The 144,179-nt window shown below is 38.1% G+C and overlaps 6 protein-coding genes across 11 annotated transcripts; 3 read left to right on the top strand and 3 right to left on the bottom strand.

The window, feature by feature from the left end:
- Window positions 1-3,111: 3,111 nt before the first annotated feature.
- CLEC12A (C-type lectin domain family 12 member A) lies at window positions 3,112-16,258 on the bottom strand. Of its 2 annotated transcripts, XM_049625055.1 has the most exons (6): window positions 16,037-16,256; window positions 10,960-11,058; window positions 10,478-10,666; window positions 9,400-9,551; window positions 7,663-7,769; window positions 3,112-5,346 (listed from the first exon to the last, which is right to left on the bottom strand). In XM_049625055.1, exons 1-6 carry the CDS (start codon window positions 16,125-16,127, stop codon window positions 5,169-5,171), a joined length of 816 nt encoding a protein of 271 aa, XP_049481012.1. In that variant the 5' UTR covers window positions 16,128-16,256; the 3' UTR covers window positions 3,112-5,168. The 2 variants fall into 2 exon arrangements, with proteins under 2 accessions (XP_049481012.1, XP_049481013.1); XM_049625056.1 differs by lacking the exon at window positions 10,960-11,058 and having other exon boundaries at window positions 16,037-16,258.
- Window positions 16,259-27,710: 11,452 nt separating this feature from the next.
- Window positions 27,711-38,060, top strand: LOC125918829 (early activation antigen CD69-like). Of its 2 annotated transcripts, XM_049625067.1 has the most exons (5): window positions 27,712-27,895; window positions 28,424-28,513; window positions 33,291-33,478; window positions 34,434-34,540; window positions 37,900-38,060. In XM_049625067.1, exons 1-5 carry the CDS (start codon window positions 27,820-27,822, stop codon window positions 38,012-38,014), a joined length of 576 nt encoding a protein of 191 aa, XP_049481024.1. In that variant the 5' UTR covers window positions 27,712-27,819; the 3' UTR covers window positions 38,015-38,060. The 2 variants fall into 2 exon arrangements, with proteins under 2 accessions (XP_049481025.1, XP_049481024.1); XM_049625068.1 differs by lacking the exon at window positions 28,424-28,513 and having other exon boundaries at window positions 27,711-27,895.
- Window positions 38,061-40,725: 2,665 nt separating this feature from the next.
- On the top strand, window positions 40,726-59,515 carry CLEC2A (C-type lectin domain family 2 member A). Its single transcript, XM_049625074.1, has 5 exons — window positions 40,726-41,040; window positions 50,796-50,870; window positions 54,814-54,983; window positions 56,897-57,000; window positions 58,748-59,515. Exons 1-5 carry the CDS (start codon window positions 40,986-40,988, stop codon window positions 58,854-58,856), a joined length of 513 nt encoding a protein of 170 aa, XP_049481031.1. The 5' UTR covers window positions 40,726-40,985; the 3' UTR covers window positions 58,857-59,515.
- Window positions 59,516-65,866: 6,351 nt separating this feature from the next.
- Window positions 65,867-81,042, bottom strand: LOC125918831 (killer cell lectin-like receptor subfamily F member 2). 2 transcript variants are annotated; one of them, XM_049625072.1, is made up of 6 exons: window positions 80,906-81,042; window positions 77,556-77,654; window positions 73,451-73,498; window positions 69,018-69,166; window positions 68,631-68,750; window positions 65,867-66,068 (listed from the first exon to the last, which is right to left on the bottom strand). In XM_049625072.1, the coding sequence occupies exons 1-5, from the start codon at window positions 80,967-80,969 to the stop codon at window positions 68,667-68,669; spliced, it is 444 nt and encodes a 147-aa protein (XP_049481029.1). In that variant the 5' UTR covers window positions 80,970-81,042; the 3' UTR covers window positions 65,867-66,068; window positions 68,631-68,666. The 2 variants fall into 2 exon arrangements, with proteins under 2 accessions (XP_049481029.1, XP_049481030.1); XM_049625073.1 differs by lacking the exon at window positions 68,631-68,750.
- A 20,937-nt stretch (window positions 81,043-101,979) lies between these two features.
- Window positions 101,980-124,501, top strand: CLEC2B (C-type lectin domain family 2 member B). 3 transcript variants are annotated; one of them, XM_049625070.1, is made up of 6 exons: window positions 101,982-102,653; window positions 109,644-109,742; window positions 112,677-112,840; window positions 117,728-117,831; window positions 119,567-119,707; window positions 121,604-124,501. In XM_049625070.1, the coding sequence occupies exons 1-5, from the start codon at window positions 102,584-102,586 to the stop codon at window positions 119,673-119,675; spliced, it is 546 nt and encodes a 181-aa protein (XP_049481027.1). In that variant the 5' UTR covers window positions 101,982-102,583; the 3' UTR covers window positions 119,676-119,707; window positions 121,604-124,501. The 3 variants fall into 3 exon arrangements, with proteins under 3 accessions (XP_049481028.1, XP_049481027.1, XP_049481026.1); XM_049625069.1 differs by having other exon boundaries at window positions 119,567-124,501; XM_049625071.1 differs by lacking the exon at window positions 109,644-109,742 and having other exon boundaries at window positions 101,980-102,653; window positions 119,567-124,501.
- A 3,268-nt stretch (window positions 124,502-127,769) lies between these two features.
- Window positions 127,770-143,928, bottom strand: LOC125918824 (killer cell lectin-like receptor subfamily F member 1). The gene is made up of 6 exons (XM_049625059.1): window positions 139,533-143,928; window positions 133,048-133,146; window positions 131,981-132,136; window positions 129,580-129,719; window positions 128,851-128,963; window positions 127,770-128,341 (listed from the first exon to the last, which is right to left on the bottom strand). The coding sequence occupies exons 1-6, from the start codon at window positions 139,615-139,617 to the stop codon at window positions 128,233-128,235; spliced, it is 702 nt and encodes a 233-aa protein (XP_049481016.1). The 5' UTR covers window positions 139,618-143,928; the 3' UTR covers window positions 127,770-128,232.
- Window positions 143,929-144,179: the final 251 nt, after the last annotated feature.

The raw sequence follows: 144,179 nt of genomic DNA, 5'->3' as shown, positions 1-144,179 counted from the left end.
ATATTTGATTTTTTCTTGTTTATTGAGGTAGACCTGTATATACTTCTTTCTTAGAACTGCTTTCACTGTGTTCCAGAAATTGTGCACCATTGTGTAATCATCTTCACTTGTCTCCATATATTTTTTCATTTCTTCTTTGATTGCTCTATCGACCCATTGGCTGTTTAATAGCATGATGTTTAGTCGCTGTGTGTTTGTGCTTTTTTCCAGTTTTGTTCTTGTGATTTGTTTCCAGTTGCATACTGTTGTGGTCAGAAAAGATGCATGGTATGATTTCAATCTTCTTAAATTTACTGAGGTGTGTTTTATGGCCCAATATGTGATCTATTCTGGAGAATGTTCCGTGTGCACTTGAGAAGAATGTGTATTCTATTATTTTGGGATGGAATATCCTGTGTCTGTTTATTATGTCCATATTTGTCAATGTGTCATTCGAAGACATTGTCCCTTCTACATGGAAAAGGTGGAAGGAATAAAGTGAAGCAAAATATGCAAGAACATATAAAATTTCTGAAGGAAGTAGCATATTACTACATCTGTTCGCAATTGTTTGAGCAAATCGTCACATGGCCAAAAGTGACAATTAGCTGAGAAAGTGTACTCCTACTAAATAAACACAGCAAAGGTGGGGATATATAATATTCATAAGAGGAAAGAGCAGAGAGTTGGGAACCATATAATCTCAAATGATGGAAGCTCAAATGATGTGATTAGATTTAGGGCCTACCTCGATAATCCAGGATAATCTCCACATGCCAAGATTTTTAACTGAATCACATCTCCATTGATCCTTTTTTTTTTTTTTTTCCCTTACAAATTAACATTTGCAGGTTCCAGGGATTAAGTCCTATTATCCTGAGTTTGTCATTTTTTAGTCTACCACAATCTGGACGGGGTAAAATTCCAAGTGGTCAAGTTCATCTGGATTCCAGATTGGGACGGTAAAACAGGAGCTTTAGGAGAAGACTATGGAACCTACTCCTTTGTGGAAGCCATCTTTGAGGGAGATGCTACCTTTGAGGAAGTAATTGTCTCTGTGGAAAATGGTTTCTCCACAAAAGTCACTGTCTGTCAGGAATCACTGTGTCTGAGGAAGCTGCTTTGTGGGACTGAAGTCACATACCTGCTAATAGACCTTAAGGTACTCTTGGTTGGCAGAGTAAGAATTGATAAAGATGGAGTAACTGGGTGTGGAGAAGGAGGAGATAGATGGTCTGGGGCCTACCAGACCCTTCAGCGTCCACCTCCCATTCTGTTTGACTCCAACATCCTTTTGAGATTAATGATCTTTGCCTCAGTTTTATCTTCCACTTATCCCTTGAGTTCCTCTCATTGCCCATCTCTGACAATGACCTAAACAGGGAAAGGGATTCTGGGACATGTATTTCCCAGACAGGAATTTTGATGCTAATTTGACCACAGAAAATCCAGCATATAACACATTTCTGTTGATATTTAGTGTTGTCAGCCTTCAGTTTCAGCCATTTTGGTAGGAGTGAAATGCCCAGAGTCTAAGAGACCCCCAAAAACTAACCACCAGAGTCAAAGCTAAGCAGCAAGGGTCATTTATTGCAGGTTCGAACCTGGACCTCTGCGCCCTTGTTGCCGGTGACGCCGAGAGGTCCTGAGAGAGGTTTTTACACCCCTTTTATAGACAGGTACAAACAAGTCATGGGGAAATCAGGAATTTTCCACAGTTACAGAGCTGCGATTGGTTGGTGTTTAAAGTTGGACACTTAACAGTATTCGATTGGTTCCTGGCTTTAGGTCAGACCACAACCGGGGGTAGGGGTATCACAATGATTGATCAGGAATACACGGATGTGCCAGGCAACAATGATTGATCAGGAGTACACGGATGTGCCAAGTAACAATGGTTGATCAGGAATATACGGATGTGCCAGGCAACAATGATTGATCAGGAATACATGGGCGCGCCAAGCAATTGTACAGAAGCGGAACAAGCTGGTTAAGCTTGGTTAGGTTTCAGTTTCCTGTAACTTAAGCTTTTAAGTTTTAATTTTCTCAGGCCTCTCAGGAGTACCAGTACCTCACTGTATTTTTATTTTCAATTTTTTATATGGCGAATAATGATGTTGAGCACATTTTTTTCCCTATGTTTTCATGGCCATTTGAATGTCTTCTTTCAGGAAGTGACTCTTGAAGTCTTTCTGCCCAATTTTAAAATGTTCATTGCGGGGTGCCTGGGTGGCTCAGTTGGTTAAGTGTTTGACTTCACCTCAGGTCATGATCTCACAGTTCATGGGTTTGAGCCCCGTGTCCAGCTCTGTGCTGACAGCTCAGAGCCTGGAGCCTGCTTCAGATTCTGTGTCTCCCTCTCTCTCTGCCCTTCCCCTGCTCGCGCTCTGTCTCTCAAAAATGAATAAACATTTAAAAAAAAATTTAAATAATAAAATAAAATAAAATAAAATAAAATAAGATAAAATAAAATAAAATAAAATAAAATAAAATAGTAAAATGTTCATTTATTTTGAGAGACAGAGCCTGAGCAGGGGAGAGGCAGAGAGACAAGGAGAGAGAGAATTCCAAGCAGGCTCCACACTGTCAGTGCAGAGCCCAAGTGGGGCTCAATCCCATGAAACATGAGATCAGGACCTGAGCTTAACCTACTGAGCTTAACTTACTAAGGTGCCCCATTTCTGTCCGTTAAATTTTTTTTAATGTTAATTTATTTTTGAGAGAGAGAGAGAGAGAGAGTGTGAGGAAGGGTCAGAGAGAGATGGACACAAATCTAAAGCAGGCTCCAGGCTCTGAGCTATCAGCACAGAGCCAGGAGTGGGGGCTCGAACTCATGAGCCATGAGATCATGACCTGAACAGAAGTCAGACGCTTGACAGACTGAGCCACCCCGACACCCATGCCCACTTTTTAATTAGAGTTTTTTTTTTTTAATTATTAACTTGTAATTCTACCCTGACTATAAGTCCTATATAAATTTGGATATGTATGTATTATATTCATTCAGCCCAGCACATACATGTCTTTCCAAGGGTAACTTGCATCTTCCCTTTCTTAACACTGTTCTTATTTTTAGTGAAGCCTAATTTTCCTTTCTTTTTATTGTTAGTGTTTATTTCATCCTGAGAAGTCTTTGTCTGTTGTAAAGCCATGAAGATATTCTCTTATGTTTTAACTAGAAGCTTTATAGTTTGAGCTTTCAGATTTAGTTCTATGATCCATTTTGAATTAATATTTATGTATCGTATAAGGTAGGTAGGATGTGTTATTTCTTTCCATGCTGACATTCAATAGATTCAACTCCATTTATTGAAAAGACAATCATTTTCTACCTCTAATGGCAGCGATAACTATTTTTATATACAAATAAGCCAATTGTATGCACATGAGCCTTTTTTTTTTCTTTTGGATTCTTCGTCTAGTCCTGTGGATGTATATCTATCCTGGTATTAAATCATTGTTTTGTTTTGTTTTTTTACCATGGCATTAAAGTAAGTATTGGTATTCGATACTGTAATTTCTGCAAACATTCTTCTTTCCAATGTTGTCTTGGCTATTCTAAATCATGCATTTCTATGCTAGTTTTACGATTGGCACATCACATTCTAAAAAAAAAAAAAATTATATGAAATGTTCAGGGACTGTATTGACTGTAGAGGTAAATTTGGGAGACTTTACATCCCAAGAATATATAGAGTGTTCCAATCCAAGTGCATGGTTACCTCTCCACTTATTAAGGTTTTCTTTTATTTTGTCAGCAACACTTGCACGCTTGGTTTCCCAGGAAGCAGATTCTGAAATCAAGGTTAGCGAGCTGGGGGGTGGTTATTAGGGGGCACCCTCAGTGCAAGAGAGGGGAAGGAACCAGGATTGGGCAGAATGTTTTCCGCATTTTATTACATTTATGACTATTTTATTTTGGGATGCTGTTATAAATGATATTGCTTTTTAAATTTTTTCCATGGTTTACTGCTAACCTACAGAAATATGATTGATGTTACACCCTGACATTGTATTTTGAGGCTTTATCCAACAACTCTGATAAATTATGTATTCTAATGGTTTATAAGTTATATCGTTTTTACGCACACACATACACAAATATATTAGCTACAAATAAAAATGTTTTATTTCGTCCTTTCTCATGTTTTACATATTTAAATTTATTTTCCTTGCCTTATTTTACTGCCAGGGCCTCCAGGTTACTGAACAAAATGCTAAAGGCCATTCTGATCTGGTTCCGGAGCTCAAAAGCAAAACATTCACTTTTTTACCACAAGCATGGTGTTAGGTTTACAGGTGGTTATTAGTCCTTTGTTTGGTTTGTTTTTCTTTTCACTCTTTTGATGTCACCTTCCTTTAGCAGATTAGGGAAATCTTCTGCTTCAAGTTTCCTGAGAGATTAGGTATTACGTTTTCTCAAATGCTTTTCCACATCTACTAAAATAAATTTTTTCTTTCTCTTTCTTATGTTTTTTTTCCTAACATGTAAGTCAACCTGTATTGTAGCAGGATTCTTGCACAGAGAGTTGTAACACTGAGGCTTTTGAATTTCCAGGAAGCAACTTTATTCGTGCCAGCACCGCTCAGTTGGGTTCATACTCGAAGAACTGAGCACCGAACATCATGTGGCATAGTTTTCTATACGTTTTCTATTTCTTTGTTTCCCATATACGGCAACACACACAAACATATAGTCGATTAAGTAGTCTCAGTTTACTAGGTCATGAGGGATATTGTCACATAGGCGCATAGCCAGGTTACTTTTTTTCTCTCTCCTTAGGGAGGGGACCCTACCACAGTATTACCAGCATAAATTCCAGTTGCTCGTGATGTATTATCCTTTCGATATAATTAATTCCTAGTTTTCATTTTCCCTGATGTTCTATAAGGTGGGTATTTGCCTTGTTATTTCTGGAAAAGCGGGAAAAGTTAGCTTCAGTTTTCTGTATATTCACCCAACCCACTGAATTCATGCTCAACATAAATTGAGCCTGTATCTACATGATAAGATATGACTTTAGGCTCCTGTTCCATAGCCAATGAGGAGAAAGAAAGTTTACAAATGTACATGGTTAGGAGAGAGGCAGAGATTTAGTCTCATAGCATCTGTACTCCCTTTGTGTGGGCCACAAGATGTATGCTCCACGCAGTTGCCTAAATGGCAGCATAATAGCAAATTACTTGCACTAATCATATTTTTCATCTGGTATTTCACTCATTAGTGTGTTCTCAATCTTCACTGGGTTAGCCAGCTTCTCACATATAATATTATTTGAGTCAGAGCAGAGTGTATAGGAAACATATATTGTGTTTATATATCCACAAAACATGGTGTCATCTACGTCCTTTGTATTTCTTACAAGCCTAAAAGAGAAAAGAAAGAATGCGCTCAGCAAGTAGAAAGTTTGGAATGGATTCACAGGAAACAAAATTACTTTTCCACCACATCATTGCTCCTGGGTCTCCCTTGTCTAAAATACATTTTAATTATTATTTGGAGCATGAAGAGTATCCCAGCTACTCATATGTATCAACAGATAGGCAATAGCTAATGCTATCTTATTTCAGCATGCCTCTTCCGGTTTTTTACACCTGGAATATTTGCTGTCTTTTGCTTCCAGATGGTACCGCCTCCTTTCTCCAATACTTAATATGATTTAGAGTAATACAATTCTATTAGATTCTCCAGTCTGGCCGCAGTAGTAAATCTTCGACAATGTCTCTTCAAATATTTTTCATAATCACTCAAATCAAGAATTAACCTAATATGTGACACCCTCAGTTCAACATCGTCTCCAAGTGACATTTCCCCCCAAGCCATTTTTCAGAGATTTTATTCCGAAGTTCTGAATAATTACCAGCTCCTAATATAAGATTACTGAGCAAGGACCATGCATCCAAGACAAACTTACAAGTTGAAAATATTATCTTTTGGAAAAAAAAAATGTAGTATCAATGCTTGGGTCAACAAATAATGATCACCAATAATCATTATTAATGATTAATAAGTAAGCTCATCGGTTAATAACAAATAAGTTCATCAGTTAAATTTTCAAAAGTGAAATTTCCTTATTGGAAGTGACACAATACAGATGTCATTGATCACAACCCCTTTCCAGAAATAAATCCCAAAAATAACATTATTAATAAAAAACAAAATGAAATATACATTCATATATACACATGTATATACATTCATATATATTCATACATATATGTATATTCATATACATTCATATATATTCATATACATACATATTCATATATATTCATATACATCCATATATACACATATATACATTCATATATAATTATATATTATATACATATATAAGTATATATCGTATATATGTTATTATATACTTTTTTATTTTCGTATTATTTCTTAATAATTAAAAATATATACTATGCTTTCTATTCCACCATAGATTATCTTCCCATTAGCAATAATAACAAATAAACTCATGGAAATTCTTCTTTTTCAAAACAAGATTTCATCTGTACTCTCTCCTGATGTACGCATTACCGTTACTGCTAGTCCTTTACCCCAAATGAGATTTTAAAAATATATATCCTTCTGTCCTCCATTTGTACACATAGTATCCCCCCTTTATTCTGTCATTGCAAACTCCCAAAGACACAGCTGCTTAGTCTTCCTGACCCATATTCTTACATCTACTATTCCTATCTGAAGGAAAAAAAAAACAAAACAAATTCATCAATACTTGCATTTGCTTCTGGCCCACTGTGAGGAGTGTGCAGGAATCTCAGGGTATTTAGTGTGGCTGGACCCCAACATAACTGCCCTGCAGTCATACCTGCTTGACGTGTCCTCAGCCGACAAATATGTATAAACGTGTGGGCTTGTGGCAGTATACTGCAGATTGATGTTCTGGCTTCTTTCTTTAGTCTAATCCTGTCTCTTTCCCAATTTTCAGGCATTATAAAATACAAATGGGACTTTTGACATTGTTTTTATATGTGCTTTGTCTGTCTCTCCTCCCCTCATTATAGGTAGAACAAATATAACATATGAATCAATTTATAACGGTATATTTATAAGCACTTTCTTAATATATTACATGACAAAATATTTTGTGTATGCCATATATATAATATACCATGCCCATGCTCATTATCTTCTTTGCTGGAAGTGTTCTAGTCTATCTCTAAATTTTTCACTCAAAACGGCCATTTTAAATGTCGTTTACAACACAAATTTCAGAGCTAAAATTTAACTTTGGTTGTTCTATGTATTCTTACTGAAGGATTTATCACATTATATCCTTTTTATATATAGAATTCTTTAGTCTGTGCATATAATCAATGGTTAAGTAATGAAGGGAAGAATCAGTCTTTCTTTCACCTTTGAATCTCAGCACTTAGTCAAATTTTAAGCACGAGGGTAGAGCCCAGTGAATTTTGTTGGCCTCTATAATTTTCTGAGTTAAAAGTCTCACGGAAATTCCCTTTTATTGTACTACTACAAATAAGTTCACTAGTGACCTGTCAAGATAATGAGAAGACGTTTGTGGCAACGTTTTTGCATCATTAAGAGCATTAAAGATGTTGAGGGTGTAATTTCAACCACAGCTCGTTTAAATTGTAATCTATAATGCTAATGGAGAGCACACCTTTACTCCAACCAACTACAAAAGTTCAATAAGAATAAAGACTTACCAGTCAGAGGAGAAAATTGTCTCATCCACTATCTTGTAATCTGCATAATATTTTCTGGGAGATAACCCCAGCCAGTATTTACGTAAGTTCCTGGATTTTACAAATTCCTACAAGAAATAGAGGTTGAAAACAAAAACAAAAACAATTGTCTCCCATTTCTGTGTATTACTTCACAACATAATTTGTTTTTTTAAAAAATTTTTTTTCAACGTTTTTTATTTATTTTTGGGACAGAGAGAGACAGAGCATGAACGGGGGAGGGGCAGAGAGAGAGGGAGACACAGAATCGGAAACAGGCTCCAGGCTCCGAGCCATCAGCCCAGAGCCTGACGCGGGGCTGGAACTCACGGACCGCGAGATCGTGACCTGGCTGAAGTCGGACGCTTAACCGACTGCGCCACCCAGGCGCCCCCCTTCACAACATAATTTGTGACAAATTACTGTTTTAAGGTAACATCTTTTGACATTATACTACTGCTTTTTGAGGTCATTAAAAAAAAATGAAACAAAGTGCCCGTTACTATAAGATTCCCTGCAACACTTATATATCATTTACTGCTTCACATGGAAAAGTATCTACCGGTCCATGCATTACTTTAACTTAGGGTTTGTGAAGTTCACCAACTTCAAGATTCAAATATAGAGCAGTAGTCTAGGGGCAAAGGAGGTGGTTAACCACTAAAACACAAGTTAAGAGAAACAGAAAAAGCAGAAGAAAAACATAGCAAAGTCAGACGAGAAGTGGTTACAGACTAGAATTTAGATCCAGTCCAGACTTTTGTAGCCAAAGTAAGATTTTCTCACTCATATCCAGACATTTTTTTTTTTTTTTTTGAGTAAATAACTATGAGTGGATCCTTTGAGAAGGACGGGGTGTAGAAGTGACCATAGTTTCCTTTCCCCTGCTGCTATAAAGGCGGACAAAGATTCTCACAGTAGGGAAGCCGAGACTTTTGGGAACATGAGTTTTTTTCCTTAAATAATATTATCCAATATTATCCAATTATTATTCATAATAATATTATGAATATTATCCAAGAGAACAGAAATGCCAAGGAATAAGTAATGATATGGAGATACCACTTAGATATTAGAGAAAAAGAAAATGAATAAATATAAATACATAAATACACACATACATCTTCTACAGAACTCACTTTTCCTGGAACCCAGGGAATCAGTATAACATATCCGCTTGGCACTTGCCTTTGACATCCCATCTTAATCCCTACTTTTTTATACATATGTTATCCAACCTATCTTCTTATTGTAGGTTGTGGCGTTGACTTTTTCTCTTAGTTAAAAAAATACAAAATGGTAGAAACAAAGAATCTTCTCTATGTAAATTTTATGGAATTGGTAACCCTTAAGAATGATTTCCAGGTCTTCTATTTTTTTAGGTAAATTCTCAGAAATTGTGTTCTGAAAGTTGATTCTAAAATTCTGGTTTGGAAAGCCTCACAGCCCAAAAGATTCTGGGTACCCCAAATCTACCCATCTGCCCAACCTCTGAGATTCCCTGGATGTTAAGGTCCTAAGCTATGGTTTTGGATCACACCTGAGATATACTACCTCGCAATAAACGTACTAAGTGTCAGTCACCTCATACCCTAATTAAAATAAGTGAGAATCATGTCTGGATTAGTACAAATTTTCTCCAACACGCCTCAATCCTCTCTATTCTATGATGGGAAAAGTGACTTCCTTCTTCACAGGCAGAGATACAGGGGATCTTACCAATACACTTTTGTTCTTAATCATCAATAGGCTGGCATTTTGAGCAGAACAGAACATGGCATTCTTTTGCCATGTTACATAGTTCTTAGTTACTAGGTAACAGTTGTCCTCATGCCATATCCACTTCTTTGGGCAAGGTTTACATTTGTGCTCTGAAAGAAGAACATAGTTTCATTTGGTTTGGGTTGATGATCTTCATTACTCTCATTATTCCCATTGTCCTCTGTGTTGAATTTACCAAATTTACTTGTCTTTCTTGCTTTTACATGAAAGGTGAAGAACCTGAATCTTGTGTTCCAGGTCCCTGTATACCACCGCAATGCATCCAAAACATAATCTGAACAATACATTCCAAATTAAATGTCCAGGGTATTCCAGTGTATTTTCTTAACTCCGGAGTCCAGAATAATGATGAATTAATTTACTTTTCTCTCTTTGCCATTTTTTAAATTACTACATGGCAATGAAAGCTAATCACAAAAACATTGTGTGGTAAGAATCAACCCCGCAGCCTGCATCAACCCATCTCCAACTAGGGCGTTTCTGGCTGTCTGACATTGAATACTTGGGGGAGTTTTCAAAAGCACAAAGAACATATTTTAGTTGTAATAACTATAGGAACTTTAGAGATATTGAAAGACCAATTACTCCCAATTCGAATGGCAAGACTTAACTATTTCTTTGCTATTGATTCTCATCAAACATTGACGTTTAGGAACAAGGTCACCTATAAAGACCTTCTCTTCTATCCTTTAAGAAGGATATAAAGAGGTGACTTATCCTCTCCTCCTTATTTTCTATTGACCTCAGTGCCGAGAATAATAGTAAATTTCAGATTAGAGAAACTGTATGTGGTCTAATATTTTATTAGTTGTTATCCTCTGATAATTTGGGGCCTACAGTTGTTATTTTCTTATTTTTCTTTGCACAGTGAGTCCTTTGTCAAGTAAGTTTAATTCCTCTCTCCAAATAATGGCATCCCAGGGAAAGGCTGCTAGCTTTTGATGAAATAATTCTCAGTGACTCTAAGGTTTTGTTCATTGTCTAATAAATAGCTCACAGAGGAATATACGATTACCTGGTTCTCTTTGGTAAAGCTCATGACATAATTTGGTGGCTATTTCTTGCAGTGTGAGAGATAGGTTCCTGATCATCTGGGAACTATTCATGCTATGCATCAATTGTAGAGAAACATTTCTCTGAAGTTCTTCTTTGATATTTTGTAGTGTATTCAATTTTCTCATTTCTTTCTTCAAAGTTATGTAAACTTGAGGTAAAAAAAAAAAAGAAAAGAAATGGCAAAATATTTTAATCCCTCAACCCACCCATCACCTTCTTTCTGCTGAACTAGTATTATGCCCTTGGGCTATGGAGGGAAGGAGTCACTTCACGGGAGTGAGGGAAACAGACTACTGTATTTAAGTACCTAGCTGTCAATACCTTTTGTGGGTATCTCACCTACAACCATCCCAAAGCCTCAAATCAAGAGTATCCTGTCTTGTGAAACTCATAGAATTCTAAGTGTCTTTCCCTTTCCGTCAAAGCATAGGTAATACGTACATACGCTTCCTAAGATTCCTAGTCCAATCAGCAGCAGAAGGCATAGGAGAATCAGAGCCAAGGCTCTCTGATGCCACACATGGGAAGTAGCAGCAGGTTCTGTGGAAAGCAAAATGAGCGAACAGGCCGGAAATGGTATGCATCTTCATTTGAATAATTCATTCATTCATTCATTCATTCATTTTGCCTTTATTTCTTTCTGACTCTGGTAAAAGAGTGAGTAAAAACTCCAGGCCATTTAAAAAGAGCTTTTCAAAGAATAAGTAAAAAACATGTTGCTAATTGTTTTGCACGCAAACTCGTTCTCACAGGAGAGGCCGTTAATTGGTAGGCTGATCCAAGACACAAGGAGGCAAAGATGGGATTTAAAAAGGAGACTTGAGAAAACCAATGTATAATATATAATGTATCTTTTCTGTACAAATTTGGGGGAAAGGGGGAGCTGGTGACTAATAGAGAGGTCAATCAGAGCAATCCTGTCTTGAGTAGATGATTGTGATTGTCAAAGAAAATCATTTGTTATTTAGGTTCTTCCTCCCCAGATCCTGAGAATTTGGCTGTGGAACATAATTGATAGACTGTCTCTTGTAATGTCTCCGTGTGTCCTCCCTTCTGCCAAACCTTAGGCCAGATCGATATCATTTCTACATCCGAATTTCTTCATATTATTAGCAACAAACTTCTGTTGGATGTTTCTCTTTTGCTAAACACAGAAACCCTCGAATAGATCATTTCCCTATTTAAAAAAAAGCAAGAATTGCAAACTTTATATTATAAATTATTCATTATTAAATCACTACCTGATTTAAATTATCATCATTGGTATATACATGGATACTAGATGTTTCCAAAAGTATAATTCAGGAATAACATGATAACCTCATTATATTTCTGATCTGTGTTATGTCCCACATCTCTTAGTTGCTGCTGTAACATTGTGAAGTTTAGAGAGAATTGAAAGTATAATGTAAAACAAATTTTTAGACTTTGAACAATAGTTAACGGTGAAAGAACTGTATAGTCAAGATCTTTTCTAAGGTGAAATATATGACTTCAAGTGCTATCTTTCATAAGAATTATGTTCTCATCTATTTATGTACTCAATTAGTCAAAAGTTCTGTTCAATAGGAAAGGTTTAATGAAGAAAGGAAAATAATTGAGTTGTGTTTTGCTTGTTTGTTTGTTTTGTTTTTTTTTTGGAAAGATCACTGTTACTGCCTCTGGACAACAAATTCATCATAGGGCTCAGTGTTGGAAGCAGGGAGAACAGCAAGAAAACTATTGTAGCATGCCATTTGAGAGAGGATAGTAGTTTGCTTTACTAGGAATAGAGAATGTGATGACCCACGAATCCATTAAGAATACATTTTGAAGTTAGAATCTATAGGACGAATTTATGAAATGTTTCCAAGACGTTTTTTCCTTGACAGAGGCGGTAGATAAGAAACATACACACTTAGAGGCAGTATAGTGAAGTAACAAAAAAAAAAAAAAAAAAATGCGCAGCACATTCCTAGGGCTAGTGTGCCTGGGTTTGGTTTTTTTTTTTTAATTTTTTTTTAACATTTATTTATTTTTGAGAGAGAGACAGAGCATGAATACGGGAGGGTCAGAGAGAGAGGGAGACACAGAATCTGAAACAGGCTCCATGCTCTGAGCTGTCAGCACAGAGCCCGACGCGGGGCTCGAACTCACGGACCGTGAGATCATGACCTGAGCCGAAGTCGAACGCTTACCACCCAGGCGCCCCAGTGTGCCTGGGTTTGAACGCTGGATAAGCTACTTTTCACATGGGACCTTGGGCAAGTCATTGAATGTCCCTGGGCTTACTTTCTGCATTGGTTAAAAAAGAAAGCCATAAAATACCAGAGATTAAGTGATCTAGTATTGGTAATACAATTAGAACAGTGCTGGCACATAGGTGATTGTATTTAATATGTATTTGTATTTATATTTATATTTACATTTATATTCATATTTATATTTAGATTATTTATATTTAATGAGATGAGGATGATTAGGGAAAGGAAACAGTTTTAGGGGATTTTTTTTTTTAATACGAAACTTTCAGGTACAGTGTGATTTTGAATGGTATATTTTCCAATATTTCTTAACCTTTTTTCTCCCTTTAGTACTCTATGTGTCTTTCATTTAACTTAACCTCCAAAAGAAATAGAAATTTGGGGGTGATATACGCTTACTTAGTAGAAAACCAAATGACATTTTTTAAAGTTTTCTCTGTCTCTCTTTTTTCTCTCTGTTTCTGTCTTTCAGACACACACACACACACACACACACACACATACACACTTTTCCTTTCCTTTCCTTTCCTTTCCTTTCCTTTCCTTTCCTCCTCCCTCTCCCCCTTTCCTCCCTCACCCTCCCTTTCTTTCTTTTCTTTCTCTCTTCTTTTCTTTGCTTTGCTTTGCTTTTTTTTTTCTTTTCTTTTCTCTAATAATTAGGCTTAACATACCAGAATTGTGGTGTGTGTATGTATATGAGTATTTTGTAGCCTCCAATAAACATTTTTTTTTTCCTTTTCTAAATGATGAGTTAGATTCTGGAAACATTAACTGCATCATATGGCTATAAAATCACATTGAAATCAAGTATCAAACTATTAAGTTCTGCTGAACAGTTCAACCAAAGCAGTCACTTCTTTTTAAATTAAAAAAAATTTTTTTTCATGTTTATTTATTTTTGAGAGAGAGAGAAAGAGACAGAGCATGAGCAGGGATTGGGCAGAGAGAGAGGGAGACACAGAATCCGAAGCAGGCTCCAGGCTCTGAGCTGTCAGCACAGAGCGCAACGTGGGGCTGGAACACACGAACGGTGAGGTAATAACCTGAGTCCAAGTCAGACGCTTAACCAACTGAGCCACTTAGGCACCCCCAAGCAGTCACTTCTTAAATGCCATATATAAAATGAGAAAATTTAATCCAAAATGTAACCCATACTAGGGGAACTAAATTAAGTAAAGATTTATGAAAAAGAGCTCTATCCCCATTCAACCATAATATTCCCTGAGCTATTATCTCATCATTCAAAGAATGAATAGACCTAACAGTAAGCTAAAGAGATGTGATATAATCTGATTTTACGAATGATATGTCTAACAGTATAGTAACACGTTCATTCACAAAATTTGAATTTGTAGATCTAAACACTATTATCTCACTTTTTATCTACTGTTATAGTTTAATGTTAAAGAAAACTTCCTCACCTTTCAGTCTGAAGTTCATGCACTCCTATGTAATTACATATTGCTACAGAGGACTGCTTAACATCCTTCTCTGAACAAAATTTGATTTCTCAGATGGCAATGGTCAAATTGGAGCAGTTAAAAGTAACAGAAGCTAAATTCCTCTTAATACGCCTTTCCGAAAAATCTTCTTGACCTTATTTATTATTGTCATTCTTTTTGAGAGCCTCTCATTTTCATTTTTGGCACCTGGAACTGAAAAGTATGGTTAACTTGGGGCACCTGGGTGGCTCAGTCGGTTAAGGGATCGACTTTGGCTCAGGTCACGATCTCACAGTTTGTGGGTTTGAGCCCCGCATCGGGTTCTGTGCCGACAGCTCAGAGCCTGGAGCCTGCTTCGGATTCTATGTCTCCCTCTCTCTCTGCCCCTCTCCTGCTTGCAGTCTGCCTCTCTCTCTCTCTCTCTGAGAAATAAGTAAACATGAAAAAACATTAAAAAAAAAAAAAAACAAGTGTGGTCAACTTTAAATATTAAAGAAATATGTACTAGGTTAAATGAATAAGCAAAAAATGATGAATGGAATCCTGGCCAAGAAGAAAACATTTTACGGGCACTTGGGCGGCTCAGTTGACTAAGCTTCTGACTCTTGGTTGGGGCTCAGGTCATGAACTCGCAGTTTGTGGGTTCAAGCCCCTTGTCAGGCTCTGTACCGGCAGTGTGGAGCCTCCTTGGGATTCTTTCTCTCTCTCTCCCTCTCTGTCCCTCCCCCCCTTCTCTCTCTCAAAAAGAAATGAACATTAAAAAAAGAAAACCTTTTATTGGTGTATTTCCCATCTTTATTTATCTATCTTTCATTGAAACCTCACAAAATAATCATTAAACATGTTAGCCTTTTTCAAAAGGGCACAATTAGCATACACCAAATTATGGCTGCAAGCTCATAATTAAGCAGGTATTGTTATCCTATTTTATAGATGAGAGCACAGAGCTTCAAAGGGTCAAATGAGTTATTCACCTCGGTTCCAAACCCTCTCCTCCATAATTCCGGCAGGTCAATAAAGTAGAGAGGCTTCCCCAATCCCCAGACATACATGTGACACTCAAGCACACCCTGTCCTCACTGAACCCTTGTTTCTCTGCTGAAAAAAGGCGATGCCCAGGATTATGTCATAAGACAAATAGGATAGTGCTTGTCACAAGGGGGGGGGGTGGAATGAGAGCCAGTTTTCTTATTGTATTTGTGACTAGCATTTTCTTAGCAAAATGAAGAATATGCATGACCATGACTCTCCTGGGCAACACGTGCTTCTTGTTCTAAGACTTCATTTCACTGAGGGAAAAAAAAAATGTTTCACCATCCGGTAAAATCAAAATATGAGTCTATCCCAATCATCTTGAGTGTGATGTTAAAACACAGAAAATTCGCAGAAGATGGAGGGTTCGATGTACTAATTAGCACCTTTAAGAAAAACCCTTTATAATCATTTTGTACATTAGTAGCTTTGGTCAAAATGAGAGGCTTAATTTAAAATTTCATGGAGGGGCACCTGGGTGGCTCAGTCAGTCAAGCGTCTGACTCTTGATCTCTGCTCAGGTCATAATCTCACAGTTCATAGGTTTGAGCCCCAACCTGGGCTCTGCACTGACAGAGGAGAGCTTGCTTGGGATTAATCTCTCCCTCTCTCTCCCTGTCCCTGCCCCGTTTATGCTCTCTCTCTCTCTCTCTCTCTCTGTCTCTCACAAAATAAATAAATAAACATTTAAAAAATAAATAAAATTCACACTGAAGGATCATGGTCAATTCACTAATACCTAAGGCCTTCTACCCTTCCACTCCTACCAACCTGCAACACTTCCCAAGCTCAGCGTCTTACCTTTGATTCCAACTGTGCCAAACTCCTGGATACTTTTCTTTCTACCGGAGTCCTGAAAATTGAGGTCTGCGTAAGTAACCTCTTCAGACATTGAGGCTATGAAAAGGAATCCCCCCCCCCAAACTATTACTCTTTTAAAAAGATGAAAGTGAACTAACGGAGTTGAATGTTACACAGGAATTGTGGCTTTGAACTGCTGTGTGTAAACCAAAACTTACGCTTAGAAGCTTATACTTCTCTTTTCGCTGTACCAATCCCGGGAGTCTACAGATGAGCTGCAGCCTATGAGAGGCCTTAGACAGATACAGACACAGTTGCAAGACTGAAAGTATTTTTTTTTTCTTATCTCTTCCTTTTTCTCATTTCTCAATATCTACCAACTACCAAAGTGGCTTTCAAAATTGTTTTGGATATGATCAGTGTCATGCAAGGGGGCGCGGATCACCAGCAACACAGGTGCAGATATACAGAATTTATCGGAGAACAACCTTCCAGCAAAGAAATAACAAAAGGACACAGTCCTCCAACACTCATTGTTCTACAATGATGGCCTGGCACAGACGTTCTCTCTCGGTCCCGGCCTAGGTCCTGATAGGATTTGCCTTTTTGGGAGACCGCACAAACCCAGAGCACCCCCAGGGAGACACAGAGGACAAGCCCCACTCTGTAACTCTGTTACATAGGAATAGGTTTGCCTAAGAGGAGCGAGGGGACATCTAGTTTCTCTAGTAGCAAGAAATAGATTAAGGGATCTGGGGCCCAGGAACCACACCACGGGGTACACATGCTAACGGCCAAGGTGGGTATATCAGAGGCCCCAGAAATTGCTTTGTAGTCTGGGAAAACCTGCGTCAGTCTTGCTGTCTCTCCACAGACTGGCTCATTCTTTTGTGAGCCAGCTCTCAGCTAAAGCCTACTAAAAAGGAGATGTAAATGAGTCTCCGGGGTCATGCAGGTCAGGATCTCATAAGGTTGATGCAGTCTTCCTAGGAGGCAGGGGTCCATTCATTTACTGATCAAGTGTAGAAAGTGAAGGTGGAAGTCGGGGCATGATTGTTTCTGAGTAAGTTCTTCCCTCATTCTTATTAATAAATCTGATGTTTTCAGTCACATAATTGAGGAGTTGAGAGACCACAGTGAGAGTGACATACTAAGGTTCAAAAAGGAGACCCACAGTCAGGATCCAAAGACAAAAAGCAAGTATATGCATTAAAAGGGGAGTTTGAAGAGAGTAAAATGAAAGGACAATTTGTAAGATGTGGGTAGGCTCAAAAGAATATAATAATAATAACAATAATATTTATGTATTATATAATATATAAATATATTTATTATTATGGAATATATAAAATTGTTATTATTATTATTATTTCCCTTGAGCCTATCTACATCTCGCAAATGGTCCCTTTACTTGTATTTACTATTTGAATCTGTCACTGTGAACAATATTAACTGTTGCTTTAGGGGCGTGGGAAACACTGTCGCCAATAGTGACCTGCCTCAATTTCCAACTTAACAGAACCGTGATTGTGCTCCTTCTACACACACCAAACACTCCAAACCCTAGTCTGGCGAACCAGCAGCAAAAATTCGTCTCGTGAGCTCTCACGTATAATACATAGAACAGCTACTTCTGCTTCCAAATCAGTTCCCAGACAACACGCTGTGAATATAGGGCATTGACCATATTCTGACAGGTGTTTTCAAGCATGTACAGTAGGTTATAAGGGGGCGCTCCAAACCCCTACACGACCATCTCCCAGGTTCTTAAGTCTTAAAAAGCATTCCAGTCACTTCCCTGTTCTACCAAGCTACCTGTTCTGAAGAAGTGGGCCATGCATTAAGTCCAGCGAGTTGTTAGTCACGGCTCCCTTCCTTGGCCTTGAAATTAATTTCTTTGTCAGGAGGCATGTTGTAAGAAATGCCATGGAGATTAAGAAATTGATCTGTAAAGCCATGACTAATGGGGCTGTCTGATGCATTGACTAGAAGAAAGACAAATCTGGGTCTGCATCAGTGTTCCAGTTTTTTTTTAAACTCAATTTTCTCTCGTTTCTCAAATATCCCACACACGCACGCACGCGCACACACACACACACCCTCCCTTTAGCTAGAGTCTCATCAATCCAGTCCAATCTGAATTCTTCTCTTTCATTTAACAAAACAGCAAAATGGATCTCATTAAGCTCATAGTTAAGATTGTACTTTCACTACATCCATCGAGTATTTCTCATATATCATCTTAACTTACAGGTAAGAAGTTTATCTGGCACAACATTTTTAGGAAAGAGTATCACAGATAAGAAGCCATCACAGTTCCTTAACTTTCCTTTCTTAGAAGTATTTGAAGCCAATGGCTGCTCCTTTCTCTTTAAACACTTTTCTTTCTTGGATTCCATCTTGCCTTCACTTAATCCTTAATCAAATTATTCTTAATTTCAGTTATTATTTATTTCTATTCTAGGGTTTTCATTCGACTCTTGAATTATTTCCATGCGTTGACATTCTTTATATTTTTTTTCTCTTCACTTAAACACACTAACCATTTTTGTTTTACATTTCCTGTCCAATATCATCACTATCTGAAAGCATTTGCAACTCATTTTTCTTTTTATTAATATAATTTATTGTCAGATTGGCTTACATACAACACCCAGTGCTCATCCCAACAAGAAGCTCATTTTTTCTCAGTTTGGCTTGTCAATTGGTGTTTTGCCAGTTAGCTTTTTCTTTTCTTTTTTTTTTTTTTTTAGGATGCCTCATATTTTTTTTTATTAAATGCCAGATATCGTATGCAAAAACAGCAGAGATTATGAATATTTTTTTTATTAAAAGGTGGGTTTTGTTTCCTGTTTTCCTGGCAGGCAGGTACAATAGAAACAGTAAGCCTTGATCCGTTCGAGTCCCTCAAGTTCTGTCTTGTTGGTTCTTTTTATAAATTTTGTTCAACCTTTATACTGATCTTTTTGTAGGAGGTTTCATGTGATACCGGCCATGGTTCTATGGCCAGAACCCTAGATCTCCTGGTTGCTCACTGTGTAAAACCTACTGAACACATGTATAAGAGCTAGTGGTCAAGCAATGCATCTACTCCGTTTTTTTTTTCCGAAACAACCCATACTAGGTACAGTATCACAGATGCAGAAGCATTAGCGGTTACTGTACTTCCCTGTCACCTGTTACACTATAGGGTCATGCACAGGAATCCGGCAGGTCTGGACGTGTCAGACTCCAGGTGGGAGATTGTGACGCTGCGCACGGTTGTTACAGGTGCAAGGCTGGGGAATCCTCAGCCCCGCTGCGGGAGCCAATGAAATTAGCTAAGAAATTTGGTCATGACGTTATGACATCGTGGTCAAGACGTCTCTGACGCTGCTGCCTCAGTATGTTCACCACAGAAACCGCCAGCTCACTCCTTATGTCTGTAACTGGAAGAGGTGTCGTGATTCCTCCCGTCACCCACATGGACTGTCTTAATCACTCGACCTTAGCCGGTTAACTCTGCAGATTCGCGGGAGCTAAAACGGAAGCAAATCCGTATTGGAGGAGGGAATGCTTTCCTCTCCTTCTTGTCCTGACTCTAAAGGGTGGCTGACGTTTATTCCACCGCAGCTGAGCAAACATTTCAACCTGGAAAGGCTGCGACGCTGGATCACTGGGACTGGCAGCCAGCCCCTGGAGGGGAAGACTCAGTTTCACTTAGTGTGTAGAAAGCTGGAAAGGGCGTCACTCCTGCTGTTACAACAGCGTCCGTCTAGATGATCTGCAAAATGCATAACTTCCCTGAAATCCCTCAGAGACCTGAGGTCAAGGGCAGACAGCTAAGCTAAACTTCTAAGAGACAGGGCTTACTTACTTGGGGCAAACACTCAACTCGTATAAGCTGATGTAAAGAATGAAGCTAAAGTTTTTAACAAGTTGCTTAAGAGTGTGGGTTTCTATGATTGCTACAAGACACCAGGGTATGTCATACCCACGTGCAGGCACTTTACAGACCCCACCAGATGCTGGAACTTTGAGGACCGCTGGGGCAACATTAGACAGTTTCCTTTATGTTGAAAGGTTGGGGGGAGGTGAACAGCAGTCACCGTACAAAAGACGTGAAGTCCCATCTGGAAATGTCTCCCCTGCGGAACAAAAGCGTCCCTCTCAGGCCACAAGTGGACTAGGTGCAGCTCAAACTGAGACAAATGTGTCTATACTCCCTGGAGGGGGCGGGAACTGGAAAGAATCCTGATCGTATTCACACCCGCTTCTAGACTTACTCTGCTAAATGATGCTCTAGGCTCTAGTTACTCACAGTGGCTGCTTGTTTGACACCCAATCTGTCTCACTTCCCGTTTCTTCAGTGTTTCTCTCACCTTCCAGAAAACACAGCCTGCACCAGCTTCTTCGGGTCTTCTGTTGCCTTTTTCCATTTTCCCTTTCTCGCGCCCTTTCCACCTTTGAAGGGGTAGCAACGCATCTTTCTTGCATAGTCATCGCCTATCCTCAGTCGCTGGGTTGTGTCCCTATATGAGGGTTCCCAGAGAGCTGTAAGAAGGGAATCAAGAAAAACCCCACACCAAGCCCTGGAGCACCGACCCATTTCAAAGATAAGAAAAATCGTTTCGCCCTGAATAGGGCTGCCCGAAAAAAGGCAAGACCTCTAGTGCAATCTGAAATTCGGCCCCGAAATGGTTTATTTATGTCGCGGGCAGTGTTTTCATTTGTTGTGTTTGTCATATTTGTTGTTGATCTGAAATTCAAATTTGACCAGGAATTCTATATTTTAATTTGCTACGTCTGGGCACCCCTCCGTAAGCGGGGTGGCTAGAAAAATGGAGACAGCCATGTAGAGGTTGCAAACATTCTTTCAGTGAGAAGGAAGGTTTATCCTGACCACTCGACCTACCGTATGTTCTCTCTAATCCCCTGCACACACTTATCAGTCGACGTATCCAATACCCGAGCCCATGTTTTTTCATGGTATTTATCAAGTACTTAGGTGTCCAATTAATATTTTCCGAGTCACTGAAAGGCATCGAGAAATTACTGTGTTTTGTTTTGTTTTGGTTTGTTTTGTTTTAATGGAATGGCTTCTTGCTACTTTAGGCTCTGGCCTTCACAAGTCACAGAAAGCTTACTGAATGAGGGAGCCCCACAGCCACTGAGGTGTCTGCCCAGTCAGTTTTCCAGGAAAAGAAACTACATAGCATGAACCTCTAAACCCAGCCTGTCACAACAAGTGGAATAAAATAGTGCAGAATCGAACCTTGTATACTTCTGTACCAGAGAGCTTTATCCAGTAGTGAACATCTCTACCTTCGCTTACGTCTCAAGACAACTGGGGACCTGGTGTGGGACAAGCACTCCACAACTGCAGTGCAGAATTTGCTGGAGAGGAGACTGGCCAAGGGAATCTTGCCAGGCAACAGGCTGAAGCCTAGACCGTATTCGGATCATTACTCAGGAGACACTGGTCAAGCTCGTTGCCTGGAAACACTCTCTTTGCCAATCTCACCCTAGCACCTGTTGCAACACCGTCTTCTTGATTCCCGCACCCCAAAGCAGGTGGATTCCATATTTCGCAAAATGTTGCCGTGAGTAATATAATTGCTTTCTCCTTTCTACTTGGTATCCGAAACGTTGAAATGCTCATTGGAAAGTAGCTCTGCTCAACACCCAGGACTGTAAACGTGCAAAATGAGGAAAAAAGGTTTAGAGGATACAGTACGTTCTGAAAAATCTGAAAACACTTCCTTAAGGGAGAGTTAATGAACTAAACAGAAGAAAAACTCAGCCATGAGATTCCAGGAAAACACTGTGTGTATTTCAAACGTAATTTTTATGGCTGGGATATTTCTTACGGTTCTGTCGGCCTTCCCTCCCACCTACCAGGAACTGATCGCCAAGTTTATCGTCAAGGAGGAACCGTAAACCCGCAACCTTCAGCTATGTTCATGAAAATGGGAAGAATGTACAGACAGAGATCAGAGGCTAGGAAAACAGATGAATCTGGTGTTTTGTAAGGACTGTAGCTCTGCGTGTGTGCACAGAAATGAACTTCAGTCTTTCATTGCATAAAACTCTCGGAGACTTTTTTCCCCCCGCACCTGAACAGTTTGGGGTCAGTCTCATAGCTTTTGTGGTTCTTTTCAGAAATCGTTAAGAGTCTCATTTCAGAAATTATTATGTCCAGCAGAATCTCCAAACTCCAAACTCTTCTATTCAAACTTAAATGTAAACCTCATGTTAAAAACACTATTCTCCTCTGCCTGGGTGGCTCCGTCTGCCAAGCATCCAACTTCAGTTCAGGTCATGATCTCACAGTTCGTGGGTTCGAGCCCCACAGCGGGCTCTGTGCTGACAGATCCTTTGGATTTTCTGTCTCCATCTCTCTCTACCCCTCTCCCGCTCACACTCTGTCTCTCAAAACTAAATAAACATTAATTTTTTTTAAGTACAGTCTTCCTCCAGCCTATACCACTTCAGACCTGGTAGCCCACAGGAGATGGGATGGGCTGTGTGTTTCCAACCTCACATAGTGGAAGAGAAAACTGAAGAAGCATAGATGTGTGCTGCTCAGAGCTACCTTACTGAGTGATTCCGTGGGTTTTTCAGAAATCACCGTATCCACCTGTTGCTTACTTCCTGTCAGAGATTTTTCTGTCTCACCTTTTGGAGTTTTATGGATTCTCATTTATGAGGGTTTCACTGCCTACAGTCCTCTTCGGTACCATTCTAAACATATTTGTGGCCAAATACACGTAATAGAAAATTTCCCATCTTAACTGTTTTGAAATATGTAGTTTAGTACTGGAAAGAGCATTCACACCATTTTGCAACCAGTCTGCAGAACCTTTTTCATGTTGCAAAACAGAAACCTTAAACGCCTTAAATAACAACTTTGCACTTCCTCCTCCCCACCCCCTCAGTCCCTGGCAACTATCATTCATTCTACTTTGGTCTCTATGAATTAAACTACTCTACATACCATATACAAGTGGAATCACACAGTGTTTGTTTTTCTGTGGCTGGCTTATTTCACTTAGCATTACGTCCCCAAGTTTCATCTACGTTGTCAGAATCTTCTGCTTTTTCGAAGCTGGGGAACATCCCACGGTAGGTATATATCACATTTCATTCATTCATCCATCGATGGATCCTCGGGATGCTTTCACATTGTGGCCATTGGGAATAGTGCTATTATGAACATGGGGTTTACAAATATCTCTCCAAAATCCTGCTTTTAATTCTTTGAGAGTATATAGCCAGAAATAGAATTGCTGATTCAGATAATAATTCAATGTTTAATGTTTTGAGGCACCTCCCTATTGTTTTCCCTAATAGCTGCACCATTTTATACCCCCACCAATACTTACCATAGTGCATACATTGTTGTAATGCATCTTTAATGTGCCCTAATCATCAGATAAGTAGACAAAAATAAGCATAGATAGGAAATACACACGCACACGCACGCACATACACACACACACACACTCCATTATGGGAACTCTACCCCCATTATCTCATCTAAACCCAATTACCTCTCAGAAGCCTCATCTCCTAATACCATCACATTGAGGGGGTAGGGTTTCACCATATGAATTTTGTAAGTACGCATTTAGTCCATAACATAGGTATAAAGTATATATGTACATAATGTGTGTGTGTATATACGTATATACACATATATATGTGTATACACATATATATATATATAATGTGGGTGTGTATGTGTATATATTTTTATTTTTATATGTACCTTTACAAGAGAATGTATGTATGTGTTAGGGGTGATTGTACATTACTTTTTACGGTCTGATAGGCACAAAATTCATCTATCATGGTTGAGTTAAATACCACCATGTTCCAGCTACATGTTTCAAATTTTAGTTTTCCAGTATAGTTATGCATATTTATAATATATGCATGGTATATTTACTCTAATTGTATAAAGTACAAACTTCACTGCTAGTCTTTCAGCCTGCGAATCACGATGTATAAAGTAGATATGCATGGTGATCAATGACCAATCATGTAATGTCCTTGTAAGTCTGTCAATGACTAATTAATGTGCATCTGTTTTTAGTTAACACTTAGACAATTAAGTGTCATGTTATGTTACCGCTTCATCTCATAATGATAAACTCATGTGATATCTTACAAAAATAAATAAGCAAAAGAGGGAACTGGTCAAAAATCATTAAAATGTAGCAAAGAAACAAAAGTGATAGTGCTGAATGAAAGCGAAAGTCAAGTCGAAAACAGAAAGTCAAGTAAAAAGAAATAGCTGATCATGAGCATATTAATACTTCCACTTTTGGAGAAACTCTAGACATGCAGCCAGAGGAATTTTGTTCCAGATGCAAAAAAAAAAAAAAAAAAAAAATGAAATGTGGAAAGCCCATACTTAGAAGTATGAAAGTTTAAGAAAGCATAGAAAAGATGCTTGGACCGTGTTATTGGTTACAAAGCAAGAAGGCAAGACTGTTCAACTTTTGTTTTAATGCAAAACTTTTTTTTTTTAATTTTGTTTTTTTAATTTAAAAAAGTGTATTGAGGTATAGTGGGCATACAATATTGTATTAGTTTCACGTATACAATAGAGGGATTTGACAATTCTATAAATTATCCAGTGCTCACCACGACACGTGTAATTATCATCTGTCACCATATCATTATAATATTATTGACCATATTCCCTATGCTGTACTTTTCATCCCTGTGACTTATTTATTTTATAACTAGAAGTTTGTACCTTACCAACAGCAACCCCCTTCCCCTCCCCTCTGGTATCCCCACTTTATTATCTATATTTATGAGTCCATTTCTGCTTTTTTTGTTTGTTTATGTGGTTTGTTTTTTGTTTTTTTTTTTTAGATTCCACATGTAAGTAAAATCATATGGTATTTGTCTTTCTCCATCTGACTTCTTTAAAAAAATATTTTTAATGTTTATTTTTGAGAGAGAGCAACAGAGTACGAGCAGGGGAGGGTCAGAGAGAGAGGGAGACACAGAATCTGAAGTAGGCTCCAGGCTCTGAGCTGTCAGCACAGAGCCCGACGCGGGGCTGGAACCCATGAACCATGAGGTCATGACCTGGGCCGAAGTTGGGCGTCTAACGGGCTGAGCCACCCAGGCACTCCTCTCCGTCTGACTTCTGTCACTCAGCATAATACTCTCTAGGTCCATCCATGTTGTCACAAATGGCAAAATTTCATTCTATTTTATGGCTGAGGAATATTCTATTGTGTATATGCTATATCTTCTTTATCCATTCATCTATCTATGGACCCTTCGGTTGATTCCATATCTTGGCTATTGTAAATAAAACTACAGTGAACATAGCACTGCACACATCTTTTCAAATTAGTATTTGCATTTTCTTTGCATAAATACCCAACAGTGGAGGGGCACCTGGGTGGCTCAGTCAGTTAAGCCCCTGACTTCGGCTCAGGTCATGATCTCACGACTTGTGGGTTCAAGCCCTGCGTCAGGCTCCGTGCCGACAGCTCAGAGCCTAGAGCCCGCTTCGGATTCTGTCTCCCTCTCTCTCTGCCCCTCCCTGGCTCATGCTCTGTCTCTAAATAAATAAATAAATAAATATTTAAAAAATTTTTAAATGCCCAACAGTGGAACTACTGGACTGTATGATATTTCTATTTTTAATATTTTGAGGATCTTCCTTCCACACTGTTTTCCACAGTAGCAACACCAATTTACATTCCTACCAGCAGTTCACAAGAGTTCCTTTTTCTCTATGTCCTTATCAATACTTGCTATTTCTTGCTTTTTTTATACTAGCCATTCTGACAGGTGTAAGCTGATATCTTATTGTGGTTTCGATTTGCATTTTCTTGGTGATTAGTGACACTGGGCATCTTTTCATGTGTCTGTTGGCCATCCGGATGTCTTCTTCAGAAAAATGTCTATTCAGACCCTCTACCCACTTTTAAAAATATGATTATTTGGGGGGTTTTGGTATTAAGTTGTATGAGTTCTTCATAGGTTTTGGATATTAGCCCCTTATCAGATATATCACTTGCAACTATCTTCTCCCATTCAGTAGGTTGTCTTAGCATTTTGTTGAAGGTTTCCTGGGCTGTGCAAAAGCTTTTTAGTTTGATGTAGTCCCAATAGTTTATATGTGTTTTTGTTTCGTTTGACTGAGTAGGCATATCCAGAAACATGTTGGTAAGTCTAATGTCCAAGAGATTACTGTTTACATTTTCTTTTAGGAGTTTTATGATTTTAGGTTTTACACTATGTCCTCAATCCATTTTGAGTTTATTTTTGTGTATAGTGTAAGAAAGTGGTCTGGTTTTATTTTCAGAGCACTCTTCATAAGTTTTTAGGCTTTTTAAAAAACAAAATAAGGGGCGCCTGGGTGGCTCAGTCGGTTAAGCATCCAACTTCAGCTCAGGTAACGATCTCACGGTCCGTGAGTTTGAGCCCCACGTCGGGCTCTGGGCTGATGGCTCAGAGCCTGGAGCCTGCTTCCGATTCTGTGTCTCCCTCTCTCTCTGCCCCTCCCCTGTTCATGCTCTGTCTCTCTCTGTCTCAAAAATAAATAAACGTTAAAAAATAAATAAATAAATAAAACAAAAGACTTGAATTCTCAATGTTTCTGATGTTTTTTAAAAAAAAATTTTTTTGATTTTATTAAAAAAAATTTTTTTAATGTTTATTTATTTTTGAGAGAGACAGAGGCAGAATGTGAGTGGGTTAGGGGCAGAGAAAGAAGGAGGCACAGAATCCGAAGCAGGCTCCAGGCTCCCAGCCGTCAGCACAGAGCCCGATGTGGGGTTCAAACTCACAGAGCTGTGAGATCGTGCGTGACCTGAGCCGATGTCGGATGCTCAACCGACTGAGCCACGCAGGCGCCCCTTAAAATTTTTTTTAATGTTTATTTATTTTTGAGAGCAGAGAGAGACAGGTTTGAGCGAGGGAGGGGCAGAGAGAGGGGGAGACACAGACTCTGAAGCAGGGCCCAGGCTCCGAGCTGTCAGCACAGAGCCTGACACCAGACTAGAACCCACGAACCACAAGATCATGACCTGAGCCAAAGTCGGATGCTTAACTGACTGAACCACCCAGGCGCCCCTCAGTATATCTGATGTTTTAAATACAGTGTTGTAAAAAAAATAGCTTTATTGGTTTTTTTTATTCCCTGTATGTTTTTGAGGGAGAGTAACAGAGTTTTCAATATTTCAAAAAAATTTTTTTTAATTGAGGAACAATCATAATTTCCCCCTTTGATTATTAGAGTAATATGGCTTGGCTTTTGCCTGTGTGTCATTTTTTATCATCCCATTCCACTGTGGAAAGGGAAGACTGCCTATACATGAAACTAATTTTCATTCAAGCACTAAAATTTATCCAATTTTTCCTAAGCAGTCCATAGAGGGAGCTAGAACTCAAAAACTGAAAAGAATGGGGGTGGGGGGGGCAGTATTTGAAAAAGGTAGGAGGGATAGCAAAACCACCTTGTGGCTAGGTTTCAGGCTGTCGGTCCACATGTTGTAAAATTGTCTCAGATTTGAGATTTTAGGGTGACTATATAAAGCCGTCCAAAATGAGGGGAATCGCCCTCCCCTGCCCAGCTGGGGGGTTAGCAGGTGGGAGGGAAGGAGCCAATCAGAGACTGAGTTCTCAGAGTTGTCTCTGTGGTCCAGCCAATCCCAGGCTGTTGAGCCCTGGCCCCTGGGGTAAAGGTAGCGGTTGACGCCTGCCCGCAGGCCGTTACTTGCCCAGCCTCAAAACAGAAGAGCCTTGTCCGTGAGTGAGCCTCCGAGATGGAGGGCAGTAGGGCTGAGCATAGCGATGATACTGATGGGATGCAGGCCATGGAGCAGAAGGTCACGAGGCCAGGTAAGGGGCGCCACGGAGCTTGACCTTGGGTACAGGAACTGAGCCCTCCCATGATTAGCCTACCATCCCTTCTGGATCCCAGCTTGCAGTCCGAGCAGTTTTTCTTTAACTGTCCATAACCTGGCCCTGAAATAAAAGCAGGCATCATTAATAAAACAAAGGATTCAAAGAAACGGTGGATCCACCCCTCTGCACCCAATTTTTTCCTTCTTAGAAGAGGCAGAAATTCATTAAAAAGTCCCAGGATGAAGTTTGGTTTTCTATTCTGGAACCGGGGCAAGAGCACTGAGTCAATAAAATAATGGTCAGAAATGGCGCCAAAAAGTGGAAGCCAAGCACTGCTGAGACTTTTGCTGCTGAAAAGGTCCAGCTCTTAGTACCCTTTCTCATTCTCCCATTTTCCAATTGCCGGGTTGTAAAGCACCTAGAGCAGGTAGAGAAAAAGACAAATCTCACGCGAGTTTTCTGTTTGTTTGCTTGTTGTTTATTTTTCTTTAGAAGATAAACAATGATATGCATCTTCCTTAGGTATAGTAACAAAGAAAATGCTAGTCATATCAAGTATATGTGGAGGCATCGCTTTACTTCTGTGGGTAATGTTAGAATTTCCTAGAAAATGTAAGTAAACGATTTCTGCTAAAACTATGTTAATTGTATTATCATTGATTCAGTCTGGTACCAGTGACTACTAGCCTGTTCTTCTTCCCTGACATTGAACAATTGGAATCAGAAAGCATTCTCCTTGCCAGAGCATCTAATTGTTTTTCAAACCCAGTCATCTGCTTTGCCTTCTAGAATGTTCATTGTCTTAATATCTATTGAACTTCAGGCACGGTGCTAGGTGATGATGTTACCAAGATGAAAAAAAAAAAGAAAGAAAGAAAGAAAGAAAGAAAGAAAAGAAAAGAAAAGAAAAGGCGGTGGGGGGGGCGGTGGATTTTGGCCTGAAAGGAATTAATACTTGATGGAAGAAACAAGTATCTATGCCGATAGTAACTGTAAAATAATTGTTAAATACAAGTATGTTCAATGTGAAGAGGAAGAAAAGGAGATTATGAATCTGCCCTTGGTAGGTAAGACTTTATGAAGGTAGGGGTATTTGCACTGAAACTTAAGGTCAAGTAGGTATTTAGGAGAGAGTGCCTTCGATGAGAGAAAGAACACGAGTGTTAGAGAATCACACCAGGAATAACTGTGATAAGCGTTCAAAAAATTGGAGTGAAGACTGACAGTCGTATCACGTTTTCGCTACTGCGTTAACTCTCTCCCATACATGATTATTTTATACTTTCTCTTCCTCTCCAGACCTTTCATGCCTTTTTCTTCATCTTCACTCTCGAGTCTATGTTTTGCTTTTCGTTTTACCTCATCAATTATAACAATTACTAGAAAACTCCCAAAGACTCCCATGACCACATCTACTTTTTTACCTCTATCCCTACCCATATACTCTGTCTAGATTCCAGGTACTGTAGATGGAGTATTTGTGCCCCACACTAGATTCTATAGCCTCTCACCAATCGGTTATATTACTCGGGTAATATTCCCCTCTCTCCTACATTATAGTTTTTTCACACTCAACTGAAACGTCTCCATCAGCAATACATGATGGTGATATCTCTCTTACCTTGAAAATAAAATTCATTAGCCCTTACTCCTTCTTTAGCTACCAATTTCTTTCTTTTTTTTCTTCTGTTACAGCAACCACCTTGAATTTTTTGCCAATTTTTTTTTCTAAATTCTGTCTTCCCATTTTCTGTTAAACGTACTCTGGTCAGGTTCCACTTCCTTTTCTGTCTACTGAATTTGTCTTTCAAGTTCATTGGCAACTTCTGTGTTGCCGCATGGTATGCTTTCTACCTAATTTATTGGCTTCTTCCAGCTTTACTTTGTTTATTCTTTCTTCTCTCCCTGACCTCTTAACTTTGGGGTGCCTTGGGGCTCAGTCCCTGAGCAGGTCCCCTCTGTATCTACCCTTGCACCCTGGGCAATCTGAACCATGCTTACAACTCTAAATGTCATATAATTCTGATCGCCTCCAAATACACATCTCCAATCTGGGTTTCTTCACTGAATTTCAAATATTTCAATCCACCAACTTGACTGTCTAATACATTACCCAAGTCGAAGTCTTAGTCTGTCTCTCTCCCATAACCTCTTCTATCTGGGTCTTCCTTACCTCAGGAAATAGCAACTTGGTCTTTCCAATTTTCAAACCAAAAATCTTTTTTTTTCCAGTAAAATTTTTTATTATTTATTTATTTTTTATTTATTTATTTTTTATTTATTTATTTATTTATTTTTATTTTATTTTATTTTTTTAATACATGAAATTTATTGTCAAATTGGTTTCCATGCAACACCCAGTGCTCATCCCAAAAGATGCCCTCCTCAATACCCGTCACCCACCCTCCCCTCCCTCCCACCCCCCATCAACCCTCAGTTTGTTCTCAGTTTTTAAGAGTCAAACCAAAAATCTTATAGCCATGTTTGACTCTTTTTTCCAATCCACTAGCCTCCAAAATAACCGGCAAAGTCTTCCTGGTCTTTCAAAATATAACTAGTATCTGAGTCCTTTTCCCCACTTCTACTGTTACTACCTCATACCTTGCCAGCATCCTCTTTTCTAAATGTTCTTCCCTCTCCCACCCTTTCCCTCTTAGAGCAAAGTTATCCACTGAAAATGTGATAGGGACCACAGACAACATTTATATTTTAGAAGCCCCAGTAAGAAAGTGAAAAACAAATGAAAATTGGTTTAATTGTATTTTGTATTTAACCCAGTGTGAAAACTGAAATAATATGGGGTCACTTATGTCAAGGTGTTTTAAAAGGCATCCAGGAGGTCATTAAGGAGGTAGGCCTTATGCACGTCCTCCTGAACAGCTGAACTGGGCCAAACCCCAAATAGTCCAAGGACTCCACCAGAACACCTGCGATGTGCTACAGTAATGGACTTTTGTTCAGTGACAAACCACCTGTGCTTAGCCAAGATTAATTTTTAGCTACCAGCACCAATTAAAATTCTTCGTAAGCAATATATGCTCTCGGGGCGCCTGGGTGGCTCAGTCGGTTGAGCGTCCGGCTTCAGCTCAGGTCACGATCTCGCAGTTTGTGGGTTCGAGCACCACATCGGGCTCTGTGCTGACGGCTCGGAGCCTGGAGCCTGCTTCGGATACTGTGTCTCCCTCTCTCTGCTCCTCCCCTGCTCATGCTCTGTCTCTCTCTCTCCTTCAAAAATAAAATAAAATAAATAAAACAAAATAAAATATTAAAAAAAAAAACAAAGCAAAAAACATTGCTCTCTCATCTTAAAGAACCCCTGACTTTTGTTCCCAAGTGGGATGCTATTTTGGATTGTACTCAAGTCTGTGTACCCTGAATTGCAACTCTTTGATTCCACAACAATGCTTTTGCTTGATTATTGCCTCCTGAAAAATTCAGGTTAACAACTGTATGGTCAGTATATTATCACCTCACCACATATCAATAGATTAATCATTCATGATATTTAAAAAATTGTTGTAGTCTGTTGTTGATATTCCGTGTGTATTTTACGCTTCTGGGACTTTTGGAATTGGACGGGCCACATTTCAAATGATTGATAGCCACGTGTAGCTAGTGGCCATCGTACTGCTCAGTACACTTCTACAGTATATTTTAAACACATTTTTTAAAAAACAAATCAGATCTCTTTAAAATGCTGCATTGGTTTTTCATTCACTTGGAGTAATGCCACATTCTTGCAGATGGCCTCCAGACTCTGTTGGGTCCAGTCACCCAGTTACCTTTGTGATCTCATTCCCTGCTACTTACTTGCCTCTTCACTCAGTCGTCTTCAGTCGTACCAGCATCCTCACTCTCTCTCTCTTTTTTAAAATTTTTTAACTTTTTAATGTTTATTTGTTTTTGAGAAAGAGAGAGTGCTAGCTGGGGAGGGCAGAGAGAGAGAGAGAAAGAGAGGGAGACACAGAATCCAAAACAGGCTCCAGGCTCTGAGACATCAACACAGAGCCCGATGTGGGGCTGGAACCCACAAACTGTGAGATCGTGACCTGAGCCAAAGCTGGACGCTCAACTGAGCCATCCCGGCACCTTCAAGCATCCTCACCGTTTTATTAACAAGCCAGGCACTTCACCTTGGTCCTTTGTACTGTTTTGTTTTGTTTTTTTTCTTTTTCTTCTTTGCTTGGGAAAATCTCCCCCTAAATGTGCATATTCCTCACTAGCTTAGTTGGTTCAAACTTTTAGTAAATATTAACCTCTGGTTGAATCCTATCCTGACTACTGTGTTAAAATTGCAAGTCTTTCCAGCAATAATCCTAATCGCCTTCACTCTGATATATTTTATGACAAACTATATAATTCAGTAGACATGCAAGTCCCATCAAGCAAGGATTTTTTTTTGTTTTGCATGTACACTGTTGTATTCCTAGAGCTACAAAAATATCTGCCACATGATAGAAACTCAACTGGTAGTTGTTGAATGAATGAATGAATTAGTGAATGAACGACAAAACTTGGTTTTCTGGTAACCCAGGTTCTGAACCAAACACTTGAGTTTTGTACAAGCTTTTTATTTCAACACCAAACTTTAACATCATTTTGAGCTTGATACTTTCAGATAATTTTGGTGACCTGATTTTTCCACTTGGTTTTTATACCGGGGCTCATGTGAATAGTCCTACACTGTTGTTTTCTTTCCCATTTGAAGATTCTCTCATTCATAGGCCTGACTATAAACCCGTCATATATTTCAGATGTGAAGAGGTGTCCTTTTGGTGAGCCTTCTGTTTCTCAGGGCTGTACCTTAACAAGTAACTTCATCTATCTAGTTGCAGTAAGTTGGAAAGTAAAAAGTGGATGGTAGAAAACTCGTAAAATCCTGATCTTTATTTCCCTGCATTCTTTTGTGTTTAAGAACAAAGGAACACCTCCAACTCCTGTGGGAATGTTGTTCTTGAAAGACAGTCAAGTTTCAATTAAGTCAGCAATAGGAAACCACCCCTCTGATGTTATGGATTTATTTACAATTGGTTTATTTACAGTGGAAAGGAAGTGGATGAATAGGAAAGAAATGGATGAATAGAGAAAATGCCAGTAGTATAAAAAATGGGAGGAAACTGGCTAAAGATTAGTTTCTGGATGTTTATTTGTCTGTTATTGCTAATCTTAAATTATACATACACCTTCATTCTTCAATGGCGATTTCTTTCATTCTATGTTCTTGATCTTTTCTTTTTTTGAGCTGAGGTTTGAAGTTAAATCATTTGAATTGAATATGGAAGTAAAATACATTTTCTCAATCCAAAATATATCTTTTACCCTAAATGTGAGACTCTTCCTTTGTCCTATACTTTCTTCATTTTTTTTTCTACCATTGTGTTAATTTTAGTTAAAAAGCCAAAGATACTTAATGACAGTACATGCTCTGAGGATGAAACTATATGTCCACAAGACTGGAACCAAATCAATAATAATTGCTTCTTTCAATCTGAACGTGAAAAAACTTGGATAGAGGGTCAAGAAAACTGCATAGCCTATCGTGGATCTCTGGCCATATTCAACTCCAAGAATGAAGTGGTTAGATTTCTCTTTCACAATATAAATCTCATTTAATTTATTGACTAGCTATTATATGACAAGTATACTTCAAGGGTGTGATAGATCAGTCAACAAAACAAAGACTTTTGCCTTTATGGAGCTTAGATTCCAAAGGAAGCGACAGGGAATAAAACATAATCGTAATAAATATGTTAAAATATATTAAATATATTAAATATATATATTAAATATATATAAATATATATATAATATAATATAAATTAAATATATTAAATTACATAGTATTTTAGAAGGTAGTAAATTTTTATATACATATACATGATTTATGGATATGACATATATGAATATGATATGATATGATATATAGATATAGATATATAGATAGATACATAAGCAATATTATGAGTGTCCTAGGTGGATAGACTGCAAGTAGGATAGTCTTATTTCGTTGAGATGATGGCACTGAGCAAAACTGTAAAGTAGTTAAGAGAGTTGGTTAGAGGAATATCTGGGGGATAAGCTTCCCAAGAAGAAGAAACATCTGGAGCATGGACCTTAAGGTAGGTGTATGCCTGGAATATTCAAGGACCAGAAAAAACAAAACAAAACAAAACAGCCAATGTGCCTAGCATGAGGGAGTGAGTGAGGAATGTGGATGATTAGGGTCTTGGAGGCTATTGTAAATACTTTGGTCTTCCTCCAAGTAAAATTAGGGAGATATTGCAGAACTATGAACAAAAGTGAGACATGATCTGACTTGATCAAGTGAGACTTGATCTGACTTGAAAGCATCATTTGCTTTGCTGTGATGAGCTAATGAGTGGCAAATACAAAAGCAGAGTGCCATGCTACAAGGCAATTGGGATAACCCTAGCAAGAGGATAATGGGCCCGGAGAAGGACCATAGCATTAGAGGTAATGAGAATGAGAAAACTAGGAGAGATCCATTATAACACCCTGTATTTCATAAAAGGAAATGTTGATGCCCCATCTGGGAACTTCTTCCTATTGGATTGGACTGAAAAAACTCAATGCAAGCACACCGTGGATGTGGGTAAATGGAGATACATTCAGCAATTGGTAAGCCTTCATGGCATTTATTATTGAATGTGTTAAGTATAGTAAGGATTCTGAGTCTATAATCAGCTACCCCTATAGTTGCCTCCACATTATGTCCCCAAAGACTGTCAATATATGGATGCCATATTCAAACAAATATACAGTCTTTAGTCGGGGTTTGGCATTAAATATCAACATCTACTTCTATAAGGTAAGGTGGACTATATATACGACATATGTACCCCAAGTATTGTTTTTATCCTAGCCTAGAGAAAAATCAAAGTAGTTTGATCCTTGACTATTTCCTCTTGGGGTTTTGCCTTTGTTTGTTGGGGGTCTGTCATTGATATGGGAGTCTGAGAAAGTATACTCAAGCTTACACTTACCACACACACTAGTGGCCTGAAATGGAAGGGAATGAGTGAGAAAGAGAAAATGTACGCTCTATTTTTTTTTTTATTTAAAAAAATCTTTTTAATGTTTATTTATTTTTGAGAGAGAGAGACAGAGAGAGACAGAGTATGAGCCAGGGAGGGGCAGAGAGAGAGGGAGACACAGAATCCGAAGCAGGCTCCAGGCTCTGAGCTGTCAGCACAAAGCCCGACGTGGGGCTCGAACCCACGAACTGTGAGATCATGACCTGAGCTGAAGTCGGACGCTTAGCCAACTGAGCCATGCAGGTGCCCCAATGTACGCTCTATTTTTAAATAATAGACCTTTGTTTAAAATTCTTGAACTTCTCGGGGCGCCTGGGTGGCTCAGTCGGTTAAGCGGCCGACTTTGGCTCAGGTCATGATCTCATGGTCCGTGAGTTCGACCCCTGCGTCGGGCTCTGTGCTGACAGCTCAGGGCCTGGAACCTGTTTCGGATTCTGTGTCTCCCTCTCTCTGACCCTTCCCGTTCATGCTCTGTCTCTCTCTGTCTCAAAAATAAACGTTATAAATAAATAAATAAATAAATAAATAAATAAAATTCTTGAACTTCTCTATGTTCCTTAGCCTGAAGAACTGATTGTACCTCTTGAGTCTATTTTTGCTTTTGAAACACTTAAGACATTTTCCAACTCAGAGAGGAGAAAGGAATGGAATATTGAGTTCCCCATGGAGGAAACTTCTAGCTACAGTTTATTTAGCACCTAGTTAAATAGGTACTGTACTAGTTTTATGACATACTGTGCTAGATATGATATGAGGCATATGACATGATAAAGGAAACAGCAGGACTTTCTAAATATAGAGAAACTTATCCTGTTATCATTGTATTTATATCCAATTTGGGGTGAAAATACCCACACAATGATTTGAGGATAAAAATATAGCCAACTTTGAAAAATGTAAGAAAAGGTAGAATATAAATGCAACTTTCTGACTTTCAAATGTAATACTTATTTTCTGGCAAGAAAATATTGGCAGTTTAACATGATATTATATATTATATATAGTCCCGTTAAAAAAAAAAAGGTGAGGAAGGAGTAAAAATAGAAGTTGGTTAAAGATGGTGTATTAGGGACGCCTGGGTGGCTCAGTCGGTTGAGCGTCTGACTTCAACTCAGGTCATGATCTCACGGTCCGTGAGTTTGAGCCCCGAGTCGGGCTCTGTGCTGATTCGGATTCTGTGTCTCCCTCTCTCTCTCTGCCCCTCCCCACCCACCACACTCTGTCTCTGAAAAATGAACAAACCTTAAAAAAAAAAAAAAAAGATGGTGTATTCGTTTGCTAAGGCTCCTGTAACAAATACCACAGACTGGACAGCATAAACAAGTTCTGGAGGCAAGAACTACCAGACCAAGGTGTCAGGAGGGCCAATTTCTTCTGGGGCCTCTCCCCTTGGCCTGTAGATGACTGTCTTCTCCTTCTGTGTCTTTGCATGGTCTTCCCTCTGTGCACATGCCTATCTGGGTCCAAGCCTCTTCCTATGAGGACACCAGTAACATTGGATGAGGGCTCACCCTGAAGACCTCATTTGAACTTAATCACATCTTTAAACACATTATCTCTTCATATGGTTGCATTCTGAACCACTATGGGTCAGGTCATAAACATACGAACTGGGAGAGGTACAGAATTAAGCCCGTAACAATTGGCACTAGGGTATGTGAAGGCCCAGAAATATACCTGTGTTTTGGAGATAAGCAGGATGGAATGTTGAAGGCAACCTAGAAATTAGGAGAGTAGGGGCACCTGGGTGGCTCAGTCGGTTGAGCGTCTGACTTCAACTCAGGTCATGATCTCGCGGTCCGTGAGTTCGAGCCCCGCGTCGGGCTCTGTTGCTGACAGCTCAGAGCCTGGAGCCTGTTTCGGATTCTGTGTCTCCCTCTCTCTGCCCCTTCCCTGCTCTGTCTCTCAAAAATGAATAAACGTTAAAAAAAATTAAAAAAAAAAAAAAGAAATTAGGGTTTACACCAGTCTTACAAAGTTCCTCAAAAATGAAGGGCTAAAAGCATTTCAGTTGCCATATACCCAGGTATTTATCCTAACAACATTCTCTTTTTCTTTTTTCTCACTCTGAGTTTTCAATTTCGTGTGTTTTATGTGACCTAAGATAAGAACTTAGAAAACCCTTTCTAGATATTTTATTTATGATTATTTACCTCTGTCATAGTCCATCAAGTGAAGAATACTTATTTCACTATTACTATGGTCATGGCTTCAAAAAATGGATCAGGGAACACTTATTTCGGCCTTAAGATATATCAGTGTTTTAAATGTGTGCAGGGGGATTCAAATATCAGTCACACTCTCCCTGTATGTGATCTTTAAAAGGCTGAATATATTTATTTACTTATTCTTATTTCAGTGTATAAAAAGAAGAATCTAACCCTTCACAAAGTGATTTTCCATGTTTACTACATTATAATACAGCATAAAGTTCCAGGATTCTTTGTTGTTATTGCAGTAAAGTTGCCTGGTGTTCGTTTCTTCCCACCCTCCCATCCTGGGGAGAAGTTTGGAGGTTGAAATAGAGAGAAGCAGCTCGTTTCATCCCTCTATTCCTTTTGCATTGCACATTTTGGTTTGATTTTGTTTTTCTTTCTTTCTTTCTTTTTTTTTTTTAGTGTTTATTCATTTTTGAGAATGGAAATCTGTTCGAGAAAACAGAGAGATACAGAGGGCAAGCAGGGGAGGGGCAGAGAGAAAGGGAGACACAGAATCGGAAGCAGGCTTCAGGCTCTGGGCTGTCAGCACAGAGCCCGACACGGGGCTCAAACCCATGAACTGTGAGATCGTGACCTGAGCTGAGGTTGGACGCTTAACCAACTGAACCACCCAGGCACCTCTACATTGCACATTTTGAAACATAATCAGCAAAGTTACCTATTTTAGGCTGTGCCCAGTTAGTTTTCATGAGGTTCGGTAAATAATCTCCTTATTTTGTTCCAGGTTCAATATTGAAGGAAGTGGAATGTGCGCCTTCATGCTTCACAAGAGAATAAGCAGTGCCAATTGTGATAACACAATGAAATATATATGTGGCAGAGAACCCCGTTGTCCTTAGACAAAGGGTTCCCCAGAATACAGCGAATAAAGTAATGAAAGACAAACTTTTTTATTCATCGTACATTCACGTATATACGTTTTTCTTCTTATCAGACATATGTTTTAAGATGCTTGGTGAAGTTTTCAATGACTTCTCTTCATTTAAATGGTAATTTAAGAAGTCAAGAAACTACACTGAGGTTTTACATGACGTTGCTAAGCCACATAAGCTGTTGTGTCTAAGCCTATGGGTACGATGGTGGTCGTGTTCATAACTGATTCAACAGCACGCCTCAGGGGAACAGATTGGAGGGTAAAGAGAAGGCAGTGAAAGATTCCTTTACTCCTCTGAACTTCAACTACATCTGCCTACAAGAGATAAGACATGAAGCATGGAGTGAGCATTGGGTGTTCCACTCAGCCTCCAGTGGTATGTTAACACATTTAGAATTCGGAGAGAAGGCCAGGGGAGAGGTGTTCAGAGATTAATTAGGGTTTCTGACTTTGCATCACCATCAAAGACCAAATCCCCTGAAAATGAATTTATACTGAGCCATGTACAATTTTTCACGGTTTCCTAGATCTTTATTCAGATTACCGAGCTGAAGAATTGTATCGCAAGGATTTGCTGTCGCTGAAACCACGGAAGGAATCGGGCTTTGGGATGTGGGTCGTGGTGAGCAAAACATGAATATTTAGAGAGCAGAATGTGAGGGAAGATGCCCTTGTGACTTGAAGAAATCATGGAAATCTATCTTTCACAAATCTATGGGATTTAGAGCCCAGATCATATGTATTTTTTAAAGTTTATTTTTGAAAGACAGTGCAAGGGTGGGGGGGAGGCACAGGAGAGAGGGAGAGAGAATCCTAAGCAGACTCTTAACTCTCAACACAGAGCCCACCTTGGGGCTTGAACTCATGAAACCGTGAGATTGTGACCTGAGCTCAAACTGAGAGTCAGACATTTAACTCACTGAGCCACCCAGGTGCCCCTAGATCCCAGATCATATTTAAATAGGAACCTGAGGGGCAGAGGGAGAGGGTCAACATTCTAGTTTTCAGAGGGTTGATGGGGGGTGGGAGGGAGGGGAGGGAGGGTGATGGGTATTGAGGAGGGCACCTTTTGGGATGAGCACTGGGTGTTGTATGGAAACCAATTTGACAATAAATTTCATATATTAAAAAAAACATTCTAGTTTTCATTATAAATCTGTGCACATCTTACTATTTTAGTCTATATTTTCTTTCCTTTTACATTTACAAACGCAATGAGTGATGAAATATTCTCAGAAGAAATTTTCTTAAATTTTTCTTAAACAAATGAGCAAATGAAAGCTTAGATTATTTGTAGGTTTTGTTAAACTACTCAATTGCCTCTGTCAGGCTTGGAGGAGAAAAAGAAACAGTAATTGCAAAGCAAAATGTGAGGTGCTTTAATATATGTGTGTGCAAGGTTGAAAGGGAGCATGTAAGGGGAGAAAAGTTGTTCAAGTTCACTGAATGTCTACCATGTCCTTTCTGTGTCCAGTATACTTTATGCCATCTCATGTAATAGCCTTCCAAGCAAAATGAGGAAGGTATGTGTTTCCACAAGACCTATAAAGGAAGCCAATGAAGGGAGTTCTGGTAATTTTCCAGTAGCCAAAACAACTAGCAAATTCTGGACCCAAGATTAGAATCAGGTCTTCGTGATGCCAAAAATGGCTCTTTCCAGAAGTCCAGAAGGCATGGACCAACCATGCTGAAGGTATTCAAGCCTCCAGCGTGATTAAATAAAACTGAGGGGATGTCTGCTAGGGTCTGTAGATAAGCTTCTTAATCTTACAGGAATGAACACAGGAACGGCTCTGCACAGAGAGCTGAGACAGGCACACATTTTGGTTGTCATAATTGGGCAAATTTATATAACAAATCCAGAGAAGCATACTGACTCTAACCAGTAAGTGGATCAGTGCTCCAACCAGTGAATGACTTCAAGGTATAGATTTTTAAAAACATAATACAGCTTCATACACAAAATCTTCAAGGAATATATAGTTCTATTTTAGTTCATACATATGCTATAATTCATAAGTAGGTTTTAAACTGATACACATACCAGAATGTGTGTGTGTGTGTGTGTGTGTGTGTGTGTGTGTGTGTGGATGGGTAGATAGAAATAGATGATAGATAGATAGATAGATAGATAGATAATAGATGGATAGATAGATAGATAATGGATAGATAGAAATAGATGATAAATGATAAAGAAAGAAAGAAAGAAAGAAGAAAGAAAAAGAAAGAAAAGAAGGGAAGGAAGAGAAAGAAAGAAAGAAAGAAAGAAAGAAAGAAAGAAAGAAAAGGAAGAAAGAAAAAGAAAGAAAAATGCCAGGCATAATGCCAGGCAATGATTATTGTAAGCATTCTCCATGTATAACCTCATTTGATCACTGTAACATTCCTACAGGTAAGTAGAATTTTGCTCTCAATTTTACAGAAGGGAGAACTGAGCATCGGAGTTTAAATAGCTTTCTAAATGTCACACAAGTAATAACTGCATTTGAACCCATATAGACTGAATAATGTGTGGGTGTAGGTAATTACTATTAATGATTTGGCTTTCTATAAAGATGAGAAATGAGATAATTCCAACAAAGAAATATAGAGTGCTATAAGGCGATGGATATTATTTTCCATGTGTTCCACTCAATACGCCACATAGGATATTTTTATTCTTTAAGGACAAAAAGATTTTGCCAATTTCATGACACTCCTTTGCTTATTATGGATGAGTCAACTTCCCACTTATCCTAATGAATCTGTCTATTTTTATCTCTGGTCTGAACTGGTTTGACAGTTTACTCATACCACTTCTCCTTGGTTCAAATGAGCATTGCCAATTTTTCCACTACAGTTGGACATAAAAGCCTGCTGATTCTTTTTCTTTGTTAGCGATGTATGGAGGTAGCCTTCTAGTACTCTCCTGTTGATCTGGATCAATCACAGATGTCATGATCACCCCAGAGCTGCGTGATGCGAGGCATGGTAACTGGATATGCAGGAGAAGTAAGTTTCCTTGGGTGACGGAGAATGAAGGGAAAATCAATAAAAAACAAAATATAGGACAGTCTAAAAATGCCGAACTCTTTCCTAAGGGAGGAAAACTACTCAAGTTTATGAGGTAGAGGAAACAGCTCTGTAAGTAATGCAAGATTGGGGAGAATGTGTGGAGTTTTATATCTGTAAGAGAGTGAGCATAAGCTTGTGAGAATGAAAATATTTGGGGTGAATTTTATGGTGTGTGCATTATATGCCAATAAAAAGGGTTTTTTTAAAATGTACTCTTACAACAGAGAAAAGTTATTTGCCACAGTTTTGCCCAATCCTGTAACTGAGATTGCATTCACTCTCTCAACTAGCACAGACCACGGATGGATTGAAGTAGCTGATGTCTTGCTAAAGTGAGTGAAGATATTTCTACATGTTTCTGCTTGGGTCAGGTGGATTTTCAGAATCGTTCAGTGTCCAGTGTCTTTATTGTTTCCCCAACATCATCTGGATAAAAGTTGAGAAAATCTGGAAGATGGCTTGAAGATACTTACTAGGGCTGAAAAGGGCTTTTGAAGTGTAAGGATTGACTGAGTCTAAAAATTATGCTAATTTTAACTGGATTGAAATGCAAACAGGCAAACTAACAAATGACAATGAGGCACAATGAAACGAAACAAAACGCCACCATTCACGACAATTGATAGGGTTTCTGTTAGACAACATGAGTGAACCATTTTGCCAAATTACATGATCGGAATAGGAAACCTTTCAAAACTTCATGAAAAAGACAGTGAAGAGAAACAAATCATTTCTGCAGTTTACCGGTATGAATTCTAATAGCAGCTATCCAGCGAGTCTCTTAATAAACAAATCTAGTAATCTTAAAAGTGGAGGAGACTTCAGTAGTCACTTAATAAAACTTCTCTCTTCGTGTGACATTTCTAGCAGAAATTTCTAGGCCAGAATACTTGTAGTGATAACATCTCTATCTTACAAAGCGGTCTGTTTCAATTCTGAGCAATTTTAATTAGAAGTGTCTTTAGCAAATGCAATGTATTATTCACTTAAAAGCAGGTCAAAGGCTAAATTTTATTTTGTTTTCTACCACAATAAAATAAATTCAGTCTTTTCTTTTCAGCATGGCTTTTGAGCACTCATCACGCACACTCGGGAGGCCTGGGTGATTTCTTGAGCACCAGAAAATGTAATAATTGTCCGAAGGCCAGAGGGAAGGAAGCAAAAGCAGAAATCCAAAACTTGCCTTGAACATATTTTCTTTTTTGTAGCCTCACGCTGCTGTATCTCCCAAATGCAAGCCCTGAGCCTTATCACTCTTAGCATTCGTGTACACTCATGCACACACACAACGCTCACGGGTATAAACGAGCCTTAGATCTCCAAAGGGCTTTCTAGCAGTCCCTTATGTTGATTTCCCAAATCTCTGTCTTTCCCCTACCTCTGAACTTTCCTCAGTTATTTTTTTAAGGGTGAAAGCAGACACCTGCGGATTGCCATTGTCTCATCCACTAAGGAATTTGTTCAAGAATGGATTGCTAATAGAATGACTAATTTTTCTTATCAGATAGAATTTGTGTCCTTATGACACTGAATAATTCTCTTTGATATCATTGAAAACTAACAAAACAGGGGCACCTGGGTGGCTCAGTCAGTTAATCGTCAGATTAACTTGATTTCGGCTCAGGTCATGTCTCATGCTTCCTGAGTTGGAGCTCCGCGTTGGGCTCTGCACTGACCCTGTAGAGTCTGCTTGGGATTCCCCACCCGCCCTCTCTCTCAAAATAAATTTAATAAAAAAGAGAGAAAGAAAAATAGTGGGACACGTGGATGGCTTAGCTGGTCAAGCGTCCGACTTCGGCTCAGGTCATGATCTCAAGGTTAGTGAGTTTCAGGTCACTGTGCTGACAACCGAGAGCCTGGAACTTGCTTCAGATTCTGAGTCTCCCTCTCTCTCTGCCCCTCCCCCGCTCACACTTTGTCTCTCTCTCTCTCAAAAATAAGCATTAAAAAAGAAAAATAGCACAACAATAAATGTAAGTGATAAGTAGAAAGTTTGGGGGCATGGTATGCAAAGGAGTACCAGAAAGAGTGAAGTATAAAGGACCGGGGTTATTTTTAGCAGTAGCAGAAGAAAAAGTATCATAACAGAAGAAACCTATGCTCCTCAAATTGGAAAAAGCATGCACAGTGATGAGCAGAAAGATTAAAAGGATGTTTTTGGTAATTTGGTAACTGCTACTGAATTTCAAAACATCAAGTACAAAGAGAAAATCTTGGAAGCCTTCAAAGAGAAGGAAAACACACAAACCGGATGAACCCTAAGAAACCGAAAATCCTCCTCTGGATGGTAAGTTTCTCATCAGCGACAGCAGCTGCGTAAAGAGAATAGTGCAACTTCTTCACATGCATAAAGGGGTTTTAATTCAGGTTTTTCACTCAGTCTAGCAGATGTTTGAGCAAATTTTCAGATGTAAAAATTTTAAAATGATTGCGACTCGTCTCCCGAAATGAATTCGCAGGAAACAAAATCAAACAAGAAAAATGCAAAAAGAAGTAGGGCACAAGAACAATTAAAAAGCCAGAGGACCGAAAATACTAAGTACAAATAAGTGATTTTTTTTTTATAGTACTGCAATGACCTCGGATGAAATTATTAATCTCTCTGAGCATCAGTGTCTGCATTTATAAAATAAGGATAATTCATCTTGTCTCACGGACGTTGTTATGAGGAATGAGTCAGGTTTTCCGTGAAGAATGTCTAGTTCATTGCCCGATAAGTATTCAGTCCTTAGGAAAAGGTAACTCTGCGTATATATACACACTTATGCATATTTGGCCTTACACACAGATGGATGAAGCAATAAACTGAAATCTTAACCACTCTCCCATGCTACCTTCATATCCCTGATTATCTTCTAGTTAGTGATCTTTAACATAGATATGGCACATGTAGAAGGGATGCTCTCCCAACGGCCATGTGAAGCTAACAAAAAGACTGTTAATATGTAATTGGATAGACTCTGAATTCAGAGAAAACATACATTGAAACATAATTCATTGTTAATATGAATTAACAGCCGAAGTTTTGTTTTCCCTCATTCTTGCATGTCCATACCGGGACGAGATTTCTGCAGTCTGCTGTCCTCATCTTCTTCCAGTAACCTCATCAGAATCCTTCATATCTTAACTCTTTCCATTGTGCAGCGATAGGAATCTTTCTCCTCTTTACCCTCGTTAAACAGATCTGTGACCATACAAAGCCGACTGATTTATTTGGCCAAATGTATTACATTTTATTTATTTATTTTTTTGTAACACTGATGTCCAGCGATCTACAATTCAGAATCATTTTGAAAATTCTGTCAGTGTTTGCTTCCTATATTTTGGATATCTGGTGTCTGGAATGTATATGTTTATAATTTGGTTAGATTGCATTTTAATATAGTACCCTTGCAGGCTAGCCAGGAACCTTATTATATTAATTCCTCTATTTCCTCTCCTCACAAACCCCATGGATTGGGATTATAATGTAAAAAGATGGCCTTCCTCAAGTACTGCTTTTTTCATAGCCTTTAAGGTTGAATTCTGGACCAGAGAAGCTTTCCTGTGAGGTAGAAACAGAAAGGGGCTGCCGACAGTAGTCTGTTGTGTTTATAACTCACAGTCTTGCACTCCAAGGTCATGAGGTCTCCTCAAATTAAAACATTGGCCTTCAGTCATGATACTATATGAGGTCACTGATGCCTGGAGAACATGTAAAGTAGCTGGGGACCTGAAAAAGGTAACCCCTCTAAAACACAATAATTCCTAGAATATTCCAAGAAGAAAACTCGAAGAGTTATTATGAGAATTAAAACATAATAAAAACACTCAACAAGATTGGGAAAACCAAGTGGAAATATTAAGCATGGAAATATATTTGAAATAAAGGACATTTTGTAGAGTTGATCAGTAGAATTGATGCCATTAAGAATGAATTAGTCTAAAACGCAGTAGAAAAGAAAACAAAATGGAAAATACAAAAGAAAAGCTGAGCGATATGAAATGCAAGTAGAAATGCCAACTCAAGAGAGTAAGAGAAGGAGGATCTGAGAAGGAGAGAGGGATGGAGAGAGAGAGACACAGAGAGAAAGAGAGAGAGAGAGAGAGAGATGAAATGGAGGATAAATTAAAGAAAGCCAAACACAGAATTATGGGGTGCCTGGATGGCTCAGTTGGTTAAGCATCCATTTGGCTCAGGTCATGATCTCATGGTCCGTGAGTTCAAGCCCCACGTCGGGCTCTGTGCTGACAACTCAGAGCCTAGAGCCTCCTTCGGATTCTGTGTCTCCCTCTCTCTCTGATCTTCCCCTACTTTCACTGCCTCTGTCTCTCAAAAACATGAATAAAAGTTAAAAAATAAAAAAGAGAGAGCCAAACACAAAATTAAAATTGGTATTGGGGGTGCCTGGATGGCTCAGGCAGTTAAGCATCTGACTCTTAATTTCAGCTCAGGTCATGATCTTACAGTTCGTGGGTTCAAGCCCAGAGTCAGACTCTACACAGATAGCACCGAGTTGCCTGGAATTCTCTCTCTCCCTCCCTCTCTACCCCATCCCCTGCTCTCTCTATCTCTCTCTCACAAATAAATAAACGTTTAAAAACCATAAATATTAAAATTTAATGAAATATTTTGAAAATGATTCATCAGTTTTTACAGGTTGAATTCTGCCCCCCACAAACTCATAGGTTGGCGTACAAACCCCCAGTATCTCAGACTGTGATCTCATTTGGAGATCAAGTCTTTACTAAATTAAAATGAAGTCAGTGGGGGTGGACCCCAATCCATTATGACTGATGTCCTTATTAAAAGGGGAAATTTGGAGATAGACTCACATACAGGGATAATGCCCTATCAACATAGTGATAACTATAAGCCAAAAAAAAAAAAAAAAAGCCTAGAACAGATCCTTTCTTTACAGCCCCCACAAAGAACCAACCCCACCAACACCTTAGTTTCAGACTTCCAGCCTCCAGAAATGTGACACAATAAATATCTGTTGCTTAAGCCACCCAGTCTGTGGTGCCTCATTAGGGCAGTCCTAACAAAGTGAAATACCCATGCATTTATCAACTTAGATAACAGGATCAATGGATTTTGGGGAAAGATAAAATGCCAAAACGAAACGTGAAAAAAGAAATAATTAAAGTAAATGTGGAAAGGGCACCACCTGTGTACCTGGGTTGAGCAACCAACTCTTAAATTCGGCTCAGGTCGTGGTCTCACGGTGCATGAGATCGAGCCCCGCTTCCGGCCCTCCCTGGCAGCACGAAGCCGGCTTGGGATTTTCTCTCTCTGTCTCTGCTCATCCTCCACTTGTGCTCTTTCTCTCTCTTTCTCTCAGAAATAAATAAATAAGCAGTTTTTTAAAAAGACACCTTTCCCCTTTTACTGTGATCATGAAACTGAAGGAAACCAGAATGCGTACCCCCAAATATGTCTCTTTGACATAAAAAATATTCTGAACTGAAAGCAATCAGGAAGCAATGAACACGAGAGAAACTCACCCTACTCCACCTTTTCCACCTAAAGATATAAATTCTCCTTTCACTACACCAATTCTTATTAGCCCCTGGAAAGCAAACCGTACTCCATTAGCTTCCCACAGAGCGCCACCTTAGGAAGAAGACTAAACCTGCTTTTTCCTTCTGCTGTTACTTCTCTCCAAAAGTATTGTTCATTGTGGAAGTTGCTAAGTAGGCTGGCTTTCTAAAATCCCCTTGGATTTCCTCTTCGTTTTGGCTTCTCCCATGTGATGGGTCAGTACCTTGTTTTTCCCTTATTAATCTTTTTGTTAAAAAGCCCAGCCGAGGGGTGCCTGGGTGGCTCAGTGGGTGAAACCTCCGAGCCTGGAGCCTGCTTCCGATTCTGTGTCCCCTTCTCTCTCCGCCCCGCCCTCACTTGTGCTCTGGCTCTGTCTCTCAAAAATAAATAAATGTAAAAAAAATTTTTTTAATAAAAAATAAAAAATAAAAAAATAAATAGCTTTCATTCTTTTTATGCCACTATATATGTATGTACATGTATATACATACATGTGTGTGTGCGTTTGTGTGCGTGTGTGTGTGTGTGCGTGTGTGTGCGTGTGTGCGTGTGTGAGAAGAGATACACACTACCTCTTCTTTATCCATTCAGCAACTGCTGACTGTGTCCATAATTTTACTATTATAGATAATGCTGCCATAAACATTGGGGTGGATATACCCCTTTGAATTAGTATTTTCGTACTCTTTAAGTAAATGGCTAGCAGTACAATCGCTGGATCATGAGGTAGCTCTATTTTTAACTTGTTGAGGAACCTCCATACTGTTTTCCAGAGTGGCTGTGCCAGCTTGCATTCCCGCCAACTGCGTAAGAGGGGTCCCCTTCCTCTGCATCCTCGCCAACACCTGCTGTTTCCTGTGTTATTCATTTTAGCACGTTCTGACAGAGTGAGGTGATATCTCATTGCAGTTTTGATTTGCATTCCCCTTGGGATCATTGATGCTGAGCATCTTTTCATGTGTCCGTTTGCCATCTGGACGTCTTCTTTGGGAAAATGTCTATTCATGTCTTCTGTCCATTTTTAAAATGGATTATTAGGGTTTTTTTTTTTTTTTGGTTTTGAGTTATATAAGTTCTTTATATACTTTGGAAGCATTTAGTCTATTTATATTCAAAATAATTATTGATAGATATGTATTTATTGCCATTTTATTGCTTGTTTTGTAATTGTTTCTAGAGATTTTTTCTGATCCTTTCTTGTCTTTGTCACTTTTGGTCTCTCCTTTGCATTTAAAGAGTCCGCTTTAGTATTTCTTGCAGGGCTGGTTTGTGGTCATGAACTCCTTTAGTTTTTGTGTATCTGGGAAATCCTTATCTCTCCTATTCCAAATGATAGCCTTGCTGGATAGAGTATTCTTGGCTGCAGATTTTTCCTAGTCAGCATGTGGAACGTATCATGCCCTTCCTTTCTGGCTTCCAAGTTTCTCCTGGAGAGATCTGAATCTAGCCTTAAGGTTCTTCCCTTGTAAGTTAAGGACTTCTTTTGTCTTGGTGCTTTTAAGATTTTTTCTTTGCACTGTATTTTGCAAGTTTAATTACAATGGGCTTTGTTGTTGGCTTGCTTTTGTTAATTTTGATGGGATTTCTCTGTGCCTCCTAGATCTGGATGTCTGTTTCCTTCCCCAGATTAAGGAAGTTTTTAGCTGTTATCTCTTCAAATAAGTTTTATGCCATCTGTTCTCTCTTCTCTGGGACTCCTATAATACAAATGATATTACTTTTGATGGAGTCACTGAGTTCCCTAAGTCTATTCTCATTTTCCATAATTCTCTTTCTCGCTATTGTTCAACTTCATTATTTTCCATTATTTTGTCTTCTAGGTCACTAATTCAGTCCTCTGCTTCTTCCAGCCTGCTGTTCATTGAATCAAGCCTGTGTCCAATCTTGCATATTGCACTCTTCATCTCTGATACTTTTTTGACTCTTTGATTTCTGTGGCAAGGGTCCCACTGATGTCTTCTTTTTTTTTTTTTTCTTCTCAAATCCAGTTGAATATTGTTATAGTTGTTGCTTTAAATTCTGTATCAAGCATGTTACTTATATCTGTTTCACTTAGATGTCTGGCAGTGGCCTTACCTTGTTCTTTCATTTGGCATTTTGTCTAAGTCTCTGCTTTCTTCTTTGTGTTCGAAAAGCCAGTCATGTCTCCTGCTCCTCAAAGTAGTGGCTTTATGAAGAAGGAGTCATGTAATGTCCAGGGCCTGATGCTTCAGGGAGGATCCCTGGTTTGTGCCGCTTGTGCTCTGCTGTTGTGTTTTGCAGGGGCTCTCCTTGCCTACTGTGGGCAGTGTTTGGTCCCTGGCCTGAATGTGGTGAGTTTTAACTATGTGTGCTCTAGTCTGCTGTGAAATGAGACCTGTCACCACCCGCACCAGAACGGAGGCCCTGCAGAACTCTCTGGTCAGGAGATGTGGTCTGGACAGGCATTTGTGCTGATCTTCTATAGGAGGGGACCAGTGCCCTGGGACTGATGCAAGCACGACTAGGAAGGGCAGTCCTGCCAGAGTTCAGGGGTGTGGGACTTGATGTAAATAAGTCAGACGGACAATGTTGGCATTGCATTGTTTCTTGCAGATGGCTCTGTCTTTATGCTGAGGGGCTGGGGGGGTTGGAGGGGCACACACCAGCATCTTTGTTCCTATGAATGTTGTTCCTATGAATGTTGTTCCTATGTTCCTATGAATGTTGTTCTTCTCAGTAATGAGTTCTGAGAAGTGTAAATAATCTCCCCTTTGTGTGCCCCGGCATTCTTGCAATCACAGTTTCAACACTGTCTCCCTCCAGATTGTTTGCCTGCCTTGTCTCCAGGAGCAGTGCAGTGCCCTCAAGGCTCTATTCCCGCCAAGCCTCCTGACCTTTAAAAATCCAGGCTTTAAGCCCCACTGGTTGCAAGAACTGATGAAATTCAGCCCCTCTCATTTTCCAAGCCAATGTCTTTGGGGAGATGTTCTCCTTGTGCATTCTCCTGTGTGCTCCCCTCTCTCTCCCTCCCTTTCCTGCGACCAGTACTCCCTCCCCTCCATAGCACCCTCCATCTATTTCTCCCTTAAAACATGTCTTCCCACCTTCTTCAATGTGGCCTCTTCTCTCTCTTTTCTTGTGGAGTTTGTTTTGTCAGTCTTCAGGTCAACTTCTAAGGTATTTAGGACAATTTGACAGTTTTCTTTTTTAAACTTTTTTTTTAAATTTTTTTTTAACGTTTATTTATTTTTGAGACAGAGAGAGACAGAGCATGAACGGGGGAGGGTCAGAGAGAGGGAGACACAGAATCTGAAACAGGCTCCAGGCTCTGAGCCGTCAGCACAGCCCGACGCGGGGCTCGAACCCACGGACCGCAAGATCATGACCTGAGCCAAAGTCGGCCGCCCAACCGACTGAGCCACCCAGGCGCCCCGAATTTGACAGTTTTCTAGTTGTGCTTGTGAAATGAGAGGAGCCTGTGGCTCTCCCACTTCTGTCACCGTCTTCCTGACTCCCCAAATCCTTTTTCCTGATATTTAAATGCATGCGAGTGAAAAACATTCTTTCCAGATTGTTTCTACATTTGCTAAGTAAGTGTCAGAGAAGATCACTACTAAAAGTATTACTGTTTGTTTTAATCTCTTAACATTTCCATGAATGCCAAATCGCCTCTCTAATTCATTCTGCTCACCACAAATTACTGCTTTTATCTTGACATTTCCTTGCTTAAATGCATTAAATTTCTCCCTACTGCTTACAGAATAAATAAAAACATTTATCTTAATTTTTCTACTGTCATATGATCCTATGACTTTCCTTTCTCCCCTATCTTTGATTTTGTTGATTTATGTTGTCTTTTATAGCCACTTGTCTGATCATAGCCCTTTTGTTGAACCTTGGACTTTCTTGATTACCATCCACTATTCACACTATTTCTACCTTTTGAAATAACCTTGCATTTCCTCCCTCCTTCCACCAAGTCTGAGTGATCTCTCCACTGCTGATGCCCCATCTGAACAGCTACAGCGGTCATTGGCACTTCTCTTCTTTGCACTTTATAAGGTCATTGTATCCTTTATTACTTTAAGATGTAGATGCTTTTAATGAGAGTTTTTAAATTGATTAGTATAAAGAGGGATAAACGAAAATAAATATTCAGGCTAGGTTTCTCTGGACATTTTACAATAAACATTTATTTGTTTTGCAGTTCACAAATTGAAAAAAGGCTGGATGTTACACCTTTGTATGTATCTCTCGCTCATACTGGCCATTGCCATACTAGGTGAGTAGCTTAGCTCGTAAATTGTCTATGCTTCTCCATACACAGTAGGGCCAAACATATCTCAGACTTAATCTTGGATTTCTCAGTCCTGGAGTAATAAAAAGGTCTTGTAGAGACAAGACCTCAGATTCCTACCAGTTTGGCAGGTTTTACCATATTCCTTGCCTTTCTCAAAAATGCTCTTGGGGCACCTGGGTGGCTCAGTTAGCTAAGCATCCGACTCTTGGTTTGGGCTCAGGTCATGATCTCATGGTCATGAGACTGAGCCCCACACCAGGCTCTGCTTTGACAGCCTGGAGCCTGTTTGGGATTCTCTCTTTCCATCTCTCTCTCTCTCCCCCTCTCCTCCTCTCAAAATAAAGAAACTTAAAAAAAAATACTGTTGAGTCTTTTCTTCGTGCTATCCATTCTGACTAGGAGAGGTGATATTCCATTGTGGTTTTGATTTACATTTCCCTGATGATTAGTGATGTTGAGCATTTTGTCACATGTCTGTTAGTCATCTGCACATCTTCCCTGGAAAAAATGTCTATTTAGGTCCCCTGTTTATTTTTAAATTGGATTATTTGGCTTTTTTTGGTGTTATGAGTTATTCCTATATTTTGGATATTAACTCCTTATAGGATATATCATTTGTAAGTGAATAAATAAAGAAGACACGGCGTATATACATAATGGGATATTATTCAGCCATAAAAAGAATGAAATCTCCCCATGATGATGACAAGGATGGACTTAGAGGGTATTATGAGAAGTGAAGTAGGCCAGAGAAAGACAAATACCGTATTATTTCACTTATATGCAGAATCTAAAAAATAAAATAAGCAAACAAAAACAGACACAAACTCAAAAAATACAGAGAACAACCTAGTGGTTGCTTGCCAGATGGAGGGAGTTCAAGGAATGAGCAAAATAGGTGAAGGGTATTAAGAGGTACAGACTTCTTAGTTATAAAATAAATAATCATGGAGATTAAAAGTACAGCATAGGGAATATAGTGAAGAATATCATAATAACTTGGAAGGTGACCAATGATAACTGCATTTTTCACAGTGAGCATTTTCTAATGTATAAAACTGTCAGATCACTATGTTGTACACCTGAAACTAATATATGACCATACCTTAGCTAAAAAAGTGAATTAAAAAAATTAAATAGGGTCACCTGGCTGGCTCGGTCAATAGAGCATGTGACCCTTAATCTCAGGGTTATGAATTTGAGCTCCATGTTGGGTGTAGAGATCACTTAAGAAAAAACAAAAAAAACTAAATATTCTAAATATCACAATACAGTCATCTTAATCTCAAAGTACAGTCATTGTCTTGAATTATAGTTCTTAGTCTTTTTTTTTTTAACGTTTTATTTATTTTTGAGACAGAGAGAGACAGAGCATGAATGGGGGGGGGGGGGGGGGGAGAGAGGGAGACACAGAATCGGAAGCAGGCTCCAGGCTCTGAGCCATCAGCCCAGAGCCCGAGCAGGGCTCGAATTCACAGACCGCGAGATCCTGACCTGAGCCGAAGTTGGACGCCCAACCGACTGAGCCACCCAGGCGCCCCTAGTTCTTAGTCTTTGAGTAAGATAATTATAAATTCTCAAATGACCACCAGATAACAACACCAATAGTCATGTTCTTTTCTCAATGTTTGTTTGTTTGTTGGTTTTTTATCTTTTAAAATTTACATCCAAATTAGCATATAGTGCAACCGTGATTTCAGGAGTAGATTCCTCAGTGCCCCTTACCCATTTAGCCCATCCCCCCTCCCACAACCCCTCCAGCAGCCCTCAGTTTGTTCTCCATATTTATGAGTCTCTTCTGTTTTGTCCCCCTCCCTGTTTTTATATTACTTTCGTTTCCCTTCCCTTATGTTCACCTGTTTTGTCTCTTAAAGTCCTCATAATAGTCCTGTTTTTTAAATTGAGAGTACTTTGTGCAAGTTAAAGAACCAATATTAGTGACACCTGGGTGGCTCAGTCAGATGAACCTCTGACTTTTTGGTTTCTGCTCAGGTCCTGATCTCACGGTTTCATGAGTTTGAGCTCCACATTGGGTTCTGCACTGACATTGTGGACCTTGCTTGGGATCCTCTCTCTTCCCCTCTCTCTGCCCCTTCCCCACTCATTGTTTCTCTCTCTCAAAATTTTTTTGTTTAAAAAAGAACGAATATTACATACACTATGCTTATTATTTTTATTTAATTCTCACAAGGCCATGACATAAGTATAATTATGAAATCCATTTACAGGCACAGAAATAGAAGCCAGAGTGAATAAGCTGCCTCTCACAAATGACAAATTCCAGAGCCAGAATGGAGATTCTTGTCTGTCTGGTTCTAATTCCTGATATTTTAACCACCATGCAATATTGTCTTTATAACTTCAATATTTCTTTGCTCTAATTTCTTTTGGATCAAGATTAAGTTATATTACTAACAGTTGTTCTAGGAAACATTTATGATGTAAAAAAAAAATGTCATAATGGCACAAGTGATTTGTTGCAAGATTTTCTCTGTTGGAGCAGCTTTGTGAAAATGAAGATTTTCACAATTTTCTTCTGGACACTGTTGGTTCGTTTTGTGAAAATGAGTCAAAGGTAGATTTTTAAATTCCTGAGCAGTGACTTAATAGTCTCAGAACTTGATTTTCCATTGTATGCTTTGCTTAATACAGCACTTAATTTAGGACTTAAGTTAAAGTAACACTTAGCACCCTTGGGGCACCTGGGTGGCTCAGTTTGTTGGGCATTCAACTCTTGATTTTGTCTGAGGTCATGATCCCAGGGTCATGGGATCAAGCCCTGCATTGGACTCTGTTGATTGTGGGGCCTGCTTAAGTTTCTCTCTCTCTCTCCCTCTGTCCCTCTCCCCTGCTCACACTTTCTCTCTAAAATAAAAACATAAAAAAACCAGTAACACTTAGCACTCTTTATTCTTGTTTTCTTTGTCATTCACAAGAGTACTGATATTCTTTTTTTGTATAGCTTTCTGTCACTATTAGAGTCCTGGGAGTGCAATGTTACTGGTATTTAATTATCTGACAGTTAATATATTTATGGAGAAGTGTTTCTATAAGAAGTCTTTACATTCATTCATTAATTGATTATTTAAAAAAATTAAAACACAATATATTTCATTACCTATCTGTGGTAGCCTGAATCTGCCTCTAAGTATTACCAAAAAAAAAAAAAAAAAAAAAAAAAAAAAAAAATTCATGGAAAAGTGAGGAGAGAAGGCTTTGGATTCGGCCTGACATTTAAATATTTACTTGGTTCTTTGCCAGTTACATTAACTTATTCAACCATTTGGAGGGCAGGGACTTTATCCTTTTCTGATTACTCATCACTTACCTAAAACCTTGAAACATAAAATTCTCAAAACATTCTGTACAGAAATAAATTCACCATTATTCCAGCTTCTTTGGCACTGAATATTGGTGAAGGAGAAAAATTTTACTAACTCATATTTCAGTGATTTGTTGTGATTTATGGTGAGTTTTACTTCCTTGTCTTGGATGTCCTTTTATGTCTAGGACCATTCATTTCTGTAAGGAAAGACAAGCCTTCCTTTATTACCCTGGTCCGTGAGACCGAAATGGTATTCATGTCTCTAGGTCTCTGTTGAGTGCTAAATTTTATGCATTATTTTGGGAGGACGTCAATATAGACTATGAGAGGCTGGTAGTTCCATTCTTCAGAGTAGAAGCCAGGGAAATCAGATGAACTATGGACTGCTCAATCCTTGAATGGTTTTCTTTACAGACAGCAAGGACTGAATTCATCCATCACTCCATGAGTGAATTTAATTTTAGAGACTGCAAACTGTGGGGGTAAAAGTGAAACTGATTCATCAGAATGAATAGAAACTCTCTTTAACTTATTTTTTGATTCTTTCTTTCTTTCTTCTTTCTTTCTTTCTTTCTTTCTTTCTTTCTTTCTTTTTTGTAGCAACAAAACTTTCAAAGTGTTCCCAAACTATGGCATGTGAGGATGAATGGATTGGATTAAGAAAAAAGTGTTTCTATTTTTCCAGTGATACCAAAAATTGGACAGCCAGCAAAAGATTCTGCAGTTCACAGGGATCAGAACTTGCTCATATTGATACACGAGAGGATATGGTAAGAAAAGGAGAAATTTCTCAATCGTTTCAGTGCTTAAGTGTTACTAAGAGAGAATTAAAATGATAAAAGTGAATACTCTATGATGATATATACCAGACAGTGTTCTAAGCACTATAACTATAAAAACTCATGCGATCTTCAATCCTGGTCTATGAAGTAAATATGTAAGTACCCCTATTTTAAAGATGAAGAAAGTGAGGCACAGAGATGTTGTGTAACATAGCCTTTGTCACAGAGCCATAACTTGGTGAACTGGGATTTGAACCCACACAAATTAGCTAGTCATGCTAGGTCCTTAATCACAATGCATATTGTTTATATAGCTAAATGTCTTTATTTAATGTTTTTAGATTATTAAATAGATTGTTTTAATACTTTTACATTTTTATTCTGCCGAGAATAGCCTGGAAAAATTAAAACAAATAAAAAAGATATGGCTCTTGGAATTTAGGATAAAGATCTGAAGGAAATAGCACAGTTTGAAGAAAATGAGACAATGAATAGAAGTGAAAGAGGGCAAAGGAAGGGAAACTTGGGCTGCGCGAGCACTGAGTGAGGAAAAGGGTTTGTTTATAAAGAAAGTTGACTAAAGAGTTTGTGGTCCAATACCAAGGAGCCAAAAGAAGAGAAACTAAATCCATCACTCAATATATTTTGTTGCAATAAATCATATTCATCCAGAAGTTAGTTTGATTTCTGATTATATGAGAAAGCATACAATAGCAATAATATTCTCATTCTGGTATCTACTCAAAGGACAGTTGACCCTTGAACAACACAGGTTTGAACTATACAGGTCCACTTACATGCAAATTATTTTCAGTCATTACAGTAGGGCACTGAAAGTGTATTTTCTCTTCCTTATGATTTTTTAAATAACAGTTCCTTTCTCTAGTTTGTTATAAAAAAAAATTACATAATGTATGTAGCATACGAAATGTGTCAGTTGTTTCCATTAGCAGCAAGACTTTCTGTCAAAGGTAAGCCATTAGCAGTTAAGTTTGGGGGGAATCAAGGGTTACACTTGGGGGTGCCTTGGTGGCTCAGTCGGTTGAGCAACAGTCTCTTGATTTCAGCTCAGGTCATGATCCCAGGGTCATGAGATCAAGCCAAGCATTGGGCTCTGTGCTGAACATAGAGCCTGCTTAAGATTCTCTCTCTTTCTCTCTCTCCCTCTGGCCCTCCCTTGCTCATGCTCTATCTCTAAAATTAAACAAATACATACATAAAAAAATAAAATTGAAAAAAGAGTTACACTTGGATTCTCAAGTGCATGGTGCCGTTGTTCAAGGATCAACTATAGTTTATGACTGAGTTTTCCCATTTTAACAGTACTTATACTCTCCATTAAACTCTTTCCCCCTGAAATCCCTCCTCTAGTTTTTGAGAAAGGACCTGTGGACAAAACAAAATAGAAGCATTAGTTCTCTGTCACCCTTAGAGAACATTCTGTGCCGGTTCCTACAGAAAGTGCTCACCTCCCAATTTTGTTGTCCAAACAGACATAGCATCATATCAGTTTATGGTCTTTGTCATTCACTCTGGAGCTAAAACGTACTGGTGGTCTATGCGTTCAAACTTGAAAGAAAGGAATTAAAATATGTTTTCCTCCTCAATAATGAGAAATAGAAATCACCCCTAAAGATGACCCAAGAGAGTGTAGCTCAGAAGATTTCAATGACTTGGTGGAAGTCACTCTATTGCTTACAAACATTTAGGAAGTATAAGAGCAAAGTGAAAATCTTGCTGATAAAACTAACCTCAATATCCCTACCTGTTGCTATAGAAGCAGGAGGGCATGTAGATTAGGAGGCCAATCATGAAAGATGGGATAGTGGGGGTGAGAAGCATGTTCAGCAATATGCTCGAAAATATTCAGCAGCAGATAATGCCCTGACTTTTTGTGAAAGGATTTTTTGAGGAAACACGCAGGAACTTCTACGCACTGGATCGGATTGAACAGAAAACAAGGAGAGTCTTGGAAGTGGACCAATGGCACCATATTCAATCCTTGGTGAGTTTCCAATTTAGTAGGAAAGGTTTTATGGTGGTGTTGTATACAAATTTAGACCATTTTAAGTTGTATTATTACAAAGAAATCTTTCTATTTGTTACGTGCAACTGCCTTCGTTAGTGTCCACCCTGTAACATGTGCCCTTTCACATTGAAACATACCTTAGAGAAACCCATATCTCTTCTACCTTGTTAAATGACACACAGTGAGGGGAGCCTGGTAGCTCATCAGCTAAACTTCCAACTTTGGCTCGGGTCATGATCTCATGGTTTGTGGTTTGAGCCTCCCGTTGGGCTCTGTGCTGACAGCTCAGAGCTGGGAGCCTGCTAAGGATTCTGTGTCTCCTTCTCTCTCTGCTCCTCCCCTGCTCATTTTCTATCTCTCTCTATCTGAAAAATAAATAAACATTAAAAAGTAAATAAATAAATAAATGACACAGTGAATTTTTATTTTATTTTATTTTATTTTACTTGTATTGCCAGAGTCTTGTTAATAAACACCTCTCTTGATAATGCAAATTCAACTCATTTACAAATTCTATTTTTTTTTAACGTTTATTTATTTTTGAGACAGAGAGAGACAGAGCATGAACGGGGGAGGGTCAGAGAGAGGGAGACACAGAATCTGAAACAGGCTCCAGGCTCTGAGCTGTCAGCACAGAGCCCGACGCGGGGCTCGAACTCACGGACCGTGAGATCATGACCTGCGCTGAAGCCGGATGCTCAACTGACTGAGCCACCCAGGCGCCCCAGCTCGTTTGCAAATTCTAAACCAAACCAGAGGTATTACTTGCACCTTTTGAGAACTAATTGTATTTATACAAGATCTCTTTGTTTTAAAGAATTAGTGATCACATAGTTGTCTTTAACTTTCCATATGCCCATCATAAACAATATTATTTAGTTGGGTAACCATTATTGAGTGAATGTTGCTTTCTCACTTATGTACTATTGCCCCTGGAAACAAGGGCTGTGTGACTCTTCTCTTGTAGCCATGTACTCCTGCCTTAGCATTTCATTAAGTTCTAGATAAACAATGGAATGAATTAAACAAATACTAAGATATGTGAGACGTGACAAATTACACTTACTACAGAAAATGGAAAAATCGATCATCAGCAGAGCAAATGAATAGAGACGATTGCAATTAGTCTCTTTGGGTTCTATCTCAGTATGTGTCAAACGCATCAAATGAATATAAAACTTATTCCTTACCTTCAAAAAGGAACATCAGCTAAAAACATGCCAAGAAAATGCTTTAAAAAAAAGACTCTAGAGATCTTTGGATTTAGCAAACACAGTCTCTCCTGACAGATGGATAGAAATAGACATAGATAGATAAATGTAGACAGATATAGATATGGATATAGATATAGATATAGATATAGATATAGATATAGATATAGATATATAGATGATATAGATACAGATAGATAAATGTAGGTAGATATAGACTTATATCTACATCTATGGCTTATCCATGTCTATCTATATCTATATGTATATCTGCCTTTCTACTTATTATCTTAAATAAGGTTACAGTTTATACTAATAATTATAATAATTAAGTATCTACCTTCAGTCTTCTATTCCTTTAATGTAGCAGATATTTTTGTATAGCATATAGTGATGGGGGAGTACGGAGCTGAATGTTTTGTATAAAATGTCCCGGATCACTTGAATCTTAATTTGATTTTTGATTACAGCTGTCAGTGGTTCCCAAACTAATTTTAATTATTCCTTTTCAGGTTTGAAATTAGTGGGAATGGATCCTTTGCATTTCTGAATGCTGACGGAGTCCGTAGTTCTAGGGGATTTATTGATGTCAAGTGGATTTGCAGCAAACCTAAGTTTTAATAGAGCAAAGAACTGAAAAATGACCGTGGTACATCTAATGGCTATACCGTGGATTAGGAGATTATAGGGAATGCATTGCAAAGCAGAACACTGCTTTCTGGCCATGCTGAAAACAGCTTATCTAGTTAATGTATATCCAGGGGGGACACTACACTTTTCTCATCTAGTTAATGTATATCTAGGGGTTAAGTCTTGTGTATGCTCATAAATTCTTTAGACCATGGTATCACACGGAATATTTTATCCTATTTTAGCTTGTTTTCTGCACATTTTTGATATGTTCATTCTGGCACGTAGCCCACTGATGTATTGTACATTGTTTCCCTGAATGCATGCTTAATAAATATGGGAGCTTGAGAGCAGCTCCGGGAGACTTCCCTTAGTCTTCCTGTCACCTCTTTTGATTTGCATGGAGTCTTGAGTAATCCTTTCTGCCATCTTCCGTTTTGCTGGACGAAGCCAAAACCCAAACCCACAAATGACTATCATACTTCAGAGATAAAGTAAAGGCCTAGATAGGCAACACTTACTTCTCACTTGTTATGCTATTGAATACAGAATTTTGTGGGGCACCTGGGTGGCTCAGTCTGTTAAGCATCTGACTTTGGTTCAGGTCATGATCTCAGTGTTCATGAGTTTGAGCTCCGTGTTGGGCACTGTTGATAGATCAGATTCTGGAGCCTGCTTCAGATTGTGTCTCCCTCTCTCTCTGCCCCTCCGCTGCTCATGCTCTGTCTCTCTCTGTCTCTCTCAAATATAAATAAACATTAAAAAAAAAAAAAGATTTCAGAATCTTGAAAATATTAAACAAAGACACTAAAACCTGTTGAATAAATGAACCTCATCGATTCAAGATGCATAGCTTCCCATGACAAGCCAGGAAGCTTCTACTAAAAAGAACCAAATATAATAATCACAAACAAAGTGATAACCTATACCTAAAATGATGGTTATAAGCAACTTTAAAAAGATTGATATCAGTAGGCCAGCCAGCATTTACACAGCTTAAAAGATAGACAAATACATGTGCTCTGTATGTGTAAATATTATAAAATATTAACAATGGTAACTCTGGTTTAAAGAAATGTTACAAGAGGGGCGCCTGGGTGGCTCAGTCGGTTAAGCATCCGACTTCAGCTCAGGTCACGATCTCACAGACCGTGAGTTCGAGCCCCGCGTTGGGCTCTGGGCTGACGGCTCAGAGCCTGGAGCCTGCTTCTGGTTCTGTGTCTCCCTCTCTCTCTGCCCCTCCCCCGTTCATGCTCTCTCTCTGTCTCAAAAATAAAATAAAAAATGTTAAAAAAAAAATTAAAAAAAAAATAAAGAAATGTTACAAGAGAAACACCCATGAAAAGACACTTACTTCAATAATATCCTGAAAATAAGGAAAGACCCACCAAGAAGGAGCCTAGTTCTATCAATATGAATCGCTGATAAATGATCAGAATTATGCATTAAATTATAAAGCTTTCTCAAAGTAATCTACAGATTGAATGCAATCTCCATCAGAATACAATGGCATTTTTCATAGAACCAGAACAAAGAATCTTATTTGTATGGTATCATAAGAGACCCCAAATAGCCAAAGCAATCTTGAGAAAGAAGAACAAAGCTGGAGGAGGCACACTCCCTGACTTTGAACTACACTGCCAACCTGTAGTAATCCGAACAGAGAAGTTCTGGCACAAAAACACATGGATGAGTGGAATCGAATAGACAGCCCCAAAACAAAAGCCATGCTTCTATGGCCAATTAATCCAGGACCAAGGAGATAAGAATGTACAATGGGGAAAAGACAAGTCTTTCAACAGATGATGTTGGAACAGCTGGACAGCTACATGCCAAAGAATGAAACTGGACAACTAGCTTACACTATATACAAAAATAAATTCAAAATGAATTAAAGACTTACCGGGGCGCCTGGGTGGCTCAGTCGATTAGGCGTCCGACTTCGGCTCAGGTCATGATCTCACAGTCCGTGAGTTCGAGCCCCGCGTCGGGCTCTGTGCTGACAGCTCAGAGCCTGGAGACTGCTTCAGATTCTGTGTCTCCCTCTCTCTCTGCCCCTCCCCCGTTCATGCTCTGTCTCTCTCTGTCTCAAAAATAAATAAACATTAAAAAAAATTTAAAAAAAAAGACTTACCTATAATACCTCAAACCATAGAACTCTTAGAAGAAAACATAGGCGGTAAGCTCTTTGACATTGGAATTTTTTTTTTTTTTTGGACCAGTCTCCTCAAGCAGAGGCAAGAAAAAGCCAAAATAAACAAATGACATTACTCAAACTAAATAGCTTTTGCACAGTGAAGAAAACCATCAATGAAATGCAAAGACAAATTACTGAATGAGAGACCTTTGGAAATCATACATCTTGTAGGGTTAATATCCAAAAAACATAAAGAACTTATACAATGTAATATAAAAATGATTAAAAAATGGACCGAATAGACATTTTCCAAAGACACTCAGATGGCCAGCTGGCACATGAAAAGGTGCTCAATATCACTCATCATCAGGAAAATGCAAATCAAAACCACAATGAGATAGCATCTCACACCTGTCAGATTGGCTATGATCAAAAAGAAAAACTAACAAAGTAAGAATTATGTTGGCAAGGATGTAGAAAAAAGAGAATCCTTGTACACTGTTGGTGGGAAGGTAAATTGGTGCAGCCACTATGGAAGTCAACATGGAGTTCCCCCCCCCCCCCACCATATTAAAAATACAACTACGGTATGACTCATCAATTCCACTTTGGGGTATTTTCTGGAAAAAAACCCCACAATTCAAAGAGATATATGTACCCCTATATTCATTGCAGTATTTACTGTAGCCAAGATATGGAAGGAACTTAAGTGTCCATTGATAGATGAATGAATAAAGGTGTGAGATATATATATATGTGTATATATATATATATATGTATATATATTCCATATATATGTATGTATATACATATATATATATATACATATATATATATGGAATATATATACATATATATGTATATATATATGGACTATTACTCCATATATATATATATATATATATATATGGAATATTACTCAACCACATAAAAGAATGAAATCCTGCCGTTTGTGACATGAGTAGACCAGGAGGGTATTATGCTCAGTGAAATAACATGACAGAGAAAGACATATACCACAACGAGTTCACTTATATATGGAACAAAAAACATTTTTTTTTGTTGTGTCTGCAAAACAGAAACAGACTTATAGATACAGGAAACAAACTGTTGGCTGCTAGATGGGGGAGATATGGGGGGGGGGCAGGTGAGATAGGTGAAGGAGATTAAGAGGTACAAACTTTCAGTTACAAAATAAATAAGTTATGGGGATGTAGTGTACAACATAGGAAAGATATCATAGAGTCAATAATATTGCAAGAACTCTGCATGGTGACAGATAGTAACTAGATCATGGGGATCACTTTGTAATGTTCAAAAATATTAAGTCACTATGATATACACCTGAAACTAATATGATATTGTATGCCAATTATATTTCAATTTAAAAATTACAAAGCTTAGGGGCGCCTGGGTGGCGCAGTCGGTTAAGTGTCCGACTTCAGCCAGGTCACGATCTCGCGGTCCGTGAGTTCGAGCCCCGCGTCAGGCTCTGGGCTGATGGCTCGGAGCCTGGAGCCTGTTTCCGATTCTGTGTCTCCCTCTCTCTCTGCCCCTCCCCCGTTCATGCTCTGTCTCTCTCTGTCCCAAAAATAAATAAAAAACGTTGAAAAAAAAAATTAAAAAAAAAAAAAAAAACTTAAAAAAAAAAAATAAAAATTACAAAGCATAGACAATAGAATATAAACTAGAAAAATGACATCAAAAGTGACCAAGCAATCCAAGGGATACAGGTGTGCTGTTTCAAAGGGACACATGCACCCCCATGTTATAGCAGCACTATCAACAATAGCCAAAGTGTGGAAAGAGCCCAAATGTCTATCGATGGATGAATGGATAAAGAGAATGTGGTATGTATATACAATGGAGGATTACTTAGCCGTCAAAAAGAATGGCATCTTGCCATTTGCAACTACGTGGATGGAACTGGAGGGTATGATGCTAAGTGAAATTAGTCAGTCAGAGAAAGACAAATATCATATGACTTCACTCATATGAGGACTTTAAGACACAGAACAGATGAACATAAGGGAAGGGAAACATAAATAATATAAAAACAGGGAGGGGGACAAAACAGAAGAGACTCATAAATATGGAGAATAAACAGGGTTACGGGAGGGGTTGTGGGAGGGGGTGATGGGCTAAATGGGTAGGGGGCACTAAGGAATCTATTCCTGAAATGATTGTTGCACTACATGCTAACTAATTTGGATGTAAATTTAAAATAAATAAATAAATAAAATAAAATAAATTTTTTAAAGTGACCAAACAATAAGTTATTAAAAAAAAAGAATCAGTTTCCCAGGTAAGGAAAGGAAACGGGATGGGCTTAGGACATATTCCTGAGTGAGGTCATAAAATTCAAATTCTGCAGGGCATTTGAAAAACTATATCAGAACCACCTATGTTACATTAGCTTGAGTTTAAATTCTTGCCTACGTAACTAGGAACTACTATGAGTAACTAGGTAACTGTAAATGACTCATAATCTATGAGTGCAAGAAAGAATGTGAATGTAGGCAAAAGATAAACTGTTAGAGTAGAGAGGCTGGGAGAAAAAGAGTATCTACATTACAAACACATTACAAGCATACAAACAAGTTCTCCTCCCACATCTTTAACTGAGGAATACTTCTTCAGTTAGATACAGTTGGAACTTTCTGATAAATTAAAAGGAGGGGCGCCTGGGTGGCTCAGCTGGTTAAGAGTCCGACTCCTGGTTTCAGCTCAGGTCATGATCTCACGGTTCCTGGATTTAAGCCCCGTATCAGGCTCTGTGTTGACAGTGCATAGTCAGCTTGGTATATCCTCTGTCTCCCTCTCCCTCTCTCCCCCTCCCTGCTCTCCCTCTCTTTCTCGCAAAAATAAATAAATAAACATTTAAAGGGAGATTTAAATGTGAGTCTACTAGTCAATGTTGACCCCAGTACCATATGGGAATACAAATGATTTGGCAAATATCAGCATGTTTTCAAGTATGTTGTCACCAAGAAAAGTGGGAAATAATGAATTTTGGGATGCCATTGTGTATTGATGTATTAAATTCTGGCTCAGTCTAAGTTCCAGTTTTACTTGATTCATAATACAGGTTTTATTTTTAGTGTTGGTTCTTGGTTACAAATTAATTTTGTAAATTGCTTAGCAAATTAGCGTAAGCCATCTCCTTGTTTTTATTTTGATTCACAGTTATTAGGGTATAAATTCTCCATGGCTTATAATTTACTATAGGCATCTTGGAGGAGTTAAGTAACTAAATACCTCACTTACCTGGTGGACACAAACTGTTGCATTTATTTATTTATTTTTTAATTTTTTTTTTTAACGTTTATTTATTTTTCAGACAGAGAGAGACACAGCATGAACGGGGGAGGGGCAGAGAGAGAGGGAAACACAGAATCGGAAGCAGGCTCCAGGCTCTGAGCCGTCAGCCCAGAGCCCGACACGGGGCTCGAACCCGCGGACCCGCGGACCGCAAGATCGTGACCTGAGCCGAAGTCGGACGCTTAACCGACTAAGCCACCCAGGCGCCCCTGTTGCATTTATTCTGAAATACAAATGTGGCTCTGTGCTGACAGCTCAGAGCCTGGAGCCTGCTTCAGATTCTGTGTCTCCCTCTCTCTCTCCCTCTGCCCCTCCCTGCTTGTGCTTTATCTCACTCTCAAAAATAAACATTATTATTTTTTTTAATTTAAAAATAAATAGGGGTGCCTGGGTGGCTCAGTGAGTTAAGTGGCCGACTTCGGCTCAGGTCATGATCTCACGGTCTGTGAGTTCGAGCCCCGCGTCGGGCTCTGTGCTGACAGCTCAGAGCCTGGAGCCCGTTTCAGATTCTGTGTCTCCCTCTCTCTGACCCTCCCCCGTTCATGCTCTGTCTCTCTCTGTCTCAAAAATGAATAAACGTTAATAAATAAATAAATAAATAAATAGATAAATAAATAAATAATGAGAGGAAAATAAGAAACTTCAGTTTGCACAGAATTTCAGTTAGAAAAGAAATGGAATGGGATCATTCATAGCATAATAATTTTAATATAAATTTAATTAAAGGAAAATAAATTGTGGAATCACGTTGAAAACAAGATCGTGTATTACCTCAAATAGACATCTCATGCTTGCAGCATCTGAGTACTTTATCACCAGTTGAAAGTTTGATTTCTTTTTGATAAAAATTGAAAAACAACCTTGGGGAAAAGGCCCACCATGAAGAAAAAAACGGTATATCTGTCTGCTTAGGCTATTTCTTCACCAAATGCTCAGGATTTCAAACCCAATAGGACACAGACAACGAATATGGCAGGATTACAAGTTGAAATTTAATTATCTTTTTAGACATTGAAACAATAGGAAAGAGTGTTTTCTTGTTTAAAAATAAGTTATATTTCATTATTTTGAAGTATTATTTCTATATGGAGTATTTGAAAATTTTATGTTTGTACTGTGAAAAAAGAGACAACAGGCCCAAAATGGAGTCATTCATGCTAAGCACCTGTCATGAAACCAAAACTTAATACCTAATCTGACTGCAGTTTTGATCTCCCCAAGAATACAATCTTAACTGGTCAGTCAAGAATGTTCTGGTCAACCCTAATAAGGCAATCCACCTGATGGCCCATTTTCATGCCCTAAAGAAAGGTGACCTTGCCCCAAATAATCTTTTTATTGTTTCTGATTTCCTTCTGTCACCCCATCTGCCTTTAAAAAACCTTTCCTTCTCTGTAGCTCATTGGAGCTCTTTTTTTACTTGCTTGGTGGGATGCTACCCAGTTCACGAATCATTGAATAATGCCAATTATATCTTTAAATTTCCTCAGTCGAATTTTGTTTTTTAATAGTATAGAAAGGAAACAAATTTGCATTCCGCTAAAAAAAAAAAAAAAAAGATAGGCACTATTATCCATATGCATTTGCTTCAAATCTTTGTTTAAATGCACAGATTTGTTTTTGTTGTTCAGACAGCGTCTCTTTGGCAAATGCCACTAAAGTTGGAGTTACAGTCTTCAGAATACACCTGATTTCTTGTTGTGACAGCACAGCTTGTGTGATCCGTTGGTCCAATCATGAGAAAACTAGGAGATAAAGCATAGACATTAGAGCATTTCTCTTAAAATAACGGTCCCATTTCTTTTTTTTTTCTTTTTTTAAAATTTTTTATTTTTAAAATTTTTTTAACGTTTATTTTTGAGACAGAGAGAGATAGAACATGAACAGGGAAGGGTCAGAGAGAGAGGGAGACACAGAATCTGTCAACACAGAGCCCGACGCGGGGCTCGAACCCACGAACTGCGAGATCATGACCTGGGCTGAAGTCGGACACTTAGCCGGCTGAGCCACCCAGGCGCCCCTGTGGTCCCATTTCTTAACGTTTCCTCCAGCCCAACTTGTATAGGCAGCCGAGATGGAATGTTCCAGAGGTTTTAGAATGGACCCTTCTTTTGTGGTCAATGGTTGCATTTGGGCACTCTTGATTTGCATACCCTCCACACCCTCTCTTTTGGGATGTCTCTCTTACCAGAGGAACATTACCATAGAACCTCAAGCCCAAAGATTACAAGCATCCCTGTCTCTTCCTACCCCCTCACCTTTTCAAATTGCATGTACCAGCAAATTCTGGTATTCTACATCGAGATTGGTCCTTATACCCATTCACTCCCAGCCTAGGCTGCGATTGCCTCTCCCTTGTCTCTGGTCGCAGCCTTCCGACTGAACTTCAGTTTCAGTTTTGCTTCCCATCTATTCCTTCTCCACACAGCAAAATAATTTTGTATAAAAGGTAATTAGACGTTAAAATGTAAGTTTTGGGTAATGACTGCAAGGTGATAGATATCTTATACCAATGGGAGTTACAAAACAGTAACCCGCGGGGGAAATGGCTTTTAAGTTAAAGTAAAACCTGTTTAGATGACTTAAATTCTTCCTTACCTTCAATAGTATGATGAAGAACATATGTGAAGAGAATATTTTTGGAGAAAACTATTTCCTTACCTATACTTTCTAGTTGCGATCACAACTTTGAGATTAGGACCTGAGCCGAAATCAAGTCAGTTTCGACTTGCTTCACCAGTGTCCAACCGAGCCACCCAGGCACCTCTAAATGAAAGCTTTATATAATGCTCCAATAATATGTTGGTTTCCAAAAAAAAAAAAAAAGTCTAGGTATTCCTTACCAATTTTTGTCTTAAGATCGCTAGCAAAGCAGGGCCCAAGAATAAATAGTGCTTCATACTTGAGTTTTATGTTCAGGAAAGATGATACTCTGTGGAGAATGGAAGTATCTAGGAGTACATAAATAGCCAGACCAAAATGGACTATCGATCCATGGCCTTTGCTTCAAACTTGCCACAAGCCGGGTGCTCTAGTGATGTGTAAAGAAAACAGGGGCGCACAAGAGAAAGCGTAAATATGTGTGAGAGTTTTAAAGCACCCTTACATGCATTACCTTATATTGGTCACACAAGAACATTGTGAGGGAAGCTTTGCTATTCTTTTCATACAGATGAAGAAATTGACGTCAACCAATTGGGAGAACACGCAGGGAGCAAGCTTTCAAATTCACACTTTCTCACTTCTGAGACATTTGTGTACATTCTGGATGCTTTTATTTATAGGGGCATTTGATCTGCGCATTCACTATATACAATAAAAATTATTTTAAATGAGATTTAACTTGGCTTAAAAATTATAAAGTCGTTATTATCTCCTGACCATGAAAATTTCCAGACGCCATCGTGAGCACTTGCTAGCCCTGTTTCTCATTAGTGCATGTTAAAAGAAAAAAAAGGGGAAGCAAAAAGAAAGAGAAAAAGGCCTGAAAAAGAGAGATAGGAAAGGAAAAGGGGAGGGGGGAAGAAGAGAGGAAAGGAGGAAGAAATATAAAAAGACTGGAAAGTATGGAAGCTTATTAAAAATACTTTGGGGCACCCGGGTGGCTCAGTTTGTTGAGCACCTGACTTTGGCTCAGGTCAAGATCTCACAGCCCATGGGTTCAAGTCCTGCATCAGGCTCTGTGCTAACAGCTCCGTGCCTGAAACCTGCTTGGGATTCTGTGTCTCCCTCTCTCTGCTCCTTACCTGCTTGTGCTCTGTGTCTCTCTCTTTCTCTCAAAAATAAATAAACATTTTAAAAAATTTAAAAAAAAAACACCTTTGTAGGGGCGCCTGGGTGGCTCAGTCTATTGAGCCTCCAACTATTAATATCGGCTCAGATCATGATCTCAGGGTTCGTGGGATCGAGCCCGGGTCAGGCTCTGCACTGAGCTCAGAGCCTGCTTGGGATTATTTCTCTCCCCCTCTCTCTGCCCCTCCCCCCTCGAAATAAATAAGTAAACATTTTTTTAAAATACTTTGAAAAATACTATCCTATAGGGGAGTCTGTGTGGCTCAGTTGGTTGAGTGTTTGACTCTTGATTTTGGTTCAGGTCATGATCCCACGTTCATTGGATGGAGTCCCATGTTGGGGTCCTTGCTGAGTGGAGCCTGCTTAAAATTCTTTCCCTTTTTCCTTCCCAACCGCCCCCCACCCCCACCCCACGCTCCCGCATGCTCTCTCAAAAACAAAAACAAAAACATAAAAAAACCTGTCTATAAATAAGGCAACATGACTGCCACCATTCTTTCCCCCCAAATAATTACTTACTTGTTTTCTTCCACAAAAAGGTGCTTATTTATTCACATCCATTGTTTTCCTGGGGATGCAATATATAGTCTAATCCAAGCAGGATTTCCAGGTTTTAAACTCTTCTGTATGAACTCCTATCAAGGACATGGTGTATTCATTTATAAATTTATTCAAAAAAATTCCAATGCCCTCTATAGACTAAGGCACTGTGCCAGGCACTGATGGAATGGTAAATAATCATTTATTTCATAAATGATAGGGTTTTTTTTAAAAATAAACAATAGTAATTATATCATGGCTACCGAACGTTCAAAAGCAATGATTCTAAACCACCCACACTTCTTATAACTGCACCTAGAAAGTCTTCCTTGGGTACTTAGATCCTGTTTTTGATTCCTCACCAGCTCTTTCAAACTTTGGATCACCGGTAAATGTGCCTGTAGGTATGCACAATCATGTTGACTCTCATTCCAAGTTTTGGAAGGCATTGAAAACCTGTAGCATTTCCCTTGGTTCAGCAGCCAGTCTTTTAGGCACCCATGATTATTTCCTGAAGGAAAATGTAGAGAAAAAATCAGACTCCACCCTGAATAAAGTGTGAATAGTATCCTGTATGATTCAAAGGCAGCTCCATTAACAGAACGAGAATGAGATTGATTCATTAATATGTCTATTTCTGGAATGGGGGCAGGTTACTGGGTGAGGAGTTGGGGAGAAAGAAGCATGCGAATTCTGACCCCCACAATTAGAGGACACCAATATGTAACATTTTGCTTATTCATAACTAACAGAAGTGAGAGCCTGTTGTTTAAATCTCCCTACTGTCTGGTCTATTTCCTTTTTTCTTGAGGTCGTCTTCACAGCCTGGATTTCATTTCTATGAGATTACTTACCATTGACATTACTTACATGATTGCATTGGATAGTTTGATCCTCTGTTCAATTGCATTTCCACCTCAAAAGTAAAGCCTTTAACCAGTCATAATTTCTGCTTCCTATGGCCTAGTCATTTGTGAACGTCTCCTTCCTTGTCTTTTACCTGCCTGGAAGGTTGTTGAAGTGACTGTCTTTGACTTTCCTATCATCTAACCCTTCTTAAAAATTTTCTTAATATTTATTTTCGAGAGATGGATAGAGACAGAGCACCAGTGGGGGAGGGGCCAGAGAGGGAGACAAAGAATCAGAAGCAGGCTCCAGGCTCTGAACTGTCAGCACAGAACCTGACACAGGGCTCAAACTCACAGACATCGAGATCATGACTTGAGCTGAAGTTGGCCACTTAACCAACTGAGTCACCCTCGTATAACCCTTTTGATTTAATGGCTGATTTAATTGTTGATTGGTGATGACTGAATTAAATGCCCATATGTTAAAGCATGTCATATTTTTCATTGCTAATATTTTAGTCAGTGATAGATAAGCCTAAATCTTTGTAAAAAAATTATTGTAGGAATTGAATGTATATTGTCCAGCTAAAATGGAAAATAAAAGTAACATCAAGAAATACTACTTAAAGAAAACTATCCAGGAATAGTTTTCTATATATAAAACTTTGCATATATTCTTAACTCATTAATACATTCTGTACCAGGGCAAGTATTGCCAATCCTGAATAATTACAGTTTTGCCAGAATATTTGAAGACTCAGGATAACTGGAGTCTCACTCAGTTCTACCAGTACATAGTTGTGTGTTAAAAAAGTATAAAATGACCTCAAGTATCCTTTCCAATTTATGATTTGAAAGGGGCTATCTATTCATTATTATTATTGAGAAAGAGGCATTAGGACTAAGTAATTGCATTACGTGGCAATTGACAAAGTGGTCAATAAAGTACAGCTGTAGAACTACAAAGACACTCTAAAAATGCTCCAAATGATCAGTGTCAATGTTGAAATATCAAAAAAAAAAAATAATGCAAAATGTGGATATTAATTGTCGAAAAGAGTTCTTACAGTTAATTCAGATTCAAGTGCCATCTTTTAAAACAAGAAGAGGGGCACCTGGGTGGCTCAGTCAGTTAAGCGTCCGACTTCGGCTCAGGTCATGATCTCACGATCCGTGAGCTTGAGCCCCGCGTCGGGCTCTGTGCTGACAGCTCAGAGCCTACAGCCTGTTTCAGATTCTGTGTCTCCCTCTCTCTCTGACCCTCCCCCGTTCATGCTCTGTCTCTCTCTGTCTCAAAAATAAACATTTAAAAATGATAATAATAAAAAAAATAAAACAAGAAGAAATATCCTAGGGATCAAGATGGAGTAAAACATTTAGTGAGCAACACTTTGTATCAATTCCTGTATCAGAAGCTTTACATAATAATAACAGCAGACACATAGAGTCACTATAGTGGACCAGGCAGGTTTCTAAGCACCTAACATACTTAGTTTTTAAAACTACTTGATAAGACAGAGGAACATGTTAAATGGACACGAACATATGAATAAATACCATGACCATATGAACAGAAAAATCCAGAATATGAGAAATGATACATAACCACAATCCGGTTTTTTTTCTAACAAATAAATGACAAAGAAACTATAAAAGGGAGGTAAAGAGGACCTACAGATTAAGTGGCTGAAGAGACATTTTAATCAAATGCCAATTATGGTCTTTGTTCTGAGTCTGATTCTAACTAATCACATGAAAGAAAAAAAGACATTTAATTTTTTTAAAAAAATTTTTTAATGTTTATTTATTTTTGAGACAGAGAAAGACAGAGCATGAACGGGGGAGGGGCAGAGAGAGAGGGAGACACAGAATCGGAAGCAGGCTCCAGGCTCTGAGCCGTCAGCCCAGAGCCTGACGCGGGGCTCGAACTCACGGACTGCGAGATTGTGACTTGAGGTGAAGTCGGACGCTCAACCGACTGAGCCACCCAGGCGCCCCGACATTTAATTTTTTAAATGCTTATTTATTTTTTCCGAGTGAGAGAGCATGAGTGGGGAGGGACAGAGAGAAAGGGAAACAGAATCTGAAGCAGACTCCACACTGTCAGCGCAGAGCCTGATGTGAGACTTGGTCTCATGAACCACGAGACCATGACCTGAGCCGAAATCAAGAGTCTGATGCTTAACCAACTGAGCCACCCAGGCCCCCCAAGGAGAAAAAAAAAAAAAAAAGACAATTTAATGATGATTGGATCGTAGATGATCTTAAGAAGATATCGATGATTTTGTCTTCGGAATTAATGGCAGACAGAAGTCAAACGTTCTTAGGGAAATTTTAAAATCTCCCCAAATTCCTAGCGTACCTGCTGTATGAAATTCGCTTTCTTTGGGTGTGAGTCAACTCTCTGAATATGATCAGATATCACTCCCATGATTAAGTTATATCGTAGGATAAGATGAAAGAGTCTTGAAGACTAGAGAAGGATCCCCAATCAGTTGATTTTGAGTAAATGAAGAGATTATCCCATGTGGGCCTGGTTTTTTTGGTGTGTGTGTGTGTGTGTGTGTGTGTGTGTGTGTGTGTTTATTTTTTTTAGAGAGAGGGAGAGGCCATCTCAAGTAGGCTCAGCAACAGAGCCCAACGTGGGGCTTGATCTCACAACGCTGAGATCATGACCGGAGTGGAAATCCAGAGTTGAGTTCTCAACCAGCTGGGCCACCCAGGCACCCCCCACCCTACATGGACCTGATTTCACCAGGTACCAGAGCTCAAGAAGGGGACTGGGCCTTTTCTAAAGAGAAAGGTAATTTCGATTTTCTTCGAAGCATTAGGCTTTCACATCTTGAGGGCAGGTGCAACAGTGACATGATGCACGGAAACGCAGGGGCCCTTTTGGAGACTAGAGCGGCCCTGGGTGACAGGCAGCGAGACAGCCGTGATCTCAGTCCTACAATTCCAAGTAACTGAACTGTCGCAACAACCACGTGAGTCCACAAGAGGAACCTCAGCTCCGGAAAGGTGTGTGATCTCATCAGCACCTAAACTGTATCCCATGAGACTCAGAACAGTAGACTGAGTGGAGCCGTGCCCAGGCTCCCCTGGAAAGTGTGAGGTCATTAGTAGCTATTGCCTTAGACTGTTAAGCATGTGTTAATTTGTTACGCATCCAGAGAAAACTAGCACAGGCTGTGTGGCGATACCGCGTTTGCGTTTTGCAAAAGGAGCTGGGAACGGTAAAAATCACGTACTGATATATTTAAGCATTAAGCGGCATGATATCTGACAATCGCTTTTAACGGAATCTGGTCTGGAGAAGTGATGACAGGAGGAGACGTAAATAATATTGATTATGTGCCAGTAAATGTTGATGCTGTTTGAAAGGGAATTATGGAGCTTTATTATAACAAGTCTCTACTTCCACTTTTATTTTCCATCATAAACGAATCTAAGAATATGATAACAGAAAATCGTATGCAATAGCTTTTGTCATCTAATGTGCGGAACAGGCTGGCAAGCTGGAGCCCCAGGGAAGAGACAATATTGCTGTTTGTGTCCAAAAGCAGACTGGAGGTCAAATTCCCTCTTCCTTTGGGGAACCTTCGTATTTTTTCCTCTTAGGGCCTTCAGTGGATTGGATAAGGCCCACGCACATTGTGGATGGTAATCTGCTTTGCCCAAACTCTACTGATTTATATGCTAATCTCATCTAAAAAGTAATTTCACTTAACACCTACGCTAGTTTTTGATCAAACATCCGGGTACCAGTATGTGGCCGAGATGACACTCAACCATCACATTGGGTTTAACCGACGCTACATATTCTATGGTGTAAGTATTATATCCCCACTTGAAAGTTGAGAAGACTCATGGTTAATTTGCCTGAATTCACGTGACCAGTTGGAATCTCTTCATTCAAGCATAGAGCAGACAAAAAAAGAGAGCATTACCTGCTAGACGGCTGATATTTACTTTCTGGGAGAAATCCTTTTTTTCCTCTGTACTCAGTGCAAAGAAAAAAAATACAATGAGAAACATGCGAAAATGAATAGCCATCTAGGTATGTGAGAATAAAAACAGTAGCACAAAACGAAGACACGCAAATAAAAATTCACCCTCTCTTCTAATCTGCCTCCGTTCCTGTCTTTGCCCGCTTTTAACCATATCTTTAGATGCCAATCACAATTCTAAATATTGTATGCATTCTTAAACCTCGTATCTATTACTCTTTTGTAAATTATTTTCTTCTTATCAATGAATTTTTTAATTAATGCTATTTCTTCTCCGTCCGGACCACCCTCCCCCCTCCCCATCTCCCTTTTACTGTATCAAGTCCCTTCAGTATCTTGTAGCATCATTTGTAGATTGTTTTTGTATAGACTGAAATCATTGCTTTCCAGGAACGTAGAACACCTGATAACCTGAAATGGCTTTTTACCACATTCTTGGGCTGGCTTCAGTCTATCTAAAACCAGCATGCACACACACACACACACACACACACACACACCCTCTTTATTCGTTTAAAAATATGCATGGAAAAATTATATTGCTTGATTACTCTTTTTTTTAAGTTAGGTTAAAATCAATTTAGCTCATAACTTTGAAGGCATTGCTACAACAGTGTCCTTTTATGTACATTTAAAACTCCTGGTGCCAATATGTTTCTCTTTGTTTAGGGAGAAAAGCGATTCTTTATGTAAAACTTTAGGGTCATGTCTTTGCCCATGGTGCCCTAAAATATGCTGAGGATCTATCTATCTATATCTATCTATCTATCTATCTATCTATCATCTACCTATTTCTATCTATCCATGCATCTTTCATCTTCTATCTATCATCTATCTATCTATCTCTCTGTCTATCATCTATCATCTACCTATTTCTATCTATCTATCTATCCATCTTTCATCTTCTATCTATCTATCATCTATCCATATCTATCTATCTATCTATCTATCTATCTATCTATCATCTATCTATATCTATCTATCTATCTATCTATCTATCTATTTCTATTTATCCATCCATCTTTCATCTTCCATCTATCTATCATCTATCTATCATCTATCTCTACCCATCCATCTATCATCTATCTATCTATATCTATTTGCATATCCTATTCTGAATTTGGTAGGCTTGCATAAGCTGGAAACTCATAGTTTGGGGTTTGTTTTTGCTCCTCTGAAATTTTTTTAAATGTATTCTTTTATTATTTCACATCTACTTTCCCCCCTGTTCTCTTCTTCTGGGAATTTGTTAGAGAGACATTATCTTTTCTAGATGGACAATATTTTGTGTTTTTGTCTCGGATTACTTACAGGTGTTTATATTTATCGATTTTTCTTCTGGATGCTTTTCTGTACCCTCCGGGGTATTTTGTTCGCTATCATGAATTTTTAGATAGAAAGAAGACAGGAAACAGCCAAGCTATGTGGAAATCAACACACTGTGCCCCTCTCCCCTTCCGGTACAAAAATAAGGGGACACATGCTTATTGCACCAACCACCACTCTCGAAGTGACGAGCCTAAATTGTTCTGGTGATGTATCTCATTGTTTCTTTTTTAAAAAACTTTATTTATTTTGAGAGAGAGAAAGAAAGAGAGAGAGAGAGAGAGAGAGAGAGAGAGAGCATGCCAGCAGGAAGGGCAGAGAGGGAGGGGGAGAGAGTCCTAAGCAGGCTCCACGGTGCCAGCACAGAACCCGATGTGGGGCTCAAACTCACGAACAGTGAGATCATGACCTGAGCTAAAATCGAGAGTCGGAGGCTTAACTGACTGAGCCACCTAGGCGCCCCTGTATCTCATTGTTTTACAAGGATTTGTTTTTTGTTTTTGTTTTTATTTTGGCATGATATAGTAGCAAATGCTACCGTGTGAGTGGAGTAAGAGGTTGTCAAGACAACAGTCTGAACGAGCATTCCCTAGAAAGTCTTCTACCTACTTATTTCCCTTTAGACTTCTCTTTACACTCTGTACTGTCCTTTCTGAAAAGAGTGCTGCCTGGGTTTTGCCGTAAGAAATAATTTCATCTACACTGAGCTGTGTGCTGTGCCTTCTCTACACTGATTCTCTCCGTTGATTAATCCAATAGCATTATCCTGTCTGCTTCTCATTTCCTTTCCAATTTCTACCCTTTCCATTCTTTGTGCCTTTTTTAATTTATTCTATTTTGATGTCTTTTACTGTTCTAATCCAGAATCTCGGGAGAGGGCAGATGTATGTATGTATGGTCAATACTTTGTTTTGAACTGGAGGCCACGGAAACTATTTTTAAACTGGTCACATTGGAAGCACAAGGGACGCCTGGGTGGCTCAACTGGTTGAGCGTCCACCTTTGGCTCAGGTTATGATCTCACGGTCCGTGAGTGCGAGTCCCACATCGGGCTCTGGTGCTGACAGCTCAGAGCCTGGAGCCTGCTTCAGAATCTGTGTCTCCCTCTCTCTGCCCCTTCCCCACTCATTCTTGTGCTCTCTCTCTCTCTCTCTCTGTCTCTCAAAAATAAATAAGCATTTAAAACAATTTTTGTAAAGTGTAAGCACAAATTTAATATCACTAAATATCACTAAAACAATATTACTAGAAAAATATATTGTCCCTACTAATATTTCATCAATGAGTCAAATTCTATTCATCTCTTCTCAATAGCATCGTTTTCTAAAGCAATGATTATTGCACCAATTATATTATCATTTATCTTCTACAGAAAAGATAACTGAGTTACAAGAGGTCAGTGGTAGCCTATATATACCATATTTAGTGTCTAACAAAAGACCATTTGCTCCTGAATTTTAAGGACTTAAAAAAACTGATAATTATTACAGTATGTACAATTTCTTAGAATTGCTGGTTAAAAGACAATAATACTTACGGACTTATAATTACAGACAATAATACTTATGGACGTATGAAAACCAATATTAATAACCTAATATTGACTCTCAAATAGGCGGAGAATCTCATTTTATTAGTTTGATTTCAATATAAATTTGAACACATTTGAAAGATATGATTGGTTGGCAACTTCGCGGCCAAAATGTTGTGCAAAGTACAGAAAAACTAAATTAATTAGAATATTCATTTGGTCTTAGAAATAGCTGATATTTTCCCCCTGCTCTATCAGGAAAAAAAAAAAAAACTAATTTAATCGCGTGATACAAAAATAGACTATTTTTCGTCTCCCTCAGGGAAGTCGCCTTGGGGCTCACCCATGTTTAGCCCTCTCCTCTCAAAAACCACAAGTTTATGTTTCCATGTCAGCATTACACATAAAACAGAGCCCCTTTTAGCCCTACATTTTTAAGAACGTTTCAAAGAAAAACAGAAAATTGTCGAAATCCATGTATCAGTCTAGTTGCTTCAAAAAGAACAACTATAGATTATGCACATTAAATATCACTTCAGGAAAAAGAAAAAAAAACAGTACAGAGGTACATCTAAAATGGTTTTCAAACAGGTTCTTCGTCTTGTTCAACCATCACATTAATCACATTAGTACATTCAACCATTATCTCTGAAAATAATACCAATGAGCATTTTATAAAAATACATCACTAATTTTTTTATAAAATAAGTTAACTTTTTAGTAACTGCTCTTCATAAGAAAAGATGCCGAATAAATGTTAATTTTATATTTAACTTTCTTAATTTTTTAATTTGAAATAATTTCGAATATGACATATATGGCTGGTCAGTTTAATTTACCAATTTGGGGCTACAATGTGGTGTTGATCTTGATAGTAAGAAGAATTAAAAATCGGGGCACTTGGGTGGCTCAGTCAGTTAAGCGTCCCACTCTTGGCTTTGGCTCTGGTCATGATCTCAGGGTTCTTGAGACTGAGCCCCATGGCAGGAGTGCAGGGAGCCTGCTTGGGATTCTCTCTCTCCCTTTGCCCCTCCCTGGCTTGCACACGTGCGCTCTCTCTCTCCCCCCCTCTCTCTCTCTCTCTCTCAAAATAAATAAATAAACTTAAAAAATAAAAAAAAATAGAAGAATTAAAAATCAACATTTATGTTCTCAAAGTGTAAAAGTTAATGAAAACTCCATACTCACCCCAAAAGTTCAGGCAAATCAGTGTGATCATGATAATAAGGATCCCAGTGCAGCCACATACTAGCATAAGACAATAATACCGTGGATACAGGGAACATTCTGAAATATTGAGTTTTTTTGGTGAATTTTAGAGTTCATTTGATTATTCACTTTATAAATATTTTCCTGTTTATTTTGATTACAAAAATAATCTATGTTCATTTCAGATATGGCACTAAAATTATGATTAATTGAAAATTTGAAATTAAAAAATATTTATAGTCCAGACACAAACAGATGTTACCGTTATTTAATGTGTTGGATTGTATTGTCATTGTCTTGCTTTGTTAATTATTTGGCAATGTTTTTGATGACTTAAGAATGATTTATTAAATTGTATATATTATGTATTAATATCATACACAATTTATAGGTGGAGTGTTATATATATATTTATATTGCCTATATATAATATTATATATTATATAATATCAATATATTACATATAGAATAATTAATTCTATATAAAATAATTCTAGATATAATATATATAATGTTATAATGTTATAAATGGAATTGTTTTTATTAATTTTATTGTTGGACTTTTTATTGTCAAGTGTATATATGTTATATGTATTATTTAATTTTTATCACAACATGATTTTTGTCTATTTCTGCCCTATTTTATTTTTTAATTTTTTTAAGTTTCTTTTTATGTAGTATTTATTTTAATGATGCACTGTTAGAAATAAGAGAAGGAAAAAAAAAAAACATGTACTGAAGTTCTATTATGAACCAATCACGGCACTGGTGATATTCATGCTATTTCACTCTTACATATGCTATGTAGTATTTTCCTGGCTTGACTTTTCAGACAAGAATCGGTGTCAGCCTAAAGCATCGTAGATCTTTAATTTACAGGTACTTGTATAGAAATTATGCCATAGTACTCCGCTGGATCAGAGTTGGGAGGAGTGGTCTCTTTACACAGGAGATAACAGGGAGCATCCAAAGACATTAAACAGGGATATTTGTTATTATTGTCCTTCAGTATTATCTATTGTCTTCCACGTCTGAGCACTTTTGAGTAAGTTAGATATATACACTCTTTCCACAAACGAAATCCTTTTACATGCAGATATCATTGGAACAGTATCTCAAACTGGCCATTCTAGCCCATTTGGCATCCGGATGGCCAAAGAGAAAGTCGAATACTCTGATATTCAGATAATTATTCCCAGTTTCATCAGCTTATAAATAAACAAGCACTTAGTTCCATAACCTTGGTTGTACATTTCACAAATAATCTGTCCTCTAAGTCGTAATGAAAAGTGCTATTTCTCAAATCTGGGTAATACGTGTATGTTTTACTTTCATTTTTATAGACTTAGTGCATCTGATTATATGTACTATACACACAGAATGTCCTGTATGCAGTAAAACTTCCGAAATTTATGAAACAATTGTCGGTATTACAGAATAAATCCAGAATACGTTTCTTTTTTTTCCCTTAGCCTATGGGTATTTATTCTACTTAAGCAAAAGTGAAAAGACCTCTACTGAGCTGAAAGTACTCAAAATACATTTCTGCAATTTTATAAGAGACACCAGTCCTAGGCATACAGATTTGCAGTTAACTGGTTCCATATTTGCTAGAAAGGGAAATTTTAAACTCATTCCCAAATATTATAGCTATAAATTAAAACATGATTTTTTTTTATATATAAGCCAAAATATAGATGTTGTATAAAGCCAGGTGAACAGAGAGCTGAGTGCATAGCATGGATTGCCCTGGCCCATTCTGGAATCACTCAACCGGGTGCCATTGGCCTATGTGGGGTAATACTAAGAAATCACTCTGAAACCTGTTTTTGCTCCTGCAAGAGCACTATTGTGTTATTTGTATCTGCTTTATGATGGGAAACTTTTCTTTTTGTTTTTAGTACCAAGATTAATCATATGTCTTAAGTATAGGTGTAACTCTGATGCAAGCTGAATAATTAGCAAGGTTTTTCTTATCAAAACAAAGAAGCTTAGAAACAAACTTACGACAAGCATAAACATGCTTATATGACATAGTTTTTACTTGATTGCAGGTCTCATTTATGTTTCCAGCCCTATCCTTCTTTCACTCATAATTTAAATGTATGTTTATTTCATATTTTATGTACTTATACTCAGATTTCATATATTTTTACTCATTTTATTCCAAGAATTATTTATTCCATTGAATTAGAAATTCAAAAAAACCTAGTAGTTTGGTTTAACACCTACATAAGCAATCACAAGATAGATCTGCTTTATTATAAGTGAAAATTATGGATTTAAGAAGACAAAAGATTTTCCTCAAGGTGGTCCACTTAGTCTTTGGGCTTTGGGGTCCAATTTAGTCAATTTGACTCCAATGGTCCTATTTTTCACTACATCAAAGTCAGTTACTGGTGAAGAAGGAAGTATTTGCATCAAAATTGAAACTACGAGAAAGACCCTAAGCCTTCAGATGATGAGAAAAGTATCATGTTTTTGAAAACAAACAAAAAAAAAACCACTTAAATTTGCGAGATGGAAACTGGAATAGTACATAAAGATCTTCAAAAGAAGTCCACATGGCAGAGCTGTGGTTGTGACCAGTAATTCCAAATCCCTGGCCCATGTCATCCCTGCTTGGATCATGGCTATTTCAACACAATCATTATACAAATTCATTTTAGACAGACTGCACTTAGATGTCAATATGTTATTTCTTAAACTTACCTAGAGAACCTGAGACAGATCTGAAAACAAGGATGTGCAAAAGCAAACCTTGACCCAAATATAGCAGCCCTAAGTAGTGAGGGTTAGTTTTATTTTGCCCTTCTCTCATTTCCAATGGACTATCATCCTGCCAATCTTATGGATCTTTTGTGAAGATTAAAAAATACAATACATATACATAAAAATGCTTTTTATGCTGTAGAACACTATAGAACTATCCCCATCATTAGCACTGGATATTTACCTTGCCAATATATCATGTATCTTCATATAGATACCATACCCAAATAGCTTCCAAATACCTTATATTTTGTAAGACATATAATTTCTGTAAAAATAGTATTTTTGACCTTTTACCTGAAAGTTATACTTTCCTTTTCTTATGCTATAACATTGGGGGAATTATACATTATTCTATTCGCATTTAGGCCCCATGGTTACAAAAACACTGCCTTTTTATTTTTCAGGCTTTCATGAGTCTAAATAACCTTAGACAGTTTTTAAGTCCAAGAACATAGTTAATTTTAACTCTTTAAAATATTCAAAAATAAGAATCTTCCTAAGAGAATAATTCAATTTTAAGCTGCAGTCTGAATGGGGGGAGACAATCTTCCTACCTTTAGAGCTGGATTTGAAACGATTCTTGGAATCCAGGACCATATAGCCATCTTCATTCTCCATCTCCTAAAATATTTTCATGTGATAATACTCAGAAAATAATATAAAGAAAAGGGAGAATAGCCTTAGCCTTAGCTATTTCTCCTAGACGCAACTGAAAGGAAGTCCAAAAATACTCAAACTTTACTCAGGCATGGCTGTTGAAAACCACACAGGATGTGTTGGTAAAATACAAATGGATAGCCACGTTAATTTCTGGCTAAAGTTCTGTGTCCTCCAGGTAAACGTGGCTATTTTATTTCATTTTTTTTTCAACAGATATTTATCCTACATTTACCATGTACCAGTCACTTGTCTGCAAAGTAGTAGGAACATAACAGTGAACAAGACAGATATGCTTCCTACCCTCATGTCCTTTATATTCTAGTAAAAGAAAAAAAAATGAAATAAACCAAGTACATACCAAATAAACAAAAGAACAGTGTCTAGCTAGTTAAGAATAAAAAAATTTAAATAAAAAAATTTTTTAAATGGTCATTTTGCTATTTGGAAGCGTATAAAATGTTAATAGAAGCAAGTAGCTTGCGTGAGGCAAAACAGGAAAATAATAGATCAATCAGCCTCAGATTGTTGGGAATTACTATGAATACAATAACGTCAGAAATGATTTCCAGAAAAATTCCTCGCAAACAGATTTTTCCTTCAGTAAGTGTGGTAGTCAATTTTATGTGTCTGTGTGCCTGGGCTACGGGGCGGCCAAGTATTTGGTCGAACATTCTGAGTGTTTTTGTGAAGGTGGTTTTGGATGAGACCCGCACTTAGAGCAGCAGACTCTGAGGAAAGCAGATCGCCTTCTATGAGGAAGGTGGAACTCATCCAATCATTTGAAGGCCTGACTAGAACTAAAGACTGGCCTCCTCTGAGCAAGATATTCTCCAGCAGTCCATTGTGTGTTCCTGCTTCATCTGCAACATTGGCTTTTCCTAGGTTCTACAGCAGATGACCATAGCAGTTTATATTTTGGAATCCTCCAGTCTTGTCGAAGATCATCTGATCTGCCGATTTACCCCTCCTGCTCTTCCCTATACGAGCCTGACATGTGGTTGCTCTTGTTTCAGGGGCCTTATTATAAAGAAAATTTCATCCTCCTTCAGCATCAGCCCACACTAACCTTCTGGCACCAGTTTAAAGAAAATCAACTCATTTAAATCATCTATGACTTCCCAGATGCTAATTACACTACATATATCTCGTATATTATCTTTTTTTTTTTTTAATTTGAGAAAGAGAGAGAGACAGAGATTGAGCATGGGAGCAAGGAGAGAGGGGCAGAGAGAGAGAGAGAGAGAGAGAGAGAGAGAATCTTAAGCAGTCTCCATGCTCAGTGTTGAGCCCAAGGCAGGGCTCTATCCCACGACCCTAGGATCATGACCTGAGCTGAAATCAGGAGTTGGACTCTCAACGGACTGAGCCACGCAGGCGCCCCTCAGCCCTTATCTTATCAGAAACTCAGAATTATGAAACTTTTGAAAGAGAAAATCCCTTCTGTTTGAAACAGTATTCTCAATTTTGTGATACTACATTCTTCTGGTATTTTTTTTATCTTCTCTGACAGCTTCTTTTTTGAGGCAGATTTATCTTTCTTTCATTGACAATATACTGTTAAATTCTCCACCATCCTAAATAATTTCCTCTCCTCATTCCACTTCCTCCTCAAGAAATTCTTATTCATAACCATGGCCTAAATTAGTACCCATTTTTCAGCTTACCACTGAAACTTCCTTTGTGCTACATATAATACATCCAACTGATTTCTTAGTCTCGATGGCTCAAAACAAGTATTTCTAAAATTGAATGATGATTCGCTCCCCCAAACTGGTACTCATTCAGGGTTTCCTATCTAACCAGCTGTGAAAAAAGTTGTTACTCCATCCTTCAGCCCTAATTCAAGTAAGCACCAAGTCCCGCAGATTTTGCTCCTGAAATATTTCTCTAATCTATTTACTTCTCTCCATCTCAATAGCCTTATCATAGTACAAGGTACCCTCATCCCAGGCCTCCAATATTTCAATGACCTCCATATGAGTCTTCAGGCATTCAGTGTCGTCCCCTCGGGGACCCAGCATCTGTTTTCCTTTCTTCAGCCAGCCAAATCTTTAATAAACTTATTCAGCTCCCTATCATCTCTTATTAGCTCTTTCAGTGAATACAAATTGCTTGGCGTGAACTATAAGCACTGTAGTGTTCAGCAGTGTTTTCATTTCAAGACCCTGCTTTCTTCCCCCAACCCCACATAAGGACATCATCTATACTATTCATGGATTCACCTTCTCTCCAAGAGTAGCTGCCCTTGACCAGATCCAGGCACAGCCATTTCAAGATATTTAACACTAAACACATTAATTATTGTGTCCATCATTTTCAGATTTTTCTCTATCAGACTTTGCGTTACATTCGTGAAAGTCTGGAAAATGCAGACAAAACTTAGCCTTTATTCACTGCTATATTTTTACAGTTCTGTTACGTTGCAACCTAGTTTCGCTTTCACTAGCAATTTTTCCAACTCTTTTTCTCCTATGAAAATTCCACCTATTTGGCATGATGTTTAGCTACTATTCTTCCCAAATATTATAAAATTAGAAGTGTTTCCCTTTGGTCCCAAATATCTGCCTTTTCTTACTGTCTTATTTTCCTTTTCCCTCCAAAATAAGTAATTTTTGACAGTGCTATTCCTAGCAACAAATCAAAAGTTGTCACTTATAAAAGTTATGGAACTATCCCTTGCGAAATCAGATATCTGTGCTTTGATGACTCATTTAAGGGATGGTGAAACCCAAGAATAAGGCCTTTATATATTACAACGATTTCATCGACTCTATTTTGCACGCAAATCAACTGTTGTTCAGACAACTTAAGTAATTTTACATACACCCACACACAAATTCTACATTACAGAACTAAGATCTAGATCTAAGCCTTCTTTGTTCCCATCACCACCTCTCTGAGTCGGAGCAGACGTTAGCTATCTCAGGACTGTGTCATGCATGGCATCAGCTTTGTCTTCCAATGGCCATTTGATGGAGTCTGAGATTATCCAGATCCTTCGTGCTCATTTTCCGTGAACACACCCACAATAAGAGAAAAATTAGCTTAAAATTTGCAAAATTGCATCTGCAGAAACTTTGGCTAGTGAGTTATAGAATAAACAGATCTTATTTCTAAGATAAGATCTAAGATCTAAGTTTCTCAATACCTATAATTATAAGTTTTGTGTGTCATCTTCACTGGGACATGGGACGCCCAGATATTTGGTTAAATTTTTTTTCTGGGTGTGTCTGTGAGGGTATTTTTGCAACGAGTTGGCATTTGAATTGGTAGAACGTGTAAAGCAGATTGCCCTCCCCCAATACGGATGAGCCTGATCAAATCTGTTCAAGGATTAAATAGTTTAAAAAGGCTGAGGAAGTTAGGAATTTTCTCTCTCCATATCCAGTTTGTCTTTGCACTGTGATATCAGTCTTCTCCTCCCCTTGAGCTAGAACTTACATCAACAGCTCTCCTGGTTCCTGGGCCTTCAGATCGGGACTGGAGATACACCGTCATCCTCCGTAGAGGTCTTCAACTCACCAATTGCAGATTGTAGGGCTTTTCACATTTTATAATTGCATGAGCCAATGGAGTTTCTGGGATTGGTTCTTTTACATGATTAGAATGAGACACTAATGACTCTATTTTCAGTAGTAAAGAGAGTAGAGTACTGATAATCCATGGCAATAGAGATATGCAAAATATCTCCATGGATACTCCTAATCAACTATTTATAAGAAACCAGGAGCTAGGTGTTTGCATATATGATACTTTCATTGATGATATGATACAGATATTCTTGGAAAACTAACAAATATAATGAGATTGGCTGGCTGCTACTAATGTTGTTACTCAATGTGATGAAAGGAAAGGATGAGCTCAGGGATTCAGATTCCCAGCTCAAGCTCCACATGAATGACCTGAAAGCTTCTATGTGTGTCTTAAAAAACATCCTTGGCTTCTGGAGCTGCAGAGCTGAAATTACTGAAAACCAAATACAAAATCTATTGGGTGGGACTGGATGAGGGACAACACAAGTTGACCACCCAGCCTTGCAGAGTGTCTACTGCTAAAGTGAGGGCATTGACTGGGAGAGAATGAGATCTTGTTAGTTGAAATGGGAACATATGAGAAGACCTTGGTAAATCTGGTAACCTATTTGGTCTGTGCTGAAGATAGATCTTGGAGAATGACAATGGTTCACATCGAGCCTCTAAATTCTGATGAGTTTCCTTACCAGTTAAAAAAGTTTCCCTACCCCCACTGGAGTGGCCTCTGCAATACCAATGGAAGTGGTTTCTCTACCCACAATGGTATCAGCCTTGCCACTAACGAAGGTGTAGGCTTTTCCACATCTGTCTGAGGGGATTAAACTTGCATTGCTTGAGGAAGTGGTAATAGCCTTTTATGAGGAAGTTGGCATGCGAGACAATATTGGTTCTCTTCAAAACCCACTACCACCATGTTTTTTGCTTCTAGACCTATAACTAGACTCAAGTCCCAACAGGCTCCTAAAGGTGAGGTACAAAGTGTGGCCCATGAGGAGATGCATTACACTCCAAAAGAACTACTTGTGTTTTCTGATTTACACAAGCAGAAATCTAGGGAACATGTGTGGAAACTAAGGATATGTGGAAGAAACAGAAAGTTAGATCAGGCCAAATTCACTGACATGGGCTCATTAGGCAGAAATCATGCGTTAAATGCTTCAGCTTGAGGAGTTAGAAAAGACTCTAACAGGTTGGTTGGTTGGCTGAAACATGGACCGAAAGGTGAGCATTGGAAACGATGGACCTGCCTTGTATTAATGTACAAGAAGGAACCCAAAGTACTAGAGAGATTGGAATGTCAGCTTGCCTTGCCCTTTTAAGACCTATTCACCTACCCTGGGAAGGTCCGGAAAAATATCTCTCACCAATCTGTGAAAAACTTCACCAAATGAAATTGGCGAAGTAAGCTCCAGCACTCTTGAAGAGCTCTGTAATTGATCTTTTCTGTAGGCAAGACTTCACAGTGAGAAGTGATATCACTGAACTGAGAAATGTAAATGCAATGGGACTACTTTGATCCCTGAGTGACAGGGGCCCCGTGGCAGCAATCACAAAAGGCAAGGTGGGTGTGGTTACTGCAATGGACAGCAGAGTCCAGACAGCAGCCAGAATAGTCTGACCCTAATAGACCTATGATGGTATCTAGTTGATTATGGTTTTCCTAGGAATGAAATATATAGGAAGTTTATTAAATTCCTGTTTGTTCTATATAGTTAGAAAAGCTCTAGGTCAAGTGAACACAATCCCAACCTCAATCATAAAAACAGAGTCATAGTCTTTCAATCAATTCCCAGACGTGAGCCAGTGTACAGACCCAGACCCCTTGAATAAAGAGGAGGTCAGGTTCACTTGAGAAAGAACCCCAGTACCAAAATCCCCACCACCCAAAACTGACAGTGTTAAGTTCTTCTCCCAACCTTCTCCAAAAAGACTTATGGTCTTTTGCCAGGGTAACTATAAATGGGGGGACAGTAAAAAAGTCTGAACTTTCAGAGAGTAATGGACTCTGCCTCTAAACTGACGTTAATTTCAGGCCACCTAACGTGTAATTGTGGCCCACCAGTCAGAGCAGGAGCCTACAGAGGTCAGGCGATCCATGAAATTTTAGCTCAGGTTCATCTCGCAGTGGGCCCAGTGGATCCCGGAACCCTTGGCTGTGGCTGTTTCTCCAGCTCCGGAAAGCATTACTGAAATAGATACACTCAACTGCTGGCACATTGGTTCCATGATTTGCGTAATGGGTGTTACTGTGGTGAGAAATGCCAAATGGGAAGCCACTAGTACTGCCTCTACCTTGGAAAATAATAAAGGACAAAGACAAGGGGGTGCAGAGATTAGTGCCATCACCAAGGACTTAAAGATGTAGGGGTGATGATTCTCACTACTTCCCCATTCAACTACCCTATTTGGTCTGTGCTGAAGATAGACGGACCTTGGAGAATGACAATGGTTCACGCTAATCTCAACCACTAGTGCTCCTGCAACTGACGCACCAGATAGGGGTCCATCGTTTGAGCAATCAAATGTCTTTTTCTCCATATTTGTCCACAGACCCATCAAAAGCAGTTTGTTTTCAGCTGGCAATGCCAGCAAGGCATCTTTCCTGGCCTAGCTCAGCGTTGTATCTATTATATCATGTATCAGTCTGCAGAGATTTTAATCACCTTTACCTTCCACAGGATATCACACTGGTCCATTACACTGATGCTACTGTGTTAAATGGACCCAGCGAGCAAGAAATAGCAGCAACTCTCGACTTAATGGTGAGACATTTGCATGCCAGAGGGTGGGAAATAAATTTGACTGAAATCCAGGCTAAAATTCCTAGAGTTCCAGTGATGTGGAATGTGTTGAGACATCTCTCATAAGGAGAAAGATAAGTAGTCCCACGTGACTTTTCTCGAAATCTAGAGAGACGCACAGCTCCTAGCCAACCTCTTTGGATTTTGGAGGCAACATATTCTTCATTTGGATTGTTACTCTACCCTATTTACTGTAGTTTTGGGTGGGGGAGGGCGGGGGACAATGGAAGGCTCTGCAACAGTCCACTTTCTCGCTTGGGCCTTATGGTTCAGCAGATCCTCTGGCACTTAAAGTGGCAGTGGCAGATGGGGTTGCTATTGGGAGTGTTTGGCAGGCCCGTATAGGTGACTCACAGCACAGACCCTTAGTATTTTTAGAGAAAACCACTGCCATCTTCAGCACATAGTAATTCTCCTTTTGAGAAACAGCGCTTGGCATACTGGGCCACCAACCCATAAACTTGGGCAAGGACAACCGCACTTTATCATCAGGTGGAAGTGGTATTTACTGGATTGGAGCTGAGCAAACCCCGAAAGCACAAATAAGTTACGTGAAGAAGGAGCCCCAGGGCTCATGGTCCCCAATTCTGTTATGTCTAATTATTTCTCCCACCCGGTGCCTACGACCTGCTGGGGGGAGTTCCTTGACGTCGGTTGACAGAGCAAAAGAAGACGTGGGCCTGGTTTACAGATGGTTCTTCATGAAATGCAGGAGGGCACTTGAGAGTGGACAGATGTCACCCTACAGCCTTTTTTTTACCCTCAAAGACAGCAGTAAAGGGAAATCGCCCAAGGGGGCAGAATGTGAAGCAGTGCATCTGGTGACTCGTTTTGTTCAGGAGAAATGACCGGATGTGCAATTGTATGCCAAAACATGGGCCGCATCCAGTGGTTTAACTGGATAATCAGGGGCAGGCAAGGAACATAATTAGAAAACCGGTGATAAAGCAATTTGGGGAAGAGGTGTGAAGATAGATATTTCTAAACGGGCAAAAAAAAAATGTGAAGGTATTTGAAATGCATCTGAAATGAATGTTCACCAAAGGGTGACCTCAGCAGAAAAGGTGTTTAATAATCAGGTAGGTAGAAAGACCTGTTCTGTGGGTATCAGTGGGCTTCTTTCCTTAGCATTTCCTGTCATTTTCTAATAGTCTCATGAGTAAAGTGTCATGCTAGCAAATTTGGAGGCAACGCATGGGCTTAGAACATGAACTTCCCCTCACTGAGGCCAACCTGGCCACGACCACTGGGCATGCCCAATCTGCTGACGGCAAAAACCAACACTGAATCCCAAAAGAACACCATTCCCCATGTGATCAGCTGACTGGTTATATTCGACCGCTTCCATCACGGAAGAGGCAGTATTTTGTTCCTACTGGAATACACAGTCTGGTCTCAGACTTACCTTCCTGTATGCAGTGCTTCTGCCAAAACTACCATCCATAGACCCACAGAATGCCTTATCCACCATCATGGTATGACTCCTGATCAAGGAACTTACCTCAGAGCCAAAGAAGTGCAGCAGTGAGCCCATGTTTAGGAAGTTCACTGGTCTTACCATGTTCCCCACCATCCTGAAGTGGCTGGCTTGATAGAATGGTGGGTGACCGTTTGAAAATTTAGTTACAGTACTAGTAAGGGACAATACCTTGCAGGGCTGGGACAAAGTTCTCCAGAAGGCTAGATATGCTCTGAATCAGCATTCAGTATAAGGGGTTGTTTCTCCTATAACCAGTAATCATGGGTTGACGAATCAAGATGTAGAAATCAGAGTGGCACCACTCACTCTTATACCTCGCAATCCATTAGCAAAATTTTTGTTTCTGGTTCCCATGACATTCTGCTCTGCTGGCCTCGAGGTGTTAGTTCCAGAGGGAGGAATGATTCCATCAGGAGACACAATGATTTCATTGACTTGAAATTTAAGACTGCCACCTTGGACTTCTCATGTCTCTGAATCAACAGGGAAGAAAGTTACTGAACTGGCTTGAAGGATTGATCCTGACTACCAGGAGGAAATTGTGTTATTACTCCACAATGGAAGTAAAGGAAATTATATTTGGAATATAGGAGATCCTTTAGTATTATCATGCCCTGTGAGAAAGGTCAAAGAAAAACTATAATAACCTAATCCAGGTAGGCCTATTAATGGTCCTGACCCTTCAGGAATGAAGGCTTGAATTATTCCACCAGGCAAAGAATTTATGACCAGCTGAGGTGCTTGCTAAATGAGAAGGGAATACAAAATGGGTAGTAGAAGGATAGAAGGAAACACCAGTTATGGCCAGATGACCATTTACAGAAATGAAGTTTGTGATTGTCATACTTTATTTTGTGTAAATGCATTTATAGACAGATAGATGATAGATGGATAGATAGATAGATGGATAGATAGATGGATAGATAGATAGATAGATAGATAATAGAAATACCTTTAAAAATATCTTAAATATATCTTAAATACTTTAAGATACCTTAAATATCTTAAATACCTTAAAAATATATTTTCTTTCTTCTCTTATTTATCATGTAACATAAGATGTATTGACTTTATATTATAGTATTTAAGTACCATTAATTTCACACCATGATATTTAAGTTATGATGTATCAATTAGAAGAGTAAACTTTACAGGGCGCCTGAGTGGCTCCGTCGGTTAAGCATCCGACTTCAGCTCAGGTCATGATCTCATAGTTTGTGGGTTCGAGCCCTGCATCAGGCTCTGTGCTGACAGCTTAGAGCCTGGAGCCTACTTCGAATTCTGTGTCTCCCTCTCTCTCTGCTCCTCCCCGGCTCATGCTCTGTCTTTCTCTCTCCTTCAAACATAATAAAAATTAAAAGAAACATTTAAAAAAAAAAAAAGAGTAAACTTTACTCAAGCTCTTTACTTCTTTTTCTGAGAAAGGGGTTAGTACATTTTCAGTTGTATACAGGATAATTATGTACTGTTAAACAGAATTATGACCTTGTGAATGTCTTTATTTGGAGATTAAGCGGGGTTTAAGGAGGGGGCACTGGGTGGCTCAGTCATTTAAGCTCCCACTATTGGTTTCGGCTCAAGTCATGATCTCACAGTTCGTGGGTTTGAGGCCCGTGTTGGGCTCAGTGCTGACCGCTCAGAGCCTGGAGCCTGCTTCAGATTCTTTGTCTCCCTCTCTCTGCCCCTCCTCTGCTCTCATTCTGTCTCTCTCTCAAAAATAAATCAATGTCAATAAATTCTTTTAAAAAAATATAGGGTTTAAGGAGATGTGTATGGGTGCCAGCCAAGTTGATAAGAAATGGGCTTGTGATAAGTTAATTTTGTGTCAACTTGGCCAGGCCATGCATTGCCCAAATAATCAGCATGATTTCTGGATGCATCTGTGACGGTGTTTCTGGATAAGATTAGCATTTGAGTGGGTAGATGACTGAAGCAGATTGCTTTCACCAAGGTGGCTGAGCCTTGAGGGGCTGATAAAAAGGGCTAAGGGAATGAGAATTCACTCTCTCTCGTCTTTGAGCTGTAACATCAAGTTTCCTGTCCTTGGACTGAAACTTACATCCCTAGCTTTCCTGATTCTCAGGCATGTGCCCTGAGATTGTAGTTTACACCAGTGACTCTTCTCAGTATGTAGCTTGCGGACTACAGATCGTGGGACTTCTCAGCCTCCCTAACCATGTAGGCCAGTCCCTTACAATCTCTCTCTCTTTGTCATTTATTTATGAAGTTGGCTTGAATTTTCTTCTTCCCAGAAGATTAATGCTGCAACTAGTAAAGTTTAAGAATTTTGTATTTAGTACCCGAGAGTGCTTTCTTAAAAGTGTGCTTCGCAAATTCTGGCATTTCTACCTCATTGAGGGCAAATCCCCATATGTTCCAGTTTCATATAGCCAACCCAGCAGATTATTAGACCAGATAAAAATTTCCCTAATGAGCATGTAAAGTTTCAAGTTATGAATGAGGGCCCCCATATCAATATGATTTAAGCGTCTCTTGTACAGCCCTATGTTTCTTCTCTCCTTACGCCACACGACTCCATACATAATATCCCAGTTACTGCCAGGCCCCATAATTTTTTTCATCATGTAAATTATTACCTCTCAAAACATATACTATTCTTCCCTATTCAGATTATGTTCTTTGTCATCTGGAAGTTATCATCTAGAGGCATTGGCAATAAGGAGAAGACTCATCCTACGAGGTACCTGCTAAAGGTAAGATTATTAAATGGGTTCCAGTCGTAGAAAGACTACTATTCTCTGGCAGCAGATTTTTTAAAAAGTTATAGTTTCTGAGGGCACAGAGGAATTTTGGAATCCAAGATTCACAGACTCATCTGGCCTAATAGTCACATGTCAGGTCTCTGGAACACGATATTCATTTTTTCTACTCAAGGCTAATTTTTACTGACAGGCATACATGACTTTTCCAATGGGGTTTTGAGCCAAATTCTTATCACAGTCTACCCTGAAGATCCAGAACAGGAAAATTTTCATCAGAGCTGCCTTAGAGACACCGCAGATTTTGTATAATTCATTCAATTTTCAGCTAGCGACTAGAAGCTTTCATTTCCTTTTTCTAAGTTTTCTACTAGCCAGCCCTCACCACAATGCCTATCATTACCTCCATACCAACCACGGGCCACACTTTCATATATCCCAACTCTTCATCTTCCACGCCACTCACAGAAATTGACGACAGGTAAATATCTTATTGTTTTGAGTCCTCAATGGAGTCCTCCTTGTACTCACCCTGACAGTTTAATTTCAAAATCCCATTTAGAAAATCCACTTCTTGAAACCACTCAGTTACCAGTTTTTCTAAGAAGTGTGGTACCTAGAAAAAAAATGCTGAGTCAAAGACATCTAATGCTTTTTGCAGAAGTGCAACACAGGACAACAGGAATGAGTGCAAGGGAAATGAGATAGGACAAAAGAAGGAGTAAATAGAAGGGGCACATTAATGGATATCAAGGGTGATTTTTTTTATCTCAGGATCATCTTTAGAAAAGCCATTTAGACGACTTTGTCTCAGGAGCGGAAAGCAGAACAAGGGAGGATAACTTATCCATAGCTGTAGTCTCACATTGGTACAAAGTTTACATGCATGCTACTGTCTTTACCACATTTGTGCTCTGTGCATGCATGCACACGGAGGAAAATGTCACTCTTCCGTGGCAACTGGCAAGTCACAGGTTGGGAGGTGAGGAGTACATAATGAGGGCACGAGAAAAGGTAACCTCAGGCATGCTTTGAATCAGTTGTCCTAACAATTAGTCTAAATAATTGTCCAGAATCCCTGAACGAGGTATGGCCACAAGGGTCTGAGGTTCTCAAGGGATGGTCAGTGCAGAAACGACGGTAGAGTGACTACAGGGGAGATGGTTATCATCTGTCGATGATAACCCTGAAGAAGATCTGTGGGTCCCAAGGCAAATTCTTTTTTTTTTAATGTTTATTTATTTTTGAGACAGAGAGAGACACAGCATGAGCAGGGAAGGGGCAGAGAGAGAGGGAGACATGGAAAGTGAAGCAGGCTCCAGGCTCTGAGCTGTCAGCACAGAGCAAATTCTTTAGAAGAGTATGAGTCTACCTTACCAAACATAGTGTTGCCCCATTCAATATCATAAAGTGTCAGTGTAATCAGTCTGCCACCAGGCTAGCCAGCTGTCCCACCCTGAATTGGTATTTTCTCTGAGACTCCGATTCAGCCTCTGTCTTTGGTAGCTTAGGCATTCATCAATTGCAGGCCATCCTTGGGTAGTAGAAGACCATGTTGATTTCATGAATTGTCTGCTATTCATAATTGTCTGTGTGGCCACTCCATATTCGTCCATTGATCAACTGTCAGTGTGTCTGAAGAAAGAAACTGCTAGATGGCCACAGCACATATCATTTTATCTTCCTGATTATTGAGAGTGCCCTCCTCGATTGTGGATATAATTTGTTGGAAGTTACATGGGAATGAGTATCTTCACAATTTGTGTCCATTCGAATCATCCTTATATATTCTTCTCTTCCAAATTTCTTTGTCCCTAATTTTCCGATTTTGTTCTTTTTGAGTTCTCAACCAGCCATCTAACCTGTCAATCTCTGACAGTGAGTCAGTTTAGATTTATATCTCTAGGTATTCATCTTTCCTGCCAGATGGACAACCAGATATAACACCCAAATCTCTACTGAATGTGAAGATTTAACTTCACTTTTGTCTTTCAAAGTCACCCCCCAAATGGACCGTGGTGTGGCATCTATTTCTAGCTGGCGTATTTTTCATTTCCACTGACAAAGATTTTCTTTTTACTTCTCCACATATGAGCATATGGAACCTTTTCCAAAACCACATCCGACCCTACCCCAAAGCCTGATACATGGTTGGAGTGAAGAGAGAAAATTAATACAAGATGTACCATGGGAGTCTGAAGCATCTCTTCATGCAGTTTACTGAACCTTTTTAGAACTGCTCAGACCTAGACTCCAATATAGCCCTTTTGAGTTTATGATAGAACACGGCTGTGCATTTCTAAATTTAGGGTCCCCTGGGTCAAATTGGTCAAATTAGATCAGATTCTTGCTGGTGAACATATACTGTATTAAAGTTATAGGATGTTTACTGCTTATTGTTCACTGGATACAATTAGCATAATGTCATCATCAAAGAAATAAATATATTTTGGCAATAATTTCTGAGCTATATCATGTCGAGATATATCAAGACGATCTAGTTCCTTCTGGGATATCTTATGGCAGAGATCAGGGCAGCTAATATATACTTAGGTTAGACAGTAAAGAAGTGCTTATGTTGTTTATGCTTGTAAATTAAAGGGAGCAATCCACTTTTTCAGAATGTAATCATCCAAGATAATGGCTGGAGGTTTTCTTTCAGGCTAGGTTAGGTTTGGGGGAAGAAGTGTCATAATGATACCTGTGGCCATGTTACAGTGTCCTCCAACAAAAAGGCTCAGTCTGTCTTTTTCCCAAGTGAGGGATTCCTGATCTGGAAAGAGCTTCTGATAGTAACTATGTAAGTGGGGGACTGGATAAAGGACAGGGAGTCCTCTCTCTGAAAATTTAAGTTTAGATTCTGGCCACTATTTCTAGCATCTTCTCAGCATATCAAGCAGCTACTTAGTCCTCCCCACCAACCCCATTTCTAGGAATCAACCCCAAAATCAACTATCCATTGTCACAGATCTCTGTGAATCAACACCCTGATTATCAGTCAGTCTCTCTGGCTTATTGCAGAAATTGAATACACCTCACCTTTAAAACCAGCTAATTACCAGTGATCAGAAACCTGATTCCACTGTCGCATCTTCAACTGTATCTCTGGTCTCCAAAAACAGTCTTCACAACAGGCCATCACCAAATGGGTTCTTAAGGTGTTGTTGCAAAGCATGCCCTCTGAGCCCTCCAGGGGAATATCACTAAAAAGTGGTTGAGTAAGTTGCACAGATTAGATTCATTGCAGCATAATAATTTCCCGGAGCCTTAAGATTCTTTCCTATATGTTGTGCTCGGGAATTTCCAATATTTAAGCGTCATTAACTATATCCGGGTTTTTAGTAGCCAGCCAAGCTAATCATTAATTCACCTCCTAGATGATGAGGCAAACATTACATCCTAATTCGGTGTCAAAAATATTCATCTCTGTCAATTCACCTATTTATCCCATTGCAATGACATTCTTAGAATTCACTCTGATGTAGGCTCTCAGGCTCTTGGCAATACAAATTAGCTAGTTGTGTGATCCTACCTCATAAAAAAATCCTTTATCTTCTCTGTTCAGGCTCTGTTGATATCTAATTCTCTAACAATGAGTCTGATTATAATAAGAGTCAATGGGATTGAATGCTGATATAGCTCAGAGATGTCTCATTGAGAGAGATCTCTATTTGAACATATCTAAAATTTGTATCATAATGATTACCCCAAACTTTAGATTTATCCAGCGTTTTCTACTCAGTTAGTCATAACATCCTGTCAGTTTAACCCCCTGCACATTTCCCTAGTCAATTCACCACTGCCCATCTTAAGAGGTGTCATTTTAGTACATCATCCACCTTGGTCAATGCATATGCTATTTCATGGTAACATTTAGTCTACCTTGGTCCTGTCCTCTGGTTGACACGTGCAAAACAAAAGACGGAGCCATTCCATACTAAATGTTATACCAAATCAATGTGATGATAAAGAAAATATGGTAAAAAATAAGTTTCTGAGAGGCTCCTGGGTGGCTCAGTCGGTTGAGCGTCCGACTTCGGCTCAGGTCATGAGCTCGCGGTGCATGAGTTCGAGCCCAGCGTCAGGCTCTGTGCTGACAGCTCAGAGCCCGGAGCCTGCTTTGGGTCCTGTGTCCCCCTCTCTCTCTGCCCCACTCCTGCTTGTGCTCTGTCTCTCTCTGTCAAAAAAAAAATTGTTGAAAACTTACACCTTTTACAAACTTCGTGTCATCATTTATGAATTAGTCAGTAGAAGAAAGCCTTTATCCTCTCCAGAAATGTTATAACTATATTCCCACTGAAATTGAGGGTTTCCCCACACCCATACCAAATCATCACTTTAATCTTAAAGGCACATTTTTTAGTCTGATAAGCTGTTTTATCATTCCACTTTACATTTCTAAGATATCTCTTGTGTTGAAACACCTTTGGCTACATTTATTGACTATATTTATTTCATTATTTGGGTAAACTATTCATTCCTTTACCCTTGTTTGTTACTAACTTCTTAATCCTCATTTATATATATGTGTGTGTGTGTGTGTGTGTGTGCACTCATCATATATTAATTCATTCAATAAGACTTTTTGAATACACATACACACACACACACACACACACACACACATGCACACACACACATAGAGTTCCAGGCGCTGTCCTAGGCACTGAGATAGACCAATAAATGAAACAGATAAAAACTTTTGATTTGGAACTTCCATGTTACTGTAGGAGACACACAATCAGCAAAATGAATAAGTAAATATGTAATCACACCATATATATGTACATGTTCCTGGCTGGAATTAAGACTTACCTCTGTGAGTAGCAAGTGGGGTTAGCTTGAGTTTGCAATTTAAATAGAATTATCATGAACAACTTCACTGAGAAGGTGACATTAAGCAAATGCTTGAAAAAGTGATGCAATGAACCTCATTGCTGTTTGAGGACATAAATCTCTAGGCAAAAGGAAACTCAAAGTTCATGAGACCGTGAAGTCACTGTGGCTGGTGTGGACTGAGTAAAGGGTAGAATTGTTGGATCAGTGAGTCCATGAATATAAAACTAAAATATGATGAGCACTTTGGAGGAAACATGTTTGGTCACTAATGAAGACATTATTAAGCGAAGAGGCAGGATGAAATAAGAGAAAGTTCACAGTCTTCTGGGGTTCTGGAGAGCTATTCAACTATGAACACACTTTATCTTTGAAGAAAAGAGAGGGGTAATCCTAAAGACTATAAGGGATCATCAGGGCCACCACTCTGACTGCAAGCCCGGAAGATACAGCTAAAGGAGGAAGGGGGCAGCGGGGCAAAGCTGTTTCCTTCTCAACTTCAGAGTGTGATGCCACCTCCTGAGTTTCAGAGGCCCCTACTCAGGGCCTCAGGGACAAGACTGCCCCCCAGAGCTGAGAAAGCAGGGCCACCACCTAGGACCCTGGGGATGACACTATTGTCCCAGGGGGACCACAGGGCAGAGCATTCAGCCAAAGAGAATTACCCTTGAGCCCTAAGAGTGGTGGAATTTTCCTAAGTTTTAGACTGGCTTGGGACCTATCACCACTTTATTCTTTCTGATTGCTCTCTTTTGGAATAAGAATGTCTATCCTAAGCTTGTTCTACCATTGTATCTTGTGAGTATATAACGTACCTGTTTCAGTCTCACAGCTAGAGGGTTGTTGTGTCCCAACATGAATCACACTTGGAGGTTCACCAGACATAATTTAGATAAGACTTTAGACTTGGAACTGATGCAGGATAGGTTAATACTTGAGGCTATTGGGATGAGATAAAAGTATTTAACATGCAAGACAGATACACAGTTTGAAGGGCCAGAGGATGGAATATTATGAACTAAATCTTGTCTCCCAGATTCATATATTGAATCCCCCAAGGTGCTATATTTGGAGACAGGGCCTTTAAGGAGATAATTAGGGGTAAATGAGGACATAAGAGTTGAGACCTAATCTGACATGACCGGTGTTTTCATTTTTTATTTATTTAAATATTTTAATGCTTATTCATTTTTTAGACACAGAGAGACAGAATGTGAGCAGGGGAGGGGCAGGAGAGAGGGAGACACAAAATCAGAAGCCGGCTCCAGGCTCTGAGCTGTCAGCACAGAGCCCGATGAGGGGCTCAAACCCACAAACCTTGAGATCAAGACCTGAGTGAAAGTCACACACATGCCCCATGACTGGTGTTTTCATAAGAAGGGATGAGACACCAATGAGATCTGTTTGTCAACGCATGCATGCAGACAAAAGGTAATATGAGGAAACAGCGAAAATACAGCCATCGGCAAGCTAGCAAGTAAAGTTTCATCGGACATCAATTCTCTGGTAGTTTGACCTTGGATCACCAGACCCCAAAACTGTGAAAAAATTAATTTCTATTATTTAGAAATACCACCCAGCTGGTGGTATTTTGAAATGGCAGCCTGAGAAGACTAATATAAATAAATCCCTTTGGGATTGGATTGAGGGAAGCAATATGGTTTATACTAGCCATAGTATGGAAGGGGTCTTCTCTCTGAGGACTTGCCTTTTTCTCTAAAAACTGGGTCCTGAGTCAGAAAACTGACTCAGCAGAAGTAGGACAAGGTAATAGTTTATAACTTTGGGGGAATGGTTTCCCTTAACCTAGTGATCACCCAGTTTTGATTTATTTTTATTGTAGGTGTTGAGCAAAACCCAGTGGTATGCTTGCAAGATCTGATTGCTAAATTTTCAGGATCTTGTGAGCCAATCATTAAATATAGTTGTCATTAAAACTTACATTATCAGGTGTCTAGGTGGCTCAGTTGGCTGAGCATCTGACTCCTGATTCTGGCTTAAGTCATGATCCCAGGGTCATGGTATTGAGCCCCAAATCGGGATTTGCACTAGGTCTTTTGGGGTGCCTGGGTGGCTCATGATTTTGCAGCTCGTGGGTTCCAATCCCGCATTGGGCTCTGTGCTGACAGCTCAGAGCCTGGAGCCTGCTTTGGATTTTGTGTTTTCATCTTTCTATGCTCCTCCCCTGCTCACACTCTGTCTCTGTCTCTCTGTCTCTCTCTGTCTCTCTCAAAAATAAACATTAAATAAACATAAAAATTTTTTTAAGTTAAAAAAACTTTTAAAAGATCCTCTCTCTCGCTTCCTCTTTCTCCCACTCATACTCTCTCAATAAAAGAAAATAAAATAAGATAAAATAAAATAATAAGTTACAGTATCTAACCCTAAAATTAAATAAATTATATTTTAAAAAAGGTAATACATACTTAGCATAAATCAATTTTTGGTTATTTTTTTTACTGTATTTTACCATTATCTACACATGAAGTTTTTTACGTCTCCTATGTCTATATAATAGAAATACTATATAACTATAAACTATTGCATATCTCTTTTCAACTTTGGTGTTACACCACAGAAATCAGAATTATACAACCTTTTTTTTTTCTTCTCTGTTAGCACCGGGTTAAAGACCGGCACATAAGTAAAAATATCCTTTTTAGCTCAAGACAGATCAATCTGTCTTGCCTCAGGAACATTTAACGTATCTATAACTTTCTCTTGGTCAGTAGTCTAGATGCTACTCCAAACTCAACCCTCATTACAATATTGTGACAACTTTGTTTTAGAGTTGAGCTATGCCATTTGACCTTTAAGACTCCAAGATCCTATCAGTCTCAATGCTGTCCATAAATCCAATTCTGTGAAGACATCTACTATTGTAATCCTTGGCCTGGGAAGGAAAGCTTCAGTAAGCTTCTTCCTGATGCTTATGTTCTTCTTACATTCTTATCACTTTAATAGGGTGTCCATAATACCACCCCATAGAACATTTGGTGGATTTTCTGTCCATCCAGAGCATATCAACTATGGAATGCCAACTGCTCTAAGTACTGTTATATTTTTATCTTCAACTAACTCCCATAGCAATTCTGGCATTTTACTCTGCTTAGCATGAGCTGTTACTTTCTTCAATCTTCTTTGAGTTATTTCAGCAGTTTTTCAACACTGTCTCACAATATGTTGTCAACTTATTAAATTTTATGACTAAGAGAGGACCCCATTGTTGATAAAATCTCCCTCATCCAGCTTTGTGTTTCTCTCTTGATCTAGCACCCTTGGAATCCGACCCCATTTTGTACTCTCTAGGTTGTCATTACATATTGTTAGGTCTGAATTTCTCCTGAGTATCAAGGGTAACAGTTAATCTTAGTTATCAGCTTTATGGTCAGTAGGGGAAGGAAGGGATCTTCATAAGGAAGGTGTGTATTTTCTTTGATGACAGAGGATTCAGAATCGTATTTAAGCAAGGATAAACTCTAGACTTTAACAATGGAGAATATGCCACTTTCAAAGGTCTACAGAACTCAACATTTACAGGGTTCTAGTTTTTTTTAAGGTTTTTGAGAAAGATTTTGTGAAAAGACACTACAAATGGTGGAAAGTATTTGTGTGTGTGTGTGTGTGTGTGTGTGTGTGTGTGGCGAAGGAATTATTTCCATATTGTTTAAATACTATTTTACAACTCATTATATATATTTTATGGGATTATTTGCCTTCTTTTTAGTGAGCTGTAAGATATAATGGATATAAGATATATATCTTACACCTCACTAAAAAGAAGGCAAATAATCCTGTAAAACTGGCGAAATATTTGAATACAGAATTCACCAAAAAAATATATATTAATTGCCTTAAGCATATGGGAAAATGCTCAACAGGTCTTCAGAGATATGCAAACTAAAACTATATTTAGATATCACCACATACCTACTGGAATGATGAAAATGAAAAAGATGGACCAACCACATCAACTTTTGCTGTTGATATAGAGCAAATGCAACTGTTGTACGTTAATCGAGGGAATAGTACAAACTCCTTGGAAGATATTATATGTCTATAAAATTAACCACATATTTTATTTTTAAGAACAGCTTTATTGAGGCATAATTTATATACAAAAAAAAAAACTATACGTATTTAATGTGTACAATTTGATGCATTTGGACCTATGGAAACACCCATGATACCATTACCACAATCAAGGAAATAGACATATCCATCATCTCCCAGATGACATGACAAGTGTTCTTATCACAAAAAAGAGGGAGAGATACAAATATATTTTCCATATGACCTAGGAATTCCACTACAAGGTATTTCCTTGAGGGGCGCCTGGGTGGCTCAGTCAGTTAAGCATCTGACTCCTGATCTTGCCTGGGATCATGATCTCACGGTTTTGTGAGCTCGAGCCCCACATCGGGCTCTGGCCTGACAGCACAGAACCTGCTTGGGATTCTCTCTCTCCCTCTCTGTCTCTCCCTCTCTCTTTGCCCCTCCACCCCCTCTCTCTCAAAATAAATTAATTAACATTAAAAAAAATTTTTTAAGGTATTTCCTTGAAAGATTAGAAAATAAATGTCCACAAAAAGACTAACAGAAATATTTATGCTGCTTTTATTTATGATAGTCAAAATGTGGAAATAGCCATATGGAGTAATGGATAAGCAAATTATTATATATTCACACAATGAAATTCTCCTCAACAATGAAAAGGAATGAACGGCTGGTCTGCCATAATATTGATAAAACTCAAAAACATTACACTGTGCAAAAGTTACCAGACTCACAAAAGTGCACACTGTGTGATTCTGTTTACAGAACATTCTAAAACCAGCAAAACTCATCTCTGTTGATAGTAGGTTAGTGGCTGCCTCGTTCTTGGGATGAACCGCAAAGGTACATTAGCAAACATTTTATGGTGTTGGAAATATTTTATATTTTGAGTCAAATTTTATATCTTGACTGTCGCTCTTCAGGAACAAAACCTAAATTTCACCAGCCATCATAGTGCAGTCCCTATATTCCCTTCTATATGTATTTCTAATAGTCCTAAGGGTAGAATATTTTGGTGACGAGATAGATAGAATATGTTCAATTCTTCCCAAACTTTCAGTCTTCTTTCTGTCCCAAAAGGGAAGGAACCCTTTTGTTACCTGCATTTCATCTTGCATAATTTTGTTTTGAGAGCTGATAGACAGGACCAGAGCTATATATTTAAGCCCATCCAGAAGAGTTTAATCCTGTGTTAAACAGGATTATTCTCTTCACATTTTTTTCCCCTTTTCATTTCTTTGTACTCTACTTCTTCTCTGTTCTCAATCCCTTTTCTTTTCACAGTGTACCTGTCAGAACGAACGTGGTGTTAATCCTGAAACAGCTTGTAGGAAGTCAGCTATTTCTCTGTAGTTTGTTAACGTATTTACTGAAAGAGAATATGAAATCGTTTGAAAATTTTCTGCTGAGGACAGTTTTGAGAAGGAAACTGTTTCCTGCTACCCTAATATTAGCATAATAGCATTATCATCTTCAATTTTGATGATAACGTTCTGAGCGCCTTTTAACTTTATTTGCCTCTTTTTCTTTTGTTCAGTGTGTGTATGTTGTGTGTGTGGTGGGGGGGGTGGGGGGTGGTGTAGGTGTGCCTGTGGCTATGATTGCCACTGAGAGAGAAAACAGTTTTTGTTCTCGTTTCAGTAACCCATTTAAAACACAGCTTTCTTATCTTTAATTTCATCACCTTTAAGACAGTCTTTCTAAACACAGGATCATCGAGACAGAATGACTTAAAGTGTGCCTTTTAATCAATTAATATTCTTATCTCCCATGGCCCTGGAAGGATGCTAGTTAGGTGCTGCTCTTGAAACAATTGAAAAATAGCCTCTGGAATATTTTTTTGTTCGAAAGTTTCGATGGGGCTCCCCTGTTGAGAAAGTCAGAATCTATGAGTTTGTTACTTCTTTACCATTTAGTTAACTTCCTCCTTCTCTAGTAATGTTTTTTTTTTTTTTTTCATTTTACAGGAAGATATTGTGGTGAGAAGACAACAGTTTGACTCAATCATAGATGCGCTGTTAACTTTCATTTTGTTTTTCCAAAGTAGAGTAACCGTAGTGTGAAGCTGCTATAAAAAGAAAATAAATAAACAAATAATAACATTTTTACACTAAATTTAAAACTTTGAAGAGAGGTTTTGGACGAGATGACACAAAGCTCCCCTGTAGTTACCCAGACTGCTGGCAGCAATCAAGGAACTGACGAAAAGAAACAAGGTAAGGACATTCACAATTGTTCAGAACGAAGGTTATTTATGAAAATTCTGACATGCAGTGTTAAACAAAGCCTTCAAAGGCACGAAGTGGATTTTGTTGCTTTTTTCCCCATCAAGGCAGAAAAATCCTTTTTTGGGCTAACGTCTCCATAAAATGAAAATTGTGATGACAAAATTCAGATTTGCCATGGACTGTTTTGACTTCTTAAAGGGAGATCCACTTATCTTATCTGAACTGATAGTGGCGAGGGATTAACCACAGCTTAAACCTGTTCAAGATTTAATTTCATTTTTACTAAGTATTTAATAAAACCACTACTGGAGAAAATGTTAAATTTGATCCATGTCCACATTCAACACGCAGAATGCAGACACAATAGGAAAAGTCTGGCCAATTTTTCTCGTGTTTTAACAGTGAGTGGAGTCAAGATAAATTGGACTCTGGGGGTGCTTAAGAGCAGAAAGTAGCCTCCTCTCCCGCTCTCATTGAACCAATTGCTAGTGCTCGGATATCCTTGAAGATGTCTCTGGCAACCTTACACAAGATAAGAAAAGAAAATGTACCTTAAAAAAACGAGAACTAGAAAACCACTTGGGAGCTTTGGATGCACTAAATAGCAAGTTTGGACTATGTAAGATCTAAAGTCTAAATCTAGCAGAAAAATCTTTCAAAGTTATTTCAACAGGGGTCATAAAAAAGGTGAAGAAGAGAGGCAATGACACGAAAATGCAGTAAATACAACAATGGATGGTTTCGAGATGATGGTGGGTTTTGAACACTTGCCATTTAATGTCTTTCAACCTACTAGCTTATGCAGCAATCAAGAGTGCTGCAGTTCATATTAGAATGCGTAAATACTTTATTCCTCTTTTTTTGACAATGTCATCATTTTGTCTAAGGTTAGATCAAAGAGGGTTGGGGACAATGGGATCAAATATTAGCTGATCACATGAAAATATCGGAACCAAAAGTTTTACAGAAAGCTTTCTAGCCACTCATCCAATCAGTGTTAATTTCTATCTTACATCTCAAACAGTGTGAATTTACACATTTTATGTATAAATAAATTTTATATATTATGTATATTATGTATATGTATATAAATATATATAATTTATATATTATGTATATTATATATTATGTATCTTTTATATATTATGTATATGTACAAAATATTATGTATATTCTGTAATTTACTAAATAATATTATATATATTATATTTAACCTATATAGATGCATAATTTGAACTTCAAAATGCCCTTGTTAAATTTAGTGCATTGGACAATTTATTTTTAAATATTTTATTTTTTCATTTTTCTTTTATTTTATTCATTCCACTTGTTGGTAATTTATGATTTTTTCTATAGCTATCAACTAGGGAAAAGGGAATTTTATTTGGTTTTAAATTTATTGGTCACCCTAGATCTTTCCTCTTATCTCTCCTTGGAGAATATTAGAGATGATTTTAGTATATGTGCTGCGGAAGACAGCTTGAAGATCAGGCTCAGAAACTGAAACTAATTACTTGAGTCCGTGAAACTTTTCTGTGGGGAAAGTAATTGGAATCCTTAGCTGTTTAGATTACAATAGGGATGAGTGTAAAACTATTTTAGTTACATTTATTAATTAAATAGGTTTTTGCCGAGTTACCCTGGGATGTTATCTGTTTCTTACATTCCTTTGTTGAACAGATTATGAGGGCTGAGCAATTTCTTTGAAATTCATCTCTCAATACTAAATTCATAGCAGGAAGGAAACATTTTCAGGGTTTTGTTTGTTTGTTTGTTTTTTGGATAATTTGAGAGAGAAGGAACTTATAAAATGAAAGCTATTTAAATTGAACGTAGAAAATTAGATTTTAGGGCTCAGGAAATGGATAGATTAATTAGAGAATAAACAGGTAGCATGTTTAAACATGTACCTGCATGTTCAGAAGTGCAATAAATGTCCAATTCATTAGTGCCTTACATCAAACGAAATGCCACTCCAAGTCTCCATCCCGCTGAGCTGGCAGGACATTTAATCTTTGCCAGTTGGTGGTATTGAGAAAGTTGGGGGTGGGGGGAGGAGGGAGGGAGGTACTTCCAGGGTTATGTGAAGTTTCCCAGCTTTTAAGCAACATAGAAGCATCAAGAGTCTTGAGTCACTCCTTTTCTATGATTATTTGTGACCAGATAGATCCCAACAGTGATTAGCCTTTTGATTTTAGTCCTGCTAATTCTGTGCTACGCCTATAACAAAAGTCACACTGTTTCTTTGCCACATTCATGGCACCAACATCTTTATTGAGGCTGATATGGTCTGCCCACGGGATCTGACGGTTGTCACATGCACCACAAAGTTACATCGTCTACCAACTCTGCCCTGGAAAGGACTCTTGTGTCATAATGCAAATTAGCATTTCTAATAGTATCAGGAGGCACGTGCCCTTCTTTCTTTGTGTTGGCTTCAGAGGCATTTCCTCTTTTTAAAACTCCTCCATGATTCTTAGATTCAGCCACTTAAAAAGCTAGATTTTTTTTTTTTTTAATGAAGGGTCATTGATTTCAAGCAGCTTCGCGTTTCTTCCGGCAATCATTCTGGAGGCAAGGATTCCAAAGAGCCTGGCTACCCACTTAAAATAATAAATTACATTTTAAAAATTCCACTTAGGGGTGCCTGGGTGGCTCGGTCGGTTGAGTGTCTGACTTCGGCTCAGGTCATGATCTCACGGTCTGTGAGTTCGAGCCCTGCATCGGGCTCTGTGCTGACAGCTCAGAGCCTGGAGGCTGTTTCGGATTCTCTGTCTCCCTCTCTCTCTGCCCCTCCCCTGTTCACATGCTGTCTCTCTCTGTCTCAAAAATAAATAAACGTTAAAAAAATTTTTTTTACATAAAAATTCCACTTAATATTGAGGTAAATAGTCTTCACACACACCACAAGATAAATAAAATATGGAAAGATGGGAGAGCTATAACATGAGAAAAAAAAACACCACAAGCTTTCTTTTAGTTACTTCCTACGATAAGCCTGACCTTCTGAAAACATATCAACATATATATTCTTTAATTAAAGCCAAAAAGAAAGATAGTGTCACTTAATGGATAAGGAGATAATAGGCCCACAATAGGTAAGAAAATAAATTTATACGCCAGAAACCTTTGATCAAGATCTTGAACCTGAGGCCCTTTGGTCCACTCTGCCAATTCCCAAACAGAATGGCATGGTGACATGTTGACTTAGTTGATGACGGAGAAAAAGGAGAAAACGTCTTCTTTTCTTGACACCTGACACTTAAAGAAAACTAATAGGGAAACAGGGAAATGCATAAGGTGACACTTGCAAGGCAATTACAACCCCATTAGAAAGAACGTGGACTCAAGTTCTGAATTACGGCATATGCGGAACCAAAAGGTTGAAAAGACAGATGTGCATTTTGTTTCTTCCCTTTTGGACTTTTGCCGCACTGGATGTAGGGTCATTTCTCTTACCTAGAAATCTCTCCATTTGTACTTCAGACCACAACCCCTCTGCCCTCTGCGAGAACTCTTTTTTTTTTTTTTTATGTTTATTTGTTTATTTTTGAGAGACAGAGAGACAGTGTGAGTGGGGGAGAGGCAGAGAGAGAGGGAGACACAGACCCTGAAGCAGGCTTCAGGCTCTGAGCTGTCAGCAGAGCCCCCCGACCCATGAATGGTGGGATCATGACCTGAGCAGAAGTTGGATGCTTAACCGGCGGAGCTACCCAGGCACCCTGAGAATTCTTTTTAATTTGATTATTGCCTCTCCCTCCTGCCTGCGTTGACAACCTATCCCTTCCATGTTAACCATCCCCAAATGCATGGAAACTTGAAGTGGTGCATCTTTTTTTTTTTTTTTTTTTTTTTTTTTAATCCTACAATAACCGCTCATCTCATTCTGACTACCTACCTCTTCGCTTCCTCTAATTCCCACAGCACAAGTTTTTGGAATCCACCTGCTGATTTTGCTTCCTTACTTCCAGCAGTCTAACATTCTTCTGTATGACTCTGAAACCACTCTATCAAGGATACTGGTGGCCTCCAAGGGTTCTATTTTTGCTTCTATCTCCACAGCTGCCACCCCTGTTTAAGAGATCACCGTAACTTGATTTGTCGGAGTTATAGCTCCCTAAATAGTCTCTCCGCTCACGGGTCATAGGGAACTTTAAAAACATAAAGGTGGCCAACGCCAAACACCTACCTAAAACAATTCAGTGGCTTCCTGTTACACCTTGAAGAAACTCAAGCTCTTTCGCAGGGGTTTCAAAGCTGAGCATCATTTTCCTTCTACCTAGTTGCGATCCTCTGCTATTTCGGGCTCTATCACACGTGTTACTTTGCCACATTCTTTTCAGGTTTTCCTGATTCAAGGCATTTGCTGGTCTCTTTGCTTAAAAGGCGATTTCTGGTTTATTTCACATAAATGGCCGCTGTTCATGTTCTCTGTCTAGGTGTTAATGTCATTTCCACAGAATGGCGCTCCTGGCTACCTTTCCCTGTCATTTTCCCTTTTATCAATCAGAGCATCCCGTTTATTGCCTTCCCACACTTGTTGCAACTTGTAACTTTTAAATTCGGTTTCATCAGTTTACTGGGTCTGTTTCACCAAATATAAGTTCTAGGAGGGCAGAGATTTTGCATGTCTGGTGTGGACTATTAAATTTATGGAAACTAGCACATCGTAGGCGATTACTAAATATTTGGCAAAGAATGAACAAAAAACCAAACACAATGCTGGTTCAAAAGTGATGCATTGTAGATACTACAGTCCTTGCTGACTGCAGAGCTTTTGAAATTGCGGATGCTCAGAAGAAATGCACAGCTAACGACCAGACTTTTCAGAAATTTGGCAGAAATCCACAAAGTTAGACATAATTCCCCATTATCTTTCTCACAGAGTTGAAATAATAACACTTTGGTGGCTCAGAAACAATGCTAGTTTTCTCTTTGTTGCAGTCCCTCTCCCTCCTTACAGTACTTAAAAAAAATACTTTATTATGAATTTCTATGAGTACCAATATCTTCATATGTTACTCATGATGGTGTAGATTACTGCAGTACTTGTGGAAGAACATCTAATTGATATACGCCAATTTGTTTATTGTTGAATTTTTTTTCTTAAGGTATTTAGACAAGTATGTGAGATATTTAAACTATGCTCATGCTAGTTCTGGTTAAAACTAAAAAGGGTAGGGCAGCCTAAATACCCATCGGAAGACTTTTATTTTTTTAAACAGCATAACTACATGAAAGTATTATCAGCCATTAAAATTATGCTGTTAAAAGGGGCGCCTGGGTGGCTCAGTTAAGTGTCTAACTTCAGCCCAGATCTCGATCTCCGGTTTGTGAGTTCGAGCCCCGTGTTGGGCTCTGTGCTGACAGCTCAGAGCCTGGAGCCTGCTTGGGATTCTGTCTCCCTCTCTCTCTGCCCCTCCCCTGCCTGTGCTGTCTCCCTCTCTCAAAAACAAATAAACCTTTAAAAAAAATCCCATAAAATAAATAAATAAAATTATAATGTCAAATTATTCTTTTACTTACGTATAAATTTAGCCATTGCTCTGAATGAACAACCACCCCAAATTTTCGTGGTTTAAGACAATCCTTGTATTGCCTGTGGTTCTATGGTTTAGGAATATGGATACATTCAGTAGGAATGTCTCCTGTCCCCTCTGTTATGCTGGGCTCCAGAACAGTGAAAGTAGAAATTCTAAGGTCCCGTAAGCCCTGGGCTCTAAAGTTTCAGTTCTCTTCTACCACCGTCTTGGTTAAAACAAAGCATTAGGCAATTCATATTCAAGGGTTGGGAAACACTGTATATCTTTTGATGACAGGAGCAGCAAAATGTGGCAAAGTGATGGTGGGCACAGGGGGACATGATTCACTGGGGGGCCATTCTTAATGGTCAACCACACATGAGAAGAACCAATTGTTAACCGAAAATATTAGAATATAAAACAGTGGGTACATGATGATGGCACTCGTTTAAAATTGGGTGTTTGTGGGAGATGTTGTACATGTGAAACTATGGATAGAAGGATGTTAACCCAAAAGATGATGCTGGTTATCTCATATATATATATATATATATATATATATATATATATATATATATCTTATATAAATTGATATGTGCTTTAAATGTAATATCTTTCACTCATCCACAAAGGAAAAACAGTTAATTCAACAACAGAACAGTTCTTCACTAGGTGGAAAAGATAGGAACGATAAACGCCCTCCATAAGTATGCCCGTCTATTAAAGTAACTCCTGTAATTTTTAGAATTTAATAAAACTTTACAATAAGGGCGGATACTTTCTAATCATATAAAATAATACAAGATACAAGTGTTTTATTTCAAAAAACCTATATGCCATTTTTCCCCAAATGGGCACTCATAAAAGAAAAACAATTCTTCACTGAATATTTATTCTGTTCTCCTGACTTTGCAGAGGAGGAACTATCAGACCAAAAAAACAAAACAAAACAAAACAAAACAAAACAAAAAAACCTGTATTGTCCAAGTTCCCTTTGCTTGTTTGTAGCAGAAAGCTCAATTCCAAATCTTCATGAACTTTCATGTATGACATACTATCTATCCTCTAAAGCAAAGTTTTCATTAGTTAGAAAGTAGAATTTCTTAGAAATATTTAAGGACTGTTAGGATGTACTGATATTGCACCATGGAAGAAAGATACTGAAGGCCCTGGGGGTGGCTCCAGGCCTAAAGAAATTCTACCCTAAACAATTCTATTTGATTCCTTGGACTATGGCAGTAAAATCCACAGCATGGTAACACGTGGATTGAACATAACGATCCTAAGGCATTTAAAAAAAAACCAAGGTTGTTGTTCTCCATAACACGCAGAAAGAGTATGTTTGTGTCATCTTGTGAAATATCAGAATAAATTGCCTAAAGAAGTTTGTTAATTATGATTATGAATACAAATTTCGTATTTCTTTTACCTGTCTCTAAATATAACTTTTTTTCAGGTATTAAGGACAAGTATAAGATAACTCGTTTAATGTGCGTTTTATTGACAATATTATCCAGCACCATCCTTCTTCTTCTTCTTCTAATTAGTTTAATGGGTGAGTAAATTACATTTTTTCATGTCTTTACTTATTTTTTTCTCTCTTAGGGCTTCCTACTGAACGATCATTTTCTTTTCTGCCTCATTCATGATCTTTTCTCATTATTCTCACTCTTTTCCCATTATTCATGATCCGTAAGGAGTTATCAATGAATGGATTGTTATGAATTACATGACCTACATAAAGCATTGGGAGACGCAAAAATGATGAAGACGAAATCGTTCACCCGAATAATCTCACATTCCATCCAACATTCCCATACCAATGGCAATCACTGTCTTGATTTCTGTTGCATAGGTTGGTTTTGCCCATTTAAGCATTTTTCTATGAATAAGATCATGCAATTTTTATGTATTCTCTGCATCTTGTTTCCTTTGTTCCACATCATGTTTGTAGGATTCTTTCGTGTTATAACATGTAGCAAAAGTTCATTGACTCATTCAAGGGGGTTGGAAAAATGTTCATGCAAAGAACCAGAGAGTAAATAAATTTGGTTTTGTTAGCCATACAATCGGTATTGCAAGTTCTCCATTCTGCATTTGTGGTATGAAAACATTGCCCATGATGCACAGACAATTGAGCTTGTCTGTGTTTCACTGAAATTAGACATGGAAATTTGAATATCGTATAATTTGCACATGTCACAAAATATTATTCCTCTTTTAATTGTTTTGATTTTTCTATTATTTTTTACTGTGTTGGCTATTTTAAAGTGTTTACATTTACATTCATCTCTGATTTTGGCTTCAGGTTGTACTTTTCAGATCCTTGCTATAGAGTATTTCATGCTCTATATCAATCACTCTATTTTGATGGACATTCAGGTTGGGCCACATTTTGACTACTGCAAATGATGCTGCTTTGAACATCTTTACACTTTTAGTCTTTTAGTGACTAGTGGATATTGTGTGGGATATACTTATGAGAAGAATGATTAAGGCATGGAATATGCATAGGTCAGTTTTAGCAAATATTTCCATAGATAGTAGATAGTCCAGCCCAAAGCGTAAGAGAATGCCAGTTTTTTTTTAACATACTGGTCAACACTTTGTTGCCAACTTTACCCATTTTTGCCATTCTGATAAGTGTGTGTTGATACCTTATTGTGACTTTAATGGACATTTTCCTGATGACCAATACTGTTAAACTCCTTGTCATATTTATTGCTCACTTAGCCACAGTATTTTGTGATGGGTATATTCAGATACTTGGTCCATATTTTTGTTGAGTTACCTCTTTGGTTTTTGTTTGATTCATAGTGTTATTTAGTATAGTAAATAAAAATATTTTGTAAATGTCTTCCACTATGTAAATATTGTAACTATAGTAAAAATCTTCTTTAGCTATGAAGCTTAAGTTTATTTTCTGTATGATGTCTTCCAATGAATGGAAGTTCTTAATTTTTAGACAATTTTAATCTAAAAATTTATTTTCTTGGGACGCCTGGTTAGCTCAGTCAGTTAAGCGTCTGACTTCACCTCAGGTCATGATCTTGTGTTTAAGAAACAAAACAAAAAAAGGGAAAGAAATGGGAAAGAGAGAGAGAGAGAAACCAAGCAATAGACAATTATAGAGAATAAACTGATGGTTATCAGAGGGGAGGGAGGTGGGGGATGGGTTAAATAGGTGGTAAGGATTAAGGAGTGCATGTATCATGATGAGCATAGGGGGATGTATGGAAGTATTCAATTACTATATTGTACACCTGAAGCGAATGTATGTTAACTAACTGGAATTATAATTTAAAAAAAAAAGAAAAAGGAAAAAAAAAGAAAAAGGTGTTAAAGCTTTCACTTCTATAGGTGCTTGGCATCAGGTGACTGCAGGTGATAATTTAATTGTTTTACCTTCACATATCACCAGCATCCCATTTACAACTGGTGTTTGAATCCATGCCTCTAAAGAGAATCACATGGACAATTAATACTCATCCTTAAGGTTTTGTTCCTTTAGACCCATTTTTGGTACCAAAAACTGATTCAGTCTGGGTGCTTTCAAGAAAATAGTCTCGGAAAATGTTAGAACAGGACTTTAATATGAGAATTAGGGATAACATGGCTGTGGAAGGAGCCGGGGAGTGATGATCTGGAAAGCTGTGTAGCTGGAGGAGGAATAGTTACTGATGACTTTGGCTTAAAGCATTAATGTGTTTGGAGAACCTAGAGATTTGGGGAAAGTCTAAAAATACATCTAGCTGTCAAGAGTACCAAAGGCAAACTCATTAAAAAGCTTGGGACGACCCGTTGGGATGAGCACTGGGTGTTGAATGGAAACCAACTTGACAATAAATTTCATATTTAAAAAAATAATAAAATAAAGCAAAAAGTACTACAAAAAAATAAAAAAGGCTTGGGACGTTCCTATGCGCTACGTCTCTGAGAATAATGGCTCTGCCCTACTTCCGCCTTCAAAATCTCATGTAGAGTCTTTTCAATGGTTAACCCAGAGCCATAGAGTGATGGCGATACCTAGTTGACAATAAGCAGTCAACATACATAATGTTAATTTTGTATTCTGTTTTATTATTTTCATTGCTTCCTTAGAGGTTAAAACATGTGTCCTCCATTATAACAGTCTAATATAAATTAGTATTTTTATTACCCCAGATAATGCTAGAATTTCATTATATTTCACTTGCCCCAAGACAGTAAAGGTGACTTAACACGGATAAACTCACACTAGTAGCCCCGTGAAGGCTGATGCATTACTGGGGTAGGAGTTGAAAGGAATATCAGCATCCTGTCAAATCCTGAACTGCTATCTTTTCAACTAACGTGACATTTGTTTTTCACCTTGTTGTGTGATAGATGTGCAATTCTGGTCGTGATCATGATCTTTTGCCTCATGACCTTGTCTTCCCCAATTGATCTCAAAATACGGTGGCATAGTGTTTCATCTGGTCTTTGATATATGTGTCTGTCTCATTTCCAGCTACACAATGTCCGCGTACTCATCATTTCTGCCCAGGTGATTGGATTGGCTTCCAAAAAAAATGCTATTATTTCTCTAAAGAAGAAGGGGATTGGAATTCAAGTAGACATGACTGTATCACTCGAGGTGCAGACCTAACTATCATTGACACGACAAAAGAAATGGTAATTTAACGCACGATTCTTACAAAATTTCTTAAGAAGGGGCATTCAAATGATATGATAATGTAAATTTTTTTCACACATGCCTGTTTATGAAGAAGATGTTTAGAACATGCCATGTGAGATAAAGTTGGAAAACCTGCTGATGTTCGGTTTGAATAGGGTTAAGACTTAACATCAAGCAATAGAGTTGACAGCTGTGTTTATATTTTAAGGAGTATAAATAGAATAACTTCACAAAATTTGGAATCCTTTTATTGTTTTTAAGTTATTTATTTATTGAGAAAAAGAGAGAGAGAGAGAGAGCATGAGCAGGGTAAGGACAGAGAGAGAGGGAGAGAGAGAGAGAATCCCAAGCAGGCTTCAACCTCAAAGCCCGACATGGGGCTCAAACCCATGAACCGCGAGATGATGACCTGAGCCGAAACCAAGAGTCAACACTTCACCAACTGACCCACCCAGATGCCCCTGGGATCCTTTTAAAAGCCAAAACTCCACAAAGACATAATTGTTTCACGAAGGATGGGATTCTCCAGGCTACGCCCTTTGAGGAACCTTCCTCTGACTTCTCAGTCTTGCTTTGCTGTCTGTCTCTGAGATCCCTTAGCGGCTTTCGTTGGAGTACTCACAACCAGCAGATGTGATGGAAAGTTTTCTTAGATTGAAGCATGGGCTTCCAGTGAACACACACTGTGTTTTATTTGAAATTGTTGCATTTGTTATACCACAAAGGCAGGTACAAATTAAAAGCTTTATGGATCTTTGTTTAATAAATACTGATTTACATGGCAAAAATCCCAGGAGGGAAAGAAATCTCCAAGAATTTTAATAAAGGATTGCAAAACTACATACTTCTGCACTTGTGAAATCCACTCTTTCCCTGAATCATGTATGCAATAAGCAAATGCTTCTACTCCTGTTTAGTCTTTTTAAAAGCCAAGGGGTCAAGGGGCGCCTGGGTGGCTCAGTGGGTCAAGTATCGGACTCTTGATTTTGGCTTAGGTCATGATCTCACAGTTGGTGAGTTCGAGCCCCAAGGACTCTGTCTGCACTGTCAGTGTGGAGCCTGCTTGAGCTTCTCTCTCTCCCTCTCTCTCTGCCCCTCCCCTGTTCTTCCTCACTCTCTCACAAAATAAATGAATAAACTTAAAAAAAAAAGTGAATGGTTAAGATATGATTTCACTCATGTGTGGAATCTAAAAAAAAAAATGGGGGCGCCTGGGTGGTTCAGTCAGTTAAGCATCTGACTCTTGATTTCAACTCAGGTCATGATCTCACAGTTCGTGGGATCGAGCCCCCCATGAGGCTCTGCACTAATGGCATGGAGCCTTTTTGGGATTCTCTTTCTCCCTGTCTCTGCCTCTCCCGTGTTCATGCTGACTCTCTCTCAAAATAAATAAACATTTAAAATAATTTAAAAAATAAATGAATAAACAAAAAGCAGAAGCAGACGTAGAAATATGAGAACAAACTGATGGTTGCCAGAGGGGAGGAGGATGGGGGACTGAGCAAAATGGGTGAAGGAGACTGGGAGATCCAGACTTCCAGCTACGGCATGAATAAGTCACAGGAATAGGAGGCACAGCATAGGAAATACAGCCAATGATATTGTAATAACCTTGTATGGTGACAGACAATAGCTACACTTGTCATGAGTATCGCATAATGTATAAACTTATTGAGTCACTACCTTGTACTCCTGAAACTATGTAACAATGTATACCAACTATCCTCAAATAAAAAAAAAATTAAGGGTCAATATAAGAAGAAATATAACTTGAATAATGTACAATTAAAAAGGGCTTACAATGTAAAACAGCACAGCACAGCATTTAAAATTGTTAAAAAGAGAATTTTCTTACTTCTGTGGGGAACAAAATGTATTTCTGCCCTCTACCTGAGATTGGTTCAAATTCAAACGGGTGCAAACCAGACTGGGGCAATTTACAGATCAATGTGAAGAAACTCAACTTTTGTTTGCAACAAAAGGTAGAGAAATCTGAATAAAAAAAAAAAAAAAAAAAAACTAGGTACGTTAAGAGCAGACACAGCAAATCAACAAGTTAGATGCCGACTTAATAGGAAGAGCATCCTTAGTCAGTAGTTTCACTGCCGAATTTTGCAAGACTTTTGCAATGAATGTTCTGGGAAATTCTTAAATTTCCCTTTACAGTTCCTCCTGGGGAAAAAATGTCTAAATTAGCATAAAGGTGGAAAAGTAACGAGTGCTCGTAAAAGTTTTGAGGGACAAAGAAATATCAGGCAAAATATTTTTAGAATTTTCACTCACAGGAATCTTGTCAGCACAGACTTAAAAAAAATAGTGAATATCATGGGTCAAAAGCATACCAAAATATTAGGTATGAACTTAAGAGAAGTCATTAAACATCTGATAAGAATCATTGCACTTTTTGGATCAAGAAAAGAGACTTTGATTCTACAATTTCCTGGTACATTTTGAAGGTGATAGATGCCTACCATGTACTACACGATCTGGGCAAAATTTAAGTGACAAAATGAGGTAAAGCAATCTGCGAAGGAGTGATAAAAATAATCTATGGAAGAATTTTAAAGGACTGTTTATTTAAAACAGCTTAATTAGAATATTATATATGCTTACTTAAATTACAAAATGTTTTCTTTAGTTAAAATGAGATGAAGCTTGTTTCATGAAATATTGCTCATATTTATTTCCACTAATGTAGAGTTGTCTTGCATCTTTAACAAGAGGCCACATTGGTATTCCTTTAGTGAGCAAATAATAATTAACATTTTTCATGGATAGGTTTTAGGACACTCACCTCCCTGTTCCCTGTCACTAAGACCACAACTACCGAAACTCATCCAATTTTCTTCTTTTGTTGTTCTCTTTTCTTTTTCTTTTTCTTTTTCTTATTTCTTTTTTGTTGTTGTTGTTGTTGTTGTTGTTGAGAGACAACTTGTGCCCATTGGAGGAGAGGCAGAGGGACAGGGAAAGAGAGAATCTCAAGCAAGCTCCATGCTGAGCGTGGGCTCATCACTGGGCTCGATCCTACAACTCTAGGATCATGACCTGAGCCGAAATCAAGAGTTAGAAGTTTAACCAACTGAGCCACCCAGGTGCCGCTCAATTTTCCCAATTATGTGATGACATATATCCTGTTGGTGGTCAATACAGTTATCCTTTCTCGCATTTTTTCTGCCTTTAAACAACCTTTTCCCAAAGCCTAAAATATGAACTGTCCTCTTCTTCCTTGTCCTCTGTATTTATTGTGGAATATTCTATTCTTCTCTTCCAGATACACCTCTTAGATCACATCCGATGTGCAAGTGCCCCATAAGGATTCAAATACTTCTTTCTTGTAAAATAAAATTTCACTTTGTTTTTATTATAGCCATAATCTTCTCTTTAGCCAGGAAAATATTTTCTAACTCTATAGTTACATAAATTTCTTCAACATAAATGAAACCCTATGAATCCAGGGGCAGTGTTTGATTAATCGGGTTCTTTTATAAACCCAAAGCTTAGCTCAATGAGAAATTTTTTTCAAATAAATTTATGAAATGCTGCAGAAAATGGTATATTAAGATGCAAAGATTATTAGTGTCACTGTTATAGATGGGAATGGACCACAGTGTTGTGAACCGTATCCCTTATATTTATCATAGAATTGAAACATGGAGTGATACAATGTCAAGGTTATGGTTTCCCAGATATTTAGTGGCACGATAGATTCAATAACCTTCTATATATAATTCTATGGTAAAAATGCTCCAAGGTAGCAAGAAATTTCAACATTGAATAAGGATAAAAGGAGAAATAGGGTAAAATTATATTTTTTTACTGAATGATCTCATCAGAAGTAGAAATTTTGGGGGCACCTGGGTGGCTCAGTCAGTTAAGTGTCCAACTTCAGCTCAGGTCATGATCTCACAGTTTGTGAGTTCAAGCCCCACATCGGGTTCTGTGCTGACAGCTCAGAGCCTGAAGTCTGCTTCAGATTCTGTGTCTCCCTCTCTGTCTGCTCTTGTCCCCCCCCCCTTTCTCTCAGAAATAAATAAACATTAAATTTAAAAAAAAAATAGAAATTTTTGGCAGAAAAAAATTTGAGAATTAAAGTCTGAAGGAATTGGCTATACGAAGGGTGTGTGTGTGTGTGTGTGTGTGCACATATGCACATGTGATCATTTTGGGAGAGAATTTGAAGTAAAATATAACTCTAAAATGAATATTTTAGTAATTACTGAGAAGTGGAAAAACATTATAATAAATATCTGATGATTAGAAAGGCTGTGCAACATCTTCCTTATAAGGAAAGGAAAAATAAGATAAAAACATGGAGGTAAACCATAAGAGACTCTTAAATGCAAATAACAAACGGAGGGTTGATGGGGGTGGGGAGTCAGGGGGATGGGTAAAACAGGTGATGGGCATTAAGAAGGGCACTTCAGATGAGCACTGGGTATTGTATGTAGGTAATGAATCACTGGGTTCTACCCCTGAAACTAATACTACACTGTATGTTAACTAACTTGAATTTAAATAAATATATATATATATATATATATATTTTTTTTTTTTTTTTTTTTTTTTTTTAAGAAAGGCTGTGTGAGAAATCACTTGCAAACTCTGGCTTTCCAGAAGTTTAAAATTTTAAAATCCTGGAGGAATAGATTTCCATATTGAATATAAATTTGGAATCAAAAAAGGATCTTAAGAAAATTTATCTCACATCTTTGTTTACAGATAAGAAACCTAAGGGTCAGAGGGTAAAATACATTTTTCAAAATCCCATAGCTATTTTTTGGCGACATCTATTGTCTTGCTCCCCATAAACTGCAAAGCAAGAGGAGCACAATAGTTTGTACTAAAAACTAAAAAAATATATCCAATTTATTTTGTCTCTAAAGGATTTTCTTAGGCGATACAAATGCACTGCTGATCACTGGATTGGGCTGGAGATAACCGAAAATCAAACACTACAATGGGTAAATGGAACCATGTCTAAAATATGGTGAGTTTCTTTCTTTGGGGAATTATTTAAATTTAGATAGCACAATCCTCTGTAGAACCTCAGCATTAGCTATATTTCTCTAAAACCCAAGAGTTCGGTATGTGTTGGAAAAATGGGATCGGGAAAATTGTATCATGTATTGAGATCAGTTCAAAGAGTCAATAAGGGAGGTTGGAAATCAGGATCTAAGAGGAAAGGTCTTAGCTGGTTATTTTGAAAATATGAATTTTGAGATTCATAAACACAGACCAAGAAAAAGCCAAAAATCTTTTGCCTGATTTTAACCTATCTTCTCCAAATTGTATCTATTCTTCAAACTTCATGCTCCCTGTTTGCTGATATCTCTTACAGTTCAAGGTCAACTTACTGTTCATTTTAACTTGAATTTATTTGGGCTTCACATCTTCCATTTTGCAATATAGAAAGCTGGATCTAAAGACCTAAATTTACTGCACACGTGACCTTAGTGTAACAACTCACATGGTGACTGCCAGCTACTTAGCCACTTAGTTTATGTTAGAATTTCCCAACAGCAACACAATGGACATTTTGGACTGAATAATTCTTTGTTGCGGGGAGGGGGTACTGTCCTGTGCATTTGAGGATATGAGCAGTGTCTCTGGCTTCTACTTATTAGGCAATTCCTCCCCAACCTCTATTGCGACAACCCAAAGTGTCTCCAGATGTTGCCAAGTGTCACTTGTGTCTGTGTGTTTGGGGAACAGAAGGCAAAATCACCCTGGCTTAAGGACTATTGGCTTATATAAACTGATAGTTGCACTGATTACATAGAACTGTGTTAATGGCAGTTTAACAGGTATAAACTCTTTTTTTTTTTTAATTTTTTTTTTGCAACGTTTTTTATTTATTTTTGGGACAGAGAGAGACAGAGCATGAACAGGGGAGGGGCAGAGAGAGAGGGAGACACAGAATCGGAAACAGGCTCCAGGCTCCGAGCCATCAGCCCAGAGCCTGACGCGGGGCTCGAACTCACAGACCGCGAGATCGTGACCTGGCTGAAGTCGGACGCTTAACCGACTGCGCCACCCAGGTGCCCCAAACAGGTATAAACTCTTGGAAGAGAGACTGTTACGGTCCAATTTGGTACAGATATCTTCCCCTTAGCAAGAGAAGTCTGTGCCACACCACATTTTTTTAGGACTCTGGACACATATTTTTTAAAAAGGGTCATTGGGCAAGAAGAAATCATGGGAGTTTTTAGAAAAACTGTTTTTTATTTATATTTTAGAGAGAGCATAAGTGGGGGAGAATAACAGAGGGGGGGGGAAGAGAGAGAATCTTTTTTTTCCCCAATGTTTATTTATTTTGAAGGAGAGAGAGAGAGAGAGAGAGTGCATGTGGGGGAGAAGCAGGGAGTGGGGGGGGTGGGGCAAGAGGTTGGAGGTGGGGGGGGTGGGACACAGAATCCAAAGCAGGCTCCAGGCTCCCAGCTGTCAGCACAGTGCCCAACATAGGCTTGAATCCATGAACTGCAAGATCATGACCTGAATGGAAGTCGGACACTTAACCGACTGAGCCACCCAGGTGCCCCGAGAGAGAGAATCTTAAGCAGACTCTATGCTCAGTGCAGAGCCAGATGCAGGGCTTTATCCCACGACCCTGGGATCATGACCTGAGCTGAAATCAAGAGTTGGACACTCAGCAGACTGAGCCACCCAAGGGCCCCCAAGTCACAGGAATTTTTAACACATAGTGTTTAACCCCTTTATCGTAGGTTTCCTGTGAGAGGAAATGAAAAGTGTGCTTACCTCGATCATGTTGGTGCGGCGACAGCTAGATGCTACACAGACAGAAAATGGATTTGCAGGATGCAAATGCACTAAATTCAGGTTTCTATAGTGGAATTACAATACAGGTACAATGATCTTTGTAGCTGGTTTTCTCTCCTTCTGTGTAAGTTAATTTTCAACACTCTACTGCTTTAGCCTGATAATACATCTTGATAGTTGTTAAAATAATTTCCTTCAACTTATTTTTCTACTCTTCACATGGCCTGTACCTTTGCTTTTCTGTAACATTTTAGAAGAATCTTGTAATTTCACAGGATCTCTAGGTCAATTTGAGAAGTGTTGTGTGTATTTATGGTGTTATTTTTCTATTTATTTATATGTTTTGTATTGTGTTGGTCTTCTTGAGTGATCTGTAATTTTTCTAATGAGTCGTGAATGTTATTTATTATATGTGCCCATATTGAATGTATCTGATGTTTATGTTATTGCAATTGTATGATTTTATTACTTTTTAAAATAGTTACTTTATATATGGAAATGTAACTGTTTTGGCTATTCTTCTGTTCAACATACATTCTGAAAACGTCCAATTTCTAACAATTGGTGGATTCTTTTAAATATTGTAAAACAGCACTTTTATTTTTTCTTATCTTATAACTGTTACTTAATTCTTGTCTAATTAAAATGTGTAGGACTGCCAGGACAATATTGACAGTGAACATTTTTGGTGTGTTTCACATGTTAAAGAAAATGCTTCTAACATTTCCACCTTACCAGTGTTTTATCTCAGTGTTTTTTTTAATGCACTTTTATAAGTGAAGGCAGATCTTTTCTCTTCCTGTTTCCTAAAAAAAAAAAAAAAAATGTTTTTATAGAAAGGGACTTTGAATTTTCTCCTGTTTTTTGTTTCCTGCATTTGTTTTGATGTTCTTCCTTAATCTTTCAACGTGGTTAATGACACAAGTTTTCTAATATTAAATAACTACTCTGTATTCCTAGATAAAATTTAAATCGGTCCTAATGCTATATTGTATTTATTCCAAATTGATTTATTCTGATATTTATTTTTAATATCTCATGTCTAAATTCATGAATGTGACTGCCCTAAAATTTTCTCTGGATAAGCAGGGATCAAGGTTTCAACAAATCAACAAAGACATGATTGGAAGATTGTTGCTTTACCTTTACGGTATAAAATTGCGAATGATGAATTTAATACATCTAAAACATTATTGCCCATATTTTATGCATATCTTAGATTAGATTCACATTTGTGATCGTCAATGCACCACAACGCCAACCTTTGAGAGAATCACTGGAAAAGAATATTTATGAAGAATATGGCATGATGATGAAATCAGAATGAAGTAGACAGTGCTAGACATGTGCAAACTCAAGCAGATGCATGTTGTTTCAATTTTTTGTTTGTTTGTTTAAAAATGTGTTTGAAAGCACATTTTTAAGAGCCATGATAGTGTGAATAATAACAGCATTGCTAACTTTTTCTCATGAGGAGTGAAACTAGCCAGGAAAGACACACTTAGCAATAAAGAAGGCAGAGGGGGTCCTTGGACCTGGACGGGAAGAAGTGATGTGTGGACACTATTACAAACCTGCTTCCACACTCACTGGACAATAAGCAAATGCATAATCAATCTCCTCTATCCCCTGTTTTGAAGATTTACAGATAAGTCATAATACCTTTCGTGGGCTCGTGAATTCTATAACACATTTTAATCAAATTGTTTGCTTAAATGGAAGCTCTCCCCCACCCACCCCAAAATTCCCAGAATCTGCCAGACATTACAAGATCAAATATTTATCAGTCAATAATCACACAACTTCTTTTCAGCTGTAGATCATAATAATTTTGTTCGGTTATTTAATAGTTATTTATACATATTATGAAAAACAGTGAATTCTATTCCATATGGTAGTAGTAATATTTATAAACTTTAGTCATGTGTAGTTTTAATAAAATTTTATTTCCTCTCTGTTATGGCTTTAATTACATCGCCAAGTGGAAGTCCTAACCTTCAGCATCTCAGAATGTGACCTCATTTATAAATAGAGCCATGAAAAATGTAATACAAAATGAAATCATTAGGATCAGCCCAGATCTCTCTAAGACTGGTGTCCTTATAAGAAGGGAAAATTTGGATTTAGTGATGAACACTCACAAAAGGAAGATTATGTGAAGACACATGGAGAAAAAGTGGCCATGTGACTGAAGTGATATATCTATAACACAAGGAATGCCAAGGATAACCAGCTACCAAGAGAAGCCAGAAGTGGCAAGAGAGGATTCTCCTCTAGAGCAGTCTGGGAGAGCATGGACCCTGTAGACACCTTGATCTTGGACTTTTAGTCTCCCCATCTATGAGACAATAAAATTCTCTTGTTTTAAGCCCCGCAATTTGTGGCACTTTGTTATGGCAGCCCAGCAATCTGATACTTTGTATTATCAAGATCAGCTTATTTCCATTTCTATGTTCCATCTTTTTCAGATATACACCTAAGCTAGGGTGTCTCTTCCTTGTTTCAGGAGCCTTCTTTAAATTAAAGAAAATATGTCCTCCCAGCATCTCAGCCTGGTCACATTTGATTTTATCTACCATTCTGCAAAAGCGGCTCTCATCAAATCATGCCAATCTGTATTTCCATACCCAGTGAAACTGCTTCAGTTAACATCTCACAAGTCACCTCAAGCAGAATGTAACATTTCTTGTCTATTCGTTCCTTCTTTAAATACTGTCTTCCAAGAATTTTTGTGACATCATATTCCCCTGATTTCTCTGCTCTTTTCAATTTATGTCTCTGCCAGATTTGTTAGTCTTCCTATAGTTTTAGGCCTTTCATCTTCTCTCTTCTTACTCCTCCCTGGGAGGAGGGATCCTTTATACATTAGGGATCAACGTCTACTCTAAGGGATCCTAAATTTACATATTCAACAGTGATACTTTCTTTGAGTTCCATATTATCTAACCGTGGACTCCATTTTAACATCTGAATTGTATCTCTTTTCCTCAAACTTTTATTTAAATTCTAGTTAGTTAACATTTAGTGTAGTATTGGTTTCAGGAGCAGAATTTAGTGATTCGTCGCTTACATACAGCACCCAGTGCTCATCACAACAAGTGCCTTCCTTAATACCCATCACGTAGCCCATTCCCCACACACCTCCCTCCATTAGCCCTCAGTTTGTTCTCCATTAAGAGCCTCTTATGGTTTGCCTCTGAATATGTCTATAATTTATCATCTTTCCCTCAAAATATAGCTCTCCTCAGTCTTCCAAATGTAAACACCATCCAACTAAGTGTATAAAAACAGAAACCTGGTTTTACCCTTAACATTGGCTTTGTTCCTCATCTACCATTTGTAGTCAATTTAGTAGGAATAAATAGAAATACTCGGCAGGTAACCCACGAGCAGAACTGTTTGCTGGGTGTGTATTGCTGGGGGAGGAAGGTGTGAATCTGAGATGAAAATTCTTGAAGTAAAGTGATGGTTGAAGGAGTAAATGAAACAAGTACATTCTCAAAACCTAAGCACAATTTAAAATAGTACACCTCTCTTTCAAGAAAGTTAAATTTTTACTGTTCATAATAAATCCTATTAATGTTTATATTTCAATTCACTGCATCTCCAAAGCTTTCATACCAGCCCATCATCTGTTGCCCAACAGTCGCCTAAATTAATTCATAACTGGAACACTTCTTCATTTTCCTTTTCCCATGTGGTAGCCGGGGTAATGGTACTAAATCTCGAAACTGACCTGGTTATTCTGCTAACTCAAGCTTTTTATTGGCTTCCAATTGCTGTTGAAATGAAAGTGAAAATGTGCGACATATAAGACACCGCTTATTTTCCAGCATATTTCACATCCCGTTTATCCTTTCTTGGGTCCAGTAACACTACCTTTGCATTTTTAAAAAGCATAACATGCTTATAAATCCAAAAGTTTTTTTTTTCCTATTGGTGTTTTATCTGGGACTTCATGGAAGCTTCCCTCTTCTTCTACCCATTTCTACTCACTTAGATCTCAGTTCATTTGTCACACATTTAAAGATGTATTAGTTAAATTAAGGGACAACATCATATCCCCCTAAGTTAATTCCTCATAAGTGACATGCAACTTTTCTCCACAGTACCTATCAATTGTTATTCAACCAATATTTATTGAGCATCTATTGTGTATCAGACATTGCTTTAAATAATAGGGATATGATAGGAATCCAAATAAGGAAAAACTCTTGCACATAGAGCTCAAGTTGTAGATGAGGGCTCAGAAAATAAAGTAACATTTTAGAAGGCACAAAGAAAAGCAAATTGTTTGAACAAAGAAAAAATATATCGTTTTATTTGGTTAATTATTTTATTAGTATTTATGAATCAGACTAGAACATAAAGGTCAGTTCAAACATTAGAAAAAAACGGTCACTGGTATTCTGTTGATGCTATTACCATAAAACAAACAACATTGCAAACCAGAAAAGGATCATGGTGATCAAGGATACAAATGTCACCTCAAAGCTAACTTTTATGACTAGGTCTGGACAAAGAAATACCCCCAAGATAGAGAATACAAATTGAACAAAACATGAAAATGAGAGTCCACCAAGAAACAAATACAAAAATGAACAGATTGAAGTTCTTATGAAGAATGGGGCACTTACAAAATCTAAAAGCACCTCCTTCCCGCCAAAGCAACAATTGCACTCAACAATATCAACACTGGAAAAGACTTTATTCAGGGTTATTGCCATCAGGGAGATAGTCCAGAACTCAACCTGAGCTAAAATCTACTGAGAAAAAGAGTAGGATTGTGAGGAATAAGGGAGATGATTCATTTCAGAAAGACGAAATAAAACCTGTGCTGCTTAGTTAGTAATTTTACAACCTATTTTCCCAGGCTTTGCAACCAGCAGGTGCTAAAGAACTGAAGTCTCTGGGTCACCTCAAAGAATGTACATCTGTTCCAATCAGACAACCTTTGCCTTACAAGGGCACGGGCAACTTCTAGTAAGGCTGTAACCTCTGTAGTACTCAGTCAATGAGGAACCAGGGGCGGAACTTCTCCCTAGGAGATAAATTGTCCGCTGTGACTGCCCCCTAGTGTGCCTTTCCATCAGAAACGCTCTTGCCAGAATGTCGATTAAAACCTTGTTTGTTTGGGGAGCCTGGGTGGCTCAGTGGGTTAAGCATCCAACTTCGGCTCAGGTCATGATCTCACGGTCCGTGAATTCGAGCCCCGAGTCGGGCTCCGTGCTGACAGCTCGGAGCCTGGAGCCTGTTTCGGATTCTGTGTCTCCCTCTCTCTCTGACCCTCCCCTGTTCATGCTCTGTCTCTCTCTGTCTCAAAAATAAATAAATAAAAACAAAAAACTTTGTGTTAGAGTCTCTGCGTCTCGCCTTTGATTGGGTCAGCGGGCTTATTGCACACAGGGTTTTGCAGAGCTGGGGTGAAGGAGGGGTCCTACACCATGTGCGTCTGCTAAACAGCTGTACCCAGATGGAAACTAAACCTTTTCAGGTCTTCGTGATAGGCGATAGTTTTAAAACTTGGAGGTAGGTGCCCCCTGAAGTCAGCCTCCTACCTTCCCATAGAATCTAAGAAATAGAGGTGCTACTTTTCTTTTTTTGTTTTTGTTGTATTTTATTTTATTTTCTATTTTATTGATTGATTGATTGATTGACTTACTTACTTATTTGATTCTCTAGTTAGTTAACATTCAGTGTAGTCTTGGCTTCAGGAGTAGAACCTGATGGGGTTTTGGAATGGTGGGGGGGAATCCAGAACCAACTGCCAAGAAAGAATTCTTGAGACATTTCTGGCACACACACACACACACACACACACACATAAAAGATGATTTTATTAAAGCACAGAACCCATGGTCAGGGAGAGCTGCCCCTGGACCATGAGGAGAGACTGGTTATATACTATGGGGCTGGGGGAGGTAAAGTCCAGGGGAAGTTTCCAGGGAGATTTTCATATGTTAAAGAAGACTCCCAGGATCCTTAGAGGCCTAGTTATTGTCAAGCTAAGGTTGTTTTCCTCTCCAGCAAAGCATTCACATTAAGACAGTAGGGAGTTCCTGGAGAAATGTTTTACTCTGCCAGCCTCAAGTTATCATCAGTGGGCTGCAGGCTATAAGGAAATTTAATTTTATCTGCCATTGCCTTCTGCCTTTGTTTTCCAGAACCTAGTGATTCATCACTTACATAGGATACTCCGTGCTCATCCCCACAAGTACCCTCCTTAATACCCATCACCCATTTAACCCACCCCCCACCCCACCCCATCAACCCTCAGTGTGTTCTCTGTATTTGTATCTTACGGTTTTCCTCCCTCTCTGTGTTTACCTTATGTTTCCTTCCCTTCCCTTATGTTCATCTGTCAACTTTCTCAAATTCCACATATGAGTGAAATCATATATCTGTCCTTCTCTGACTGGCTTATTTCGCTTAGCATAATTACCTCCGGTCCCACCCACATTGTTGCAAATGTCAAGATTTCTTTCTTGATGATTACACTTCAGAGGAATGACTCTCCCTTCCCTAAGAAAGACATTTCTGGGTGGTGAAACCTTAAAAAGCTTTTTTAAAGATTTACATTTCAAAAGAGCCGAGAAATATTTCCAACTACAAGTTTTTTTTGAAGTAAATGGTCTAAAAATGGGGTGGTCAGGGGCTCATAGATAGGAAGAGCCAAACTTGACTCAAAGTCAAGTTTGGTGAAGCTGAAGGGAATGTTAAGGCCATCTTTGTCACTCTCCACAAAATATTAACTAATTACAAAGGGAGAAGAGTCACTTTACATGAAGTCCAGTAGACATCACATTAACTGGGTGCACAAAGTGAATAGCATCAACAAGGGAACAAATAACTCTGAAAGGATGCAGTGAGAACTTCTCACTGTTTCTGCCAACGAGTCAGAATTTGAATCTACCACGAGGAATAATCAGACAAATTCAAATTAAATAGCATTTTGCAGACTAGCTAGAGGGGCGCCTGGGTGGCTCAGTCGGTTAAGCCTTCGACTTCGGCTCAGGTCATGATCTCACAGTTCGTGGGTCGAGCCCCGCGCCAAAGCTCTGTGCTGACAGCTCCGAGCCTGGAGCCTGCTTCGGATTCTGTGTCTCTCTCTCTCTCTCTGCCCCTCCCCCACTTGCGCTCTGTCTCTCTCTGTCTCTAAAAAATAAATAAACATTAAAAAATTTTTTAAAAAGAGAAGAACCTGCTATAGTATCCAGAAACATCAAGGTTGTGAATAATAAGGATGTCCAAAGAACTCTTCTAGATGGAAGGAGACTAAAGAGACGTAAAAACTATATGCAGAAAATGATTCTGAGCTAGATATTTTACTCTAAAGGACATTTTTTTTTAAACAATTGGCAAACCTTAAAGCGAGTCCAAGAATTAGATGGTAGTGCTGGGTCAATGTTAGAGGTGTGTGACTTTTGATCATTTAATTTGTGATTAAGTAGGAAATTTTTTTTGTGTAGAAAATATATACGAAAGTATCCAATGTACTTGAAATTCACCTGGGTGGTTCAGTCAGCTGGGGGTGGGACTTTGGCTCAGGCCACTATCTCACTGTTCGTGGGTTTGAGCCCCGCGTCGGGTTCTGTGCTGACAGCTCCGAGCCTGGAGCCTGCTTCGGATTCTGTGTCTCCTTCTCACTCTTTGCCCCTCCCCTGCTCACACTGTCTCTCTGTCTCTCTCAAAAATAAATAAAACATTAAAAAATTCTTTTTAATATAATAAAATGTATCAGTCCGGCAAGTAATTCTCAAGAGGTTCACGAAACAGGAAAGTGTTTTTGCTCTGTACTTGTAATCTTATCAGTTTGTAATTTAGATTAAAATTGTATAAAATCTAAAGCAAAAAAAAAAAACATATTTAATGTTTTAGTCAGAATTTCCACTTTTAAGGTTTATATCAAAGAAAAAGAAATGAAAGGGCTACCATTTAAAAAAAATATTCACAGGCATCTGAGTGGCTCAGTCATTTAAGCCTCTGACTCTTGATTTCTGTTCAGGTCATGATCTCAGGGTTTTGAGTTCAAGCCCTGCATTGGGCTCTGCGCTGACAGTGTGGAGCCTGCTTGGAGTTCTCTTTCCCCTCTCTCTCTCTGCCCCCCGCCCTCTCAAAATAAATAAATAAACTTTAAAATAAAATAAAAAGATATTCAGAATGTTTATTGCAACATAGCTTACAGTAGCAAAACCTGAGAATGAAGTTAATGCCCAACAAAGCAGTAAAACATATATAAATCCATACTACAATGCAACTCAGAATGATATGAAATTAACACAGAATATTGTTACACATAAACAAGCAAAATACAGAAAAGCAGATAAATTTGGTCACATTTGTTATAACATGAAAAATGAATAAAAGTCCTGAGTATAAATCCATGGACTCACATTGGATTATATTATCACATAAAAAATAGGAAGGGCATATTTTGGATTATTTACATGGGTTACTCTGAGATTAGGACCAATGTAGATGATAGAGAGAAAATGGAGAAGACCTTTTGTTGTCTTCAGTTTTAAATTCTCACTCCTTAAGGTTAATATTAGAACCTAATAGGCAAAAGCTTTCATCATTGATTAGTTCACTACTAATTTTTTTTTTAATTCTAATATTGGCAAATCCATTTGAAAACACTGCTGCAAGTTTCAGAGTAAATTTTGTTTTCTTTGGTAGCAGCACAGCTATTTTCTTTAGCTGGTCCTTTTATGACAAATCTGTAGAAGAAATGATAAATACACTGTTAATCATCGCTGCTAACGACATCCATTTACGTTTTCGGCTAATTCCCTCCCTTAATCAAAACGTAACTCAGATTTCAGGGCATTTTCAAATCCTTTGATTCAGTAAAAGTTACAGTATGTCTGTTACTTAATATTGCTGTCTGTGATTTTGCAGAAAGTTCCCAGAGAGTCTGTTTAGAAGTGACTGAACTGAGAGTACATTTGTGCCCACATCCTTGGTCTAGTCTTCTTTCCATTGTTGCGTATGGTGTAGTTTTTAAACAATAAATGCGCAACCATTATTCTTTTCTAGTCTTTTTGCTTTGAAAACAAAACCAAAGTATCCATCATTACTCCAGGGAACATTAACCTGATTTTCATCCTTTCAAATGTTTTAGTACCGAGAACTATTTCAGAGTTGATTTTGGTGGACCGAGAGGTGCTTTATGAAGATAAGTTCTACGATAGACAGTAAATCAGATAGTCTTTTTGAAAAGACTCACGTCTTTGAATCTAACGGAGAACCATCCACCCAGGTCCATGCCCTTTCCAGGGATGTAAAGTTGAGCCCAATCCACACGTAGTTTGATTGTTTTAGGTTTTTCTGTATAAAAGCCTAAAAAGCGAGGAATGAGTGAGTGAACAGAATATTTTAATAGTTTTCAGACATATTAAAATGATTTAGGACTTTATTAGACAATTAGTATCCTGCATGAGCATTCTGATAGTAATCAATTCATAACTTATTTACACACATTGCACGTTTATTGTAAACATACATATACGTATACGCTACCTGTACATGGAATACAAGTATTCAGTCCAGGGCTAGCATGAGTCAAGTAAGGCACTGCCCTTGAGCACAAAATCTAGGAAGGTGCCAAGAACTCAGTAATCAAGGTACATGATAACTGACTGGAAGGGTGGGAAGAAATAGGACGTAAGTCATTTTTTTAAGTTATTTATTTACTTTTTTATTTATTTAGAGAGGAACAGATACAGCATGAGTGGGGTAGAGGCAGAGAGAGAGGGAGACAGAGAATCCCACGCAGGCTCCGCACTAACAGTGCAGAGCTGGGCGTGGGCCTCGAGCCCACAAAACCGTGAAGTTATGACCTAAGCTAAAACCAAGAGTCCGATGTTTAAAAGACTGAGTCACCCCGGCGCCCTGAGGTAGGCTATTTTTAACTCCACAGAAACTAACGCCATAACCCTGGCCCTAAACCACTAACCATTTCGATTTGGTCCTGAATGATTGGCAGATGAGATTTTCTTCCCAAACAATACCTATAACTGTCACTCCAACTTTTCATCTCATTAGAGAACCAATAACACTTTTTATGATATTTGAGCCATTCTGATGGGCACAATCCTGTGGTGATACAAAGGAAACAAAGAAAATTAAATTACATATGTATCTCTGGACACCGAATACTTACGTGTTGTATGAGTAAGAGTGGAGCTGTATGATAAAATCACTCACAACAAGGGGTTCAGATTTACAAGGTGTCCAAAACACAAATGATAATTCTTGGGAATTAAGAAATCAATTTAGTAAGATGAAGCAAAACTTAGACAAAGGGGAATGTTTTTCATGCCCAGATCTAATGTAATTGCTAAAATAACATGAACCATTTAAGCTGTATATTGCGTTAATGCTACTTGAGAGATTAAATATTATTTATACCATTTTCTTATAATTTAACCAAATAAAGCTTGAAGACTTCTCTGCTTCCTTTATGTGCATAAATCCTTAATGATTCCCTTTTGATATTAACTAATATTGAGAATTTAGTTTTTTCAACCTCTATATAATTACAAGTTTATATTCCTTGATTTTCTTAAATTAAAATTAAACTGAGGTCTTAAATTGTAAATACCTAAGACTTTGGCATAATAATGAACGAAAGTAAATTGTATGTGTAAATATGACGGCAGGTCAGTATATCTATTCAAACTTATGGCCATTAAAATCTCCTTTTTTTATTGAAGTAAAATTCATGTAACATAAAAGCCACCATTTTAACCAGTTTAACGTGCATGAGTTCTTAGCATGTCCACAATATGCAAATACTGCTACTATCTAATTCCAAAATATTTTCATCACCGTGAAAAGAAACCCTATAAATATTAAGCAGCTAGGATTCATTCTTTCCATCCCCATTAAGTTTTGACATTGGAAAATGTGAATCTGCCAAATGTATTCTTCTTTTTCAAGATTGTTTTTACTATTCAGGATTTCTTGCAACTTTATATGAATTTCAGGATCACTTTGTCCATTTCCTCAAAAAAAAAAAAAAAGGGCATTGGAATTTTGATAGACCACTTTGATTGGTATTGCCATCTTAAACAAATTTTAGATATATACAAAGAGCGGAATATTAGTCATAAAAGGAAATAAAATGCTGATACATGATGTCACACGAATGAACCTTGAAAACATTATGCTAAGTGAAAGAAGCAAGACACAAAAAGTCAAATATTGTATGATTCCATATATGAAAATGCAGAATAGGTAAATCCACAGAGACAGAAGGCAGATTAGTGGTTACTAAAGGCCGGGGTGAAGGAGTAGGGAATTTTTTTATTGGGAGTAGGAATTTCTCTTCTGGGTGATGAGAATGTTTGGGAACTAGATAGATTAGCCGTTGCACATTCAAATGTCCTCATGCCATTGAATTGCATTATTTTAAATGGTTAACTTCATGTTTGTATTTCTTCAGTTAAAAAAAAAGTAATAGGAAATTAATATCTCAGAATTGGATATACAGCATTTAGACTGACTTTAATAAAAGTTTAAAGGTGTCTATATGATTCCATGTTTACCTATCAAAGCTTTCTTAACATCTAATCAGAGTGTAAAATATGTGTTAAAATTACAGTATCTTAATTACTTTGAGACTTATACATGTAAAACAGATATATAATCCAAAAGCAAAGAGTACCAATAAGTAAACCATAATATATATGACATTTTCATATGTGATCAAGAGAATAACACAAACTAATGGAGTAGAGAAAACCCTTTGGCAAGTAATTATAAAATAAATTAATCAACACATTTTTCACATAAACCATAAAGTAAATGTTGAAGGCTCAAAAAGGTAAGTGTTCTAAAGTTAAACTGAAAACAATTGGAAGCAGAAGGGACAGTTTTCCAAAATTTTGCATGATTGCAAGTTCTAAGCATAAAATCGTAATGGATAATTTGTTATGTATAATAACTTTTATTCATTTTGTATTTCAAAACAGAATAAATAAGAGACAAAAATAGTTATTTGCAGCTTATTTATACACTGCCTTATAATCTCAGTTAACTTTCCATATTTATACATTGCCTTATAATCGCAGTTAACTTTCCATATTTATACACTGCCTTATAATCGCAGTTAACTTTCCATATTTCAATTTGATTTTAAGTTCCTGAAGGGAACAGACTATTTGTTTTGTTCTTTTTTTACAGCTTTCCTCCCACTGGAAAAAGAATAATCAATATATATATGTACATATACATATATACATGTATATATATGTATGTATATGCATATGTATGCATACCTGTTAAATAGGATTTTTCAAATTTTGAAAGCCAAAACAATTAAACTCAATATAAGCCAAAGCCTTGAGAGATACCTGTATGGTCCGTAGCTTTTGAGCCACAGTGGCTTGTATCCTTATTACTTAAATTTCCTCTTGTGCCATTATTCATTTTTGGGTTTCCAATGTCATCGTGTTGGGTGAGATTTGAATTATTTCCTTTTTGGCATTTTTGCAATACTCCCTGAGAAACTTAAAAACAGGATTATTTTAACATAGGGTAAATATCTTTTCTGCGCAATGTTTGAGAGACAAATTCTTTGGAAAGATTCTGATGACTGGAACAAGAAACATCTGAAGGGGTAACTGGGAAGTTTCTTATTTTCATGTTCATTTAATGAAAAATAACTTCAAGGATGACACGATTGAATCGTTTTTAGAATACATATTTGCTGCGGATCTATTTTGTGCCAGGCATTGTCCTAAGAACTGGTGATACAGTAGGAAATAAAGCAAAATTCCTCCTCTAGAGAGCCTACCTCCTCTTTCCATGCTTTCTTAATGCCTTACTGAAATCTATGATACTGTGTTTAGCCTATTCTACCATAATTATTTATTTAAAATCTATTTCTTTCATTAGAGATTCTTGACCCTGATTATTCCTTTTTTTTTTGGGGGGGGTGAAAATTTGTGGTAATGCTTGGGGTATAGTAGCAGTTCAGTAAATATTTGTTGGACAAAAAAATAAACTAAATGTAATCTTAGATAAAACATATAAATATTTTTAAGAAAAATAATGGAATTCTCTTTATTCACAGTTTTCTAAGAAATCCAAAACACGGTTTCCAAATACATCCCTCTCTCTCTCTCTCTCGCTCTCTCTCGCTCTCTCTCTCTCACACACACACACACACACACACACACACACACACACGTTTTCTTCCTATTAGAATGTATGCCACTTGAGAACAAGATACTCACCTGATTTGACTACAGATTAAATACATTACGATGGAGAATGCTATATGGCTTTATACACAGTAGCTTCTAATTAAGCCTTTGTTAACATGACAGAAAATGAATAAGTGAATGAATGAATATGAAAAGAGTAGTAAGAAGAACGTAAACATTTCCATACTTGTATTTAAAATCTTTCAACTTACCCAGTAAACACAGGGAAATCAAAGTCAAAACCAGAATACCATTTATGGTTCCAGATATTCCCAGTAAGATTTTAGACCAAGGCAACATCACAGAAGAATCTGAGGGATTAATCAAATGAATTAGCTTAGAAAAGTAATTTCTAAGAAGTGAAAGCAACTATAAGACGAGGATTGCAAATAATATTGGTTTTGAATTTCAAATGATATCAGGCAATCAAAAGTTTAAAACCTAAATAAACAGAAAAATAAATATGTATTTTATTCGGTAATAGTAACACTACATGGTTAGAGCTATGATGCATGTTATATCAGATCTTAAGAAATTGCTAATATTTGACATAACTGACCAGAGGGATAAAGAATTTTAATGTATACACCTAATAATTCCCCAAGCACGCATGCATACACATGCTCATTTGTGCACTTACAAATACACACATCTATATTCACATAAATAGATACTTTTTAATTAATAAATTTGCTTTAATGTAATAATATTCACAAGTCATTCAACCCATCTCATTTACTAAGAAAGCAATACAAATCAAAGCTAAATATGACTCCTGGTACCAGCTATTTTAATCTAAAAAAAAAATCCTAAAATCTTCTCTAACTCATGTAATAATGATGCTTCAGCTTCTCTTTAGATGGTAAATTCTTTAAGAGTGACGACTATTTTCTTTTTCATATGTATGAAAATACTCATTTTATTTTCCATATACTGCTAGGTTCAAGATAAGATGTGCATTCAGTGATGGCTGTTATCAACAAACTGGTGTCATAATACAGAAAGTAAATAGTCTCATCCAACGCCTCAATTATATACGTTGTTATTTTTCTCAACCTCATTAAAAAGGACTTAGGTTGGTGGACATTAGCTTGTGGAATTATATGAGCAATTATTTTATGTTGAATAAATGAACACCTATATTTGCACAACATTTTATGTCATCAAAGATAATTTTTGCAAATGTATCACAATAATTAAGAAGCCACTCCCCATAACTATGATCATCCTTATTGTTCAGTCAATAAATTGAATTATAAATGCTGAAATTCATATTCCTAATACCCTTTAAATCTGTGGGAGTAAAAAAACCACATTTGAAGATGCTGAACTTGGTCGAAAAAGAGCATCATAAACCATATAAAACAGTATGTCAGAAAAATAGTACATAGCTTTTGTCTTATCATAATATTCACAAGACAGTTAAATAAGATATGTTATATTCATTCAATTAATGGATTCCCTGTATTTCCCAGATTATTTTTTAATATTTTGATATGTTAAAAGTTATCATCAAAAAATTCAAAGTATTCAACACATGTAATAAAATGTCATTTATTCATTTAAAAAAAATCAAACACATGATTATCAGAAAACATTAGGAGAAAGGGTGCAGAAGCCTTTTCAAACTGAGGCTCAATTATTTCTCTTAAGCATCATGAAAAGAGTTCCACGGTATGAATTTGAGCCCTATTAAGGTTTACGATTTTGGAGGAAATAACATTTTCACTATCTTGTGTTTTCTCCTGTAGAGAAATTGTAGAGAATTCTCCTGCACAGAATTTAACTTACAAGACTTTAACATCAGAAAATAAAAATAAAAATAACTTTAAAAATCCACAATCACTCCTAAGTGTCCATACAAAAATCTTAAATATATTATTGTAGCCCAAACATAAAATGACCATGGCAGATTTATACTAGGAATCCAATGCTATTCAATAGTAAGAAATTCATTTTGTCTTATTAATAGAGCTAGAAAGACTGTTTCCGATTCTGTGTCTCCCTCTCTCTCTGCCCCTCCCCCGTTCATGCTCTGTCTCTCTCTGTCCCAAAAATAAATAAAAAACGATGAAAAAAAAAATTAAAAAAAAATAGAGCTAGAAAGAAATGTATGATCATCTCAATAGTTGTAAAAAAATGCAACTGATAAAACCCAACAACTTTATGCTAGAAAATAAAGCAGGAATTGATGGATACTTGTTCAATATGCACACCAGTAACAGGTGTTTTTTTGTTTGTTTGTTTTCTAATGAAGTTAATTGAGAAACACTGGAAGTTTTCCACAGAAGTTTGGAAAAAATTAATTAACTCTCATATAAAAGTTAAAGGAGAAAAAAGTCTTTAAAGTAACTATAGATAACAATAATTTGTTATTGAATACACACTACAAAAGGCAAATTGTGACATCGAAAACGTAAAAGGCAAGCATTAAAAAGGAAAAGTTTTTGTATGAGATTGAAGTTATCAGTGTAAAATAAGCTGTTATATCTATAAGATGTTTTACAGAAGTAGATGGTAACCATAAAGCAAAGCCTACACATTATTAGATACATGCACTAAAAACAGAGGGAATCAAAGCATACCACTATGAAAAACCAACTCACAAAGGAAGGCAGCAAGAAAAAGAGAAAAGAATAAAGGAATTACAAAACAGCTAAATAGCAGGTAATAAGATGGCATTAGTAAGTCTTATCATATCAAGAATTATTCTTAGCATAACAGTCTCCAGTTCCATCCACGTTGCTACAAATGGCCATATTTCATTCTTTCTCATGTGGCATGGAAACCAATTTGACAATAAATTTCATATTAAAAAAATAATAAAATAAAAATAAAATAAATAGCGTCTCAAAAATAAAAAAAAATAAAAAAAGTATTATTCTAATTATAAATGGATTAACTCCTCCAATCAAAAGACATGGAGTGGCTGCATAGATTAAAAAAAAACAAAACAGGATACAACTGCATGCTATGTACAAAAGACTCACTTCTTCCTTAAGGATACACATAGGCTCAAAAAGAAGGGATAGAAAAAGATATTCTATGCAAATGGAGACTAAAAGAAAGCAGAGGTAACTACAAGATAGACATTAAGTCAAAAACTGTAACAAGAGACAAAGAAAGTCATCATCATATAATGATAAAGGAGTCAATTTATCAAGAGGATATAATAATCAGAAATATATATGTACCCAACATCAAAGTGGATAAATACATTAAGCAAATATTAACAGATGTGAAAGGGAGAAATAGACAACAGTGCAATAATAATAGAGGGCTTCAATACCTCATAGTCAACAATGGATAGACCATCCAAACAAAAAATCACTATAAGAACGTGGAACTTGAATTATTACTTTAGACCAAATGCACTTAACAGACATACCCAAAACATTCCATCCAATAACAGAAGAATACACATTCTTCTCAAATGCACACAGAACGTTCTCCAGGATAGATCATATGATAGTTTATGAAACAAGTCATGGCAAATTTACGAAGATTGAAATCATATGAAGGATTTTTTTTTCCAGTGACAATGGTATGAAGCTAGAAATCAAGACAGCAGGATAACTGGAAAATTTACAAACATGTCAAATTAAGTAACACGCTCTTGAACAAATAATGAGTCAAAGAAGAAATCAAAAGGGAAATTTTTAAAAATCTTTAAAAAACAAACATGAAAATACAGCACAACAAAACTTATGACAAATAAACATGAAAATACAGCACAACAAAACTTACGGGACACAGCAAAAGCTCTTCTAAGAGAGATGTTTATAACCATAAATACCTACATTGAGTTAAAAAGAAAGATCTGGGGTGGCTGGTTGGCTCAGTAGGTTGAGCATCTGACTTCGGCCTGACTTTGGCTCAGGTCATAATCTCGCAGCTCATGGGTTCGAGCCCCACATCAGGCTCTGTGCTGACAGCTCAGAGCCTGGAAACTGCTTCGGATTCTGTCTCTCCCTCTTTCTCTGACCCTACCCCGCTTACACTCTGTCTCTCTCTCTCTCTTTCAAAAATAAACAGTAAAAAAAAATTTTTTTAAAGGAAGATCTCAAACCACCTAAATTGAAGACACAAGGAACGAGAGAAAAAAAAAAATTAGAGGGAGAAAACATTTGCAAATCTATATCTTATCTGATAAAGGGCCAACATTTAAAATATATAAGGAACTCATACAACTTATGCAAATCAATTGCAAAAAAAAAAAATCTTATTTTTAAAGAGGCAGAGGATCTGAATAGACTGTTTTCCAAAGAAGGCATACAAATGGCTGAGTACCTGAAAAGTCTTTCAACATCACTAATCATCGGGTAAATGCAAACAATTCCATAATGAGATACCACTTCATGTCTGTTAGAATGGCTATCAAAAAGAGAAAACAGGTGTTGGTGAGGGTGTGGAGAACTTTGAACCCTTGCACACTGTTGGTGAGAATATAAAATGATGCAGTCACTATTGGAAACAGGATGACAGTCCTTCAAAACAAGAAAAATAGAGCTACCATACCTTTCAGCGATCCCACTTCTGGGTATACCAAAAGAATTGAAATTAGTATTTTATTTTATTTTATTTGTTTATTTGTATATTTTTGAGAGAGAGAGAGAGAGAGAGAGCAAGGAAGGGGCAGAGAGAGAGGGAGAGAGAATCCCAAGCAAGCTTTGCACTGTCAGCACAGAATCCAATGTGGGGCCCGAAACTCACAAACCATGAGATCATGACCTGAGCCGAAATCAAGAGTCAGACGCTTAACCGACTGAGCCACCCAGGTGCCCCATTGAAGTCAGTATTTTAAAAAGATATTTGCCACTATTAGATTCATCATGGCATAAAATGGTACCATCGTGTGGAGCAATATTTGGGGGAAAACGAGCAAAATTACATGAGCATTTGCATTGGTATCCAGCAATCTCTCTTCTAGGAATACATCCCAGTGACATGTTGGCAAAACATCAAAAGACATATGTGCAAGGCATTGCAGTGCTATTTATAATAGGAATACAATAGAAAAGCAATGCAAACATCTTACATGGCCAATAATGGAACTAGTGGAACAAACTATGGCACATCCACTTAATAGAGAAATGTTAGGCTGTATGTAGGATTGAAATGTGTGGGAGGAGAGAGCAGGGTGAAAGCAAAAGATGGAATCTGGATTTTGGGGAGTTGGAGATCTCTGGAAGTACCTTGTTATCTAGGTTTGACTTTGAAAATATATAAATGTTTTAAATAATTATAAAATAATTATAATTATATTGTATAACAGGCATTATATATATTATTACAATTGCACAGTGTGTATACTTATACATAATCATAAAATGAACTAAGTCAAGGTGAAAAAAAAGTGATCCCTAAAAATAAAATGGAAGATGAAGTAAAGGGCCCTAACTGGATATTAAGTTAGTGGCTTAACCATGAAGAGGAATTATTTCAAGAATTTTTTTTTAACATGTATTCATTTTTGAGAGGCAGAGACAGAGTGCAAGCAGAGGGTGGGGCAGAGAGAGAGGGAGACACAGGATCTGAAGCAGGCTCCAGGCTCTGAGCTATCCGCACAGAGCCCGACGCGGGGCTCAAACTCAGGGGCCGAGCAGTGAGATCATGACCTGAGCCGAAGTCGGAAGCTTAACTGAGTGAGCCACCCAGGCGCCCCCAAGCAATTTTAAAACATAATGGGACTGTGCATGGAATATACACTAAGGGCAAGAAAAGAAAAACCTGCAAAAACATCTCAATCTATATTAAGTAACTATATTATTAGTAACTCTATTTCTACACTGATTCTGAAACTTTAGATAGTGGCAAAAATGTAATGTCTTATTTTCATTACCACCAAGATACGAGGAAAAAAATACACAAATATATAATCACAAAGTTAAGTAAAAGCCCTGTGTATCATGACAGGACTTAAACTGTCAATTAGACTCAAATGTATGTCACACCCAAGCTTTACTAAATGTTAGAAAACTTTACTATTAGCGAACGATGCATTTATTGGTAAAGGATGAATATTAGCAGATGCCACTTAAATAGCTAGGAGTTGCACATTCATTATTTGCAACCACCTGAGCTCCTTTTCTGCACCAAAACCCATTTTGGTTTCAGAGTGATATCTACAAACTGTGAAAAAAAAATTTGCACAGAAGAGCCATTACATTTTGTGGTCTTTCAAGTCAGTATCTCTATTTTCCAAACTGAAATTTTTCCACCTGGTGAAAAATACACTCTAAAGTTTTTGACAAGCTGAATTAAAAACTAGTACTAATGATGCCATTTTTATGAGTGAGAAGGAGGTGGATGATTGGAGCTAAACATCCATCTCAATTTTACTAATTTTGTGTATTTTTTTTCCTGAGAATGTCCTTAGGAAATTATATGACACAAAATTTTTCTTAATAACAAGTAAGGGTGTATTTTGTCCTGAGAATGTCCTTAGGAAACTATATGACACAAAATTTTACTTTAAAAACAATTGTTGCCCTCACCTTGATAAATGAGAGCGAGAGACAGAAAGACAAGATGGGGACAGACAGAGAGAGGAAAGCACCAAAAAATAAAATAGTCCAAGAACAGTAAAGACTGGAATGTTGGAAATTACCGTCCGTATTCATATTCAGATTAACCCACATTGAATTCTTATTCATATTAACCCATACCAATTGGGGGAAAAAAAGGAATACCATACCTTTAAATTTAAGTTGGGATGTTTCGATAGAACTCCTTTTTTTCCATTGTAAATTCAAGGTCATGTATCTTTCTTCATCTTGCATCTTCAATGTGGGTGAATATATGTGTGTATATGTGTACGTTTTGTTTTCCTAAGTATGATATATAATAAGAAAATAATAAATCTGCTGCTATTCAGAGCTAGTCCTCAAATTGTTCACTCAGGGTACAGACAAGGGTACACAGTTTCATCTATCGGTGAAAACCTCAAAGGAAATGTTTTCTTTTTTTTTTTTTTTTAAGTTTATTTCTCATGACCTACATAACACATAATTTCTAAACTGTCCACCACATATTGAATTTAATATCATTTATGGTTCTTTGAAAAATGTTTCCTGATAATCCCATAAAGTCAGGGAAATGGAAATTGTACCCCTTTCAGAGTCGAGTTAAATGATACATAGGTGCCTTTCGGTTTAGTTACAATACATCAATTTTCAATTACACTTCCTTATGTAGTGATATTTGATTTAACATAATAGCTTGCAATTACCTAACAGTTAAATTTCCTGACCCTAAAACAAGATTGATTATAAATCATGCTAATAATTTAATAATATAATTTGAAGAAAAAAATACTGGCAACTTTTGACATTCTAAAGACATCTTAAATACCAAAAAAAAAAAAAAATGTGGGGAGAATTTAGGAAAGAAACCATATTTTTCAATGGCCTTTTCTGGTATTTGAACAGAATATACAATATTCATGAGGCAGGACAGAGATTTCAGATTTTTTTTTTCTCTTAGCTTCAGTGAGGTCTAATTTACATACCATAACATGGTATGTAATTACATGATTGTATGACTTTTAGAAAATAAATAGATGTGTGCAACCATCACCCAAATGCACTTTTGGAACTTTCTTATCCCTCTAAAAAGTCCCCTCAAGCCCAATCTAAAAAGAGTAATACAGTTGTGGAAACATTCATTTTGTAAGTTGAGATGAAGTTTAAAATTTTGGTGCATAACTCCTAAATCTTTGGCAATTGTAGCAAGTCGAGAACAGAAACCTAGAACTTTCCACAGGAAGGCTTCACTGGTGAGGCAGAAGATAGAGGAAGGTGAGTTGGGTAGAGCAGGCACCCCTGGCTGGAGTACAGTCAGTCCTAGTCTCCGAGAGGAGGCCCAGGGCCATGAACCCTGACTCCTATCTCATTCCTCTGCCTTCCTGCCCCCAAATCAATTGGCTAAAGGCAAGTGGAAGCCACGGGGCAAAGTTGTCTGCACAGGTCACTCTCCCGGGGCAAAGAAGGAGATGCAGAAGGTGGGTGGTGGAGAGGGGTGAGCTAATGCTACCTGTACAATTGTCCTTTTGAATTTACTAGTGACTCAATGATAATTTTACTTGATATTTTCACAGTTACCGTAGGACTATTTTGTCTAAAAATTCATGTTATAGTCCTGCTATACGTATTCTACCTAGAGGCTTCAACTTTTGGCTTATTTATCAATAATTGGGTGGAAAAAGTGCATGTCCATCAGCGTCTTTCCTCAGACATGCTGGAACTTACTAAAGGGACACCTGTAACATTGGCTGGACAGCAGGGATGGAAGCTATAGATGCTCAGATAATAACCTCTTCCCTTCTCATGGCCAATTTTTTTTAATGCCTCTGCTGAATGCCCAGCCTATCAAGGGCAAATTCCAAAGAGCACAAAGTTCAAAGGAAACCAGCTAATGACCTGATGGCAGATCTTCTACTTAAGCGTCTTCCATCATGGACTGGATAGTGCTTTGTGTTTGTAGGAATGATTACGGATTTTAGGAGCAGATTTGACCTCTGCACCTGTAATGTCCGCAAGGATCGCCATTCACAAAGTTACAGAATGTCTGATTTGTTGTTATGATTTTCCACACAATTTTGCATTTGGCATTTTGCAGAAAAGAACATCTGCTAATCCATTCATGCCTGAAGAAGTTACTTATCTATAAGTGACTTGCTGGGCAGGATGCTGACATGACTTCCTGAATGCACACTAGTGACACCAGCTGGTGCCCTAGACAGAATAGACAGGTCTGTGAATCAAAACATGCAGTTAGGGTTCACAAAGTGCCCCCCCTTCCCATTATTACACCTTATTTCTCCCATATGAAGAAAATTCCTTCCTTTCCCCCAGATCTTGGGGGTGTGTTTTTACATTTTTAAAAGTTTTTACTTAAATTCCACTTAGTTAACATATAGCGTAATATTAGTTTCACATGTACAATATCGTGATCGAACACTTTCATACCCGGTGCTCATCTCAAGTGCGCTCCTTAATCCTTATCTCCTGTTTAACCCAAGACCTTGTTTTTGTTGGGTGTAGAGCTCCTAATGCCCACAGGAAGACTGTTCTAATAAGGAACATGATCAAGGCCCTGATGAATTAGAAGCTAAGACTTCCTTTTTTGCATTTGTGCCTTCTCAACCCTTGAAACAAAAAGCGGAGAACAGCATCACTGCAGTTGGGTTACTGTTATACAAGGTGGTTAGGAGAACTATGCCTTGAACCCAGGAGATTTATAAAAGCAAGTTTTCTTACAATTTCCCCTGATGGTTCTGGTAAATGAAATACTGGGCCAACACAATAGAAATACCACCAAGAACTTAGATCCTACAATAATGATAACCTGGGTCATTATATGAGCTGCACACCTTGTACAATTAGGTTGACAGAGAATAAAGGAAAAGAAACCTGAAATGGATAACAATCTAAACATTGTCTCCAGTGCCAGGAGTGGTGGATGTCTGCTGACTGAGAAACAGACCTCAATGATATAAAAGGACCAGAGAATTCCATTTGTGGCTTAAATAAAATCATCTGGGATGTAGGTTGCTCCTAGGTTCCAAAATCCTGTTGTCAAATCCTCTCTCAGAGTTAGTGTAGTAATGATAAAATAAATCAAATCCACCGCAAGTTGAGAAGTTTCTGTTGCTTCCACAAAGGGTTTTTGATTTACTGTAATAAGTGGCTTTCTAAACTTAAATTAGAATCTAGCATATTAGAAAATTTGTACGATTCAGGATTTGCCGCGCCAAGCTAACCTGAATGTACAATTTCTGTAATTTCTGTTATTTACATTCAAAGTTTATATTTAAATATAGGGGTTTTTTTTTGGTATTATGGAAATATGTAACAGAATCTAAAGTGTCACATTATAGGATTACTATATTATTTATTAAAACTGCCGCAAAGGTCTTAGAAATAATTGGTAAACTAGAATTCATTAAAACTAAAAATGGCTCTACCAAAGACACCTTGTCAAAAGAATGACAAGGCAAGCCATTGAGTCGGAGAAAATATTTGCACTTCACATTTGATAAAGGGCTGTTATCCAAAAGATACAAAGAATTCTTAAAGGTCAACAATAAGAAACAAAAACCTGATTAAAAAGTGAGCCAAAGACCTTAACTAAAGATAATATACAGATGGCTAGCAAGCTTATGAAAAGCTCCACGTCGTATGTCCTGGAGACAATGTCATTAAACAATGGGATGCCAGTTCGCACCTGTTAGAATGGCTCAAATCCGGAACACTGGAAACACCACATGTTGGCCAAATTGTGGAGCCACAGAAACTCTCCTACATGGCTAATAGGATTGCAAAATGGTACAGCCACTTTGGGGAACAGTTTGAAAGTTCCTTACAAAACTAACCACGCTCTTACCATACGACCCCGCAATAATGTTCCTTGGCATTTACTCAAAGGAACGGAAAAACATGTATCTACACAAAAGCCTGCAGGCAGATGTCTATAGCAGCTTTATTTATAATCGTTAACGCTTTGAGGCAACCAGGATGTCCTTTAGTAGATGAATGGCTGCGTAAGCTGTGGTATGGGCAGCTTGTGAAATAGTATCCAGTAAAATAAAGAAATAAGTATCAAACCAGTAAAGAGCATGGAGAAACTCTAAATGCATATTACTATATAACAGAAGCCAATCTGAAAAGACTGCCTACTGGTACACTATATGATTCCACCAGGACATTCTAGAAAAGGCGAAACTATTGATGCGCTATGAGATCAGCAATTGCAGGAGTAGAGGGAAGGATTAATAGGCAGAACACAGAGGATTTTTAGGGCAGTGAAACTACTCTGTATAACGAACACTATACCACTGCATCCAGGTCATATATATTTATCCAGACCCATAGAATGTACAGAAGCAAGAGTGAACCCTCATGTAAACTCCCATCTTGGGTGCTAATGATGTGCCCGCATAGGTTCATCGGTTTTAACAAATCAATCGGGGCAGGTATTGATAGTGACAGATGCTGCACATGAGTGGGGGCGGGAGGATGTGAGAAATCTGCACAATTGTCTCTCGATTTTGCTGTGAACCTAAAACAGCTCTAAAAATACAGCCTTTAACATTTTTTTTTGAATCTAGCTTTTCAAAATTAACTTTAAATCCAAGTAACTGCGAAGAGTTCTAACAGCAATAAAAAGCCATCTTAGTATACTACAAAAATATACTGATATTTGGGGCCAGTAAATCAATTGCAACATCCTTTTCACATGATACTTACTTGAACAATTGAAAACACCAAATTTCTTCCCAGCCTCCCCATTCCAGGTTCTCACCGAGTAGTCTGAGCTATAACAATGTGTATTGATTTTATCT

Source organism: Panthera uncia, chromosome B4 (assembly GCF_023721935.1).
Source record: "Panthera uncia isolate 11264 chromosome B4, Puncia_PCG_1.0, whole genome shotgun sequence".
NCBI lineage: Eukaryota > Metazoa > Chordata > Mammalia > Carnivora > Felidae > Panthera > Panthera uncia.
The sequence above is the reverse complement of the archived record's forward strand: the minus strand, read 5'-3'. Positions and strand labels throughout refer to the sequence as shown.

Bases quoted from the DNA above. Each gene is read 5' to 3' on its own strand.
- LOC125918829 (XM_049625067.1), top strand. From the start codon at position 27,820: ATGGAGGGCAGTAGGGCTGAGCATAGCGATGATACTGATGGGATGCAG. The intron at 27,896-28,423 runs GTAAGGGGCGCC...CATCTTCCTTAG, and splicing joins GCAGAAGGTCACGAGGCCAG to GTATAGTAACAAAGAAAATG. The intron at 33,479-34,433 runs GTTAGATTTCTC...ATTTCATAAAAG, and splicing joins TCAACTCCAAGAATGAAGTG to GAAATGTTGATGCCCCATCT.
- CLEC12A (XM_049625055.1), bottom strand. From the start codon at position 16,127: ATGTCTGAAGAGGTTACTTACGCAGACCTCAATTTTCAGGACTCCGGT. The intron at 11,059-16,036 runs GTAAGACGCTGA...TGCTTTCCACAG, and splicing joins TGGCACAGTTGGAATCAAAG to AACCTGCTGCTACTTCCCAT. The intron at 10,667-10,959 runs GTACGTATTACC...TTTTACCTCAAG, and splicing joins AGGAATCTTAGGAAGCGTAT to TTTACATAACTTTGAAGAAA.
- LOC125918831 (XM_049625072.1), bottom strand. From the start codon at position 80,969: ATGGAGAATGAAGATGGCTATATGGTCCTGGATTCCAAGAATCGTTTC. The intron at 77,655-80,905 runs GTAGGAAGATTG...TCAATATTTCAG, and splicing joins TTTCAAATCCAGCTCTAAAG to AATGTTCCCTGTATCCACGG. The intron at 73,499-77,555 runs GTGAGTATGGAG...CACTGAGTACAG, and splicing joins GATTTGCCTGAACTTTTGGG to AGGAAAAAAAGGATTTCTCC.
- CLEC2B (XM_049625070.1), top strand. From the start codon at position 102,584: ATGACACAAAGCTCCCCTGTAGTTACCCAGACTGCTGGCAGCAATCAA. The intron at 109,743-112,676 runs GTGAGTAAATTA...TCTCATTTCCAG, and splicing joins TCTTCTAATTAGTTTAATGG to CTACACAATGTCCGCGTACT. The intron at 112,841-117,727 runs GTAATTTAACGC...TTGTCTCTAAAG, and splicing joins TTGACACGACAAAAGAAATG to GATTTTCTTAGGCGATACAA.
- LOC125918824 (XM_049625059.1), bottom strand. From the start codon at position 139,617: ATGCAAGATGAAGAAAGATACATGACCTTGAATTTACAATGGAAAAAA. The intron at 133,147-139,532 runs GTATGGTATTCC...TTAATCCCTCAG, and splicing joins ATCCCAACTTAAATTTAAAG to ATTCTTCTGTGATGTTGCCT. The intron at 129,720-131,980 runs GTATCTCTCAAG...GTATCACCACAG, and splicing joins AAAAGCTACGGACCATACAG to GATTGTGCCCATCAGAATGG.
- CLEC2A (XM_049625074.1), top strand. From the start codon at position 40,986: ATGATCACCCCAGAGCTGCGTGATGCGAGGCATGGTAACTGGATATGC. The intron at 41,041-50,795 runs GTAAGTTTCCTT...TTTGTTTTGCAG, and splicing joins TAACTGGATATGCAGGAGAA to TTCACAAATTGAAAAAAGGC. The intron at 54,984-56,896 runs GTAAGAAAAGGA...TTTTTGTGAAAG, and splicing joins TTGATACACGAGAGGATATG to GATTTTTTGAGGAAACACGC.